At 50.4% G+C, this 142,020-nt stretch overlaps 2 protein-coding genes, 1 long non-coding RNA gene and 2 other non-coding genes across 6 annotated transcripts; 3 read left to right on the forward strand and 2 right to left on the reverse strand.

Annotated features, from left to right (window-relative positions):
* Positions 1-2,035: 2,035 nt before the first annotated feature.
* On the reverse strand, positions 2,036-53,098 carry GPD2 (glycerol-3-phosphate dehydrogenase 2). 2 transcript variants are annotated; one of them, XM_039555111.1, is made up of 17 exons: positions 52,857-53,098; positions 41,929-42,036; positions 36,523-36,691; positions 34,906-35,030; positions 33,574-33,671; positions 32,461-32,624; positions 19,563-19,727; positions 18,547-18,691; positions 14,338-14,531; positions 11,964-12,098; positions 11,539-11,714; positions 10,941-11,072; positions 10,379-10,537; positions 8,440-8,552; positions 8,258-8,336; positions 8,058-8,156; positions 2,036-4,871 (listed from the first exon to the last, which is right to left on the reverse strand). In XM_039555111.1, the coding sequence occupies exons 2-17, from the start codon at positions 42,028-42,030 to the stop codon at positions 4,746-4,748; spliced, it is 2,181 nt and encodes a 726-aa protein (XP_039411045.1). In that variant the 5' UTR covers positions 42,031-42,036; positions 52,857-53,098; the 3' UTR covers positions 2,036-4,745. The 2 variants fall into 2 exon arrangements, with proteins under 2 accessions (XP_039411045.1, XP_039411046.1); XM_039555112.1 differs by lacking the exon at positions 52,857-53,098 and adding an exon at positions 42,530-42,605.
* A 6,986-nt stretch (positions 53,099-60,084) lies between these two features.
* Positions 60,085-60,155, forward strand: TRNAG-GCC. The gene has a single exon. It is a non-coding gene; the product is annotated as a tRNA-Gly (tRNA).
* A 222-nt stretch (positions 60,156-60,377) lies between these two features.
* Positions 60,378-60,449, reverse strand: TRNAA-CGC. Its single transcript has one exon. It is a non-coding gene; the product is annotated as a tRNA-Ala (tRNA).
* Positions 60,450-71,021: 10,572 nt separating this feature from the next.
* On the forward strand, positions 71,022-74,611 carry LOC104694112. The gene is made up of 2 exons (XR_005602407.1): positions 71,022-73,296; positions 74,435-74,611. It is a non-coding gene; the product is annotated as an uncharacterized LOC104694112 (long non-coding RNA).
* A 1,972-nt stretch (positions 74,612-76,583) lies between these two features.
* Positions 76,584-82,350, forward strand: NR4A2 (nuclear receptor subfamily 4 group A member 2). The gene is given in 10 exon segments (XM_039555522.1): positions 76,584-76,617; positions 77,487-77,608; positions 77,742-78,463; positions 78,465-78,488; positions 78,490-78,609; positions 79,482-79,611; positions 79,686-79,849; positions 80,279-80,481; positions 80,900-81,078; positions 81,175-82,350. Coding segments are annotated over 8 exon segments (1,797 nt in total). The 5' UTR covers positions 76,584-76,617; positions 77,487-77,608; positions 77,742-77,743; the 3' UTR covers positions 81,432-82,350.
* The last annotated feature ends 59,670 nt before the right edge of the window (positions 82,351-142,020 follow it).

Consider the following 142,020-nt stretch of genomic DNA (forward strand, 5'->3'; position numbering starts at 1 on the left):
TGAAATATATTCCCCTGTCAGCTCAATAGATCCAAGATTTACAGCTCCTCGACTTGGACAGGAACAGCTCCGCTTGCATAGGAATGAATTGCAAATCAGTTAATTGGAGAGATGCAAAAATAATAAATGAATCTGTGCAAAATAAACGGAGCAACAATTCGGGAGAGCAAATGAAGGGCAGCGTTTGGGTTTGTTCTGGGGGAGGCAGGGACCTCGGCACTAGGGACACCACCCCGACCCTGTCGGTTTTACGGATCAATTTAATTCCAGCGGCAGCAGCTGGACAAGCACGTCGGGGTCTGGGGAGGCAGAGCCAAGTCTGCCTTGTTTTGGAAATAAAGGCACCGGGGGAGAGGGTGGTGCACACCCAGCTCTGCTCCGGGCCCCGCACATCGCTCCTGCCGCGGGGCACAGCTCACCTGGCACTGCGGGATGTGTGACCCCACACCGCTCCTGAGGCGGGGCACAGCTCACCTGGCACGGCGGGATGTGTGACCCCACACCGCTCCTGAGGCGGGGCACAGCTCACCTGGCACGGCGGGATGTGTGACCCCAGCCCCGCACATCGCTCCTGAGGCGGGGGCACAGCTCACCTGGCAGGGCGGGATGTGTGACCCCAGCCCAGCCCCGCACATCGCTCACCTGGGCACAGTGGGTATCTGCCCCAGCCCCCGGAGGGCTGCGATGGCACAGCACGGGCAGACAGAGCGCCGGGACCGGGCAGCAATTCCGTGAAACACGGGAACTTGGCAGGTTTTCCAGCACCAGCCCCTGCCCGGGTCCAGCGGGATGCGCTCCGGCACCCGGCAGCGCTCGCAGCGGGCTGTGGTGAGCACAGGGAGCAGAATTCCAGCTCTGCCTTCCCAGCGCGCTGAGCCCAGGGCAGCGGCTGCAGGGCACCGCTCCCGAGGGAGCCCGGCCCCCCTGCCCCGCCGGCAGCCCCGGGACACGGGCAGGGACACTGCGGGCACAGCGGACGAGCACTCCCACCCCGAGGCGGGGACACGGCTCATGCAGGGGCACGGAGCTGTCCGAGCAGCACGGGCACGTCCCCACGGAGGGCCCTGTCCCCAACAGCTGCCACCAGCTCCCATGTGACACGCGGAACACCCAGCTCGGGCCCCGACGCTGAAATATTAATGCTGCTTTGATATTGCCCACCATATTTCTAACCAGGCTGCAACAGCCACACCAGGTGCAGTAGACCTGAATTTCTGACCATTCTGGGGAGACGCCAGAGGAAGGGACCAGCCCCAAAACTCTTGTACCCTCCAGCAGCAAAGCCAGGAGTGTGACATGAGGCAATTCCAGTGCTGAAAGTATTTGGGATAAAGATGAGCACAGCAACATTCCTTGTCTTATCACTTACACACCATGGATTAGGGGAAAATCCATAATCTCTGTAGTTCCCCTCCTGTCTGGTTCATTCCCACGTGGAGGGAGCTGCTTGTACACAGCGCCTGCATCAGCACAGCTCCGTGGCAGCTGTGCCATATCCCTGTTACAAGCTTAAATTAAACCCATGAAATAATCTGGAGATTATAAAGATTGTGCTCACACTGGTAACGGCGCTGCTGATTCCCTGACAGGGAAAATGGATCTGTTCTGTTGGAACATTCATCAACATGTGGCAACCCGGGCTCACCTGACATGGAACACGATCCAAATGGATTAGGAAATCTCTCCCGTTCACTGGTATTGATTTGAGTCAGGATCAAACTCATCAGTGCGTGGGACTGCTCCTGGCCGGCACATCCCCCCCAGAATCCAGGTACCTGCTGCCACTCCAGCCCGAGAGGGCAGTGCAGGATTCCTCGCCCCGTCACCTCCCGGGAGAGCCAAGGGCTGCACCGACTCCTCACTTTCGCTGTTAAACTACGGAGCACTGAATTCTGAGCTAGGATGGGAAAGCGCGGAAAAACCTGGGTTCTGTTTACCAAACACATCCATCCCCACGTTCCTCCTTCCCAAAGAAACTTCTTCAGGGCGACTCCGAGTTCTTTCTGCACCTGCCACAACAAACTGCCAGCGAAAGGAGCGTTTTTAACCAGTTTTATTGATTCATGCTTTCAGTCCTTACTCAGTTAAAAACAAGGCACATTAAATACATCCTCTTATTGCTCAATAAACGCATGCGGCTCATTCCAGATATCAAAGGTAATAAATAATGGCAGGAAAACACCAAGACAGTTATAAAAATGACAACCCAGCCTCAAACACAGCATTGAACAGCCCAGGCTGCAACAGGAACCTGACAACAGACCCAAGTGCCACGTGTAAACCCGCAGTGCATCTATACACATATTTACACACACCCAGACACTGCATGGATCCCCCCCACATGGGCAGGTTATTTAAAACACAAAACACCCACAGAAAGTCCAGAAATCTTTCACCTCACAAAAACAAAAACAAAAAAAGAAAAAACAAAAAAGAATCCCATTCCTGCTGTTCCATCCCAGATCAGCACAACAAGGCAGTGACATCGTACAACTCTTCCCACAGCACATTCACATAAAAACCCCCAAACAACAAAGCGAACATTCCTGCAGACAGAATGAGGGGACAAATAAACACTTGGGAGCTTTCCATGTACAGATTCAGCTGCTGGGGGAACACATGCAATTGTCCCTGTCACTGCAGGCCTGGCTGTGCCGTGCAGGGGAGCAGGAGGCAACATAAAGTGCCTGAGACACAAAGCAAATCCATGTCCAGGGACACACACAGCCAGGAGAACCCCAAAGTCACATTCCAGATGCAAGATTAGCAAAACAAAAGAACAAAGAGTATACTTTGGGTACAGCACGAAATCCTGCTTTTAATTGAACAATGCCAGTTAGAGAGGAGTGGAGGAGAATTTCCCTTTAAACTATACAAAAGCTGTTCAATACTGAAAATATTTTTCCCTTACAAAAAACCTGTCCAATATTGGAAATATTTTTTCTTCACATGGCCTGGAAAAGGTCTCATGACTTTTGCTTTGTTTTTTCTCCCCTTAAACTTTCATTAATAGTGGAATCCTGAACCCCTTCCCTTGCTCACTGAGCCAAAATTACTGCGTGTTTTACATTCATTTCCCTCTACTCTGCAGGGTATGTGAAGTCTGTTACTGTGGGTTTGGAAACACAGACATTCCATCCTTCACCTGAACATTCTGGAACACAGCTCAAAAGGGAAAGTCTCCAGGAGCACAGGAACAAACCCCTTTGTTCATTAAAACATCCTTGTGGTGTCAGATCTGCCAACTCCCCCTCCCTCAGCCCCTGCTCCAAGCACAAAGCAGAACCTGAGCAAAATCTGCATCAAAAAACGAGCTGAACATGCAAAAACCATCTGAACCACGTTAGGAACTCATTTTAGGTGAGTCTTGCCCTTTTCTTTTTCTTTTGTATCTACTATTTTTCAACACCTGAATGTTTAATTTTTTTTTCAAGGGCTCTGCTTCTCCAGCCAAACACAACATCTGCACTCACTGTGCTACATCCCACCACTCCTCAGCATCTCCATTTGTACCTGGAACCATTTTCCCTGTTAAAATATCCAAGGAATCCTTGCTGTTCCCTCCTGCCCCGTTAATTTTCCATCAGTGAACGTGGTGATACCAGTTAAATACATGAAATTTTACTTCAGCAGAAATTCTGACCCCTGGGAAATGAAGCTTGGTGTGAGGTGGAAATTGCTCTGCTCAGGGAATACAGCAGATGCCAAATCCAGCAGTAAACCAGGTTTTCCCTGCCTTGTTCTACATCAGGCAGAAATCTCCCACCTGATCTCAGCCCAATCCAGCAGCAGGAGGACAACAGGCAGGTACAGCAGCGCTGGAAACAGCTCCAGTGAGGGCTCCATGCTTTGGTTTTTCCATTTAACCTGCTGAAAAACAGCCCTTTTTTCCTAGAAAAGTTAGTAGGATGCAAGACATGCTTCATTTTTTCCACTGTGTTTGAGCATTTTAAAATTAACATTTAAGACTGTTGTGCTACCAAAACCTGCCCCATCCTACACAGCATCAGCGTTTGCCCCAAACTTGAAGCACTTTTCAGCACAAACACCTTTTGCCTTTATTTCACAGCACAAAGCACCACCTGCAGACAATGCCATTTATTAGAGGCAGTTTATTTGTGTTAACAGCAGAGAAGGGAAGCTGCTCCCAGCTTTCAGCTACATTATTCCTCGGGTGATTAATCCAAGTGTCTTGTTTTCCAGCTGGAATTTTCGAGTGGCCAAGTACTGGCACCACTGGAATAACAGGGCAAACCTATCACCCACAGAAGGCTCAGGACAGGTCTCCACCACCACCCCCCCAGGAAGTGCCAGGTTTGTTCCTCGGGGATGGTATCTCCACTCCAGAACACCAGCTTTCCCTCTCTTGCTCCTTGCTGAAGAGGCAGAAGCAGCTTTGAGATTTTATATTTGCAGAACTCAACGTGTTTAAGGGCAGGATTCACTTTGAGCATCGTGTGCTCTAAAGGTAAAGGTGATGCAAACATTAATGGCCAAGGCAGGACGTGCCTGAGTGTGCACCCAAATCCTCCCAGCCTGCATTCCTGAACTCTTGCGAGGACACCCTGGGACTGCAGGACCCCCACCCCAAGGCCACGTACCAGAGTAGTAAGGAAATCATTAATGACAACACAAACGCACCAATGTCTTTTGTGGGAGCTGCAGCGAGGGCCAGGTGCCGTGCCCCGGGCTGGGCCAGGAGGATCAGAAGCCCTGGAATGTTCTGGCAGCCCCGTGGTGTGAGCTCAGAGCCCCCCTCCGCTCCGATCCACCGGGATGGCCTCGCGGCGCCGCAGGTTCTCCTCGGCGCTCTTCATCAGCACGGCCAGCCTGCTGCCCGACACGCGGCCCTTCTGGATGGCACTCATCAGCTGGGGGCACGAGGGACACGAGGGACATGAGGGACACGAGGGACAGCGTCACTCACGGGCCCCGGGCTGCCAGCGGTCGCTGCTTGGGCCCAGAGCCCCATTAATGAACCCACACACCTGGATTCTCCAGGGCAAACCCAAACTGCGGCTGCAGAGCCTCACTCCAGGCCCATTGGCACTTCCCAGGAATATCAGAGACTGCTTTGGACAGGCATGGGTGGCAGCAAGAGTGGAAGTACCAACCATGATCCACTGGGAAGCAGTGCAGACAACACCAGTGCAGCCTGCCATCACCAAGGGGGTTTTTTCCATGAATTTCAGAGTGTGGGATAAGCCAGCAGCTGCACAGATTTGGAGTATCTGAAGGATGCAGCTCACAGAAGAGCACCATTCAGGATTTTTTTCCATTTAGGAAGAAATTCTTGGCTGGGAAGGTGGGCAGGCCCTGGCACAGGGTGCCCAGAGAAGCTGTGGCTGCCCCTGGATCCCTGGAAGTTTCCAAGGTCAGGTTGGCACAACCTGATCTAGTGGAAGGTGTCCCTGCCCCTGGCTTAAAGATGAGCTTTTGGGGTCCCTCCCAACCCACATCATGCTGGGATTCCATGATTCCTGATCCACCATTGATCCCAGACCTGCCCTTTTCCACCCACATGCCTTTCTCTGGAGAGACATTGTACTTGACTTCCACAATTCTTTCAAATCCAAATTCCTTTATAGACTTTTAAAACTAATTTGCCTTTAAGTCCTGGAACCTGGACTCTGCTCTCTCCCAATGAAAGCACACTAGTGCTAAGATTTCAGTTAATTCTTTTTTATCCCATGGATAAAGCCAGCATTAGAGCTGAAATTACCTGCAGCCAGCTCTGCAGAGAGCACTGGGGAAGCAATTGGCACTTGCCAAATGCAATTTCTTACTCCCATTGACTGCAGGAATCCTTCAGATTCCTTCCCCTCCATAGGAAAATCTGCTCATTACACCTGCAGCTGCACCTGTGCAAACGTAGTGTGGCCTTCTCCCTGACCCCCCTCCCAATTCCAGAGCAATCCCTGCACACAGACAGGGATCTCCCTGGAGCAGAGGCACTGCTCTCCTGCCCAGTCACCCTCCTGGGCCCCCAGCCTGCCAGGGCTCGGGGCAATGTGGTTTAGTGCAATGGGATGGGCTTTAAGGTCCCTTCCCACTCAAACCATTCCGGCATTCCATGATTCCTCCTGATTTAACGTGGGGGGTTGCCTTTACATCCCAACACCAGTTCCCAAGGCTCCCTCTCCTTCCTCGAGCATCACTGCCAGCAGCTGACTCTCCAGGAATCCAGCCCCGCCTCGGGCAGCTCCTGTGTCCCTGGGCTCAGTGCCAGCCTCGGGCAGCCCTGCTTGCCCCATCGCTCCGTGGGCACCGGCGAGCACCAGGGGCTGCCAGGGCCACTCACCGTCAGCCCGTCACTGCAGCTCCCCCAGCACCGTGCAGGTGGCCGAGGCCAGCCCTGCCCTGCTCCCACCCAGAGAGCCAGGCAGCCCCCAGGTACAACCTGCTCTATTTTCGAACACAAACCTCCACAAATATTTGCCCAGGGCTTGCACAAGCTCTGCGCTGAAACGCAATTACTTGAAAGTTTTCAGAAAGCAAACACCCCAGTACTGGGCACTGACTTAACAGATCCATTAAAAAATTAAACAAACATTTAATGTATTTTGCTCCTTCCATGGCAACCCCAGTTCATTTCAGTGCCACTGAGAGCTTCCCTGGAGCAGGTGGAAGGCCCAGGAGAGGGCTCAGCCCTGCAGTGCCATCACTGCTGCTCCATTCCCAGGTTGCTCTGGGAGTTGTGCAGGAGCCACAGGGTGACTCAGGTTTGCACAAACAGTTGTGAAACTACTCCAGAGCAGTGCCTGGCCTTTGCATTGTACAGGGCTGGCAACCCCTGGTGAGACTGGTCAGCCCAGCAAAAAACCCCAGAACACCCCCAAACCCCACAGAACAACAATTACTGGTTGTTTCAACTCCTTAAAAAATGTACCCAACCCAACCAGACTCCAGCTAACTCAGCCCTGCAGAAAGGGGTGGGTGCCCCAACAAAAGGTTTCCAGTGGAGGTACAAGGGTGTCCCTTTCCAGCAGCCAGAGCCCAGCTGGAATTTCCTCTCCCATTTGAGTGGATCAGCATCAGCTCCCAAAGCCACTGGTTCTCCTTCCCCCCGGTTTGTTGGGTTTGGTTTTTCCCCTTCCCCCAAGTTCACTGCAGCTCCTCAGCTCAATTGCTGCATTTTAGGCAAATAAATACTCCTTTTTCCTAATGCTGGACACAACCTGTGAAAATTTTCTGCATTTAGATTCAACAATGCTGCTCTTATCCCCAGCTCATCTCCAGAGAGACAATTACCATTTCCTTTGCCTTGATCTTGTTTGTTTAACTTGACACAGTGAAGAAAGGGCTGACATTGACCAAAATCCCCAGCATTAATTTCTCTCCTGTTTGGCATTCATCATTGCCACCGGGCAGGGGAGACATGGCAGACTCTGAAATACCACCCCAAAAAAGTCTCCTCAAACACCAACCCAGCTGATAAACTGCATATGCAAAGGGAACACCCTTGGGTTTGCTTGAAAGCCCCCTGAAAAGCAGATGCATATCATTTTTTTCATAGAGACTGGGACAATTTAGCCAACCCAGGAGTTAAAATGGGTTATAGAGCCTAGATGGCCTCTAACTACAAGCTCATTCTTTATAATATTCAGTTTATTATTTAGTTATTTAGTTGATTATTATTATATTTATATTACTATTTATTATTATAAATATTTGGTTATTTAGTTTATTATTATATTACTTAGTTTAATCATCTTTGTAACATCCCTGAACAGCTGCAGATAATGTCAGTGTGCACACCTGTGCCACGCACCTTCCACCTATATAATTTTAAATATATTTAAACAGCATTTCTGGGCTTAAAATGCCAAATTCAGGTCTGGACTGGGGCATACTTTGTAAATTGGACCTGTACTTTGAATCTGACTGGGAAAAAAAATCCCTGAACTTCCAAGCTGCTTGAGGATGGCTGTGTGTGCTCCTTGTGCCAGCCCTGCCCCGGTGTCCAACTCAGCCCTAAGCCACAGGGAAAACATTCCCTCTCTGTGCCTTTGTGGTTTAAGGAAACAGCCTTTCCTGGAAGCAGCTGAACCACGTACCTGCAGGAACTCGTTGAGCTCCACCTGCCCGTTTTTGTTGAGATCCACCTCGTTGAGGATCTCGTGGAGGGTGTTCTCATCCATCTGCACGCTGATGCTCTGCACAGAACAAGCACAGGAGGGGGCTCAGCACTGCCTGGGCCTCCCTCAATTCACACAGGCTGCTCCCAGAGGCAGTCAGGAGCACAGGGCAGCCTCACCTCCAGCACACGCTGCACATCCAGGATCGTTATGAAGCCCTTCTTGTCCTTGTCAAACATGCGGAACCGCTTCTTGTACCTGCGAGAGAGGGGCTGGCACCCAAGGCTGGCACCGGGGGCTGCAGGGGCAGCCCTGGGCTCACCCCAGCAGCACACACAGGCAGCTCTCCTGCTTCACTCACCTCTCAATGTCTGAAGGCACTAGACTGATCTCAGACCTGTCTGTTAATTGATCTGTTTTGACTTTGTAGCCCATTTCATAATACAGAAATGTTTTAGCGGTTTCAAGCTGTTCCTACAACGAAAACACAAAACTTGGGTATCTGAGCAATAGCAAGTTCTTCCACAAGTATTTATTTGTTATTTGTACTTTATTATTAGGTTCTTCCACTTAACCAGTATTTTTCTAAGGTCCCAAAATTAAGCAGATGGCAGCTGAAAAGTATCAAAAAGTTAAGACACTTTTACTCTTGGAAAGAGGTATCCAAGCTAGTAGAGACTTCTAATTTCTGTGCAAATGCTTTCAGGACCATCCCACACCTTCAGTCACACACACTCTGCCTGTCCCTTTCAGGAAGAAATGGCCCTTTTGGGCCAGGCCTACAATATGTCATTTCTCCCTCAGTTGATATCTTAGTGCAATGTTTCACCCAGCTGTCCAAAATCAGAAAAAAAATCAGGGAGCTCAGCACCAGGCAGGTTCTTTATGGTTTAAACTAGTTTTCTGACAGTAGTAAAATTACTTTATTACCTGAAAGTTCAGTGCAAGGTCTTCCCTGGCCAAGTTTTACTAAGTGATAAACCCCTGGCATACATAAAGCACCACAGAACAGAGTTCTCTCTACAGTGATGGGTCCTGTTCCAGAGCACAGCCCAGAGGACACCCAGGGGATGCAGAGATGCCTCGCTGGCATTCATGAGCTCCCATGAGCCAGGGATGGCTCTGGAATTCCTTGTCCATTTTCCTCCCTGCAGGTGAGGGTGGGAAGGGTGCCCAGCTCCCCACACGGGCTGTGTTGAGCCTGTCCGTGCACCCCTAACCACCAAACTCCTTGCCTGGGCTGCTTCCCACTGGCTAAGCTGTTCTGAGGGGAGAACTGGTGTAGTGTTGCTCAACCTGGAAAACGATTCCATGAGCAAATCTCACGGGGTAAGGGTGAGGCACCTCTAACCCAGCCGAATTCCTCTGAGCAGGAGGGTGCCCGACATACACACACCAAGCAGCACACCCACACCTGGCACAGGACGGGACCCCCTTCCTTGTGCACTCCTGTGCTCAGGCTTTAGGATCACTGCAGGTCCCTGGCTAGGAGGGCTCAAGTGAGCTCCTTCCAGAACAGGCCAAACTTCTGACTGGCTAAAAGATTTCATGAGCAATCCAAGGAAAACTCTGGGATGGAAGTGCTGGGTGAGTGTTCAAAGGCTCTGCTTCCTTCTGAGCAAAAGCGGTCCCAGAGCCCGTGTCCCTCCTCTCCTGCCGTTCCTCCTCCACACTCAGGACAGTGTTCAAGTGTCTCCACTCCTCTGGGCACGCCTCTTTCCCGAACAGCAGCGACAAGTGCCATCTGGTAACTTCCTGGTGTGGCAGCTCAGGAGCAGGATTCCTGTCAGTGGGATACCTACTCCTGCTCCCAGCCCCACAGTCACACACCGAGTCTGAGCACGGAGCCACTGAGGGCAAGGGGAGCCAACAACGACCTTAAACACTCACTGAGGCTCGAGATTGGTGCAATCTCAGTCTCACCCCTCCTCAAAGGACACAGTGGACAGAACGGGGTGACACAGGTTACAGGAGCCTCCTTTGCTGAGGCAGAGCTGCTGAAAAGTGTCAGTAAAGCAGAACAACTGACAGGAACAGGACAGCAATGCCAAGCCTGCTTTCATTTCTAAGGCTGGGGAGCAATAGGATACAGATCTTTCCCTTCCCTCCACCCCCCCCAGCCAATCCCAACTCACTTCACAGCTATTTGATAAAGTCTTCAGCATGAAATGCACCAAGTGACTCATTCTCCCGGGAATAAAACATCACTTGTGGTTTTCTATTCAACCGGCTTGGAACCGTTAACACGGAAACTCCTCAAGCAAAACACACCAGCCTCAGCTGAAAAAGGCCCTTTGTACCTTCTTCTTCTGCTCACACCAGTTGAGCTCCTTGGCCATGATGTCCACGATCCTGGGCAGGGCCTCCTCGGCAGCCTGCACGTTCAGGAAGGCCAGGCGGGTGCGCCGGGAGATCATGTCCACGGCAGTGCGCGCGTACTCCTTCACCCCGTACACGACCTGGGGCGGCACGGAGGGGAGGGGAAGCGCGGGTCAGACAGGGACAGCAATCGGGAGAAAGCACGCTTAGCACCCCAGACCCCAAGGAAAGGGCTGGGGAAGCTCCCTTTTCCTTGGAACGTTTTACAGAGTACACCTGGGAGTGAATGTTTGTTTGTATATGAAGTAAAAAATAGACACTATGTGAGTATTTAATTACACATAAATATATTAATATGTGTATATATCGATACATAAACATAAAGTGTGCTCCGGGGAAGGAGAGAAACAGGCACAGAAAAAAATCTTGGCCTCTCCACAGGAAAGGGCTCAAGGAGATGTTCCACAGAGCCACTGACCTGCTCTGGAGAGCCTGCTCACCCCAAGGACAGTCACAGAAGGTGACAAGTTTCTCCCAACATACCTCAGCTTCAATGTAAGGAAATTCAGACACCAGACGTTTCCCAACAATAGGCCACCTCTTCCCGGTCACCTGGGCTATTTTGGCCACCTCAAAAGCCTTGTCCCCATAGGTGGAAGCCAGGTGCTGAGCCACCTGTGGAGAGGAAAACAAATCCAGCCTGCTTTAAAAGCACGTCAAATACACACTTTCCCTGACCATTCCCTCATCCCCAGTAACAAACAGGCTGCCAAGGGTGTTGGATTGTGACAGTGTGGGGGAAACTGTGTTGTGGGAGCAGCACTGCCCCTCTGTGTCTGTGCCACTGGGACTGACACCCCAGCTCTCCTGCCATGCCGTGATCACAGCTGATGCACAGCTCGTGGGGGGCTCCAGGGATGACAGATCCCAGCAAGTCAGAGTGTTTTTAAGCAGGAAAAATTAGGAGGAAGGAAAAAGGGGAAGATGAAGAACAATTACTAGAATTTATTTCTGTTAGAACTATCTCTGCCCCAGCCAGACAACAAGCTCTGATCGGGCTCACCAGACCTTTGTCCAAGTTATGCTGGTGTTTGATTTAGGGGAAAGCCAAACCCCTCCAACATGGGAAACCAGGACTCACCTCGCTTTCCAGCCCATAGTCTTGCACCAGTCTGATGTAGAGCGTGGGGCTCCAGTCCTGAGCCCCCTCCAGCTGCAGCCCCATGGTTTTACAGGAGCCTGCCTTCAGGTTGTGCTCCTGGATGGCTGCATCGATGGTGTCCCGTGCCATGGCACGGTAGGTTGTCCACTTCCCACCTGGGGGAGCACAGGTTCACTCGTTATTTGGGGAAAGCAGGCAGAACACGAAGTTGTTACATACTCTATACACATCTGTGTATTTTATACATCACATGAGTCATGCCAGGCTTTCTCCAAGCCAGTCCTGCTGCCACTAACAGAGCAGTTTCTGGTTATAGGAGCTGAAGAATTACCACGGAACAAGATTTTTGCATGAAATACCCTGGAGAAGCCCAGCAAAGCCATGGTTTGAGAGAACTGCAGTACCTGCAATGGTGATGAGGCCGCTGTCGCTGACGGTCACGACGTGGTTCCGGGATATGGACTGGGTGTCCTTGGAGTCGGGGTTGGTGACCAGGGGCCGGATGCCACTCCAGGCTGCCAGCACATCGCCTCTTCTCACTGTGCAGAGCCAGACTGAGGCAGGGCCTGCCTCGAGCCCAGGGGTGCCCAGCTCCCACCCTCCAGGCACTGCCAAGGGCTGCTCCACACCCAGCTCAGCCCTGAGCAACCCCAGAGCTGGGGAGAGCCCCCAGAGTCAGGGGATGGGCTGGGCTATGGAATCACAGAATCACTGAGGCTGGAAAAGCCCTCCCAGACCATCGAGTCCAACCTGCACCGATCCCCACTTTGTCACCAGCCCAGAGCACTGAGTGCCACATCCAGGTGTTCCCTGGACAGCTCCAGGGATGGGCACTCCAAACCTCCCTGGGCAGCTCCAGCCTGACCACCCTTTCCATGGAGAAATTCTTCCCAATGAGCCTCCCCTGGCCCAGCCTGAGGCCGTTCCCTCTCCTCCTGTCCCTGTTCCCTGCCAGCAGAGCCCGACCCCCCCGGCTGCCCCCTCCTGTCAGGGACTTGTGCAGAGCCACAAGGTCCCCCCTGAGCTCCTTTGCTCCAGGCTGAATCAAACCCAGCACTGCTCCAATTGGGATCAGCAATAATCTTCAGCCCAAAGCTAAGTCAGACAGAGAGGTCTGTTTTCATCCTCATTAAAAATCCAGTAGAACAGAGATATCCTGGGAAGGGATCAGCCAAGAGAGTTCAGCTGTCAAACTCATCCACCAGCTCACAAAAATCCCAATCCCAAAGACCAAACCCTGCCAAACCCAGCACCCCCTAACATCAAGTCCTCTCCTTATCTGCTTGTGCTTACAGGACAGTCCTTACACTACATTTTATAAACCAAAATAAAGTTTGTTCCATGAGTGTAACATTTCCTTTCATAACTTCCAAGCTTTTCCTCTAGCTTGTAGGTTTTTTTTTTTAAGATTTCCTCTTGACAAGTCATCTTTATCCACAGCCTTCCCCCTAAGTGCAGTTACCAATTTGCTTTATACTGAAGTCTTTGGAACATGTTTTTAATACAACTTCCAAATAACTGATAATTGAAAAATCACTAAAAGGGTGTAAAAAACATCCCCCAAAGAACACAGAATAGATTTCCGAAATCAATGGTGCTCTGCCAGAGTGTTTAACCTGCCAAAATGAAGTGTTAATCACAGACACAAGATCCTGTACTAGGTTTATAAACTAATGAAACTACAGAAAGCAGCACGCGTGACGCTGTAATTAAGCAGCTGGAAGGTGTCCAAGCCTGTGGAAGTTGATAACCCTGGCACTGGCTCTGGCAGCACAGGCAGGGCTGTCGAGAGTTGATATGGGCAGTGCCGTTGTTATTTCAGCTCCAGCCATCTATAAGCAGTAATTGCACAGGAAAACCAGCACGGGCCCAGCTGGGCTGAGCCACAGGGACTGAACACTTCCCAGTGTGCTGCTGGAAAATACGCAGGAAGTCACGGAATGGCCTGGCTTGGGACAGACCTTAAAGCCCATCCTATCCCATCGCATCCCAGCCCTGCCATGGCAGGGACACCTCCCACTGTCCCAGGCTGCTCCAAGCCCCAATGTCCAGCCTGGCCTTGGACACTGCCAGGGATCCAGGGGCAGCCACAGCTGCTCTGGGCACCCTGTGCCAGGGCCTGCCCACCCTCACAGGGAAGGATTTCTTCCCAATATCCCATCTAATCTCTGTCCTGATCACATTCCCACCTTCCTCCCTGCTCTCCTGCACTTCCAACACCAACTGCTGCTCCAGACACTCAACAGGACCTTCCCTGGGCACTCTTTCAGAACTTCATACAACATGCAGACATCAATTCTGCACTTCAGGAAACAAGGGATCCAGCATTTCCCATCTCCAGACAGCAGGTTTTCCTAAACCTGAGGACATTACAATGTTCCTGCCTGAGTGCTTTTCAGGTTTATTTTAACGCTGCAGCAGAAACGCAGCAGTACAAATGCTTTCAGAGATTAATTGAAATAAACCAAGCCCTCATTCTGGAGGAAAGATGACTGCCCAGGGCAGTGGTGGAGTCACCCTCCCTGGAGGTGCCCAAAACACGTGGATGTGGCACTTGGGGAGATGGGTTAGTGGTGACCATGGTGGTGGTGCTGGCTTGATGGCTGGACTCGATGACGTGGAGCAGCATCACTGCACAGCCCCTGCTGACACCTCAGCCCACGGGTTTCCCAAGAACCACAGCTGTCAGGCACACAGGAACCGCAGGAGCAGCGTTTCCCCAGGCTGGGACGCCTGGACTCCCCAGCCCTGCCCAGGGCAGGATTCCCCCGGGGTTACCTTCCACGTCTGCGCCCAGGTAGTTGCGCACTTCGCTCAGGATGAAGTTGATGTCCTCCTCGGTGGGGATGGGGTGCGAGGTGACATCCGTGGGGCTGTCCGTGGTCCCTGCGATCGTCATCTTCTCCCAGGGCAGGAAGAAGATCACTCTGCCATCGCTGGTGGCAGGGTCCAGCAGCCCCATGTTGTCAGGGCTGAAAGAGAGGAGGGACCTGGCTCAGAACAGGAACAGGGTGGGCAGCACCTGGGGTCTGTCCCTGCACCCCAGTAGCCAGGCAAGGACTGGCACACAACAGCTGTTCTCAGGTAAAGCAGTCAATAAATGAAGAAATAATGGATTTCATGTGTGGCCAAGACATGGCTTTAAACAGATGTCCCAGGAATTTGGGGAAACAAGGCCCCTGGATGTTTTTATGACATAAAATCCCAGTGATTCCTCCAATTTGCCTCCACAGTAAAGGTGGAGCAGGAGGGGTGAGGGGCAGTGACTGGGAGAAAAAGGAGAGAAAAGAAGAGAAATGAGGACATTTAAGGAATACACTTCCAGTGACACTAAGCCTGAGTTTGTCACCACCTGACACTTTGGCAGGAAGGAACACCCACAGACTCCCGAGGGATTTGGACCAAGGAATGTGCTCTGAGTGCTTCCAGCTCTGTGGCCCTGAATGAGAACTTTGCTTTGAGGAAAAGAGGCAAAAGAGACACTCAGTAGACGCTGCTGCTCAGGCATTTTTCATTACTTCTGCCAGTGCTGCAACAGAATGATTCAGTACAGGGATGAAAAAACTGTAGTTCTTTGGACAGGAGATTTTAATTCATGTATCAGGTTTCTCTGGTGTAATGTAAGAAAGATATCCACAGGTACAAACCCACTGCTGCCTCATGGCTTATTGAAAAGCTCTGCTTGTGTTTCAGAAAACAAAAGACTTTTATAAACACTTCCAAGTAAACAGCTTTTATGTAGGAAAACATTGAACGGCCCCTTTTTTCAATCATTTCTACTTAAAGGACTGATGCTGATTTTCATTTAAGGTTTACCCCCTGTGGAAACACCTGCAGTCAGGTTAGGGCTCTCCAGGCTGTGCCCCTGCTCCTGAAATACAGGGAGCACATGGAAGGAGGGCAGGAGGTGCAGATTTCGGTGGCAGTTGTGGACTTTAGAGGGGAATAATTCAATGGACACAACTCCTAAGGCAGTGTCTGAAGGCAAAGACCTGCTTGGGTGGGATTTACCTATTCAAGCTGAATCACTGAGTACTGCATTTTTAGGAAGTCTTAAGTGATTACTGAAGGGAAGTTGGCAATATCTGGCAAGGCTGGGAGAGAGGCTGAGAATTTCATAGCTAGCATGTATATTAGACCCATTTTAGCTGATATTTATAGACAGCTTAGGCATACGGTGGGAGAGGTGCAATCTAATAGGGGAAGTCAACACAGGTTTGGGAAAGGTAAATCACCTCAGACAAATGATTACTTTTTAAAATGAAAAAGCTGTTGATTTAGAGACAGAGGAAATCAGAGGTTTAATATACAGCGTCAGAATTCAGAAACTTTATAGACATTCTCTTCCAAGTATGAAATTTTTTTAATGTGATTTCACAAAAACTGTTAAAAACAAGGAACAGAACCAAGCAAAGACTTCCAACTAAGTTTCCCCACAGCACCTCTGAAGTGTTTTAGATTGCACAGCAAGTGCTGAGAAAAGCTGAAACAGTTTTCCATATGCCAATTATTTACTGAACCACTGATACCAGCTATCCTGGGAAGCTCTCTCTCCATGCCCTTTGCCACGCTTGTTCCAGCTTATTTACATAACTAAAGAGCCACCCAAACAAATGCAAAATAAGGTGTTTTGCATCAGAAAGAAGCATCTTAACACCCAAATACTGGCCTTCCTGAGGCCTCTGGAGTCATGCTGCTGCACACCAGGAATACTTCTGAAACAACACGGTTTTATGAGGCAGGAATTCCTACGACTCCAGCATGGATGGGAGAAGGAGGTATGAGCCATGCCAGCCGTGGTGAGATTTCTCTTTAAAGATGGCTAAAATGGGCAAATTCAGGACTGGAAACCCTAATATGAAGCATAAAGCAATGCCTCTACAGAGAAACGTAGAGGTAAAAGGTCTGGGAGATCCATGGAAGGGCTTGGATCCATGGAAGATCTCCAGCAGAAGAAGCATTTGACCAAAGCACCACAAATGCAGTTAAAGAAGGATAAAAGGTGACTTTCCATAGAGAAGAAGTAAGGTTCAACAGGCAAGTTTACCTGGAATGTGGAATGAAGAGCAGAGAGGAAAATTCCAGAAAGAGAGAAAACATCTGAAATTGGTCAGAAGGGAGAGGAGAAAGCCTTGCCTCCACAGACACATTCCAGGCAGGAAGCCTAATTAATGAGGGGAGGAATTCTGGGACTATTAATGAAGGACATCAATGAGTAAGAAACCCATGGGGAGCGAATGCATTAGGTTAACATTAGTTTTACAAAATCTTGACTATATTTATAACTAAAACCCTCTAGATGTTAAAAAAAAATATCATTTGTGCGACTGTGGGCCAAAATTCTGTAACACGCTCACACGGCACACGTGGCCACGGTGAAATGCCAACCTTCCTGTGCTGAGCAGTGTTCCTTGGCACCAGGAGAAGGAAGGCCTGATACAACCAAGATTAAATCCCACGAGTGTTTTCTATTTAGCAGACAGTTCCCTGCTTTCAGCTATCCCACTCTGAGGAAATTCAGTGCAGTTTTATCTTATCAGCTGTGCTGTGGAGGCAGTGTGTGGGCAGATACTATTTTCCAAGGAAAGTAATGCCCACATGCTGACATACCGGGGAACATGGAGAACAAGAATTCTCCACATTTCCAATTAAAATTATTGGGTTATTACAGAATAAATAAATCAGAGCTCTCAAGTGTATCCAGCCATGTTCTACTTTGAATTTACCAAGTGAGTCCAGGTTTTAAAGCTTTCCATGTTTTTGTGTAGGGCCGTAAAGCTAATCACACACATACTTCTCCTGGCATATGAGGAAACTGGGATAACAGCCTATTTCTCCACATTTTTAGTACTTTAAAGCAGTTATCAGGTCATTTTCAATTTTTTATGGAGAAAGATAGAAAAATGAAGGAAAAAAAAAACCAGAAGAGAATGCGGGATGATTTTACACTAGGCCAAAAATGCCTCAATTTTACCACCTGTGGTCATGTCCTGTTGGGACAGCTCCAGCAGAAACACCCCGTGGTGCACGGGAAGGCTGAATTCCCATTCTGAGCGGGGCTGTGGAAGGCATTACTGCAAGGGCACTGTATCAACACAACTGGGCTAAGTCCATAAAGGGGAATTTCCATTAGGATGCTAATGACTTCAGGAACCAAAGGTAATATTTGAGTTCCAACTGACAAGGCTGGCTCGGGAGAAGGGGATTTGGCTTTGCACAGCAAACAGGGAGAGGAGCAGGAGACTGCAGAGAGCAGAGTGCCACAGGAACCTCTCCTGGAACAAGGAGGGGCACGTCCTGTCCACCAAAACCCCACGGGTGGGTGGGTGGGCTTGGGGCCACAGCAAATGTGGTTGTGTTACTCTGAGCTACTTCTACTGCCTGTGACAGTAATTATTATTACTGATTATACTGCCCATCCTATCACTTATTCTGTGCTTCTGCACTCCTGTTTTCTCTGAGCAGAGCCACATCACGGCAGAGTCACTGCACAGGGAGTTTCATATGTAAAGGCAGGTGGTGGAACGAGATGATCTTTAAAGCCCCTTCCAACCCAGACCACTCTGTGATTCCATGATTTAACAGGACAGGAGATTCTGTACAGAGGTGCAACCTCTCTGGAAGGTTTTACAGGCTTTCCTGAGGGGGTGACCAAGCAGCAGCACACTCAGCTCAAAGGCATCACTGAAACAGGTGCTTTCACAAGCCTGGGGACACGCTGCCTAAACGCCTTCTGCTTCAGCAGGAGTCCTGCCTTGGGGAGCTCTAACTAAAAACTACACGGCTTCAGCCTGTTCTGAATAGATGAAATTGGTCTTCTCACCGGCACAGCGCCAGGATCCTCTTTAAAAAACGCAAATGAAAATCAGAATCAAACTGTGCACTCCGAACTGCTGTAAAGCCACCGGTGCACCTCCCGGCTGATTGATTCAGCAGCAGCAGAGATTACAAATGGTGCTACACATGCAGCAGGCTCCCCTGCCTTACCTGTAATAACCAGGCATCACGATGTGCACGCCTGCGCTGGGCTGACAGATGTTGGGCACTTTCTGATCATCCATTTTGCGCACCGAGTCTGTGAAAGGTCCCGTAGCATTGATAACACACTTGGCTCTGACATCAAATTCCTTCCCTGTGAAAGAAAACAGTATCAATCACAGACACCATTTGTTTCCTGCTCACTGATGCTCTTTGTTATTCATCTCTCTATGAACTCAACCTACTGTAAAGTGTACCCCGCGTGTTTGAACACAACAGCTGGGATGGGTTCTAAAAATTAACTATGTGTTCACCCAACACCAGATTTGAGAGAAAATGTTTTGGAGCGGAATTCCAGCTTGTTTGTAAGGGCAGAAGAGAGGCAGGCGGGGTGGAAGTTGCTCAGCTGAAATCTGCCTCTCAAGAAGAGAGATTTCAGTCTCAGCCCACAGACTCGGTAAATGGGATTACTACTGTACAGCATGCAGCCTTCTACAATGTCGTCTTTGCTTGACAGAAGGGCTGGGGTGGAAAGCTCAGTCTGGCCTGCCAAAACACTGGGGTTTGAGTGAGAAATGTGACACAAGTGGAAGCTGAGTGACACTAATGGCACGGCCCGGGAAGATGGCTCCTGTGCCTGTTCAGGGCTGTTGGCAGACGGCAGCGGCCCCGCTCCTCCCTCCCGCCTTATCCCAGGGTGCTGCACCTGTGAGCGCATCCCTGCAGCGCAGCCCATACATCCCACTCACCTGTGGGCACATCCCTGCAGCGCACCCCGCAGACCCCACAGACCCCACTCACCCGTGAGCACGTCCCTGCAGCGCAGCCCATACATCCCACTCACCTGTGGGCACATCCCTGCAGCGCACCCCACAGACCCCACTCCCCCTTGAGCACGTCCCTGCAGCGCACCACGCAGACCCCACAGACCCCACTCACCCGTGAGCACGTCCCTGCAGCGCACCCCACACATCCCACTCACCCGTGAGCACGTCCCTGCAGCGCACCCCACACATCCCACTCACCCGTGAGCACGTCCCTGCAGTGCACCCCGCAGACGCGCTGCCGCCCGCTGCCTGTGTCCGTGGTCTTGAGCAGGTGCCGCACCTCGGCGTAATTGGCGGTGGCAGCGCCGTAGCGGGCGGCGGTCAGGGCGATGGCCAGGTTCATCCGCGCGTCGTTGTGCTGTCCTGCAGGGAAGGACACCCGTCACCCGCAGCCACGGCCAGCGCTACGGAAGCGTGTCAGAAGGGATCTGTCACAGCTGTCCCTGTCACATCGCATAGCGCTGACGGCCGCTCGCTGCCGGCCTTTGCACGCGCACAGGGCCGGGGCTGTGTGGGCAGCGCCGCGTCCGGCCGCGCCCCACGGGCCTCTGCCTGCCCCGCACACGCACCGAGCCCCACACTGAGGGGCTGCACTGCTGCCCCGGACCGGGCGGCAGAAAAACCATCTCTCCCTTTTCCTTTGTAATCCTGCAGTAACTCGGTACCTGTATCCAGGATTTGGACAATCCAACTGGTATTAACCAACAAGTCCGATTACCGAGTGAACATGCGACACTCGACGTCCAAAACATCCCTTTAGAGACTGTGCCAAATTTAATGGAGGGGTTTTTTGTATATCCCTTTGAACTTCTCAACATACAACATAAAAGCACCCAAAAAAGAGAAATAAGTGGACAAGAATTAATGAAGGATTCTTAACATGTATCATTAAAGATTTATTACTGAAATTCCCTCGTTAAAGAAAACCAAGAGAGAGGTGGAGGGACCGTGAGGGGAAGATGATTAATTACTCTGAAATACTGGCTTCACCTGAGACTTTTCCTATTTATTATTGCACTGAGGTTGGAGGCCTGGATGCTGGCTGGAAAGAATTACTATACATTGAAGGGGCCAGGCTCTGTGTGTCCTGAATAATTAATTTCCAAGCAGGCTAAACTTCCTGAGGTATGGTTCGCTTCCCCACCTGTTTGGACCACTCCTATCACAGATGATACTGATAAAGTGATAAATTTGTAATAGATACTGTAGGTGATTTATGTTGCCAGCATTCCCAACATTTAGTATAAATGGTTTATGTAAAGTTTGGTCCTTCGGATTCTGCCTGCGCAGATCTCCAACCCCTGCGCAAATCATCTGTTCCCAGCTAAAAGGGCAAAGTTATAAAGATGGGATCAATGGCCTCGCAGGCACCACCTCCCCTCCCCAAACCCCTCATTCCAACCCAGCCCAGGCTGTGCAGTGCAATCCGTCTTCAGCTGTGAGAAAAAAAAGTTACACAAAGTGTACAGAAACGGCAGCATGATAAAGCACCGATGAAGAAACAAACAGTAACTCCAATTCCACTCAGCAAACAATGCCCGGAATCAGCTGCAACAACTGAAGAACGGCAAAACAACTGAGCAAGATGTCAGGAAAAGTTGGGGACGCTCCATCACACGAGATGCACGAGAGGGAACAACCATCGGTCAGAGCTGGCAGGCAGAGCATTCAGTAAATGCATGGGCACTGCTGCTGCTGCCGTGGCAGGGAGGGATAAATGACCTTACGAGGTTCACCTCAAACCTTCCCAGTTTCAGGCAGGGTTGAGAGAAGGTACAGCTCGTGTGGAGAGGGAGCACTGGGTGAAAAAGGGACAAAGGACAGTGCCAAGCTGTGGTACAGCAGCTGCTCCCACATAACAGCAGGAATTCCAAAGGAACCCAGTGTTCAAGGAACAACTGGACGGGCACTCAGTGCTCTGGGCTGGTTGATGAGGTGAGAGCACAGCTTAGGCTGGATGCTCTTGGAGGGCTTTTCCAACATAAATGCTTCAGTGATTCTGTAATCCAGGAAACGCTCCTCTAGCCTGAAGCCAAGGGCTCTCATTACTCTGGAGATACCCCCTTTATCCTGGTGTTGGAATTGGGGCCAGCCTGACCCACAGCACCGCAGGACTCAGCTGCCCCAGGCCACGCAGCAGCACCCCCTCAGAGAGCGGCCACCAAAACCCAAACCCTGCCGTGCCATCGGCACAAGGGGGATTTGTTCCCTCCTTAGCAGGACCCTGGGGCCAGGGGGGTTCAGACCCCCCCTCAGTCTGCTCCTGCCAGCAGTGCCCCAGGTGGCACTGACACAAACCCCACTCTCCTGTGGCTGCCCTGGTGTGGGGATTCATCACACGGCAGCACGACCCCACATCAGCCAATATTAGCTTTGGTCTATGGAACTCTGACTGTTTAAATTTGGCAAGTTTGCCTCTTCCCAGATTTGTCACTTATTTGACCAGAGCAAAAGCAATCCGGAGAAGCCAATCAGCAGAATAAATAATGTGGAAATGGGTAATTTCTATAAAACCAAACTTCCAATTGTTTAGCAAGCCCCAAATCCAAAGGCTGCTCGGCGTTTTGTTGAGCCCCCAATGCTCCTAAAGTCAGAGTGAGCTCAGGACACTCAGCACACTCCAGGATTTGAACCACTGTGTTCAAAACAACATTTTCCTGCTTTCTCTGAACCTCTCATCCATTTTCCCCTCATCGTTATTATGATGCAGGAACCCCCATGCTATTACTCACTCCTCAACAGTCCAACAGCAACTGAGTGCCCATGGAATGCATTTGCAGGCAGAGGACTGGGAAATAACCAGTTCCTGATTAACTACACTGGTAGAAAAACCCACTGGCTTCAGATTGATGTGACCTACAGTGCGGAGTCCTTGAGTATTTCATGGCATAAACAGCAGAGATCTGGAGAGGTCTGGATTTGAAAGGAGTAAAGACTGACTTCCCACCCTGGGAATTTATCATCTGTGGAGAACAACAGCGCAACAGTTTAGGAGAGATGGGGTCACAGGATAGTGGTTTTATACCCAGGAACAGCTGGGTTTTGCCTTTTTTTTTTTTTTTTTTTTTTTTTTTTTAAGGCCTGCCAACTGGCATGTGTGTGTTCTCCCCTAGATAATTACATTAAAATCCTGCACTTGAACAGAGAATCAGAATATTCTGAACTGGGAGGGGTGCACAGGGACCATCCAGTCCAACCCCTGGCCCTGCACAGACACCGCAACAATCCCACCCTGTCCCTGTGAGTGTTGTCCAAACGCTCCTGGAGCTCTGGCAGCCTGGGGAGCCTGTCCAGTGCCCCACCACCCCTCACCCAAAGGGGAAGCACCTTTTCCTGATATCCAGCCTAAACCCCTCCTGACAGAGCTCCAGCCGTTGGTCCTGTCCCTGGTCACAGAGAGCAGAGGTCAGAGCTGCCCCTTGGGAAGGAGCTCCAGACCACAATGATGATCCTTAACACTCTAGAGAGAAAGGGAAGGATAAAGCAAAGCAAAGGTTTTGCATCTCAACCTTTCTGACCTTGCAATCAAATGCCATTCTCCCCAGACACAGAGATGCCCTGGGCACAAGAGAAAAGCACCTCCAAGCTTAAGCTCCTCCAGCCCAGACATGTAAAGCTCTCTTGACACGAGCACCATTGTGTGTTCCCAAGATGCCTGTTCAGTGATTCCACTCCAAGAAACCCGAGGTGTGCGATCAAGGGCAAGGGAACCCCGAGCTTCCAGGGGAGGCCCTGGATTACCCACCAGAGCCAGCTCTGTGTCCTTGTCCTGTACAGTAGCCCCTGGGGCTGCAAGCAAACAAAACAATGATCCCCCCCCTTGCTACCAGAGGTGACCCCTCGGTGATACTTTGGAGTCTTCCAAATACTTCAGCCAAAAAGTTATTTTCTAACAACAGTGGCTAAACCAAATTAATTTGGCATCCTTCTCCATAGGTGAGTACGCTCCTGGAGATCTCCTAAATCTCCTAAGTGTAGGCAACACAGGGAAATGGTAACCATGACATTCCCCAAGAATAGGTGTGCACCAACGCCCCACCTGGAGAGGACTCTGCTGCTCCAGGGCTGGGTTTGAGAGCACTCGCCCCTTGCATGATGCCAGCTGTCACCCGCAGCATCCCCACAGAAGGCAGTCACAGCTCAGCACCTCGGGAGAAGCCTCCCAGAGCCAACTGGTGGAACATGCCGAGTTCTCTTTGCAACCCCTTGTGTAGAGCCTCTTCAAAACAGGAGGATGTTCTTTCTAGAGAGGAAAACTGAAAGAATCATCCCTCCCCTTATTTGTTGTCCTCACCTGCTGTAATATGGTGACAATAAAGAACACTTTCATTTTTATTAAGGGCAGTCAACCCAGCTTTTCCCAAAACACTGGCCTAAGTGCTTTCACCAAATTAACACTGAATCCTCTAAAAAAACCCCTCAATCCTAGAAGCCACACTGCTGAGGATATTTAGCGTGCAAAGATAGTTTGAGTAAGTCTATCCCACATCACGCTAAGCCCAACAGTGATGCCATTTGGTTTATAATTTCTTCTTTTTGTGTAATTTGGGAAAATTCTATTTTCACTCCTTAGTAGCAAATGCTGTATTTCTTCACATCTGAACAGACAATGTTTCCGTTGGCACTCACAGGATCCTCCCCCAGAGTGCACACAGTGTACGTTCAATTTTATTTTTATCAGAGCTGAGCCCCAGCCAGCAGGGGGTGGTAACAAAGCCCACAGACCGGAGAGATTTGTTTGGGACTGATTCAGGAGCGTTGTGTGAAAACCAGAGCGTTAATGAGGCACTCTGGCAGCTCTGGTATGTTCTGTCCTGTGTCACTCTGACAACTACACCTGTTACACCAATTCACAGAATCACAGAGCCCCAGAATGGCGTGGGATGAGAGGGACCTTGAAGCACACCTGGTGCCAGCCCCTGCCCTGGGCAGGGACACCTTCCACTAGCCCACGTTGTTCCAGTTCCTGATTTCTCCTCTGCAACTCCCTTCAGCTCAGACAAACAGCACCCAGTGACTGCAGTTGTATTTTTTTAAGAAGCTGGAACGCTTTCAATGCTCATGTCAGCCTTTCTGGGCCAGGAACTCCCACCTGGTCAGGGTGTGCCTGCTGCATGACGATGAACCGCGTCACCATGCACGCAGGCGTGGCAGCAACTGCCCCAAACACGCTTTGGCACAGCTGTGACACCCGGGCTTGCAAACTCCCAGCTGTAAGGAACAGCTTGGTCCCTGCAGCAAAGACAGAGCCCTTCTCTCCTTTTCCCCATTCACAGCTGTCCCTGACTTGGCACAGCCCGTCAGTGCCGCGGAGCTGAAGGCGGCCGTGCAAGGAGCTGGGCACCAATCCTAGAGAACCTTCTCTGGGGGAAAATCCCCCCCCGAACCACCTGCTAGGCTGCTTTGCAAAGGAAAAACACCTGAAAACAAGTGCCTGAATCAGACAACCAGGCCCTCAGTACAGTCACACATCCAGATCCCTACCTACTGCAGCCACAAAAATAAGGAGCATTTGGGTTTTTTATGTTTCTTCTAAAAAGCTGAGGGAATAAAAGCAAAATAAATACTTGCAAAATAACCTGTATGTTATTCCTTTAATGATACCAGTGAGCTCCCCAAAAACACTGATATTGTAGAAATTATGCTGAAGCACGTGTAATTCTGTACCTACAGGTGTATTCCTTACTGCAGCCTTGCACCAGATAACTGCAGGCACATGACAAAGCAGCACAGGAAACCAAATCCTCTCATGTTCAAAGTTTTCTCATTGTGTGCATACAAACCTTACCCAAACCTCACCAAATTTAAGGCTGGTGAGTGATTACACAGTCATACATGTGCATTAGATATATACAATTACACTTCACTCAGTAACCAAGACTGTCCCTCTCCTGTAATTTTAAAGAAGTACTTAACGGCACAAGCAGTTTCATTACAGGCATTAAGCAGGAACCCAGGAGCTGTTGTGCATATGGAAAGGGTTAGATCCCAGTTAGGCATGATGAATCAGCTGGAGTGACTCAAAATCGTTCCAGACTTCTCTGAGAGAGAACTCAACAAGTTCTCCCCGAACACAAGCAGGGTGAGTTCAGGGGAAATGTCCCCTTTGACTTGTGAGTCACAAGTCAGTACAATGCCCTCAGACCTGAACTCTCTCCAGCTCTCTGAATCACATGAAACTGAAGTGGAATTTGCTGCAAACTCCCAGACTTTCTAGGATACACAGCACTCATGTCCTTGTTCCTGTCCTGCTCCAGGGGGACGAGTTCTGACTTGGCTCCATCAGCTCTATCCCACCCAGCAGCACAGTGACAGCACACCCGGCTGTCCCTGCAGCTCCTGCAGTGCACGGAGAGTCCCAGCTCTGCTGCGCCCTGGGCCACCAGTGCTGCTGAAGTAAGGCCCAAGCAGGTGGGAGGGATGGTGGACAACTAAACATGCCCTGGAAATAACCACACACCCCACACTTTAGCTCTTTAACATCTGCCCTAAGGTGTGAGCTTTCATGGAAAGGGAAGCCTCAAGGCTTCTCTCAGGTAAATTGATTCCAACAGGTTCAAACTCAGATTTGACACATCCAGTTTAAATAAACCAGCAGTAGTCACCTTAATTCTGACCTCCTCCATTTAGCACCACCTCAGACCACAGTAATAATAATAATGATGGGGATAAACCTCCCTAGTCTTGGAATCCCAGAATGGTTTGGGTTGAAAGGGAGCTTCAAGCTCATCCCATTCCACCCCCCTGCCAGGGACACCTTCCACTATCCCAGCCAACCTGGCCTTGGACACTTCCAGGGATCCAGGGGCAGCCACAGCTGCTCTGGGCACCCTGTGCCAGGGCCTGCCCACCCTCACAGGGAAGGATTTCTCCCTGATCTCCCATCTAGCCCTGCCCTGTGTCAGTTTAAAACCAATGGCCCTGTTCTACTATGATTTGTTCCAAATTCTGTAGTTATAAACAAAGCAGAATCACAAGCAAGAGGCAGAAAGCCCATAAAATATTTTTACAGAAGAAATCCCAATATCCTGCAAATGTCTATCTGATCAAGTCTGCTGCCAAGTTACAGCACAGGAGCTAAAACTCCTACTGAAACTAAGATCCCAGAAAGCAAAAATAAGCCACAATATCCACCACATCCAGTGACAGACAAAATTTGGAATTCTGGCTCTGTGTGACTGCTTTATAATTACGTTGTTTCCCACTTCTTTTGTATCAGCCTTCAACTTGTCACTACACTGCGACTGGCGTGTCAGTGGCAGGAAAAGCACCGTGTTAAAATGAAACTAAACATTGTCACTGTCAGTTTATGGAAACGGCGCTAAAATGTCACCGTGCACAGCCGTCACGGCGGGGCTGCTGCGGCCGTGCCACCGCGCCAGGCAGGGCCGTGCCCGTGGCACCACAGCTTCCTGCGGCCCCAGCGGCCTCCAGGGGGAAAAACCCCACGGGGTCAGCTCCCACCGGGGCCAACTGTGCTGGTTTTTAACTCTAAACAAAGCAGTGATGGGTTTATCAGCCACTGTGCGCTGTGCTTGGCCAGCTGCTGCCGTGCCATCCAGGAGAGCCCTGCCTGGGAACGATGGAGTGCCTGGAGGGACAGAGTGCCATGCCAGAGTGGAGAGAGGCAGCACTGCTCCCACAGACCACAGAACCCACAGGATCAAGGTTGGAAGAGACCTTCAGATCACCCAGTCCACCTGCCAACCCAGCACCACCATAACCTCCCCATAACCACGTCCCAAGTGCCACATCCAGATGCCTCTTGAACACTTCCAGGGATGGGGACTCCACCACGTCCATAGACAACTTATTCCAATGCCTGACCTCTCTTTCAGTGAAAAGTTTTTTCTAATACCTGCTCTGGCCCTCCCCTGCACATCTTGAGGCTGTTTCCTCTCCTCCTGTCCTTGTTTCCTGGGAGCAGTGCACCTGTTACCCAGTGAGCCACTGCAGCTCCCATGGAACACACCCCTGGATCACAGCAGAGCTCCATCCTTTCCCCTGAAAGCCACAGCACACCGGGACCACTCAGATGTTTGTGCCACAATGAACAAATAATGTCGTTTTGTTCAGGAATAATCTTTTTGGTAACAGAATCTGAAGAATTATTCCCCATTCACTTCTTAAGGGACACAAACCCCATCCTTTGCTTATACAAGCATTAAAAAAAAGAAAAGAGAGAGGCCCCGAATTCACTGGAATATTCATCATTTCCAACCTTAAACCCAGAGCGTACAAACAGACGAATCTGGCAAGTCAGAAAGCAAAGCCAATTTAATCTGTGGCTCCCCTGAGGTAAATGTAGTTCACAGTCCTGCCCCCACCCCAACCTCAGCCATAATCCCTGCTTCCTGGAGGTAAGAAAGCACTGGAGTGAGGAAAATTCTGCAGCAGGATATAATGATCCAAAATGACAGGGACAATAATGACAATGAATTTCATGTCTCCCAGTCATGAGCTGGGGATGCTTGACTGGGCTGACTCACACGATTAAATTGTTACAGGTACAGCAGAGATGCAGTTATCATCCGCGTGCTTTTGGGAAGGGCGCCTGCGGCAGCGCGCGGATGCGCGGCCCTTCTGTCGGGAGCAAAGGGCTGCTCCTGCAGCGACGTGGCTGAGCCCGCACCTCTGACAGAGGCAAAACTGGGTTAAAGATGCAGCTGGTTCAGGCCATTGATTTTATCCCTTCTGAAAATGATAAAAGCGCTCTGACGGGCAAGGCACGGCGGGACTGGAGCGAGCGGAGCTGCACGGACTGTGACGGGGACCCGGGCAGCCCTGGCTGCTGCGGATCCCCACGCTGCTCGTGCCAGCACCAGCACGGAGACTGCTCCACTGCTGGGGGCTCAGCCCCGGGCTCACTGTGCCTGCATCCCACCGGCATCACCCTTTCCAGTCCCTGCTTCCTGGGCAGCTCTGTTACGCAGAACACGGGACACAACGCATGGGAACAGCACGGGTAGGGAGCACACAGAGCGTGTCCCAGCCATACCCATGGTGAGCGTGCCTGCAAGGCTTCTCTCACCCCCCAGCCTCAGGACGGAAACACCAAGGAATATGAGAAGCTGTGTATTTAAAATCACCTATGGAAAGTCTTTCCAGTGACAAACCATCAGATTTTTTATACCCAGGGAAGGAAAAACAGCCACAGAGCTGTCTGTAATACCCCTATTACAGCTCAACATCTCCAAATATCCATTTGTCAAACATGAATTATAAAGCCATAACATTTCATAATTCAGGACACACTCAAATCCTAGGAAAAATAGCTACAAGAGCCCAAATAAAAAAAAGCATTTATTCTGTTTTTGACAGCTTAATGAATGCCCTACTCTTTTGCATTGATTTTTGTGTGTGTGTCTGTGTGTGCACGTGTGCCTGGGAAGGATTTCTCAGGGGGTTTGCTGTAAACAGGGAAAGCGAAATCCTCTGCCAAGGCTTTTTCTACTTTTAAATAACCTCCACATTAAAATATTTCAGCAGAGTATGTATGCAAAACTACTGAGAATGCAAAAAGCAAAAAACCAACTACTTCCATTGCAATAAACATACTGGAGATTTGCAGAACAAGACATTAAACAATCCAATACCTTGATGTGGCAGGAGAGTCCCAGACACAGCATATGTTAATTCCTTCTTTCAGGAAATAACAGCAATTCAGACAGTATGGTCAGCAGAGTTCTAAAATCTTAAATTCAGGACTGATTCCAGAACACAGATTTTCCTTACACATCTAAGGGCTCATCTTGCAAGGCAAAATATGTTAAAAAAGCCTGCAAGCACCTAGAGACAGAAAAATAATGTATCTTAAAGAGAACCGTGCCACTTGGAATTGCTGAACACTTTACATTGACACACTCTGGCCAGCTGGATCCCTGCTTTAATGGTTTTCCTAGTTCTTATCATAATGAACTCTATATAATTTAAATGGAGATTAATTCTTCCATTTAAAGTGCTTTAGAACAATCCTGCCTGAGATCCTGAGCTCAGCCCAGCCTCTCCCTGTGCCTCCTCTCCAGTTCTCCCCGAGCCCCTAAGTGGATCTGACAGATCCCTGCTCAGATAGCAGCCGCCTTCTCCCCCCAAAATGTTGCCTTTTTGCTATTCAGGAGTATCCTAATACCAACAAATGCTAAATGCAGTCTGACATGTCCCCCTAAGAAACAAACTTGTAAGTTGTGGCTTCAAAGCAAACCTTGAATAAATAGGACACGTTGTGTACACCCCGGCTAACATCCAACATATGCTTTGGCTTCCCGATGCTCAGGCAGAGCAAGAATAGCCTCTGGACAAGGCTGTGATTTGCTCTTGCTGGTACTTCCAACATTTATAATGTACCATTTTTTTGTGCCTGTATAAACAATTTAAAGAATGTAATGAAGACGACCCCGGCGCCGGTTGGGAACACAACGTCCTCATGAATTATGGATGGCTGGACGTGCCACCGGCAGCGCTCACGGCCGCACAAAGAGCGGCCCCGGGCTGCCCTGCAAAGGGGCACGGCCACCACCGGGGCACCGCTGGGCACGGCTTTAGCACACTAAAAATTAACTTACGACGTGGAACGGTTTTACCTCTTCCCTTTGGTGGCGGGGATGGACATCTGTGATCATTAACAGCTCTGTTGTCAACAATTACAGGGGAAAGGAATAAAGGAAAGCAAGGAAATGGGATAAACCTGCATTTAACTGCACTTACAGTTAAGACACTCCATCCTTAAAAGGCCAGTTTATTGATTCGTTCTTTAGGGGAGAGAGAAGGGATGGACAGAGAAGGGAAGGATATCACCTACCTTAAGATTTGTATTTTTCTTTGCCATTTTTTAATACTCTATTTTATGACTAATCCTTCTGAAAGGACTAAAATGAGTTTAATTCCATCTTATGACCCCCTCCTCTACTTTCAGTTCCATTTCCTTTCCCTTTGTGCTCCGTTCCTCTGGATTTAGGGTGTGACAGTACATCATTAAAATTCAAGTATAATAATTTATAAGACCTGAAGGGAGCTTGCTGAAATGTTATGACTTAAACCCCATTTCCTGTGGCCAGAACACGGGTTAATTGCTCAGGACAAAACAGTTCATGTGCTACAGCCCCACGGGAGCCCACCTGCCCCACGGGCCACCCCACAGAGGAGGCACCTCAGACAACACTGAGCTGAAACACGGCCTGTTACGAACTGATTTAACACTGGAGTTGGACAGTCTTTATTCTGCACTAGGTGCAGCCTCAAAACACTCAGATGTGTATTATCAACTCACAAATTCCATCCTTGAGTCCCTCAAACCCACTTTATTCTTCAGGGAAACTGAGGTTCGGTGGAGCTTGGAGAGCTTTTTTAATTTTAATTCCAAACACCATTTCTCTACATTCTGCCTAAAAATGAGGATAACTAAGCTGTATCTTATAAAGAAAGCAAAATAAGGCAAGACATAGATTTTTTTTTCCCTTTTTTTTCCTATTTTACTCTTCCTTTCCAATATTCAGTATGTGTTTGTTTCCCTCTGTTGGGATGGCACCAAAACCTCCAGAGACATCTCTCAGACACTCAGAGCCCTGCCTGTGTTTGCCATCAAAGCCCACGTGGCCTCTTGGTGCTGAATCTTTAGATTTACAACACTATTTAAAATAATTATTCATGTAAGAAACATGAAGACCAATTTTCAGGCTATCCTGAAAGGTGTATCTTCGGAATGCTGGAGTAGTAAATAGCCACGATACAGCCAAATTATTTATTTAATCAGAAAAAACTTCACTAGATTATAAATAGATTTCAAGCTATAGTGCTCTTATGAGAAGTGTAATTACATTTAAGAGAACCACTTCGTTCTTCTGGCAGGCTCCTGGGATCCCTTAAAACAAGCCAAGGAATAGCTCAGGATATAGAAAAAATAAATCTGAATTCCTTCTCTGTATGCTGTCTACAGCAGGTCCTGGTACTGGGTACAAAAACCACCACATAATCCCAACACAAATTTTCCTAAATAACCTCTTTTTTACTCCAGATCTTAAAAATAAGATAAGATGCAGCCTCCATCAGTAGTAAAATCAAGTAAAAACCAAGTGAATCCTTTAAATCCCATCCTAGTCCCAAACAAGAACCTGCATATACATATTCCAACACATATATATGAATTTTTAATTGTTTTTTCACGCTGCTGGGCTCTGAGACACCTGCAATTACCAACACAAGCTTTAGCCAGAAGCCCCATAAACCCCATTGAAGTCCAGTGTGTTTCCAGAGTCCTTCCCAGTCCAGAACCCCTCTGATGAGCTGATGAATTGTGTAAATGCAGTTCCACAGAGGGAAAAGAATTCCCTTTATAATCCACCTTGTGTGAAGACCTTTCTGCTGCCAAAAGGTCAGAAACCACATCTCCACCAGAACACTTCCACACAGCTCTGCACCCACTAGCCAAGAAAACCACTGTATTTGCTCCTACATCCAGTAAGTTGCTGTCATGAAAATGTTATTTATCTCCCAAATCAATGCTTAAGAGGCAAGTTGAATCCTACAAGCTATTCTTTCCTGTAGAGACCCCCAGTGTACAATCTCCAGCCTCACACTTGTGTTTTTGATGCCTTTTCCTGGTCTTAAAATCAAGAGTCAGACATGGTTAGAAGGGAAAAAGGGATTTTACCTTGGTATTTATTTTAAGGATCCTTAGGTGCACGCGTCCAGGTCATATGGACCAAAATGCACCCTGCCCAGTCTATCCCCAAAGATCTGGTATCACATCAGAGGTGTTACTAATTAGCAGATCTATCAAAGAATCCCCAATGAAAGGCTCAAGTGAGCCCCTCTCCCCAAGGACCCTTCCCCTGGATGGTTCTATCTCAGTTTACAGAATGTGTTCTGGAGAGGACCTTGGGCTCTGGGGCACCCTGACCCCCAGCTACAAAGCTTCTAAAATGTTGAGTCTCTCAGCTTGACAAACAAGTCCAAGAATGGAGGCAAAAAGCAGTAAGAATACAGAAGTTGTAAAAAGGTGTAACAGGGGTATAAAAGAAAAGGCAAGAAATCTTCATGGCATCATTTTAACCCCAAACCCAAACCACGTGGACACGGAACAGGCAGAGAGACAACGCACCATCGTAGTAGACAATGGCTCCGACCAGCTTGTCCTTGCGCAGCATGGGGAACAGCTCCAGGGCCCGGGACTTGGTGAGGACATAGCTGCTCTTCAGGCACTGGCTGCCTGCCACCAGGTCATACAGCTTTATCCCAACCCAGTAGTACGGCAGCTGCCACCACCTGAGGGGAAAGAAGTACCATGGAGGGGAAAAAAAAATACAAATGAAGCATTCAGAAGTGCATGCACGTGCTGTTATTGTGATACAGAACACGGTGAGGAACACAGAATGTTCTTACAGCAGTTTTACCTTGGACAGCACGCAAGCTCATGGTAACAAGACAATGTAAATACTCCAGACTTAGGTGTTGTTTGCTACTGTTTTCAGCTGAGCTACTCCCTGCAGTGAGTCAAGCAGATTCAAGGCTTTATTTGCTCTAGAATCAGGATCTAAACAGGGCGTTTGTGCCTCTGTGTGAGCTACTGAAGCTGTGTGTGCAAGCTGAGAGCACTCTCCCAAGGCACGGTCTAAGGCCCCCTGCACAAACAGGACCATGATAAACGCAGGCAACCACTGACCTACACAAGCTCCAGCCCTCACAAGCCCCTCCCACTAAGACAGGAATAATAAAGACAGGAATGGTCTCAATAAAATTAAGTTCCTTCTGCAAAACCTCCCTGCTCTAAGCAGCTTGTTCCAGTGAGTAACTGCTCTTACAGACTGAAAACCTAACCCAAAGCACTGAGTGTCTTCCTCAGAGGAGGAGGAACCTGTTCTGCCCATACCCAACTGCCCTGTGCTCGTATGGACAGAACAGCACCCTGCTGGGAACACTGGGAGGGCATGTGTTGAGGACAAGGGTGCACTGAAAGAATAGCAAATACATCCTGGGAATGAGAGCTCTCTCCAATTTGGGTGCTGGGAGGGCATTGAAGAGCTGCACCCCAGGATGTGCCCCCCAAAGCAGCGACTGCTGGCTGAGGCACAAGAGAACTTTGTGCTTCTGCAGCCCAGCAGCTTCCCCCCACTGCCAGAGGACAGAGCCTGGGACAGCTTTAAGAAATCTCTCCCAGGCCAGGACTTGCTTGTGAGAAGCCAAGTGAAAGGAGAGAAAGCACAGCAGAGCTTACTTGTAGATGGGGAGCATGATGGGCAGTGGGGCCGAGAGGTGGGGCGCGCTCTGCAGCAGGTGTGCACGCTCCTCCAGAGCCTCCTTCACCATCCTGTACTGCAGAACACCAGCCATGGTCAGTCCCACACCATCCACCCTCCTCCAGAGCCTCCCTCACCCTCCTGTACTGCAGAACACCAGCCATGGTCAGTCCCACACCATCCACCCTCCTCCAGAGCCTCCCTCACCCTCCTGTACTGCAGAACACCAGCCATGGTCAGTCCCACACCACCCGCCCTTGGTGCCAGTGGAAATGCTCAACAAGAGACTTTATTCAAGTATCAACACCTCACACCATTGATACTGGGCTTTCAAAAACACACTGTGATCTGCTGAAAAACTCAGAGGTTAAGAAAAAGGATCCCCAATAAAATTAAGTTTCAGTAGTTTCATCTTGGTGCCGTGGCAGCTCAATTGTGTAATTTTTCATTTGAACATAAAGCACAACAAGCACGTTGCCCTAACGAGGGGCAGGAGGCACTTCAGGAGGGCTAGGACTCATCCCACAGCACAGCTTCCATGCCAATTCCCACAGTTCAATCCCACCCTAACTCCAAGCTGCAAATGCAGAAGGGTTCTTCTCCAAACCAATCAATGTTCATCAATGTGGAGTTGTTCTTTGGCAAAAAAGGTGGGTTTCTATAGGTGGATAACTGCAGGGCTTGGATATTTCCCCCTGAAAAGTCACCTTTTCTGCAGCAGCATTAGAACCACTGAAACATACTTTGAGAGGTTCCAATGGGAGGACAATGTGATTCCTCAAAACAGGGATCTCAGGCTTCCACCCACACAAGAATACACAAAAGCATTTATACACTATCACTCATTTACCGTATTTTCTTGCTCCATGCCAAAATAAATCACTCATTTACCATCTTCTTTTCCCTATTCCAAAATAAGTCGCTCATTTACAATATTTTTCCCCCATTCCAAATTAAATCACTCATTTACGATCTTTTCTCTCCCCATTCCAGAGCAGGACAGCCACTCACTCCCCCCAGTTCATGACCTTACCCATCTCATTTTATTTTATTTTAAGCTCTTTTTATTCTCAGATCAGCCCTGTCTCTGCCTGCCTTTCCCAAAACCCACAGCCTACTTGGCATGGCACTGGCACTGCCCACCAAAGCACTGCCTTCCCGAGCCTGCAGAGCTCCCCCAGACAAGACACTTCCCATGCACCGTGGCTGTGCAATACAACACTGAAAAGCTCAAAAGGAGACTCAGGTCTAACTGGGACAGTGAAGTGTCTACCAGCAATTTTTGCTTAACAACCAGCACAAACAATTACCTGCTCGAAATCCAACTTCATGATGGCCTTCTGGAGGTACCTCACTCCACCATGGATCAATTTAGTGCTCCTGCTGCTGGTCCCTGATGAGAAATCATCTCTTTCTAGAAGGGCTGTTTTTAGTCCTGTGTTACCAGAAAACCAAATTAACTTCTTAAATTACACAATTTGTATGTAATTCATTAAAGACACTTCTCCAGGGTAGAGACAATCACAAGAAAAATTACTCTGTACATGGATAAATTTGTATTCAAAGTGTAGCACACTGTCTATATTGTAATGAAAAATTTTAGCCTTCTTCCTGAGGGAAAAGCCAAAGCAGAACTTAAACAGAAGCACATTAAAAGCTGGATATTTCACAATGGAAAGGCATTACGGCACATTACGGGGGCCACGCTCCCGCAAGCAAATGAGAGCTTGGATGCATGGCAGGAACAGAGGGGTTTCATGGACACTTTTAACCCTTTGCAGCAGAGAGCTCTAAACCTCTTGCACTAACAATTTAAGTGGCATTCCAGAGAGGGAGACAACTGGCAGCTCTGCTTACTTGGAGTTTGCTTCAGAGGTGCCCAAAACCAGGGGAGAGCCAGAGAGCGTGGGGCACACTTGGAATTCTGACACACACAGGAAATAGTCTGATCAGCCTTAACCACTGAATCCCTTGGGTGGAAAAGACCCCCCAGGATCACTGAGTCCAACCACGCTCCAGCCCTTCAGTGTCCTTCTTGTCATGAGGGACCCAGAACTGGACACAGCACTCGAGGGGCCTCAGCAGTGCCAGCACAGAGATTTTAACATCTCTTGGTCTCCCAAAACTTTTATGTCCTCAAAAAAACCTAATTATTACTGGTAACTTAAAAAGATCAGAGCAATTTATTTTTGTCGAATGTGACTGAAGATTAATGGACACAATCAGAAATAATTTGGTGAAGATTTATCAAACACACGAAAAGCAAAATTTGTTGTTAAGCGAAGCAAACACGATAAAAGAGCAAGTTCCATGAATGAACAGCATTGAGACACAACTCATTAACCAAATGCCCGTGAATATTTCACACCTCAGAAACCTACTGATATAACCAGTATCTCCAAGAAAAGGATAAACAGAGATAAACTGTGATAATTTCTGCCTGCTTTACAACTGCACTTTCTGCCAAAGCCCAGCAGAGGCAGAAGTGAAGAGATCCCAAGTTGTTCTTTGTCCCATGTTATTAAATATAACAACCAGGCTGGAGTTTGGACTCATCTCCCTATGGTCAGACCCTACTGCTCGATCCATTTCATATTACCACACCTCCTGGACAGGTGTTTTCCAGCTCTAACTGCAAAACACTCCTGGGGTCAGTTTTGCCTCTGTTTCTGAGGCACGTGTCCAGGTTAAAGAACCTGAGAACTTCAGGGCTCTCTACTCTGGCCAATCCCCCAAAGGGGGGCAACGGGAGCACGGACCTGCTGAGCGACCTTCTTCAGGGTCCTTTTGCCTTCTGAGAGCAGAGGTTTCCTCATCAGGACAACCCCTCCTCTACCTTCGAGTACTCCTGAAAAGCCAGCCTGAGAAGTTTCTTACAAGCCAGGTGATCCAAGAGGGAGCCTGCAACTGAACCTCCAGGCCTTTACCTCTGGTGGCCGCATCCAGAGCGCAGCCACAGCCCGTGGCTCCCCCGCCGATGACAAGGACATCGAATTCACCGCTGGTTTGCAGGGCCAGAATCTGCTGCTCTCTTGTGGGGAGATGGTCCTTCCTTACTGGAGCACCTTCTGCAGCTTGAACCTGCACCAAGGCACCCTGCAAAGGTTGAACGCAGCCTGTGAGGCCCTGGCTTTGTTTTGCATGCACACACGTATGGGGGACAGACACCCCCCAAAACACAGCCTTTTCTAGAACCAGAAAGGTAAACTCACATATTCCCAGCCATATTTAATAATAATATTGTATTAAACACTGAGGAGCAAAGAGTACTAAAACCATGAAGTGTTACTACACGCTTACTTCACCTTGCCCACCTCAATGTAATGCTGCACTCAAGTGCTACTACCTGTATTAATTACTCCTAGGAACACTCAAATGTTACAGGATGCTGTTGTTACTTTAATAAACATTATAAAGGAAGCATTTTAATAAACAGCCACAGTTGGGCTCTTGACTCTCTACCAAAAAACCCACCACAGCAAAGGACGCAGAGCTGAGTGTACATTTTACATCTCATACAGTGGCATGAACCCAAGCTCAGGTTTGATGAGGTTCAGGAGTGATGTGATTGTCAAATGTAGGGCACTGAAACACCAAGGAAACCCTAATTTCACATCCTTTTTGAGACACTTCTAAGCAATGCAGTTTATTTATTATAACGTCCTACAGCACGTTAAAATACAACTTGAAAGTGACAAAGCCTAATGATGTGGCAGTTTCCAGGCAAGTTCACACTTTCCTGGAACAGCCCTGGGAATCTCTTTGGGCTGATATTCCCGGAGCCAGTGCTGCTGTCTGTGCAGTGACTGTGGAGAGAAGGGCTGATGCTCAGTCACCTACCAGGGACCATGGTTTAAGTGTGAAGGGTTTGAGCAGTCTCTGAAGGCTCTCTGCTGTTAACATCAACTTAAGATGAATTCTAAACATTTCCAGACTTTCTTGAAAATTATAAACACTTTGAACACCAGAAAAACCTGTTTAACCCTAATTTAGGACCTAATTTAAGGTCTGAGCATGGCCCAGTCTCCAGGCCAAATGGCAGACTTAACTATGCAGAATAGCTTCTGTCCAGATCTCCCAGACAGGAAAGAGCAAACTAATAAAAATTCAAGTGACAAACCACAGAAACTCCTTTCCAGCCAAGCACAAAAAGCCTCAGTTCAGATTATATGGTGCATGCAGCCTAAATATTTTTGTTCAGAATTATTTGCTCATTCCTCAGCAGTATCATGATTTAAATGCATCAGTTCTGGGTCCCTCTCACTACTGTAGAGCTGAAAATGAAATCTAGTAACTAGCAGCCATGACTCAAGGAAGTGCACATTCCAAAGGTAACCACTGACCAGGTCCACTCTGCAATCAGGGATGATATTGACTCTAATGCAAGCAGCTCGTGAAAACCACTTAGGACAGCAGCAGCACTCTCTGCATGTGTGGTACAATTCAATCCATGGGGAAAGTCAGGCTGGAGACAGAGTCCTTCACTTCACAGTGAGGATCTAACGAGCCCAGAGGAGACCCCAGAGCTGCTCCAGGGCTGGAGCCCCTCTGCTCTGGAGCCAGGCTGGGAGAGCTGGGAATGTTCCCCTGGAGAAGGGAAGGACACAGGGAGAGCTCCGAGCCCCTTGCAGGGCCTGAAGGGGCCCCAGGAGAGCTGGAGAGGGACTGGGGACAAGAAAGAAAAATTAAGATTTGGAACAAATCCTAGCATGACCACTGGTTTTCCCAAGTGTGGTGATCCCTGTGGGATCAGCTCTATCTCCCCAGCCCATGTGGGGCACCCAGGAGCTGCACTGAGCACTCGCCCAACTGTGCCCAGCTCAGCCCTGGCTGCAAACGCTGCAACAAAGGTCTGCTCATTACCTGGTGTTTACAGGCAGAGCAGCCCTCAAACAGAGCCCACAGCTCCCGAGGCACACACAGAGCTGGGAAGCAGAGAGGTGAATCCTGATGAGCCTCGTGTTTACACATTAACGTGTGGCTGCTGGCAAAGATCACGGGAGGAGGGACAAAGTTTGGGCACTTCAAAGAAATTCCATGTTATTCTTCTGGCCATGGAATTCTGTCCATTCCCACATCCTCCTGCCTCTTGCCCTGCTCTCTCGCTGGCCCTCTCACCTCTACCACTAAAGCTATAAAGCTTTTATATCCCTGAAGTATAACAGAAACGTGTCACAGAATCCCAGAATGGTTTGGGTTGGAAAGGACCTTAAAGGCCACCTCATTCCACCCCCTGCCATGGGCAAGGACACCTTTCACTATCCCAGGGTGCTCCAAGCCACACCACACCTGGCCTGGGACACTGCCAGGGATGGGACAGCCACAACCTCTGTAAAGAATGGAACACTGATGCAGTTCCAGAACACGTTTTTCCAGGGAGTGATGGACCCAAGAAGGGAGACAGTGAGAGGATCCAGCTGTTTCTGTCCCCACTTGCTCCACGGTGGCTGTGACACATCGCTCTGCCAGTGCTCCAACCATGGCTCCCAGCTCTCCCTCCCAGAAGGGGATGGGAATGCAGCACATCCGAGACTTTCCCTGGAACACCCAGCACCGACAGGGCTGCAGCAGCCGGGGCTGCAGGGCCAGGGTCAGCAGCTCCTGCCTCCCCTCCTGGAGCTGCTGCTTCAGCACTGCAGGGTCATCCCAGCCACAGCAGCTGCTGCCAGCTTCCCAAAGCACCACCCTGCCGCTCCCAGACAGCAGTCACAAGGAAATTGGGAACACTAAAAACACCCGTGGCTCTGTCTTGCACGTGTTTTGGGTGATCAAGCTCAGCCACACATGCTCAGCTTCCATGAGCTCTCGAGAAGGAAAATCCCCACCTCCCAATTCACTTTGCACTGCACTTCCAGACAATTTTCATAGCATACTACTTAACTTCAGGAGAATAACAGAACACCAGAAAAGCCAGATTTGGAGTTCATGAAATACTGGCATCAGGTGGGTTTAACTCCATGTTTTGGTTTGTTCTTAAACCCATTATCTACAACAAATGGCTCCTAGCAGAGCCCAGAGCAGAGTCCCCAGCATCCAGCCCCTGGTATAGCCAGAGTGTGGAGATTAGCCCTGGAATATAAGCAGAGTGATTAGTACCAGGAATTGATATAGATATGATGCATCTTGCTGTCAATTAAATGGGGGAGTGAAGAAAAGCTGCACACAGGGATTCCATCTGCAGTAACGTGATTAGTTTGGCAGTGAACAAGTGTGTTTACTGAAATAAGCAATTGCTGTTTATATCTACAATTTCTCAGGCAAGAGTTCCCTGAATGGTTTTGATTACGCTCTTAGTGAGAGGAATTTAGTTTGGCAGTTCGAATTTAATCATCAAGTTATAAAGCGATCTAGTAATCCATAAGCCAGTGCTCTCGTTAATTTGCTACTGTAAATCTCCAGGTAGGTTTGCAGAGTCAAATTCATCATCCTTATTCATTTAACAAAAAAATACAGTAATTAAAACTCCCCAAAGCAGACCCTGCATTATCATATTATCACACTGTTGGATCCACCTTGCTGAGCCATTTCTACTGACGAACAACGCACTTACACCAGGAAGAGCAGGATTGGGAAGGGACAGCAGAATCTTCAACTCCAAACCAAAGCATGGCTTTTCCCCTTAGTGATCACGAGGGCAGAGAGGGAAGAAAAGCCAGCAGTGGCCTCCAGTTCAACCTGACATATCCAAACATAACACCCCATCTCACACCTGGCACCAGCCTGCTTAGATTGATGCATTAAAGAAAGGCCCAAAAAACCAGAATGCAGCAATTCAGTCAGGAAGCAGGAGGATCTGGTATCTCCAATTTTCTGTCCCCATTAGCACAGGAAGTGCTGGTGAAATGGACAGCAAAGGCTCACTGCCCCACCTGGGCCATGCAGGTGTCTGGGTGTTCGAGGCCACATCACAGAATGCCTGACTGGTTTGGGCTGGAAGGGACCTTAAAGATCATCCTCTTCCACCCCCTGTCATGTTCCACACCTTCCACTTCCCAGGCTGCTCCAAGCCCTGCCAGCCTGGCCTGGGACACTTCCAGGGATAGGGCAGGGGTGGAATGATATGAGCTTTAAGGGTCCTTCCAATCCATACTGTTCTGCAATTCAGTGATTCAATCTCAGTTGCATAAATGTGACTCAAAATGTGTGTGAACAGAAAAATTAGTTGGGGTAAAAGAACAAGTGGTTCTGTCATTCTGACACCATGACCACACTCTGTAAAATCCTGGGGTTTGATCTGTCTCTGGAAGTTCATAGTGGCCATCCATCCGCAGAAAAATGGGAACTCCCTAAATTCTGGAATACTGCAGACAATATGCAACAAGTGAGCTCTCCAGGTGACTCTTCCCTTCCAGCTCCTCTTATTTAACAGTCCTAAAAGTTGCAGCTGCCATTTTTGACAGTAATGAAGCCAGGCTGTGAAACCCTGGGATAAAGACTCTGGAGAGAGCATTATCAGCTTGGAGCAAGGCAGACAGCCCGATGGGGAGCTCACTTGAAATGCTGGGGTTTATTTTCTGCAACAGTATCTGAAGCCATAAGAATCCTGGCTTACCCACTTCCCAGCTTGGCTCCCCAGAAATGACTCATCTCATTCCCAGCTGCTCCTCCTCCTCCTCCCCACAGAAACGGCCAGAAAAGGGATTTAAAAGCCGTTGTGGATGTGGCACTTGGGGACATGGATCATGGTGGCCTTAGTATGGGGGAATGGTTGGACTTGGAGTCTTGGAGGAATTTTCCAACCCAAACAAGTCCCTGGTGCAATGATCGAGAAGGGAGTTCAAGAGCACAGCCACTCCAACCCTGCTGGGAGGAGCAGATATGCCAGGGAAATCTGTTTTCTCCAGCAGCAGGATCCAACACGCAAACTGAGGCTGGGATGGATGTGCTGCACCTCTTTCTCTATCCAACATCGCCCTTGGCTGCTGGGGGAACTGCCTCTGTCCATGCACCCTCACCTGGAGCACTGCCTGGAGTGAGCCCGGCTCACCGGGGCTGGGCTGTGCCCACCAGAGGCAACAGGAGCCTGCCCAACGACCTCCTTGGCACTGATCCTGTCCCCAGCCTTAGGAACCCAACAGGAGCTGGAACCAGGACTGTTTTGAAGCTGAGATGTTCAGAGGTAGCACTGGTGGTTTCACTTCCAGCTTCTAAGCTTGAAAATACTGTCCAGACAGTGCTTTTACTTCAATCAGGTCTTTCCATTCCTCCTACAACTAAGTAAAGCCCACAGTGGCACCCAAAGGTCATTTTTTAAAACTATTTGTACAAGCCTGACATATGCTCTGACAGATTTTAAGTTTCCTATTTTACCAGAAATCATAATTAATACTTACGTGTTTGTTTCTATACTGAGAAAATTGAGAGAGGCCAAAAACTGTTGCTATGGCACCTCCTCCAATGAGAGCAGTTCCTTTCACTGCCTTCTGAAATGCCATTTTTTACTGGAAGAAAAGAAGATAAAAATTAATTGGCAGTTTTACCATGTCAGATCTGGTACACACAGAATAGACCATTTGAATAAACTAATGACAATGTTGTGACAAGTTGAAATTTAGGGTAGCAATGTCTTAATTAGAGACTTTCACTGCAATATTAATAACTTCTAAACAAAGTCTAGACAGAGCAAGCCGGAGTGCTCTGGGTTTGCTGAGAAAGCCGAAGGAGGAAAGAGTATGTAGATCTGAGTAGATACACACCCTCCACAGTGACCCTTGAGTACGTGACAGGTACTGGCAACCCCATGGCAAAGGCACACCAGGAGCAGCCCGTCCCCAGTCACAGGGCCACCAAATCCTTATCCCAACACCACATCAGATCTGCTCCTCAACGTCTCCTTCAGCTCCCCACCCGTCCCATCAAACTACTGCTACAATCCCAGCAACTTAACAGCACTCCCTCCTGCCTTCCAGGCAGGAATTGTCCAGCCTGCCCTACCCTGGGACGGTGGCGGAGCGACCAGGAGCAGGGCCCTCAGCGAGAAGCAGCAGCACAGACAGGGATGGGATTAAGCAGCTCGAAAGCAGGGTGGCACTTTATCACCCAGCTCCTGAGGGCTTGAAACCAGCCCTATGTGGGTCAGGCAAATTCTTAATAGACCCAGTGTTCGGATCCTGAATGACCAATTTGCATGGGACTGACCTGAATCTTAAGCAGGCACAGCCCACTCCATCCTCCCGGCCCGCGGGGGGCTCGAGCCGCGATAGGGACAGCATCCATCCCGCCTGGGGATCCCACCAGCGCTCCGGGCCCTCCGCACACGGGGACACCCCTGTCCAGGCCACACATTCCCCAGCAGCCTCCAGACAACTGATTTAGCACCAATAAAGCTTAAAGCAGAGGCAGACAATGTGTGCAGCCCTATGCCAAGACTGGAGCACCAGCAGACTTCCCATGCATGGGGAGCAGCCCCGGGGCCAGGAGCAGGGAGCCAGGGCAGCTCCCCATCCCAGGCTGGGCAGGAATGGCCCTGGAAGCCTCCCCTGACATTTGTCAGGACACAAACACACAACCAGGGCACTTCACTCAACTGCTCGTGTACCTGCACATGCCGTACACAGAGACGTGTTCCCAGGCTGGAATGCCTCAAAGGAAGAAATTCCTCCCTGTGAGGGTGGGCAGGCCCCGGCACAGGGTGCCCAGAACAGCTGTGGCTGCCCCTGGATCCCTGGAAGTGTCCAAGGCCAGGTTGGACAGGGCTTGGAGCAACCTGGGAAAGTGGGAGGTGTCCCTGCCCATGGAACAAGATGAGTTTTAAAGTCCCTCCCAATCCAAACCTTGACCTCATTCATTCCCTGAGCACTTTGCCTGCAGCATCCTCAGCATGGCGGAAATTCCCCGCACATTTCTGGCACAGGCATTCGATGCAGAGCTGTTGTGTGTACAAACTTTATGTAAGGGATCGTGTACAGAAGGCCAAGACTTGCAGCTTCCCACGAGTTTTTCCAAAGAGGGGCATTTATGCTCTAGGAGATTCCCACCATGACAGTCTTTCTTGTATCACATTTTCCATTTACTTCTTACTATGGTCGCAAAAAGATCAACTTCGTCTTTCCTTTGTGCCGTGACAGAGAGGAGGGAAAGGGAAAGGTGACAGACAAAACCCCAGCAAGGAAAGCTCCTGGGAGGAAAGCTACTGTGGAGGCCTGGCCTCAAAGGCTACAGCACCTCCATGAAAACAGGGAGGAAGACTAGGGATAGTCACAAAGTTGTACCACAGGATGGAATCCAGGACAGCACAGGAAGTAAAAGAGCAGCTGGAACATTCCCGCTGCACTGGAGGAGCTCAGACAATCGGCATCGCTCCCATCCTGCCTGCAGCCACGCGACACGGACGGCGACAGGAGTACTGCACACGCACCAGCCAGCACTGTGGGACACACACACCCCTCTACCCAAGGCTTCCAGGAGTCAGGAATGACAGCTCTGCTCTCTGAGGAGAGGTTGGTGGCAGTACCAGAGTAGTTTCACACCCCTCATGCAGCAGCAAAGAAGTCGCTTTGAGAGCCTGAAACCCTCCAAGGGCCTGTGCTGGAACACAACAATCCAGGGAGCTGAAAAGGACTAAATTAGCATCTTCCAAGGAGCCATCTCACATGTCTGCAGAGATGCTGCCTTGCAGGAAAACAAAGGGAAGTGTGCCCTTTCCCTGCTGTATGAGCTCAGGAAGAAGGGTGATGGCTGAAGCACAATCCCTGTCCATTCCTGTTTGGAGCCAGGGTTCCTGCAAGCACAGCCAACACTCATCTCTGCTTCTTGTCCCCTGGCTTAGACCTCTCCTGAGGCTTCCTTTTGGACACCAGGGACACACCTGCCAGAGTTACACCATTCCTTTTCATGGAATTCAAGCACAAGGCACACAAACCACTAAGAAGCTCAATGATTGTCACCTACACCAGCTTGCTTTAAAAATGGTTTCCCAGACAGCTCTGAAAGTAATTTATTTTTGTTTTTCAAGGAAGAAAATCATGGTCTTAAGACTGTAAGTTCTAGGAGGCCTTTTAAACATGAATTTTACCAATACTTGTAAAAAAAAAAAGTCCCCAAATCCAACACTCCCCTGCATTTTAAAAACTGAAGAAATAATGTAGCTATTTGACATTTATGTCTTTAGTTTGGGATTACAAAACCATTACTGCATCCGCTTGAGGCTATTCCCTCCTGTCCTGTCCCTTGTTCCCTGGGAGCAGGGCCTGACCCCCACCTGGATGCACTCTCCTGTCACACAGAGCTGCTGGGAGCCCTACAAGCTCCTCTACCAATTCAGGCCATAAATATTCCTCTATGTAGATAAATAAAGGACAGCCAGACTTCAGCAGCTCATTAATTCCTGTTCACAGTAAGTCAGGGACAGCAGTGGTGAGCGCCAGGCATGACTGCGGTGGGCACGAAGGTGCAGGCACACAGGGAATAGGGTCAGGATCGCTCCCAGCAGGAGCTGACCCTGTCTCACTGTGGGTACAGCTGTTCCAGCCACGCTGAAGGGACATTAGATGTGCCACAGAGAACAGCTTTCCCACTTTCCTCATGCAGGTAGCAACTCTAACACCCAGGAAGGGGCTTGGTGCCCCTGTACAGGAGGATTTCTGGCCGCAGGGCTCCCCGCTCCTTGCCAGCCCCGGGGTGTGTGGCATTAGCTCTCCTCGGAGCTGAGAGCCGATTACAGGCAATTCTCCCGAGAAAGGAACTCTCCCAGGAGACCAGCTGCTCAAATTGCCACATCAATCTTGCTCACCATCCCTAAGAGAAGCTTATTCAGGAGAGAAAGGAAAACAGGGCTTAGCATAAGCCACTCCAGCACAAAGCCAGACAGGCATTCCAGCCCGGCAGACGGTGCTTTCACACCTGGAACAGCCCAGCTGCATCCCGGGAACCGCGAGCCCCCGTTTGTGATGTGTGAGAAGATGTCTTTGGGTGAGGCTGGGTGAGCTGCGGGCACGGCAGGGGCTGCAGGCGGGCAGAGCCCGAGCACCGCCATGCCAGGCTGCCCCGGGCTCTGCCAGGGCACGGCACATCCCGGCTTCTGCCCGACAGGAGTGGCACGGCACGCAGGAAACGGCACACGAGGTCACCTCTGGACCGGAGGACGATTTGAACGCTGCCTCGGTGGCCCCAAAGCCGGAAAGAACTCAGAGGCTCCGAGCAGACAGCCGCGGGTTTTTGCCCCAGCTCTGCCCCAGCCGGCTGCGCAAGGCTGCTGCCAGCTCCGAGCGGGATACACCCGAGTGCGGATGAAGGGGGGAAGCAATGCAGCCCATGTGGGTCCCACGAAGGCTGTACCAGGGAAGAGCTCACGCTTACAAACCCCTCCTCTTCCGTGAGCAGGTAACTGAAACCTGCCTCTCTTCCAAGCTGAGATCAATAGCTTGTGACAGAAGCGGAATTTTATTTTAATGAAAATTATAATAGCAACCAGCATGAGAAGCACTGCAGTCAGAAATATGTCATCTTTCCATCACACAAATATTCTGAGTCACCTTTAAAAGCGGCTCAGAGTGTTTTAGTGCTGTCAGTGCCATCTGACACAGTAAACCTGCACGTTAAGCCTTACCCTTGGTTTCAACAGAAGCCATAAATGGCACCTTTGGACCCACGGCCTCACCAGAAGGGTGGGCTGAGGTCCCTGCCAGGCTCTAGAACAAACTGTGGCAGGAGCAGGAGCCCTGGACTGGCATGGGAAGAGCCAGGAGCATGTCACGAGGAGTAGCTATTGCATAGAGTGATCTGTCCAAGAAGTTCAATAACCCCAGGGAACAGCTCCCAGGGAACAGCTGAGCACTGGTAAAGATTCAGAGGGACATTAGCTCAAACTGCTATTAAAGGATTCATGATAAGAAGAAACAGGCTTTAAACTTGAAAGGACACAAAGGGGCGGGGAGAGTAGTCTACACAAAATGGAAACTACGTAAAAGACTTATCAGCGCAAGTTCCTGCTTTCGGTTTCCAAAAGTTAATACAAACCCTAGTCACAGTAGGAACTGCTCCCTCCTTGGTGCCTTACTCAACCAGCAGCTCAGTCACACTCACATGGACTACAGCAACGTGTAACAGTCACTCCCAGAGGAGTCTCCCACTCCAGACCCAGGCTGGTGGCCAGCTCTCTGCCTCAGCGAGGTCCCCAGGTGACCCTCCCCAGGTATCAGACCCTGGGCCTGCTGTGTCCACGCTGGGCTCCACTTCAGCAATTAATGCACTGCTTACACTGCTTCACTTTCAACCCCATGTTTCAAACCCAAAAACCTACACAGCACCACTAACACCCTGGTTTTTAAAGAAGGGATGTCAACACCCATCCTCAGTGGATGCTTCTGAACAGCGCGTTGCACACGACAAACCTCTGCCACCCACAGTCCCCATGAGGCTCACACAGCACCTGGAGTGACTTGCCTCCTTTACTTCCCGTAATGCCCAGCCCAGCCAGCTGCCAGACTATTGTCTGGATGTTCTTTGGAGTTGTGCAACCCACTCCCACCCGAGGCAGCAGGTGACCGAAGGGGAAGTGCCACAATCGCCAGCATTTCTCTACGCAGGTACTTTCTAATTACAAAGATATGGGGCTGGATCTGAGCAACCCATGGCCAGAGTTGGGGGAAAGAATGAAAGGAATGAAGGAAGGGGAATGGGGGGGAATTGAGCCCCAGAGCCATGAGTTAGAGAGCAAAGCAGGATGAGTATTCCAGCAGAAGTGCGGGGACAGATGGATCGAGGCTGCAGAGCTGCGCCGCAGCAGCGTGAGCCGCCCCGCGCTGCCATCAGACACGGCTGAGACGCAGAACCCGGTAAATTGGGAGGAGAAACCCAATCTGTTATGTTGCATATCTGTGTGCTTTACGAGGCCATTACCATGGAATCCGGGTGCTTCGCATTCCATCGCAAACGAACACATCTAATAAAGTGAGTCATTCAATGCAAGGCTTAAAAATAGAAAACTTATAATCATCTCCACTACAGTTTGCATAACTTGCCATTGGCGCAGGAGCATTGTCTAATTCCTTCCTTCCCAAAGCTCCTCAGGTAAGTCTGGGATGATGAGAGGCGCAGACTGATGTCCCTCCGGGCTGAGCTGAGAGTCCTGCACTGCTCCTGCCTCTCCAAACAGCTGCACTCCTACGCTCAGCTCCCTCTAATCCAGCTCTCATCCCTCTGGCAGGGCTACTTAGAAGGTGGCCACGGTGACAGCAGCAGCAGCAGCAAGGCCACAGTTAAGTTCTGACTGAAGGTACTTTCAGCCTTTAAAGCTGTACTGTTCTGTTACTGGCAATTTCAGGGTGTGTCAATGCAGGAAGTGGCCAACTAACAAGAAAAAGGGGATGTAACCAGAAAATAGCCTCATTAGGACTCTTAACCAGGTCGTCTACCAGCTGTCTCTCGATTGCCTTTGAGCAGCCGGGAGTGGTTAATGTTACACAGGATGTCAGGCCAGAATAACTGAAGTAGCTGAAAAGGAACTGATTAAAGCTTAAACCAGCCCAAGCTGGAGATGCTTCCCCTGCAAGGCAGATCTCTGGTGAGGAACAACACACCCCAAAGAAGGGTTCCAGAGGGTCCCAACACGGCTGACACAGCACAGACATGTCCATCCTCCAGATCCTCTCCTAGAGCCTCCCATGGCCACTCTGGGTTCTCAAACACAAGTTAGGACACTGCAATTAAAGTCATCATCCAAGACCACCTCTCCAACCAAGCACAGGAACATCACCTGCGATATCCAGGCAGCTCACAGTCACGGGTCCCCTCAGCCAGCGCCACCCACAGATCTGTAAGGTCCTGCAGACAGAATTTAAACTCCCAATCCCCCCAGGCCACCCTGTGCCGGTAAGTGGAAGCCAAGCACACTTTACCATATGGGGAAAGTCCTTCCCACGCTCCAGTACAGGCAACCAGCTCGGCTCTCATGCCCAAAAGTGGTTGTAGCACTTGTCAGGCACAAAAATAAAGGAGAAACAAAGCAGAAAATAGGTATCCTATCCTCATTCCTCCTCTTGGTCCCGCTGCTTCCAACTACTTCATCTGCCTTCTGTACTCAGACACCAAGATATTCCCACCCGGCATTAGATGACAGAGCAACTGCTGTAAACTCTGTCCTACAAGGAACAAACTTTTTTGGCTCCTCTTTCGAGTGTCTGCATTTTAGCCTAACCACTTCTTTTCCTTCTGTTTCATTACCCTCCCACAAACAAAAAAAATCTTACAGATGATGAGGGGAAAAATCCGATGTGTAAATCCTGTTTGGGATTTCAATAGCAATAGTCTTGCCAGAGACAGTAGCGTGTTTCTGGGAATGAGGCAACACTACAGACAGGGATGGCTGTAATCCCAAAGTCTGTACCTAAGGACTAACAGGAATACAAAGAAACACCAACAACAATAGGTATTTTGAGCTTTCCTACCATACAAACATCACAATATATTTACCCAGATGAAAGTATTTCAATTCCCTCCTGTCCTACTGGAAAGAGTGGGAAGCCTGGTCTCCAGCCTGATCACTGACTAATGTGTGCAGGACGATTTCCATACTTCTGTGTTCTTGTGCCAATGTTGTTTTAACTTAAACAGTTCCAATAGTCATTCTCGCTTTCACTGTTGGTGGGGGTTAATATGGGCCATAAACCACACACACAATACAAAGACTGTAAGCCAGTTACTGTCATTAGAAGGAAATGTTCTTGTTAGATACAGTTAATTTATAGCTGTTGCTCATTGTTTTGATATTCTTCATTCCCCTAATTTTTAAGGCAGATATTTGAATAGACAGTCTACCTGTTCAGCTTGATCCTAATGCTGGCACTTTATCCCTGGTTTTCCTTCCCCTCCCTAGTCAAACACTCGAGGGGCAGGGATTAGAAAACAAGGTGTTTTGCTTTTTGCAAGACTGGACATATACCGGCACACACAAACAGGAACCTGCTCAAAAAAATAGCTACAAATTAGGTGAATACTTAGGTGTGGCAAGGAAGTAGCCTAGTTTTATATCCTGGGATACAGATTGAGACCTGATAGCACATGCAAATCTAATCCTGGAGGAGGGGCCTGCGTTCAGAATCACTCTGAAATCAGAATACACGCTTGGTTTGAGAAGCTTTGCAAAGCAAATAAAAACAACCCAGTCCAAGGCTTTGGACTCCATCCACAGGATCTGGTTGTGATCTGGGGCAAGTTCACCTGGAAACCCCTTGGAGAGAGAGCTACAAGTTCGCTCGGGAACCTGACTCAGAGAGAACCATTCAGGGATATGGAATGCTTCCAAAATCAATACTGTGATGTTGTGGAAGAGGTCTGATTACAAACTGTCCGTTACGTAATAAAAGCTGTTTCCTAAAGTGAAGCTTTTTGGAAGAAAAAGGCTGCATCTACATCCCCAAGAGCTAATTAGTGGAGCCCTAGAGCCCAACAGCTGCTGCAAACAGCTCTGTGGTCTCTGTGCTCTGCTGTGTTTACCCCAAGTGGCTCCAGTCTGAGCCACAAACACCCATGGAGCAGTGGCAGTGCAGGAATCCTTCCTTCCTTAAAGGGTAATCTTCCACTTCTGTCCCATTTGCTTCAGCTTGCTTTTTCTAGCCTTTAATTTTTATTTCACAGAATCCCAGAAACACTGAGGTTGGAAAAACCCTCCAAGCCCATGGAGTCCAACCTGTGCCCGATGCCCACCTTGTCCCCAGCCCAGAGCACTGAGTGCCACGTCCAGGAATTCCTTAGGCACCTCCAGGGGTGAGCACTCCAAACCTCCCTGGACAGCCCCTTCCAAGGCCTGAGCACCCTTTCCATGGGGAAATTCCTGCTGATGTCCTGGCACAGCTCGAGGCTGTTTCCTCTCGTTCTGCCCCTGTTCCCTGGGAGCAGAGCCCAGCCTGTTCCTGTTTCCCACCCTGGCCACCTCTCCCACTCTCCCAAGCGCGCCCAGCGAGGCAGCGCCCAGCGGGTCCCAGGTGGGCGGCAGGGACAGGGATCAGCACCCTCGTGCTCACGTTCTGCGCTCCCATCGGCTGCAGGAGCACACCCACGATGACACAGCTAATCCCTGGAAAACCACAGGTTCCAGCTACAACCTGGAGGCCAAGAACGTACAGTAGTTTAGTTAAGCTATACAACCAGACTGTCAGAGCTGTGGTTGAGACTGAGGACACATAGCCCATAAAAAGGGAAAATAACTCCCCAGGTCCCAAACTTTTGTGTGCCAGCACATAAAAAAGCACCAGGGTACAAGGAAGATGTTGCTTAACTGAGCTACTTGGAAATGCCAAGCCCTGTTTTGAAACCATCAACTATGAATGGAAGGTGAAAGTCACAACTGCAAACCGACAGCAGAAAATGCACATTTCTTCTAAATATTTGCTAAAGCTTGCAGAGACCTGTGTGGAGACAAAGCAGGCAGCAGCAAGGAACCTGTAGGAGCTGTCCTCTGGAAAACTGCTCTGCATGAATGGCCTCTGCACTGACCACATCCTGCCAGCTTCCTAAATTCCTGTCGGGGACAGTCAGCAGGTAGAAATGGATCTCTAGAGAAAATATTATATTATGCAGCGAGGTCTGGTTCACAAAACTGTTATTATTACTGTGCTCCTGTGCACACACATAATTAAGCAAAACAAAATGTAAGTCCATATACATACAACCAAAGTAATGCTACAAATTAGATACAAGGGGTGTGAATCATTTTTCATGCACACTTGTGCCTACTCAAAACTTCCATCCAACTTCAGACTAAGTAAACTGATAATTGCCTAACGTTAAAATGAATAATATTCTGGTTACTGCTATTGAAGGGGCAATACTGGACTTTGCTTTACATATTAACACTGAAAGATCCTGAAATATCTGACCAAGTTTTTACTGGCTAATCAGTCACTGCTTATCATGGAAAATTCCTGAATGTAACATGAATAAGTAAGGAAAAGGGTAGAAGGGAGAAGAGAAGAGAAGAGAAGAGAAGAGAAGAGAAGAGAAGAGAAGAGAAGAGAAGAGAAGAGAAGAGAAGAGAAGAGAAGAGAATGCAACTCCTTTGGAGCAGAGGAGAGCCCCTGCTTCCCAGCAGCAGGTGAAAGGAGCTGCTTCCAGCACACCTGTACTACCTGTTCACAGTAAACACTAGAGGAAGTCAAGCAGGGCGTCAATCTGGCTGGTTTTAAACCAAAGGTCTCCATACACACATTTACATCTTTTCCCGTAGAATTAGGCTTACAAACGTTTACTGATTGCTTAATAGAGGAAAGAATTCAGAGAAGTTGAGGACACCAAGCAATGGTCCCACGAGTCCATTCAGTGGAAGTTATAACTTACTTTCATTTTACAAAGTTCAGTGTAACTACAGCTATGCTATTTTTTACCAATAATTCTTTTCTTTTTTAATAATGGGAGATACTGTTTCTATCAGCTCCATTGCAGATAAAAAATATAGTTCACAAGCTCTGCAACCTCCTTATTTATTATATATAGATACCTACAGGCACACAAGCAGCTGTCCTGGACAGAGAGACACTGGGGCTGGACCGCTCCTTGTGGGACATTCTCAGGGAGCACAGGGACAACCCGCACACAGGACAGCTGCCAGGGGCTCTGCACCACTTCCATAAAACTGCCACCTTTTCTTTGATCTTTTTTTTTTTTCTCCATCGAAAAGCTTAAATAAAACAGGGGGAGGAGGCTGGGAGCACTTGGTAGTGAAAGCTGCTGTATAAGACCATAGAATCATGGAATGGTTTCGGTTGGAAGGGACCTCAAAGCCCATCCCAATCCCACCCCTGCCATGGGCAGGGACACCTCCCGCTGTCCCAGGCTGCTCCCAGCCCCAATGTCCAGCCTGGCCTTGGGCACTGCCAGGGGTCCGGGTACCCTGTGCCAGGGCCTCACCACTCTCGCAGGGAAGGATTTCTTCCCAATATCCCATCTACCCGTGCTGTTCTTGAGCCTTACACGTGGAATAATAAAATCCCAGAATGGTTTGGGTGGGAAGAGACCTTAAAGATGCTCCAGTCCCACCTCTGCCATGGGCAGGGTCGCGTTCCACTGGACCGGGTTGCTCCAAGCCCCATCCAGCTTGGCCTGGAACATTCCCAGGGACGGGGCAGCTTCTCTGGGCAACAGGGTAGGATGTGGAGGAGAGGCAGCCAGGATGCATTTGATATACATTTATAATAAAAGGCGACCCCAGGGTTTAACGCGCGGCTCCACCCGCGTGTCCGGGCCGGCCCCGCTCCCTCCATCCCGCCCGCGCCGCCGCCGCGGCTCCGAACCCCCCGTGCAGACGGAAACCCCGAAAGGCACTTACTGCGGGAGCCCGCGTCCCTCTGCGGGCTGCTCGCCGGCCGGCGGGAGGAGAAGAGGGGAGGGCGGCTCTCTCCCTGCCCGCCCTCCGCCTGCAGCAGCCAGCCAGGCTCCCCCGAGCTCCGCCTCGAACACCGCCCGCACCTCCCCGCCCTGCCCTCCGCCCGGGACCGCGGCTGCCCCGCCGAAGGCCGCGGGAGCCCCGCCGGTGCGGCCTGGACCCGCGGGGAAGGGCCCAGTGCGGCCTCCTCATCCCCGGGCTTGCGTGATGGGGGTCGCCGCCCATGGCGGCCCCTCCCCGGGGCTGCGCCGGTGGCGGTACCGGAGGCGGTACCGGAGGCCTCCGGCCCACGCGTGGAGCCCGGCTCCACCGCCCGCGCAGCTGATCGTGTTCTTCAGCTGTCTGGGTGTCATTTCAAGTCAGTAAACAACTGCAAAGATTGGATTTCATTAGTTCTGCAAAGTCAGTGATATTCAGTCACTGGTGATGGGAGCAGTGTTTATCCCAGGCATATTAGTGCCCTTAAAAGGTGCTAAGATCTCGAGTGGCAGCTGGAATTAGTAGATACTCTGGCTTTAAAGCCGTCAACTGCAGGGAAAGAAGTGAAAATAAAAGGAAAAAGAACAGAAAATGATTCATTTTCTAAGGATATGGTTTTAGGGTGTGTGTTTTTGGAGAGGGTGAGAACGGAAGAAGAATAATTGGGATAGGGAAAAAATGGGATTTAAATGCAGTTTGTGGTGAATAATTTCAGCATGAGCCAACACACAAGTTCTGGATGTGAATGCCTACCCCATGTATGTGTTCTAACATGGCACTAGATGTTGTCATTTCATCCATCTCTAACAAATAGTTGTTAGAAATAGGAGAGTTCCCTGTCCTCCCACCCCTCAAGGTCGTTGTCTACCCAGATGTAGCTGTACTGTCACTATTAATGTATGATACATTTTGATGAATACACGACAGTTTATGAGTGCAAAATGGATCTATATCCAGTTTCCAAGTGAACATTATCTGCACCCCAGCACTGCTGTATCTCATCAGCTTTTTCCAACCTGTGAAGTCTTGAAGGGGGTAGAAAATGAGAACATTGTACTACTCTCCTCATAAAGGGAAAGTGAAAACTTCATAAGGATCACATTTCCCAAGCAATCTCACTTTCCAGGAGAGGTTCTCCATACCTGCATGGTGCAGCTACCAATAAACAGGGATGGGCAGTTCTCTTCCCTCCTTTAGGCTTCTGTTCAACTGTCTTTTTATCTTAGTTACTGATTGTTTAAGACTGGGCTTCATAAGTTTGAAGAGTAAAAGAGTTTTACAAGGTTAAGCAAAAAAATGAGATGCCTGAAAGTATTGCAAAATTCATCCCTTTCAAGTCTGTTTTTTATTTAATGCCTGGATGAAAATATTACCTCCAAAGTCTCCGTGCGTGTGTCTTGGTCCCCGGGACACCTGCCAAGACAGGAATTTTAGATGCCCGAAATCATGTGCTCAGCAGGTGTAAATTGTGTGCAGGGAGAGTTCACCTTTTGTCCTCAACCCCAGAGGCAGTTTCTCTTCATTAGCAAGGGAAGATGGGGAAAAAGATTATCATCGTTTCCTGACTGCATGCCAAAGTTATGTATCATAAGAAGAAAAATCTGTTCATACATTCACAAATATGTTTTCTCCTAATCTGTCTTCAGGAAAATGTCTTTGTGAGCAGCAAGGGTGGTGACAGTTGCAGGAGAGCTGAGACAAAGGGACAGAAACAGATGCAGAATTTCTCTGCTGCGATTTTTCTAGCAGGATTCATGGTAGGTCCTCTCGTGTGAAAATCCAAGTGCTTAGTTGTGGCTGTGATTAGACATTTAAATGGGTCCCATCTCGGGCTGCGGGTGTCAGGTATCACTCCAAGTACAACCCTGTGGCTTCCCATGGGATGCTCAGTTTACCACGGGACCAGGATGTGTTGCTGGTGTTCAGGTATTTCCCCTACACTGCAGCAGATAAATCCATGGCTGTGTTCATGTGTCTGAGAAAGTGGCTCATTTTTCTATTACAATGTGCTATCATCCTAATCATGTCTGATTGTTCGCTGTCCCATCGAGATCCCACATCAGGGCTGAGCCGCAGAAACAAAGGCAAAAATTGCAGTTTTAAAAGCGTAAGGTCATGGGTCATGTTATTTGTAGCAGAACAAACACCATAATTAATTGGCCTCTCCCTGCAATGGCAGCACAGGAGGGAATGGGAGGAAGCGATGTGGAGTGTCTGTGCTTTCCTGGGGCAAACAGCCGAGCTAGGCCTGACAGACAACATGAATTTTGTTGGTAAAGAAAAGAAGGACAGTATTTCTTAGAAAGCGAGATTGCTTGGACTAGTCAAGAGTAGTTATTTTCTCTTTCAGTGTTTAAGAAGCTTTGCTGTGGCAGGAAAGATGAAAAAAAAATTAAATTTATTTCCTCTACGTGTGCTGGAGTGAGAGACTGTATTCAGCAGATGCAAGGCAAAAGGCTCTTCGGAATTTGTGCTGTATTATTTTTTTCTCTCAGACATTGACAGATGAAAACCAGCCCTGGTGAATGCACATGTCTGCTGTTTATACAGGTATTTTCTCCATTGAATTGATTAGGAAAAGCTTGGAAAACCTGTTCAAAGACATATACAGTGAATTCGAAATTCCCAGTATCCATAATGAATAAATCCAGGATTGGAGTGTCCTCTTTGCTTCCGATGCCCATTTCCCTGGCATCGCCTGCCTGATGGCTTTCTTTTGGGACACTTTAGACAGTACCTGGAATAAAAATTTTCGGGGTGTCTGTGCATTTATAAGAAACTTACAGATTGCCAGCAACATCATCAATAATTGTGCTGGGAAAAGTTATTTTAAATAGCCACATATATCATTGTCAATTTGGTTTCAGTGACCTTTTGTGATCCAGAACTGTTCCATTGAACAAAAAAAAAAGGATATGGGAAGATCCCAGAGTTTCTACTTTGCTGATACCTGGAACAATCAACATTCCTGGATGTGAGTGGCTTCTCTCCGTGTCTGAAGGCCCTGGTGGGGATATCTCACCCCATCTTCCCTCAGCACCATTTTGACCATGCCAGCCATGCTGTACCTTCCCCGGAATTTCAGATTATGCCTTTTCATCCACAGAAGTATTTCTCCCTGAAGATTTAAATAATTAATTGGGACGTGCCTAGTGGGTCTTGAGCTAAACTTCAGAGAGGCAGCAGATATGTGTGACCAAGTGACCTTTTGCTGTCCTGCTCGTCCCCGCGCGCTCGCTGTGCTCAAAGGGACGCTGTCAAAATTGCTAGGCCTTAAAACTTTAACCCACACTGACAAGTTGTTCTACATTATAAGTCTTCCCTAAGAGATTACCACGATTGTTTTGTTTGTTTTGTTCCAACCATCTTTGCTGAAGGCTCCACAATACGGATTCATTTGTCCTTTTGGGCAGGTGGATATTTTTAAATGCCCGGCTTATTCCGTGACCTGTTAAAATCGAGTTGATGTGCGTGTGCTCCACTCAGTGGAGAACTCACCGGGGATGGAGCAATTTCTCTGCACTCTGGAAGAAGAGACAGGAACATGCTTGGGAAGCCTTTGTGGAGAGGCTTTGAGAAGCCATTTTGAAAGGCCTCTTGTTTTCTTCAGTGCTTTGGAAGTCTTGACTGGACCTCCCTGGTGATACAAAGTGTTACATACGTGTTAGTGAAACACCAGTTGGTTCTTACACAGAAGTTTGCTGTCTTGCCGGGTGCTCTGAGTTACTCCTTAGGCTTTATTTCTAAGATGTCCATTGACAGAATCACAGGATCACTGAGGTTGGACAAAGCCTCCAAGACCATCAAGTCCACCCTCTGACCAATCCCCACCTTGTCCCCAGCCCAGAGCACTGAGTGCCACGTCCACACCTTTCTTGGACACCCTGTGGGGTGGGGACTCCAAACCTCCCTGGGCAGCTCCTTCCAATGCCTGACCACTCTTCTGGGAAGAAATTCTTTCTGAATTTCTAAAAATTTCGACCTGCCCCTCCCCTGGCCCAGCCTGAGGCTGTTTCCTCTCTCCTGTCCCTGTTCCCTGCGAGCAGAGCCCGACCCCCCCGGCTGCCCCCTCCTGTCAGGGACTTGTGCAGAGCCACAAGGTCCCCCCTGAGCTCCTTTGCTCCAGCCTGAGCCCCTTTCCAGCTCCCTGAGCTGCTCCATGTAGGACATGCATGATTTAATACAGCTCCACATGGGAGGTGGATCAGAGCCAGCGGCTCTGATCAGGTACAGCTGTCCCATCACACGTCCCCATTTTTATGTGCCAGGACAAAGATTGAGGCAGCACCCATTTTATATGGGGTGACTGCACAGCCACAATCCCGCCACGTGACATGGGAACGCGTGTCCATGCCAGCAGGCAGGAGGGAAGGAATGATACCCACTGGCCACACCCTGGGTAAGCCACACCTGCATTTTGAAGCTTGATTTGAGCGGATTTACCACAGCCTATCAACCCTACCTTGTTGCTATCACAGTGTGCCAGCTGAAGTTGGGGAGAGAGGCTGCAGGTGGCCCTGAGCAGCATCCTCTTCCTCAGAGGGTCACAGCAGAGTCAGCAGAAACACCTGAAGCTCCTGGGCTCTGCTCTGTCAAGCCTCAGCCAGAAGCAGGGACACCTCCCACTGTCCCAGGGTGCTCCAAGCCCTGTCCAGCCTGGCCTTGGACACTTCCAGGGATCCAGGGGCAGCCACAGCTGCTCTGGGCACCCTGTGCTGGGGCCTGCCCACCCTCACAGGGAAGGATTTCTTCCACATATCCAACCTAGATTTCCCCTCTGTCAGTGTGAAGCCATTCCCCCTTGCCCTCTCACTACCGCTCTTGATGAAGAGTCCCTCTCTGGCTTCTCTGTACGCCCCTTCAGATACTGGAAGGTCTGTGAGGTCTCCCCAGAGCCTTCTCCTCTCCAGGCTGAACAGGCCCCACTGTCTCAGGCTCATAGGAGAGGTGGTCCAGTCCCCTTACCAACTTTGTAACCTCCCCTGGACTTGCTGCAACAGTACCACGTCCCTTGGGGGCACACGGAACAAACCCATCGGCACTGAAGGTTGGCAGGGAACGTTCTCCCAGCCATTGTGATGGCTAAGATGAGGAACCCCTTAGGACTCCTTGTTTTGCTGGAGTAGGATTCTGATTCTCACTCAGCAGAACTGATCCTGTGAAATTTTTGCCAGTTCCAAGGCTCTGGACCACCATTTCTAACATTGCAGGACTCGATTTCTTCCCCGTTCAGCACCCTCCTACTCACAGTCAGTTCTGAGGGAAGCCAAGTGGGAGCCTGGGTTGCACTGCTTGGGAAAGGGCTCCCAGGCCATGTTCTGGAGTGACATTTGGGCCCCAGGGAGTCCTGTGTGTTGCCAAACTCCTCCTGGTTGACAGAGTTCCCTGCAAGACATCAGCCAACACCCCCAGATGTTCTGAGCAGATGCAAAACACAGTCTAATGGACATGAGAAACTGTTCTCTGAGTTACTAACTACGAGTGCAAGGATGGGTTTCATTTCTGCTCTGGGAGCGAGTAGTGCAGAGTCCATCACAGTGGTGACCCTCTGTGCAATAATTCTCCAAGGAGTGGCGCAAGCAGCGTGTTCTGCTCTGCCCTGACCTGCCCAGAGAGCAGCAGGGCACCTGGGGACAGGGTTCAGAGGTGCCCTTGGCTGAGTTACCCATTGGACTCAGTGACCTCAGAGGGCTTTTCCAACCTCAGCCAGCCCATGATTCTTTGATTCCATGACTTTCTCTGAGGACACACTTCTGGGTCCCGTGTGGCTGTGCACAGATGTTGTCAGATGTCCCCTACTTGGCAGAGCATCAGCTCAGCAGGAATGAGAGGAGATGAGAGAACAAAAGTAGGGGGAAACCTCCTCATGACTAACTTCCAGACACAGTAAAATGGAGAATTAGGGGCTTCTCAATATGAATATCTTTTGCCTAAGTGCGTGGGGGTTTTCGGTCCTGGGCTTGTCTGAGAAAACAGTTTTTCTAGGCTGACTAATCCAACCATAAGCAACAGCCTAAATAATAATTATTACTTACAGTTTTTATTATGTCACCTTCTGCCATCGGAAGCTGAGAAGGAAAGGGAGCTGTGCTGGGTTGTTAAATTGTGGAGTTCATGCACATCCAAACACAGGACACTGGAACGTGACCTGCAGTGCCAGAGTGCTGTTGGCTGAACCAGAAAGCACCTGCTTCCTACCTTCGCAGAGGTGGTTGGTGGTAGGTGTTCCTCCTGCCCTGGCGCTGTTCTTGAGCACTTTTGTACATAAGTTTTGTACATAAATTGATGTTCCCTTGACATGAAGCGCTTGTTGCAGCTTTTCCTTGGACTCTGGCTCATGTGCGGCTCTTCATGGGAGCATGTCCAAGACAAAATGAGCATCAGGAGTGTGCATCATTTATTTTGGGACATGGCATGGCTACATCACAGCGCAAGCAAGGACTCACTATTGACATCACCACACACAGGCACAGTGTGCTGAAATGTCATCACCTGGCAAATCACAGAGACCATTGTGAGCATATTCTGATGATTCCTTTGTGGATCAGCTGAGCCTCTGAGCTGAGCCCTTAAACGTTGGCCTCCCTGGCAAAGTCCTTCCAGGACGGAAAAGGAACAAAAATACACATTTGTGACTTGGTCTGAAAGCTTTTAAATGTAAAGAATTATCATAGAACCATTTAGGTCAGAGAAGATCTTTAGGATAGGCTCCAACCATAGCTTTAGGTGTATGGAATCTTGAAAGCCTTCACCTGTAATCTCCTGAAGTTCTTCCATTAAATCACTCCTTGCTTATTCAAGGAATGGTATTTGTTTATCCCTGATACAAACAGAATGCTTAGAAAAGAAAGAAGTTTTCAAAGAATACGCTGAGAAAAAAAAGTTTTAAAAATGATTACTGAAATAATGATTAGTGAAATCTTGCATCTGTGAGAGATGAACAAGACCAAAACCAACAGTCAGGCCAGACTCTGTGAGGTGTGTGATGGGTGCATTATACACTTTTCCAGGATTTTTTAATCCTCTAGAGGAATAATGTATAACAGGCATTGCTAACTTTTAAAAAACCTTTTTTCCCTGGAAACGATGGCTCAAAAGTGCTGCGTGGGGCTGAGAAGCAGAATGGACGCGGTGGGTTCGGTGACCTGGGCTGAGGTGCTTCAGCCAGGGGCGGGGAACGGACTCTAAGCGCGCATTGGTGGTTCAGTGGTAGAATTCTCGCCTGCCACGCGGGAGGCCCGGGTTCGATTCCCGGCCAATGCAGCTGTTTTTTGGCGGCGGAGGAGCCGTTGCTTTTTGAGGCCCCAGTGCTTTGATTTTCCCCGCGGGGTTCCCGGGCGGGAGGGAGCGGCGCCGGGTCTGCCGGGCCTGCCGGGCCGGGTCGTGCCGGCGGCGCGGCGTTGGCCTGGTCCGGCGGAACCAGCGGCCGCGCGGGCAGACGGGAAAAAAAAAAAGAAATAAAATAATAAAAAAAAAATAACCGCCTGGAGATGCCGGGGATTGAACCCGGGACCTCACACATGCGAAGCGCGCGCTCTACCACTGAGCTACATCCCCGGCTGTACCGGCCTCGCGCCGGTCGCCGCAAATGGAGGGCAGGCCGCGGCCTGTCCCGGGGCCTGCCCCGTCCCGCCCCCACACAACTCCCTCTGCCGGCACCGCGCTCGGCCGGCGGCGGGACACGGGCACGGATCCCCGGGGCAGCACCGCGCTCGGCCGGCGGCGGGACACGGGCACGGATCCCCGGGGCAGCACCGCGCTCGGCCGGCGGCGGGACACGGGCACGGATCCCCGGGGCAGCACCGCGCTCGGCCGGCGGCGGGACACGGGCACGGATCCCCGGGGCAGCACCGCGCTCGGCCGGCGGCGGGACACGGGCATGGATCCCCGGCCGGCAGCGGGACGCGGGCACGGATCCCGGGGCGGCACCGCCCCGTCCGTGTGCGGGGACCAGCAGGGAGAGCCTCGGGGCCTGGGGCAGCCCGCGGTGCTGATCGCCCCCGGGGGTTCGCAGCCGGGATCAGGACCCGGCAGGTTTGGAGCCCTGGTACTGACGGAGAGGAGCCCAGGCACGTTCTTTCCGTGCTGTATTCCCAGCAAAACCAGCAGCGTCCATTGGCTTTACAGGAGCTGCCCGGTGCCGCTGTTTTCAGAACCCAAGCGCCGTCCCCATGGCAGCGCTGGGCGCCCTCGGTGTGCGGCTGAGCTATCCCACAGCATCACAGAGCCTGCCAATGGCTTAAAACCCTAAAGCCCATCCCATCCCACCCCTGCCACGGGCAGGGACACCTCCCGCTGTCCCAGGCTGCTCCGAGCCCCATCTGACCCGGCCTGGGACACCTCCAGGGATCCAGGGGCAGCCACAGCTGCTCTTGTGCCAGGGCCTCCCCACCCTCACAGGGAAGAACAGTGGATACTAGCAGAACATATTTAATTTCCACTCCCACAAGCAGCCATACCGATCCCACAGGACCTTTCCCCACCCAGCCATTCCCATTTCGACATCCATAACCTTGGCCACTCAGGTTTTTCCATTCTGTCAGAAAACAGCACTTACAGCTTGACTTTCTTCCAACTAAATTTTAAGAAGCTGCTTTCTGCGAGTTACTGGATCTGATTTTCCTAATCAACACCCAAACTCTGGTTTGTGTGTAACCCAAGGTGCAGAGTAGCCATGGCTCCTCACCAGGCCAAGCCAAGGGTGCTGGGAAGGTTAATTCCAACCCTGCAATAAAAACACAAAGCAATTTAAAGCGTTCTCTTTAGGTTTTTCTCCTTTTGTTTACCTTCCTGTAGACTTCAGAATAGCCAAAAATTAATAATACAGATATTGCTATGCTGTTATGGATTTCTCAGCTGTGATGGACAGTCACCCAATTGTGAAACTTCCCATTTGGGAGATGGATGGAGGCAAAGCACATTCCAGCTGCTGAGAAGTGCAGCTCCACATCCAAAGCCTATCAGCAAGCATTTAATTACTGTCCCTGTGGAAGCAATACAAGTGCTGCCTATATTAAAGTGAAACAAGGCTTCTCTTCCAGCCTGGTCTGAATATCCTCTAGACCATCACCTATCAAACACAGGATAAATTGAGTTATTCAGGCAAGACACAGCATGAGGATGCTACGGGAGAAAATAAGATGCCTTAAAGGAAAATAAAATGCCCATGGATGGCTATGAATTACAGGCTGGAAGCCCCAGCCCAACCAAAGCTGCGTGTTTGTGAACAGGAGGGAGCAGGATGGGGCCCTGTCCTGCTCCCGGCACACGCACATCCCTGATCCTTCCCACCGTGGCACATCCCTGATCCTCCCCACCACGGCCGCTGCCGGCCCAGATGGCCGGAGCCGGCCCCTGCTTCCAGGAAACACTTTGTCATCTTGTTTCAATGCTGCTGGATGCCGGCACAAGCTCCACATTCAGCTGCCTCCAAGGACTACATTCACCTCTTTGTGTTTGGGTTTCTGTGCTGACATCAGGGAAAAACAATGTCACTCTGTTATCTGGCAGCTCCTCCGCATTCCTTGGTGGGATTAACTCATTCCTGGTACCTCGGGAACCTCACGCCTTTCAGGGAGGCCTCCCCTGGCCCTGGGGACGGCTTTTCTTTGATCTACTCAAGTTTCTGCGTTTTTCGTCAATTCTCGTCAGATACACGCATAAACTCACTCGCTGTTTTCCACAGCAGCTCTTCTCCAGGCTGGTGGAGCCTGACAAGAGCTCTGTTTCGAAGTCCCTGGACTGCATGGGAACAGTGATCACAGCAGGGTTCTGAAGAGACAGATGGGCAAGTCTGTGTTTCCTTCTAGTACCGCTTCCTACCACGGCACTTATTCCCAGGATTAAATGTTTACACTCAAAATTCCTTCTTAAAACCAATGCTCTCATTCAGTAGAATCCAGCAGCAAAGCCCAGTGGTGTGAAACAAATGAAGAGGGTTCATGTGGTGGATCCAGCCCTGGAGCAACAACAGAGCTGCGGGTCTGGGCTCCCAGGTGTGTCTGACACCTCCGTGTCACACCTGAGCCCATGGCAGTGGCACCAGCCATTTATACTTAAATACATAAACTTATTTTTCGTCTGTCACGTGGCCATATCATCCATTTGTTTGAGTATCCAAATGAGGGGGTGCAGAATTGCCATTAGAGATTAGGAAAACTGTGAAGTGACAAATACCAGAGTTAGTGTGTTGGAAGGACACTTCAGTACTTAACACTACAGAAATGTGCCACTTAGTGAAGCATTTTAGGTAATAAATGCATTAGAAAAGTAAAAAAAATACTACAGATATGTCATTTGCAAAGTTAAACAACTAAAAATCCTGTCAATGGTACATTTCAAGGAATCAAAGAATTGTAAAGGTTGGAAAAGAGCTTTCAGATCATGGAGTCCAACCATCAACCCACCACCACCATGGCCACCATTGAATGGTGTCCTCAGGTATCCACATTCTTTGAAACAGATTTCCCTACTGCCACTAATCAGGGAACACAGTGCTCAGAATGACCTTTAGGAAGATCTGCACGTAGGTTACACTGAGCTGGAATGAGGTTACCACCTTAACTCCTCCAAATACAAATGGCTTTTTCTCCTGGATTTTTACATCTTCGATGTTTATTGACTCAGCTCTCTTGTTTGTTGAAACTGAGGAAGAGAGCAAGGAAGGCTTTCAGCAGCTCCCAGTCATGAAGGAGGACTACAGAGTCCACATGCTTGGCTGGGCTTTGTTGTGAGAACAAAAGCATCCCTGAAAAACAGGTTACAGATGAGCCCATAGTAAACAATTAGGAAAGTTGGAGTTAAAAAAGGAGATAAAAAGGCAGAAAACATGATTAAAGTACTGAGCTGGGAGATTCATTAGTGCTGCAGACAGATAAGTAAATTAGAGCCCTGCAGAAATTATTTGACTGGCAAATTAATTACACAATATTACAATGGCTTTCCCAGCCAAATTTAGCCCTCGGGAAGCAGGTAGGAGTCTGCCTGACTTAATAAAAGGAGCCTTGACTGGTCTTCAGCTTAATCAGAGATGAAAATTAACATTTCAGGATTTGAGGCAAATAGGAGGCTTCTGCCAGGCTCGGGAGGCCAGGCTCTAGCACAATTGCCCAGGTTACACTGGCAATGAAGCTGTCCAGGCAGCAGGATGCTCCTGCTCTCCTCACAGGCCTTTAATTCACTGGCCTTCCTGGGAAACCAAGGCAGGAGCTGATTTGGAAACCCATGTGGAGCCTCATTAGGATGGATCACTCAACAGGACACTTCAGATTTGCTTAGAGAATGTCTGATTAAAATATTTTGCCCTAAACCTTAAAAAGTACACTACTACTATATTCTTCTTATTGCTATTTTTACTACTATTATTATTGCTATTACTGTTATTCTCATATTTCCTTAAGTGTTGACTCATTCTGCATTTGCAGCTCTCGCTCTGTCCCCAGCGAGCAGAAACGCTTGAGGTAAGAAGTACCTGGTTTTCAGTTTGCTTGCTTAGTATCACATTTTTAAGGTATGGATACTAGGAACTCTCTCCTGGACCCAATGCTCTTTTTGTTTTTTTTCCTGGAACAGCTTTGGAAATATGTATGTAAATCCCCGGGACGTGTCACCTTCCATGACAAGCACCAGACAACACTCATTAATTATGCCAGCTGACCCACAGCATCATTTCAAACTTTAAGACCTCAATATCATTGCAGATATCAAAATAAGACCTTTCCTGGGCTTTCCTGCCCCAAGATGTGGCAGTGGCTGCCCGGCAGCATTTGCCCACCCGGGCCCTGCTGGAGAGCAGTGGTGGGGCTGCAATAAATACATTTACATCTCCTTTCCAATGTGTCAGTAGGGGCCAAGCCCTCAGGATCGCCTTCTGGGAAGTGTGGGCTCATTTAATCGGGGTCTGACTGATACCAAAATTGACTTGGTTTTCCAATGATATCTTGTACCGGAATGTTGTGAGCTGGAAACTAATATATTTCTTCTTGCTTATCACATCAATATGGCCTAATTTTGTTGGCTTTTGTATTGAACAATCTGGTGAATGTACAATCCAGTTTTGATTTCTCTCTTTATGATCACTCTTATTATTAAAGCTCCCTCAACCAAAAAATAATGTATTTTTATTTACTAGTAATATTAATGGGATTCAATTTTTGCCTCAGTTTTAATCTAGTTTTCCCATATTGAAGAACCAGATCCCATTTAATTAAAATTGAATAAAAACCAGTTTTCCGTCCATTCAGTGTGCAGGCTGAACTTCACTTTGGGTAGTTTTATTTAATACCACTCTTCTCAAATCAGTGTTTTTTACTCGCTGTGCTTCAAGTGTTGCAAGAAAGACTAAATTATTTATTGTGCATGATTAATTGCCTGTTTCTCCATGATTATTCCATTGTCTGGAAAGGGTGAGTGTGTATTTTTGTGCCACTAGGTGTGTGTCCATCCTACACTTGCGCTCAATTCCAGCTGAGCTTTGCTGGAAGCAAAGAAGTGCTGAGGGAGGGAGAGAGGGGTCGAAGCTCGGAGCTCTTCGTGGTTGCAGAATCAGGGAATCCCAAAATGCGTTGGGCTGGAAGGGACCTTAAATCCCATCCCATCCCATCCCATCCCATCCCATCCCATCCCACCCCTGCCATGCGCAGGGACACCTCCCACTGTCCCAGGCTGCTCCAAGCTCCAATGTCCAACCCGGCCTTGGACACTGCCAGGGATCCAGGGGCAGCCACAGCTGCTCTGGGCACCCTGTGCCAGGGCCTGCCCACCCTTCCAGCGAGGAATTCCTGCCCAATCTCCCATCCATCCCTGCCCTCTGGCAGTGGGAAGCCATTCCCTGTGTCCTGTCCCTCCAGGCCTTGTCCCCAGTCCCTCTCCAGCTCTCCTGGAGCCCCTTCAGGCCCTGCAAGGAGCTCGGAGCTCTCCCCGTGTCCTTTCCTTCTCCAGGTGAACATTCCCAGCTCTCTCAGCCTGGCTCCAGAGGGGCTCCAGCCCTGGAGCAGCTCCGGGGCCTCCTCTGGACTCTCTCCAGCAGCTCCAGGTCCCTCCTGTGCTGGACCCCAGGGCTGGGGCAGCTCTGCAGGTGGGGTCTCACCTGGGCAGGGCAGAGGGGCAGAATCCCCTGGGGAACAGCTCCAGGCACAGCCAGAGTCTGCAGCACACGGCTGAGTACAGTTACACCCTCAAGCACTCGCCCCCTGTAGCAGGCACTTGCCCCCTGTAGCAGGCACTTGCCCCCTGTAGGAAGCACTCGCCCCCTGTAGCAGGCACTTGCCCCCTGTAGGACGCACTCGCCCATTGTAGGAAGCACTTGTCCCCTGTAGGAAGCACTCGCCCCCTGTAGGAAGCACTCGCCCCCTGTAGCAGGCACTCGCCCCCTGTAGCAGGCACTTGCCCGGAGCGCTCGGAGCCCACGCTCGGGAGCCGCAGCCGCGGTCCTGCTGTGCCGAAGGAGCTGCTCGCTGCTCACGCGTGCCCGGCTCCAGCTGCCGCTCCCTCCGCGCAGAATCGCTCCCCTTCGCTCGTCCCGGTGCCTGCCGGACGCCTGCAGCGGGCAGCGGGGCCAGTCCGGCTCCTCCCGGCTCGCCCTCCCGAGGCGCTGGGGCTGCCGAGCCCGCACGGCCCCGAGCAGCGCTGGGTGCCCCTTTCAGCCAGCCCGGCCCCACGCCCGGGGCTCCCACAGCTGGGAAGGACGGGGACCCCCGAGCGCAGAGCCACATCTGCGTCTGACGGCACCGCCGAGCCCAGCACCGCGCCAGGAACCGCGCCAGGAACCACACCGGGATGGGGAAAAGCCGCTGGGATCAGAACTGCCCCAGAAGGCCACAAGGGCGAGTGAAAAATGGGGTCTGAGAGCTGCCGACCCACCAGCACAGCCGTGCCCAGCGCTCAGCTCCAGAGAGCCCTGGGAAGGAGCAGGATCCGCACGGGAGGGAAGCACGCTCCAGAGTGGAAGTAAAACGGATACTCTACGACACTGTTTTAAAACTGATAATTAAAAAACTGTCTTAACAATTTTGGTAAATAATTTTCAACTTAGGCCTCTCTTTCTGAAGCACGGGAAATAATTAACTTTTTAAAACATAACTCCTCTATACTCTACTAAAGTCAGGCATTTTAAAAAGCAAAATGATATTTTAATAACTGTTCTCATAATTACAAACCCCATTCTCCACACAGTCCTGTTTTCAATTAACAGCTGCATTAATGGGTTTGTTCTCCCTGCCATTTCCCTCTAATGACAGCAGCCATCACAGACATGGAGAGTTTTGCAAATTCATAACTCTCAGGAGCTGTTTCTCTTGGTTTTACCTCTCTTTTCTGGAGCCTGCAGTACGGTGTGAGCCTTTTAGCAGGAGAGAACATTGTCCTACGAGTGGCTGGACAAACACGATGCTGAACTCCATTCCTGGTGGCTGTCAAAGAATCACAGGATGGTTTAGGTTGGAAAAGCCCTCTCAGACCATTGAGTCCAAACATTAACCCATCACTGCCAAGCCCACCACTAAACCACATCCCTAGAAGGAGGCACCAGCCACTCCCTGCTCCATGGGGGTGGTATCTGCAGTCTCGACAAGGCCTGAATGGTCTCACAGCTTCAGCTTTGTGGCTGTTGCACTCTGTCCATTTTCATCGGGACCTTCAGCGGTGAAGGGAAGTTCCAACAGCCTCCTGCCCAAAGGAAATAGTACTTTATCACCTGGGCTCGGGATCACAGAATCACAGAACGGTTTGGGATGGAAGGGACCTTAAAGCTCAACCCATTCCACCCCCTGCCATGGGCAGGGACACCTTCCACTATCCCAGGATGCTCCAAGCCCTGTCCAACCTGGCCTTGAAACTTCCAGGCCCTTAGTTCAGCGCGTGAATTCAAAACACAACTGGGTCACCTCTAGAAATTAATCTTGTGTTTTGCAAACCAGGCTGTCCCTGGGGCTGTCTGAGGGAACTGAGAGATGGAAACTGTCCCTCCCTGGGAGCAGCTCCTTGCCTGGGACATGTCCTGGTGAGGGGGACACAGCTTCTGGCAGGCACCGTGTAACACAGGGTGCCCAGGGCAGCCACCCACCCCTCCTGGGACAGCCCAGGACAGCCTGTGACCAGCGGGGGCTCTGCTTGTGCCACAGTTTCAGCCCAGACTCCGCTGGAGGGAGGAGGAGGAGGGGGAGGCTGGCGCCGGGGGGCTGGGCTGGCACGCTCTGGAGATCTGCATGCACAGATCTCCCACTCAGCAGTCATGAGCACAACAGCGTTCAGAGATGCTGTGGAAAATACTCAAAATAGCTCTGCTTCGGGAGGCCTCGAGGCTCGCAGCCTCAATGGAAAATGATTTTGTTAAGCTGTGAGTGCAGGGGAAGGATGGGGCCCCCTCCAGCCCCGAGGCAGGGCAGGCAAGGCTCCCCACTGGTGATGCCGTGGGCACCATTCCCTGCTGGCTGCAGGCGCCCGGCCGCTGCTCTGAGCCACAGCACCTTTGGATGTGACTGTTCCTCGAGCGAGGGTCAGGGCCGGCCTCTGCGGACATGTGCTCACCAGGCCAAACACCTCCTGCCTCTGGCAGCCAGGCCATCCCACAGAAAATTGTTTGAGAGGACTTCAACAAATGGTTTGGGGTTGGGCTTACAGAAATAGCCTCGCGGTGGCTCGGTGGAAGCAGACATTCCTCGGGCATTATGTCTCCCATCTGCAAGGCTGTACGGAGCGCCTGCAGCGCGGGGTGGGCAATAACGCTGCCCTGGGGTCCCCAGGAACACCCTCTCTCGCACAGGTGGCTTTGGGACCGGGGATGTGGCTCCTGATATCAGACCCCAGCCACCTCACGCCGCTGTGACGAGGCCCCTGTAATGAAAAACATCTTGGAGGAAAAACACTGGGCTTTGTGTCAGGCGGCTCTCCTGGCTCCAGCTCCAAGCAGACCCAGGGGCGCTTTTGGAGCTCGTCATTGACCCCTCTGCGTGTGCAAGGACCTCTGGACAGCCTCATCCATCTGGAGATGGGGCCAGCAACACCTCCCTCTATGGCCAGTTGCAGGGAAGGACTTCACTGGAAACGTACCCCTTTTCCCAACTTCTGTGGATACTTGTTTTCCTTGGCAGTGTCTTCCAGGGAATGTGTTTCTGAGGGGGAAGGATCCCAGATATGTTGAGCAAATCCTTCCCAAACCAAGAAAGGATTTCACTTAAAACAACAAAATACATTTCGCTAAATGAAAGCAGTTAATTAAATCAAATCTCTGTGTCTTGTGTCAGTAATTCCCAAAATACGGGGGAAACAATATGCAATTATGCTATTTTTGACTGTTTGTGGCACAAATACATCACTCAAATGTTGTGTTTTGGGGGTTTCCAGAGCTGGCAGAACAGCCTGGAGCTTAGACAACCGCTGAGACAAATCCCACAGAAGCAGGCGATGGCCAGTGCAGACCCTGGACACCTCCCCCAGCACCGCGGCCAGAGCTGGCCTCGGGACTCCCCTGCTGCTGCTCCCGTGTGGCTCATGGGCTTCTCCACCAAGGACACCCCCGGGCAGCTCTGTGCCTGCACCCGTGCGTTCTAGAGGGGGACAGCGCAGTTATGTCCCTATAACCTACTGGAGGAGTGGGAATGGGGCAGCTCTGCCTGGCTGTCCCTACGGTGCTGGGCTGCCTGTTCCTGATCTTTCCCCAGCCCCATCTGCAGCAAAGGGGCCTGTGCCGTTCCTGGGACAATCTTGGGGTTGTTTTTCCATTCTTCCAGCCTGGCTGGCATCCTTGTCAGAGAGCAGGAATTCGGAGCTGAATCGCAGATGAGAAGCTGTAACAGACTCTGCAGCGTAGTTACTACTTTTGGCATTTCCAAGCCTTTTAGGAAAACACTGCCAAGTTAAAAACCCGACCGACGCCTGTGTTTGAGCGTGTGTGCGTGGGGGGTGAGTCTGGAGATGTGTTTTATGTAAGAAAACTTCACAAGGCGCTGAAAATAGCCTGTTTGCTGGGATCAGTTGCATCCAGAGGACGCGTGTCTGACATCAAACCCCAACGATACGCTCCTTGTCACAGAGGTGAGAAGCTGCACCCTGGGCAGGGCTGGACCTGTTTGATCCTAAAATCATGGAATCACAGAATTGTTTGGGTTGGAAAATCTCTCTGAGACCATCGAGTCCAACCATCCCTGCAGCACTGCTAAAGTCACCACTGACCCACGTCCCCAGATGCCACATCCACACAGATTTTAAATCCATTCAAGGATGGGGACTCCAACACTGCCCCGGGCATCTGTGCCAGGGCTGGACAGCCCTTTCAGGGAAGAAACTTTCCATAGTATCCAAAAGGAACTTGCTCTGGCAAAGCTTGAGGCCACTTCCTCTTGTCCTGTCCCTGTTCCCTGCGAGCAGAGCCCGACCCCCCCGGCTGCCCCCTCCTGTCAGGGACTTGTGCAGAGCCACAAGGTCCCCCCTGAGCCTCCTTTGCTCCAGGCTGAGCCCCTCAGAGCCAGGGCTGGAGCTGGTGCAACACTCCAGCAGGAAGACTCCCTAAACCAGCGCGGTAGTGGAACCAGCGGGGTGTGTGGTGGGTAGGAAAAACTAAGCCTAAACCAAACCAACCAAACCAAAAAAACAAATAAAAACCCGCTCGAATCAAAACACATAAACCCCTCCCCAGTCTCCGGCTATGCGGGAGCGCTGAGCGGCAGCGGGGGAGCCCGGGGGGAGCCCGGAAGGGACAGCCCGGGAGGAGCGGGGCGGTCCGGAGGGGAGAACGGGGCAGTCCGGAGGAGAGAACGGGGCAGTCCGGAGGGGAGAACGGGGCAGTTCGCGGGGGGAGCGGGGCAGCCCGGGGCCGGCAGCGGGAGAGGTCGGGGGTGAGCGGGGCAGCACAGAGGGGGAGCGGGCCAGCACAGAGGGGGAGCGGGCCAGCACAGAGGGGGAGCGGGGCAGCCCGGGGCCGCCCCGCCCGCCGCCAGCCCCCCCCGCGGCGGCCCGGGCCGCTCCCCCGGCGCTGCCGTCAGCCGCCGCCGCTGACGGGCCGTGACGGGCGCTGACGCGCGGCGGCAGCTGCGAGGGGGCGCGGCGGCCCCCGGCACCGGGCTCCGGTCCCGGCTCCGGCTCCCGGCCGCTCCGCTCCGCCCCGCTCCGCGCCCGCGGCGGAGGCAGGTAGCGGCGGGCGATGGGGACGGGGATGGAGACGGGGATGCGGATGGGGATAGGATGCGGAGGGTCCCGGGGCTTGGCCCCGCAGCCAGGCGTGGGCTCGGGGCGGCGCGGCTCCGCCAGCGGTGCCCGCACAGCTGGATGCGGGCGGGCAGATGTTGCTGGCGGCAGCTGCGGCGCGGCTGGGCAGGGAGCAGATGGGCTGCGGCGAGCGCCATATGGCCCGTTTAGCCTCTCACCTCGGGGATATCAATCACAGCCATCCCGGGAGCACGCACCGGCTCCGGCGGGAGCACGGCCGGCTCCGCGCGGCCCCGCTCCTCGGCCGCAGCAGTCAGGCGGTGAAGGGACCTCGTCGCTGTGGGACGAAGGACGTGGCCAACGCAGCCGGACATCACACACCATGAACATCTCTGCGTTCAGGGCCCTGGCGGCCGTCGGAGCGGGCAGGCGCTGGCGTGTGGCCCGTGGTGCTGGCCGGCAGTGACACAGGGACAGCACGGCTTCGTGGGCTTCCATGGAACTGTCACGTGCTAACAAGGATCTCCGTGGAAATAGACACTGCTGTAATAAATCCTTCATGTCAGATGACACCACCTGCACGACTGAGCTTCAGGAGTGGACCAAGAGCAGGAGAAAAGGGAGAACAATGCTCCGTTTGAAGTTTTGGGGAAATCTAAGGGGAATAATGGAGTGCTTGTGAGATGGCTTGTTCACATCCAAGCCTGGCAGTGAGACCCCCATGCTCTGACTTCGCATCAGGGCTCTGACTTCACAGTGACATCCAACTTGGTCTGGGCATCAACCTCACACAGACGTGCAGCCTCACCGTGTCTCACCTGCCATGGGAGGCCTGATGGTCTCATGGAACAAGTGTGCGTGCTCCGGGACGTGAGTGCTCCAGGGCTGGAGCTGCCGGTGTGCCCGGAGGGGAGCTCGGTGCTGCTGCTGCAGCCGTGAGGACGCCGATCCTCGGCCGATGCCTGGTGCTGCCCAGGGCTTGGACATCGGCTGCAGGCTTGTGCCTGATGTGCAGCTGCCTCATTCGCTGTTTGGGGACTTGGCAGCTCGTGTGACGTTGGACAAAAGGACACTTCAGCCCTCTTTCCCTCGGAAGGCGCTCACTGGAGTGGTACCACTGCTCTTGGGTGTCGGTGATGACAGCCGTGTAGGTGTCCGTGTGCAGCGCGTGTGTCCGTGAAGCGGGGATGGATGGTGGCTGTTCCGGGGCCTGGCACTGCCTCCTTCACCCCTCAGCCCAGGCAGGGGACCCAGCCCCGGCCTGCAGCATCAGCCACTGGCACACAACGTGTCTGTTCATATCAGCACCTCTTTGTTAGTCTGAAACTTTTGGTCTGTTGAAGAGGAAACAAATCTCTTCCCTCACAAAACTCTCTCCTGAAACACGTGGCAAGTTAGACAGGGGATGTGAGTAGCGAAAGCAGTGGAAATGTGTCCATGTAGGGAAGGGCCAGATGCAGAAGCTGCGCTGGTGCTGCAGGACCCTTTAACGTACCCCACAAACACAGCCGTGCTGTGCCCGCCGAGGCCTGCGAGGAGGGCGTTTGAGGGAGCTGATGACTCTTTAGTGACCAGGGACACAGCGCTGACCCTGTCTGGCCATGCTGGCTGCTGCCCTTGGCGCTGACCGCCACACTGACGGTGCTGCCCTCGGGACTGCAAGGATGAAAACCTCCCCATGGTGACGGCCATCCCGTTGCACTCTTCCTACTAGGAGAGGAACAACCCTAGCAACCCCTCATAAGTTCCTGGGCTTCTTCATCCTAAACAAGAACTGACTTTCCTTCCTTGGGAATTTGCTGCACTGACAGCCTGGACTGGTGTGGATTTTGGGGTTTTGAAGGGAAATGGCAGCACCAGATGCAGTTCCACTCACAGATGGGTTGCAGAACATGGCCTGGGGGAGCAGCTGCAGGGCCTGACCCTGCAGGAGCCGTGGGCTGGAAAACTTCACTGATGGCAACTGGAGCCTGCCAGGAAGATGGACTTGCACTTCCAGGAGCGTGCGTGGGGACAATCTTCCCACATGGGCAGTCCAGGCCCAGAAGTGATTGTGGTTCACTCTGGCCTATCCACGTGCCCCATTTCCTCGTGCTTGGATCGCCTTTAACTCCCCAGTGTTATGGCTTTAGGTGTTGCTTTCCTACAGGAGCTCATCCTGTGGGTGAGGGGCCACCTCCAGCTCCCACCCCACTCCCAGGAGACCAGGGCAGAGCCAAGGGACTTCCATGATCAGCACTTCAGGGGAAGAGCGACGGTGTCTGTAATTAAACATGTTCTTTGTGCTCCTGCGTTCAGATACCCAAACCCAGCATTTCCCCACATGTCTGGAATTGTGTTTGCAGTTATTTAATTTGGAGTTCTTTTTAAAAAGCATGGAGTCTGGAATGTTTGTTCTCTGCTTTTTTTCACATCATTACTCTGATACTGCTTGATTAGCTCCCTCCCCAGTCATGATTGGTAATTAAAATAGGCATTAAAATTAGTCACTTAGCAATTTTGCTGTTCAATTGGCAATTAAATTACTTAATTGCAATTAAAGTCCTAATTTTAATTGGCAAAATGATAGATGTAGATTTAAGATAATATGTATAAATACTTTAATAAGTGTCTATATAAGGATTACTTAATTACTCAACTTCAAGTTTATGCTGTTAACTTTAGAACTTTTAAGTGAGTAATGAAATTTATATTACATCTATTCTAAGGATATGGTAATTAGATGTATCACTTAGCCCTATAAGCCCTATAAGGGCCTTGGCTGGAAGTTGGTGTGGTGTTGAGCTGTAGCCTGGACGAGCTGTTGGGATATGACTGCTGCTGATGGTTCTGTGGCGGTGCAGCTGAGGGAAGTTGGCCGAGCTCCTCCGGCGCCCTTTGGGTGAATCCCATGGAGATGAACCCATGAAAATGCCGTTCTAGACAGTCCTCAGTGGTGTCTCACAGCCTTAGGGCGTTTCTTTGCCATCTCATGCTGTTGGATGCGCCAGGAGCAGCTCTGCAGGAGCAGAGTGGGGCTGGGAGCAGTTCGCCTCGGGTGCTTGGGTCTCTCTGGTGTTTGTGGAGCGGGTCCGACGGCGACTCCAGTGAGAGGAGCGGGTTGGGAAGGAACGATCGGTTTCCCAGCAAACCTCCGTATCCCAGAGCTTCGCAGGGCTGTGTGCAGGCAGGGAGTTTGGGAAGAAGGTGTTGGCTGCTGGGCTAGGGCTGCAGCGAGCTGGGCTGCGGGGTTCCATGCTGGGTCAGGAGCTGGGTCTCTTCTCACAGCCGGCATGGCTCCAGCATGCTCCGTCCCACGGAACTCCCGAGGAAAGGCACCGAGAGCAGCCATGCCCGGGCTGTGGGGGGACTGGGAACTGTCCTTCATCCATCCACTGACGTGATGCTGTCCTTCTTTCCAGGCTGGAACGCGGCAGTGGGGAAATCCAGGGTCAGATGCCAGACCCCACCATGGAGGAGGCCGAGTGTCCCCGTCCCTCCCTCTGCACCCTCCTCATCCAGTGTCCCATTGCCGCTGGATGCAGCTGGGAATTGAGATTCTGGATTGGCTTTTAATAAACGCGGCGCCTTTAATTGCACTGACCCAGCTCTGCTCTCTGTCCCTTTCCCAGTCACGCCGACCTGGGCTTGGGCTGGGAATGATGGAAACTGGGGGGGGGGCTCTGGGAGTGTTGCGGAAGAGAGATTAAAAAAGATAAGAAAAAAACCCCAACAATGTGCATTTAAATGAATAAACATCATCCATTTAAATAAATTAAGGAAATTTAAATAAATAAGTCTAAAGTAAAAAAAAATAAGAAAATTTAATGTTAAATAAAACAAAACCCAAATAAAATAAAAAATTAAAACTCGAAAATAATGAATTAAATTAAGCAATGAAATAAAAATAAAAAATAAAAAAATAATAAAATTATTAAGAAATAAAACTAAACAAAAATAATTAAGAATAATGCAATAAATAAATCCAAAATAACAGTAAAATAAAATTAATACAACATACAAAATAAAGTGAGTAAAAAAATAAAATAAAATAAAATAAAATCCGCCTAAATTCCGGGTGGGCAGTAGAAGCGGGGGCGCGTTGAGCTCGTTGTGGCCGGGGCTGCGGGAGTGCTCCGGCCCGGCTCTGTCCCGGCTCTGTCCCGGCTCTGTCCCCGTTCTGTCCCCGCTCTGTCCCGGCTCTGTCCCCTCTCTCTATCCCCGCTCTGTCCCCGTTCTGTCCCCGCTCTATCCCCGCTCTGTCCCGGCTCTGTCCCGGCTCTGTCCCCGCTCTATCCCCGCTCTGTCCCGGCTCTATCCCCTCTCTCTATCCCCGCTCTATCCCCTCTCTGTCCCCGTTCTGTCCCCGCTCTGTCCCGGCTCTATCCCCTCTCTGTCCCCGTTCTGTCCCCGCTCTGTCCCGGCTCTGTCCCCTCTCTCTATCCCCGCTCTGTCCCGGCTCTATCCCCTCTCTCTATCCCCGCTCTATCCCCTCTCTGTCCCCGTTCTGTCCCCGCTCTGTCCCGGCTCTGTCCCCTCTCTCTATCCCCTCTCTGTCCCCGTTCTGTCCCCGCTCTGTCCCGGCTCTATCCCCTCTCTATCCCCGCTCTGTCCCGGCTCTGTCCCGGCTCTGTCCCGGCTCTGTCCCGGCTCTGTCCCGGCTCTGTCCCGGCTCTGTCCCGGCTCTATCCCCGCTCTGTCCCCTCTCTCTATCCCCGCTCTGTCCCCGCTCTGTCCCGGCTCTATCCCCGTTCTGTCCCCTCTCTGTCCCCGCTCTGTCCCCTCTCTCTGTCCCGGCTCTGTCCCCGCTCTGTCCCGGCTCTGTCCCCGCTCTATCCCTGCTCTGTCCCGGCTCTATCCCCGCTCTGTCCCCGCTCTGTCCCGGCTCTGTCCCGGCTCTGTCCCGGCTCTATCCCGGCTCTGTCCCGGCTCTGTCCCGGCTCTGTCCCGGCTCTGTCCCGGCTCTGTCCCCGTTCTGTCCCGGCTCTATCCCAGCTCTATCCCCGCTCTGTCCCGGCTCTGTCCCCGTTCTGTCCCGGCTCTATCCCAGCTCTATCCCCGCTCTGTCCCGGCTCTATCCCTGCTCTGTCCCGGCTCTGTCCCGGCTCTGTCCCGGCTCTGTCCCCGTTCTGTCCCGGCTCTATCCCAGCTCTATCCCCGCTCTGTCCCCTCTCTGTCCCCCCGCACCGCCGGGGTCGCGGCCGCGCGCGCTATTCCGGGGTGCGCGTCACGGTGACGCGCGCGGGTGGGCGGGGGCGGCACCGCCCCTATGCAAATGAGGCCACGCCCCCGCCCGGCGCGTGGACGGGGCGCGTCCCTCCGCGTGACGTCACCGGTCGGAAACTTACCAAAAGGGCGCGCTGGCGCGCGGGGGGGGCGTGTCCGGGGCGGGCCCGCGGCGGCGCCGATTGGCGGGCGGCGGTGACGCGCGGTGACGCGCGGGGGCTCGCGGCGCACGTTGGTCGGCGGCGGCCGCGGCCACATAAACAAAGGCACATTGCGGGCGGGCACAGTCCGGCCGCCCGCGCCGCCGCCGCCGCCGTGCGCCGCGCCCGCCTCTCCGCCCGCACTTGGATGCGCGCCCCGCGCCGCGCTCCGCTCCCCGGTGAGTGCCCGGCCGGTCCCGCCTCCCGCGCCCCCCTCCCGACGCGGGGTCCCGCGCGCGAGGCGCGGGATGCGCGCCCCGTCCCGTCCCGTCCCGTCCCACCTGCCGGCGGGGTCCCGCTCGGGATCCCCGGACGGGACGGGTCGGGCTGCCCGAGGTTGCGTGTCACCCGCGGAGCCGCTGCGCTGAAGCGGATCCGCCCGGGCTGGCTGTCACCCGCGCCTCGCTCCGGTGCCGGCACCGCCGCGCCGGGAGCCCCGCGCCGGGAACGCCGCGCCTCGCCCGCTCTCCCGGGGGACGCGCCGCGGCTTCCCGACGGGCATGGAGAAGGGAACCCGGCACCCGGTGCCGATGACAGCCCGCCCGCGGGGACCCTCCTGCCCGGTTACCGAGAAAATAACCCAAACCGAGCCCAGACCTGCTCCTCGAGGGGCGCAGGGTGGCCCTGCCCTGGCACCGCTCCCGCAGCCTGTGGGGTCCGCAGGTGGGGCTCCCCCAGAGCCGGGCAGCCGCGCCGGCGGCTCCGTGTGTCTGTCCTTCCACCGGCGGCTCCGTGTGTCTGTTCCCCGCCCCGGCTCCGCGCGTCTGTCCCCGCACCACCGGGTTTGTGTGTCAGTCCCCCGCCCCTGCTGCCCGATCGGCGGGTCCGTGTGTCCGTCCGCTCGCCGGCGGGTCCGTGCGTCGGTGTGTCCGTCCGCTCGCCGGCGGGTCCGTGCGTCGGTGTGTCCGGCGCTCGCCGGCGGGTCCGTGTGTCGGTGTGTCCGTCCGCTCACCGGCGGGTCCGTGTGTCGGTGTGTCGTCCGCTCGCCGGCGGGTCCGTATGTCGGTGTGTCCGTCCGCTCACCGGCGGGTCCGTGTGTCTCTCGCAGCCGTCGCGCAGGGCAGGCTGGAGCCGCCGCCGCGCTCTGAACCCGCGGACACCTCGCTCCCCGCCGCGCTCCGACGCTGTCCGCCCTCGGCTGCCCCGAAAACGCCGCTCCCTCGGCTGAAGGTTGGTGCGCTCCGTCCCCGCGGCCCCGGCAGCCCCGGCGGGGCAGGGGGGTCCCGGCGCTCGCCCTCGCAGCCGCCGGGGCCCGGCGCGGGGCGGCGCGGGCCGAGTCTACCTGACGCTGTTTCGTTTGCAGCCATGCCCTGTGTTCAGGCTCAGTATGGGTCCTCGCCTCAAGGAGCCAGCCCGGCCTCCCAGAGCTACAGCTACCACTCCTCGGGAGAATACAGCTCCGATTTCCTAACTCCGGAGTTTGTCAAGTTTAGCATGGACCTCACCAACACTGAAATCACTGCCACCACTTCTCTCCCCAGCTTCAGTACCTTTATGGACAACTACAACACAAGCTACGACGTGAAGCCCCCGTGCTTGTACCAAATGCCCCTGTCCGGACAGCAGTCCTCCATTAAGGTGGAAGACATTCAGATGCACGGCTACCAGCAGCACGGCCACCTGCCCCCCCAGTCCGAGGAGATGATGTCCCACTCGGGCTCCGTCTACTACAAGCCCTCGTCGCCCCCGACCCCCTCCACGCCCGGCTTCCAGGTGCAGCACGGCCCCGTGTGGGACGACCCCGGCTCCCTGCACAACTTCCACCCCAACTACGTGGCCACCACGCACATGATCGAGCAGCGCAAAACGCCCGTGTCCCGCCTGTCCCTGTTCTCCTTCAAGCAGTCTCCCCCTGGCACGCCCGTGTCCAGCTGCCAGATGCGCTTCGACGGCCCCCTGCACGTGCCCATGAACCCCGAGCCGGCCGGGGCGCACCACGGCGTGGACGGGCAGGCCTTCGCCGTGCCCAACCCCATCCGCAAGCAGCCCTCCATGGCCTTCCCGGGGCTGCAGCTGGGCCACGCGCCCGCAGCTGCTGGACAGCCAGGTGCCCCTCGCCGCCCTCCCGGGGGTCCCCTTCCAACGAGGGGCTCTGCGCCGTGTGCGGGGACAACGCGGCCTGCCAGCACTACGGCGTCCGCACCTGTGAGGGCTGCAAGGGCTTCTTCAAGGTGAGAGGGGGCGAGTGGCGGCAGGGCAGCGCCGGGCAGGGCACGGGCAGGGCGTGGGGCAGCGGGGGACCCTGCGGGGCGAGGAGCCTGCAGATGGAAATCGGTTAGGACAGAGAGCTGCGTCTGAGCTAACCATGTGGAACAGAATTCCCTGTGGTAAAATTAAGTGATCTCTTTATTTCACCATCCTGATTGAATAATCTTATCATTTTAAATAGAGAAGGTCTCCAAGGAATGTAAATAATATGAATGCCCACGGATTTGTATTTACCGAGCGTCTCTTTCCCTCCTCTTGGCATATAAAACACGGCTAGGAGCTGCGAGGTTAGCTTGGATGTTAACGCTGTCAATTTTCTCCTGTTAAATGCCCTGGAAGGAAAAAAAAAAAAAAAAAAGGAAGGGGGGGGGAGGCAAAGGAAATAAAAGGGAAACTAAATAAAGGGGGGAAAGGAAATAAAGATAAAGGGAAAAGGAAATAAAGAAAAAACGGGAAAAGAATAAATCTTAAACGGTGAGAAGAAAAAAGAGAAAAAAGAAATAAAGGAAATAATAGAAAAGAAAAATGTAAAAGGGAGAAGAGATTAAAGGGGAAAAAATGGGAATAAATATAAAGGTAAAAAAGAGGAAATGTAAAGATGAAAAAGGGAAAAGAAAATAGAGGGGGGAAAATGAAAGCGGGAAAAAAAAGATGGGGAGAGGGAAGAAAATAAAGCGGAAAAACGGAAAAGAAAATCGGGGGGGGAAGGAAAAGAAAACCAAGGGGAAGAGAAGGTAAAAGAAGATGCGGGCAGGAGCGGGGAGGCGCGGGCGGCGGCGCGGGGCGCGCTCCCCGAGCCGGCGCTGACGCCGCTGCCCGTCCCGCCGGCCCGCAGCGCACGGTGCAGAAGAACGCCAAGTACGTGTGTCTGGCCAACAAGAACTGCCCGGTGGACAAGCGCCGCCGCAACCGCTGCCAGTACTGCCGCTTCCAGAAGTGCCTGGCCGTCGGCATGGTCAAGGAGGGTGAGTGTCCGCGTGTCCGCGTGTCCGGGCGCGCCCCGCGGGGCCGGCGCCGGGCTGACCCCTCTCTCTTGCAGTGGTGCGCACAGACAGCCTAAAAGGCCGGCGGGGCCGCTTGCCGTCCAAACCGAAGAGCCCCCAGGAGCCCTCTCCCCCCTCTCCCCCGGTGAGTCTGATCAGTGCGCTGGTGAGAGCCCATGTCGACTCCAACCCGGCTATGACCAGCCTGGACTATTCCCGGGTAAGCGGGACCGAGCTCGCGGAGGGACCCCGCCGCCGCCGCCCGGGAGGGGGGGCCGCCGGCCCCGCGGCCGCTGCGGGGGGAGAGGCGAGGCCGGCCGGGGGCTCGGCTCGGCCCTGCCCGCCCGCCCGGGGCTCGGCCCGGCCCCGCCGGGACCGGGGGCTCGGCTCGGCCCTGCCCGGGCGGCCGGGGCTCGGCTCAGCCCCGCCGGCGCCGCCCCGGGATCGGGCCCCCGCGCACGGAGAGCGGCGGCCTCGGAGCGCCGTTCCTAATCGAATTAATTGCCCCGGCACATCTAATTTCCTCACCGGTCAGAGAGAGCTTTAATTGTTATCCCAGCCCGCTCCCCGGCCGGGGACGGGGTGAGCAATTTCACGGGTTATAGACTTTAGAGAACCTCATTAAGTGCTTTTTAAAATGAATTTCCAGTTCCAGGCTAACCCCGACTACCAGCTGAGCGGTGACGACACCCAGCACATCCAGCAGTTCTACGATCTCCTGACCGGCTCCATGGAGATCATCCGAGGGTGGGCGGAAAAAATCCCCGGCTTCACTGACCTCCCCAAAACGGACCAGGACCTGCTCTTCGAGTCCGCCTTCCTGGAGCTGTTCGTGCTGCGGCTGGCGTACAGGTGAGCGGGGGTCGGGGAGCGCTGGGCGGGCAGGGAATCAGACCCTTCCAAGGTCCACTGATCTGCATTTTATTAACTCCTCGGTAATTAGGTGCCTCTTAAATCCTTCATTTATTGCTCCTCAAGTAATTAGTTGTTTAGCTTTTCTCCCCCACCATCTCCTTTCTTATTATTTTTTTATTTCTTTCCTGTTCTCTCTTGTTCTTTTTTCTCTTTCATTCTCTCTTCTCTATTTTATCCTTCTCTCCCTTCTTTCTCTCCCTCCCTGTCTTTCTTGCTTTCTTCCTTTCGCTCATTGTCACTTTCTTTTCTCTTATCTTTTGTCTTTCTCTTTCTTTTCCTCCTTTTTCTCTATCTAATTTTCCTCCCTCTCTCATTCATCCATCAGTTCATTCTGGGGTTGTCCCCTTCCTTCCAGGTCCAACCCCGTGGAGGGGAAGCTGATCTTCTGCAACGGGGTGGTCCTGCACCGGTTGCAGTGCGTCCGTGGCTTTGGGGAGTGGATCGATTCCATTGTGGAATTTTCCTCCAACTTGCAAAACATGAACATCGATATCTCTGCCTTCTCTTGCATCGCTGCCCTGGCCATGGTGACAGGTCAGTGTCCCCCTTTCCCGCCCGGCCCCGCTCCTGCTCCCCTGCCCGCCTTTCTCCGTGTCAGATCCATAATGTCCTACACCCTTCTCTTTGCAGAGAGGCATGGGCTCAAGGAACCCAAGAGGGTGGAAGAGCTTCAGAACAAGATTGTAAATTGTCTCAAAGACCATGTGACTTTCAATAACGGGGGGCTGAATCGCCCCAACTATTTGTCCAAACTCTTGGGGAAGCTCCCCGAACTCCGCACGCTTTGCACACAGGGGCTGCAGCGCATTTTCTACCTGAAACTGGAAGATTTGGTGCCACCGCCAGCAATAATTGACAAACTTTTTCTGGACACTTTACCTTTTTAAGACTCTTCCCGTGCGCTTCCACTGACCCGAGGAGAAGCTCCACCTGCCTGAAGGGGAGCTGGTCTGGGCCCAGAGCAGTACCCCTGGGTGCCAGCTCCCACCCAGCCAGTGTTGCAAACTCCTGCAGGCAGAACGCGATGGGCATTTTGGCTCTGGGGCATCATGGATGCAGCTCATGGACTACACAAATACCATGGTATAAACTTTTTATTATCGGCTTCTAAATGAATTTATTATTAAGGACTTCTGGTTCGAAAGACAAGCCTGTCTGGCAACGCCGGGCGCGCGGCTCAGACTCACGCGGTGACAAACCGGGCGTTGAGGTGACCCACAGGTCTCTCCCTCCTAAAGACTAAAGTTTTCTGCTGTAAAAGAAAGCTGTAATATACCCAAACCCCAAACGTTGCGTGGGTGACGTGGCATTAATGAAGGCAAAGGCTTGTAAATTTATCAGATGCAGTTTGGCTTTTTAAAAAATTATTCTGTGCCTATTTATGATGAAACATGGAAAACAATTCTAAAAAAAAAAATAAAAATAAAAGCTAAATGTGTTTGGAAAAAAAAAGAATTAAAAAAAAAAAAAAAGGAGAATTAATAAAAAAGAAAACCCAATCTGTCCATACCAGGGAAGCATGACGATTCCAGGGTGACAATGTTATAGGCACTTGCTATTTCAGTAATGTCTATATTCTATAAATAGTATTTCAGACACTATGTAGTCTGGTAGCTTTTATAAAGACTGGTAGTTATCTAAGCTTCAAACATTTTCTCAATTGTAAAATAGGTGGGCACAAGTGTTACCCCCCGGAATCCCCCCCAAAGGGAACATAGTGTTTGTAAACACCGCCCGACACCCCTTGTTTGTAAGTGTTGTATGTACTGTTGATGTTGATTAAAGAAGAAGTTTATATCTTGATTATTTTGTTGTCTAAAGCTAAACAGATCTTGCATGCAGCAGCTTTTGACTGTTTCCAGAGTGCTTATACTATACATAACTCCCTGGAAATTACTGAGCACTTTGAATTTTTGGTTTGTTTTGTTCCGTTTGGTTTTTTATGTCTAAAAATTGTCGGTTAATATATTATTTTATGTTCGAGTAATATTTTTAATATTGCCATATTCTGTAGTATTTTTCTTTGTATACCCCGGTTTGGCACACGGGAAAGTCGCTGCCTTTTTTTAATATGGTGTACGACAGTTAGAAACGCGGATTATTATTATTATTATTATTATTTTTTTTTTTTCTCCCGAGAACTCTTTCTTTGAGAAAGACAATTTTAATGTTTACAACAATAAAACATGTAAACGAATCGAATTTCGTCTCCTTTCTGCCGAAGTGCGAAGCTCCTCCGCCAGCCTGCGCCGCACCCAGGGGACAAAAGCCTCTGCCCGTGCGGCGATCCCGGAGCGGCGATGGACGGGGCCGCTCCCGTTCGCTGCCGCCGGCTCCGCGGGAGGAAGAGGAGGAAAAGCCGCGGCTCGGAGGTTGGTCCTTTCCCGGGTTTTACCACGCTCGGTCCCCGCCGCATCCAGACCCCGCACCAGGACCCCGCATCCTGCGACATCCATCCCTCTCTCCCTCCTCCCGCGCCGGCGTTTGCTCAGGCGCATCCCTTTGTCGGGGGGCCTAATTCCTCAGGAAAACACCTTTAATGAAGGAATTTAATTCCCAAACCTGCCCCCGCGGCGGCAGAGGGGTGCGGGGGCCAGGAGGGGCAGCGCGGAGCAAAGCGGGGTTCCGGGGAGCGCTTCCCCCCAAAGCCTCGGGGCCCTGCCAGGCTTTAGGTCGGGGCGCCGCTCGGAGCCCCGCGGCACCGACCCCGCGCTCCGAGCCCCGCGAGTCCCGGCGCCGCCGGGGACCGGGATGCGCTCGCGGGGATCCCGCGCGTGGAGAGGGAGGAGGACCCCAAAATCCGGTGGTTCGCCCGGGGGGGGACGGAACTTCAGCCTGTCGCCTCGGGGAGACAAAATACTGCCCGCGGGAGGGTGGGGAAGGCACTCCCGGGATCGGTTTTACTCCTCTCTGCCGCGCGTCCCTCGGTGCCCGATCCAAAACCCCACGGACACGGGTGAGAGGCAGCCTCTCCCCGGTGCCGCATCCCCATCCCGGGGGTGCCGGGGGGCTGCGATCCGCGGCTCAGCAGCCCCCGGTGCGGGCGAGCCCCGAGCACCCGGTTTGCTGGGGAAGGGGCTTTGCGGTTCGGTCGAGCGGAACATTCCTAAAATAAAGAGTCGTAAGAAGGAATAAAAGTCGGTGCCGTGGCAGGCGGGTGCTGTGGAGGGGCACGGAGCGGCGCTGGGGCAGAGGCAGGTGCTGCCTAATTCATCCTGAGCGGGGTCTTGAGCTTGGGATTGCCACGGGCACGGGGCTGGAGTTGTTGTGACTTTAACCTAAACAGTGCATATGAAATACAGATATCCCCATAATATATAGAGAGCATATAGGCGTTCCCTAAATGTGTGTAAATAGATATGAAAGTGTAAATGTCTATGCTGCAGAAGGGTTTAAAATGCAAAAAAAACCCAAAAAACTTGTTTACAGAAAGAATTTAACAACTCGATCCCCTCTAAATAACCCCCAGCTGCTCCCAATTCCTCCCAGAAATCAGCTGCTTCCACCACTTTCCTCAGCGTCTTTCGCAGCAACTTTTCTAATAGGTTTAACCCTCTGCACCTGGGGAAAGCAGACTTTATCCTTCCCAGGCGCCCATTTCACACCTGCCTCGGCTTTTCCCCCGGTCACCTCCTCTTCCCGCAGTTTTCCCCAACTCCCCGGCGCGCTCCTGCCCGGGCCGTGGCTCGCTGGGTCAGTGTGCGGCGGAGCCGAGCGCGGAGCAAAGGCTGGAGGGAGCTGCCGGCCGGACACGGGCACCGAGGTGCGCTCGGGCAGGGACCGCAGCGGGGAGGGCTTCCAGGGGCTCGGGGGCCGCTTCCAGAGTAGGCTGGAGAGGGGAGCGCTGCCAGAGCCTCTGTGCTGCCTGGGCTCCCGCTTGCCGTGTTCTGCAGGCTCTAGCGAAGCAGGGAGGAAACACTGAGCACTGTATAGAGACATTCAGAAAAATGTTTGGAGTGGGAGCTCGACACAGAATATGGAGCTGGAGGAATAATTTTTAACTGGTGGTATCAATGGGAGGATTTATTAAAGGGTTTCACTTCTCCAGGCTTGCAATATTCCAGATCAATAGCTATCTTAATTATTTTAGCCCTGTGCTGCTGCTGGAATTTGTTACTGCTTGTTCTGCTGGGCTCGTGTGAGGGGCAGCCAGACCTGTCCTGGTTTGTTCTCTGGCAATTTCAGCTTTTGCAGTTCCTTACCAACCCACTGGGCTGATTTGAACCCAACTTCTTGTTTTGCTCATCCAATTGCACTGTTTTCTGTGGAGTTACTCCTCTGATGCACCGAGGTGTAAGAATGGAGTCTGTTCGCTTTGTCTGGCGGTCACATTGGTGTTCCCAGGGAAGCCCAAGCAGGAGGGGGTCCTGTTTCTCTCCAGAGCTGGGCCCCTTCCTTCTCCTGCTGCAGATGGGTGAGGAGGTTACACCAAGGCACAATTTTCCCAAATATGCCAAGATTTCCAAACTTGACAAACAAACTGGGGGTGAATTCAGGTCAGGTGTTTGCTGCTCACACAGCCCACGGTATTCCACTGGTGACATTTAATTTCAGCTGCGTTTTTCGGAGGGCCTGGACGATGTGATGTTGTCCTGGGTGTGTTGAGCTCAGAGTGCCACCGAACTGGGCTGACAGAATTCCCAGGCGGTGACTCGGGGACGAGGAGGTGTGTGCCTGCCGCGCTCCGAATCCGCCTTTCCTGGAGATGAATTGCTGCGGGCATGAGCCCGTGTGGGTGCTTTATTGGTTTGGGAATGCAATCGGCAACAGTTGCTTTCAGTCCTCTCCCTAATTATCCTCACTGTGTGTGTCACGGGCTCCGTGAGCGGCCAGCAGGAATTTACATCTGGGGTGGTCAGAGCTGGGAAATTCGTGCTTTATGTGATTTTACCCTCCTGAGTTTTCTTTGGAGGGAGAAATCCCCGGACTGGCTGCACGCAAAAAGCACCTTGGATGCACCTGTATCTGATTTTTTTATGTATAAGTAAAGCCTGTGCTGCATAATCTGCACTTGCTGAAACGTTAGCCCTAAGTAACCTCTGCAGCTGGGGATGGAGCACAGGGAGATGTTGGTATTCATGAATGTTTTGACATATTTGACATTTTCTATATGGTGTGCTTTCTCTGTTTTCCTGATTTCCTCCTGTCTCTGCTCCCCTGTTTTAGCAGTAAAGAGTTTCCTTCTCTGGCACTGTGGGTTGGAGGCACAAGGGTGGATGTGTAGAGAAGCTCAGGCTTTGTGGGTTTGTTTGTTTGTTTTTAAAATTTATTTTATTTCAAAGTGTGTCTCTCAACATAGTGGCATTGTTGCATTTTAATGGGATTATTGCATTTTAATGGGGTGCAAGGATGGCCGGGAGAGCTCGGTTGGACAGAACAGGTGATTTGTGTTCTCCTTCCACAGCAGCCTGTCTGGCCTGCAGATCCATGAGGATCTGAGGGTGAGGGGCGCCTGCACAGCTGCAGCCTCATGCACATGCAATAGGAACATGTTTGGTTTGTTAGAACACGAGCAGGGCAGCCCTGCTGGAGCCAGGGAGGAGGTTTGGGGTGGCTCGAGTTCCTGGCATGGTGCTTGCTGCACCACGGGGAAGGTGCCAGGCCAAGGGACTGAGGAGAAATCTGCTTTTGGACCAGTGTACACAGCCCATCTCATGGGACAGGCCTCTTGTCTAGTCAGAGAATTTCTAATTTTTATTCAAATCTTTATAGTTTACTGTAAGAAACAAAATCTCATTTGTAATTTTGGGACCATCACTAAGGTGAGAATTTCTGTAGCAAAACTCAGGCATTTTGGTCACTTCACCCTTTCCTCCTGAGCTCCCTCATTTACAATTGAGCTGCTTTTGTGAGGTGGAAGAGTTTAATTCAGATGAATATTTCTGCTTGGGAGAAGTGATGTTTGATCAAGTTTTGTGTGTGGACACTCAGCCTTTCTGTGTAATCCCCTTCGGGGGGGCTGGGGCCTGGTGCCCATGCCTGCAGCTGTGGAGGTCACTGGGGTGGGCTTTTGGTTGTTGCTGTGTGTGCTGGGCTGATGCTCTGGCTGAATTAATGGCTTTAATGGGACGGATATCTTCTACAGCACCGGCAAACCCAGCTTTTAGTGCTTGTTGGGTGTCCTACTGAAGGCACAGGAACTTACCTGCCTGCATCAATAAACACTAAATAACATTACTTGGCTCATTTTTCTTGACTAATTTGGTTTCGTACAAAGAAAAATCCAAAATTTTAATTATTCTACGGTTTTAATATTCCATACAAATGACACAGCGAGCTGCAGCACCCCAGTCAGAGCTGCAGACAATGCCACGGAGCTGTGACACAGGATAAAACAAAGAGCAAAAAGCCTTTTCTGTGTGTTCCCATCCTCCAGAACAGCTCGTGGCGTGGCTGGGCTGTGAGTGCCGGGGCAGAGTTTGGGCGCTGAAGCGGGGCCGGGGCTGCGCCGGTGCCGCTCGGCGGGGCCGGGGCGGGCCCGCGGCACTGGCTCGGCTCTGGCAGCAGCGAAGGGCCCTACCTGGGCCCCACACCCCCTCCAGCTGCTTCACAGAGAAATAAAGGGAAGCGACAAGCTCTGGAGCTAAACTTAAAAGGCCAAGGATGCGGAGCTCAGCTGCGGGAGGAGCAGCGGGCACCGCCGGCCCCTCTGGAAGCGCTCGGGCTCCGGGCAGGGAAGGCCGGGCCCAGGCCGCGGTGCCATGGGGTTTGCTGCTCCCGTCAGGGCACGGCCTTCATCCCCACCCGGCTGTGCTCGCTGGGGCTCGGCAGAGCAGCGCCACGGCAGCGCCGGGCCGAGCGGGGCCCAGCGGGCTCCCTGTGCCGGACACGGTCACCCCTCTGCAGGGAGAGGGCTCCGCGGGTGTTGGTACCTGCGCGGCGCTGCTCCTCCTGCGCGCAGACACGGCATTCCCGCAGGATTGCTTCTACGCCTCGGTCTTTCCAAGCCTCTCCTGGGTGTGCGTGGGTTGACGTTTTTTGGTCCCAAATATTTCTCCTGTTTTTATCTCTGCTTGCTCCCTGCCAGCCTGCAGAGCAGCTGTGGCTGCCCCTGGAAGTGTCCCAGGCCAGGCTGGACGGGGCTTGGAGCAGCCTGGGACAGTGGAATGGGATAAGGTCCCTTCCAACCCAAACCACTCCGGCATTTGGTGATTCCATGATTCTAAAAGTCCTTTCTGTAGGAGCTGTGCCACTGTTAAATGGTTGGGTAGTCGTCTTTCAGAGCCATTTAAGAAGTTTGGGATCCTCAGTTCTGGCAATTTTACTCTGCTGTTGTAAGAAATGGCAAACACAGGAGTGGATGAGCAGGAATCTGCTGGGTCCATGGAATCAGGACTGGCTGCTCCTGCACTCGGGGGTTTGTCTCTGCAGTTACTTAGGGAAGGTTCAGGACTCTCATGTTTTCAGAACACAGCATTTCTATAAAGCTGTCATAGAACTCTCATGGTGTGTTTTTTCCTGTTTTGCTGTAAAATTGTGTGTTTCCCTGGATGTTTCTGAAAAGAATGGAGATGATTTTTGAGTGCTGCGACTTGCAGTACGTGATCACAAATTTTGCAACCTTAGGTGCGTGAGTATATGGCATCAACAAACTGCTGAAACTCAGGGCTGGCCAGCACAGCACCGCAACATTTTATATAAATGTTTATAAAATGTAAGTGATTGAGGGTACTGAAGAATAGCACCCCCAATTCATACATTCATTATATTTATATCATGAATAATCTCCTGTGTAACAGAGAGCACAAAGAAGGACAATAAAACACAGCTGGGCCTATTACAAATTAATTTCAAGTCATAAACTGACATCTTTTCTCCTGAAAACCTCTGTAGAAATGATGTTGTGCTAATTCCTGAAGATGAAACTTATAGAACTGAAAGAATTGCTACATCTTTATTTCATTGTCTTTCCTGACACAAACAAATGTATTTCATGTGTTCACAATGCTTTCCTCATCTCTAAGTGAGCAGTAGGGCCACGATGAGAAATGCATGTTCCCTAAAATACATTTGGGTTAGAGCTGTATTTTTAACAGATTTGCAAACAAAATAAGATTTAATGACAAAGTTACCAGGAAAAAGTTCCCGCTGTTAGAGAGGTGGTGCTAAAATGAACTCCAAACATCTGTTCTCTGCCTCCGGAGACATCCTAGGGGAGAAAGTTGCAGGCTGAGTAAAGCAGGGGCTGAAGAGAAACCCTTGATATTGCAATGCCAGGAATACCTGTGCCATGGAAAGCTGGAGCAGGTTTATTTTCTGAAGGGATCAGAGGATGTACAAGCTCCGAGAACATTCCCATGTGTTTGTGCTGGAGTCTGTGCTTCCAGGAAGGAATCCGGATTTCATGCATCCGGCCCCAGGTCCTTCCCAAGTTAAGCCAATATTTAATAGGGATTAATACTGTGGAGATATTTCTGTAGGAAATAGGAAAAATAAAACAGGAGTTGCTTCTTTTGGTGCAGATGCCATCTCATGGCACCCCCTGCTCTAGGCTCAATTACAGCTTGGAGCTGGGAGTGCGGATGGGAACACGCTGGAAATTCCGAGGCAGTGTCCCACCAAAACCTGCTTGAAAGAGGAGTTAAAAAGGGCCAGGCTGGGGGCACTTTTCCAACTCTATCAGTCTTTCCCCACCTTACTGATGGTATGAAATGAGAAGTGGGAATGTGCTCTGAGGTGAGGAGGTGACTGGGAGCAGCGCGGGGCCTGCGGAACCAGGGCTGGGCGGTTCTGGGGTGCCTGTGATCGGGAGAGAGGCAATGTTCGCTCTCCTGGTGAGCTCCCACTGTCTCTCCTGCCGTGCAGGATTGTTTCCTGCACTGCTTCTGCCTGTTTGCTGAAGTCAGAGGCTCTGAAGTGCAGCAGTGATGGCAGCGAGGGTGTCACAGCTGTCAGCAGGTGACACTTCCCTGTTGGACTCGAGTGGGCTTTGCCGTGTGCTTTTCCATGGATTCTGTTTGGTCAATAGGCTCTTTGCATGGATATTCCTCAGGATCTGATTTTAATGAGAAAAGCAATTCAGGTGTGGCTGCTTCTAGCTCATGGAGAGCACTTGCAGCCAACTCCTAACCCCCGTGTAAAACCGATTTTTAAATGAAAGCGTTAATGTGGCTCCAAGCGCGTCGTGGCAGAAATGTATAATTTCACTTGCTGCCATTTGAAAAGACCCATTTTCAAACCCCGCTCAAGTTGCAAACAGAAGTGATCTTGAGAGTCCTCCTAATCCCTACTGGATATCCCTCTGTTCCATAAATAATAATCAGCCCTCTCTGCCACCCGGTTTGGCACGGCGAGGCACAATTGGCAGCCCGCGCGCGGCGGAGGGCTGGGAGCGGAGAGCAGATGTGCTGTAAGTCTGCTCCATGGTGCAGAGCACAGCTGTGCGAGAGCCCGGTGCAGCACATGGATCCATGGGCTTGGCTCCAGTTCGCAGCTCCTCCAGCCTGGCTTCTGGGAAGCAGTAGGATGTGCAAAGGTAAGGGATCAGCCCGCGCTCTTTCTTTGCAGATTGCGGCGTGAGGAGATGATGCTGCAGAACTGTCTTTAATGAGTGTGTTTTGCATAAACAGTCGTGTTAGAAGTAATGGAAAAAAGGAGCAGTTGGTCATGTGAAAAGTATTTCTTAATTAAGCTGGAGAAATGTTATGGAGAGCTGAAAGCTGTGATTTTTGTCAGGAAGGCGTTGGGAATGGCTCACTCCAGTGCCGGGGGTGCTCTGCTGGTCCCAAACCATGACGTGCTCCTCCGACCCCTGCCCTGAGCACAGGGTGACATCCTGCTGGCATGGGACCGAGGTGACCTCATGGGGTGTCCCTCACCCTACCTGTGGGGCTCAATCTGTGCAGCTGGGGAGCAGCACAGCTGCTCAGAGCACCGAGGCCTCGGCGTGAGGTGCCTCTGTGTTCAGGGAGTAGTGTTGGAATTCCCTCAGCTATTCACACCCCCAGCACGGATCTTGGGCCTTTGGTCAGTGATAACTGGACACCACGTGCCTGCCATGCCCAGGAGGGCGGGATGGCTGCGGGCAGAGCCGAGCTGCGGTGCTGGGATGGGGAGGATGGATGCTGGGGAGGAACAGCCCCTCCATGCTGGCAGCCCTCCTGCCTGGCCCTGGCCTGGGCAGCTCCCGGGGCAGAGCAGAGCCTGGCCAGTGCCCAGGCAGCCAGGATGAGCTGGGACAGCTGGCCCAGCCCCGGCAGCAGGGAGCTGAAGGTGGCTCCTCGCCGCTCCCCTCGGCGGGGCTCTGCGCGCTCTGCATTCCCCGCGCGTGTGTTACAGTGTGTGACTTCATCTGCGAACTCCTCTTTCCCTCTGAGGTGTTTGCAGAGCCGATGACCTTTGCAGGGATGTGTGCTAGCCAGAGCTGCTGGAGGATGGCTGCGCTTCCCACCCCTTCCCAGGCAGCCTCGGCTGGATGCTTTCTGCCTTTCCTGAGCCTTTTGGGTTGCTCTGTTGTTTTACGCTTCCCCAGGTGAAGCTCCTTGGAAGATGTGACTTTTCTTGGCAGAAGTGGCTCCAGGGCGCAGGACAAGTTGGGTTGGGTAGAGGCAGCAGATAGGGAAAATATCCCAAATAACCCCCAGCCCCATCCCTCCTGCAGGGACAGACCAGCACTTGCTGTGCTGCCCAAACAAGGTCTTTTCTCTAAAGAGATGGGGAGGGAAAAATGCCTTTTCTGTGACTTAGTGAGTTTTGTTTCCTGATTTCAATAGAGTGAGTTAACACTTGGATAAAGGGAATGCTTTCCCTTCAATTGTCTGTGTTTTAATTTTACTTTTCCCTGCCATGGCGGGAGTTAGTCTCAGGTGTCAGAGGCTGTTTCCACAATTATGGTTTGCCTAATGGTCCTTTTGTTATAATTCATAGGCTAATAGAAGTCAGAGATGGAAAAGACCTGTTAGATTATGGAGTCAATGCCCTGCAAATGCAGGATATAATCTCCAGGATAGAGGATGTACCGGGTATTATTAAACAGATTTTACACTTGATCTTAGCTAAATTATGGTGAGGAGTCATTGGATTCCCTGAATGGTGTAATAACAATGGCTTAATTTCGGGTGCTGGGAGAGCACATCTGTATTTAAGTTTACCATGTGGCACTTCTCTGCCTTGCCTCTAGATGTGCCTGATTTCCAAAGGGAAAATTAGGATTCCCACCAGAGAGTGGTGTGGGGGAAAACACAAAATCCACCAAATATCTCTAAAAAAGCCCTTAAATTTTCTTGAGTTAGAGCAGTGCAAAATACCAACTTTTTAGGGAAAAGAAAGCTGTAGAGGAGAAAACCCTCATCAACCTAGGTGTCAGCAGTAAATGTTGATGAAACCAAGATGCTTTGGCGTTGAGCTGAGCTCTGAATGCCTCTGGATTTGGGCACAACTGAAATCAAAATATTGAAGGAGACTCAATTAAAAAACAATGTAACCCTGGAAAACAACAAAAAAAATGCAGAGGTTAAACCTGCAGAGCCCAGCCTTAGTGGCTTCACCCAGAGAAGCTCAGTTGGGTGTGGGAGCAGCCACCTCTCTGAGGGCAGGGACAGAAGGGACGTGGCAGGCTGGGGGCTCTGGGGACCCTCTGCACAGGCACTGGCTGTTCATTGCCTCGTGTTCCAAGGCTTTGGAGCCCAGGACATGGGGATGTTTCTGATCTGCTTCTCTTCCACAGACTCCCAGAATGTTCTGGGCTGGAAGGGACCTTTAAATCCCATCCAGTTCCATGGGCAGGGACACCTCCCACTGTCCCAGGCTGCTCCCAGCCCTGTCCCAACTGGCCTTGGGCACTGCCAGGGATCCAGGGGCAGCCCCAGCTGCTCTGGGCACCCTGTGCCAGGGCCTCCACACCCTCCCAGCCAGGAATTCCTTCCCAATATCCCATCCATCCCTGCCCTCTGGCAGTGGGAAGCCATTCCCTGTGTCCTGTCCCTCCATGCCTTGTCCCCAGTCCCTCTCCAGCTCTCCTGGAACCCCTTTAGGCCCTGCCAGGGGCTCGGAGCTCTCCCTGTGTCCTTCCCTTCTCCAGGGGAACATTCCCAGCTCTCCCAGCCTGGCTCCAGAGCAGAGGGGCTCCAGCCCTGGAGCAGCTCTGGGGCCTCCTCCGGACTTGCTCCAACAGGCCAATTTCCTATTTTTAATTTGTTAACTCTCACGTGGCTGCTGGAAGGCTCAGCAGGATCACAGTGCAGGCGGTGCTGCTCTGCCTGCTGCTCCTGCCGTGTCCATCAGCCCTTCCCTCCCTTCGTGGTGCTGAGGTGTTTGGATAAGGCTGGGGGCGTGAGGGACACCCGGCCACAGAGTCTGAATCTGTCAGCTCTGGCAGGCTCTGGGCTCCTCTCGCTGTGTGAGGAGGCCTGGAGAAGTGGTCCTTGTTTGAGAGGGGTAAATTAAACGTCTTTCCATCTGTCATTTCTATGAACTGATGTAGAGCACAGCGTGTGAGGCTGTTCTGTCAGGAGAACTCTGAACACCACTGTGGCTGTTTTCAGCAGCATCTCCCTGCTTTGGGATAGCAAGGGAGTCATCCCACAGTTTGGGAAATATCTGGAAAAATGAGAGCTGGAGTGGGAAGGGCACCTGGATTTAAAAGGCTGCAGTTAAAGGGGGAATAGGCTTTGTCAGCTTGGAGTGCTGTCATTAAAAGGTGGATAAAGTTTCCTCCAGGACAAAGTGAAGTTCTTCAGGTTTGAAAAACTGCCTCTGCTCCTTGAAGTTCTTCACTGGCAGGATCGTGAGCAAAACCCATTGGAGCCTCCTGCCCTGCCAGTGGACACTGGCTGGGGCTGGGTGCTTCTTGGAAGGTTCTTTTTGGGGTATGGTTCAACTCTGAACTCAGTTTGATTACGTAAAGTTAATACACGGCATAAATTTGACCTCGAGTTATTTTCAGTGCTGCTGTCATCTGCTTTTCCTATAATTAATTCCTTGTGTAATCGCTCCGTAAGGGAGTCTGGCCGCTCCGCTGGTAAAAACAGCCGTCATCAAATATGTGGGAAAAGTTGGAACACAAACACGAGCCTTGCAAAGGCCGAGCAGCAAGTTCTGAGATTTTTAGATGGAATTGGAGAAGTAGAAATTATTACAGTAATAGTTTTTTTGTACTTTCTAACCTCATACATCTCGAAATAGACGCCTGTAACGCACTATTTACAGCATTTCTCTTCCTGCGAGTGTGACTGCAGGAACCCCGCTGAGCCCAGTGGCATTGTCTGGCAGGGAACAGCCTCGTGGCGTTTGCTGACGGTTATATTAAGTACAAAGCCCATTATACAGATCAAAATGCAACTTTTGAAGCAAGGTGATGAAACCTTTTCTTTCAAGAGTGAGTGGGGACTGTCAGTGCCTGTGGGCAGACGTGCCAGGGAGGTGCCTGGTTTCCAGGAGGAGAGGCACCTGCTCTGGGGGAAGTGTCCCTGCCCAGGGAAAGAAGAGCTTTACAGTCCCTCCCAACCCAAACTGCTCTGTGGCACACACAGCCCTCTGCCATTAAGGCATTCCAAAGTTTCCTGCATAATTACGTGTGCGGTTCATGAAAATGTAAACTTTTCCTCCTGCCTGTGTCAAAGGAGGAACAGAAAGGATTTTTTAAAATGCCCACAGGTTTTTAGGCTTTGCTGCAGTTGCTATGAAGTGCTTGGACTTTTATACCGAGGGGTTTGTTTTAAAGGGCATTATAGCCCCTACAAAAGGAAATCGGAGGCGCTGCCCTCTCCCTGCTCCCTGGTTTGCCGTTCCTGCTGTGGCTCTGCGAGGAGGAAAGCCCAGGAAGGGTAAGGTGGTGCTTTACCCCATCACAAATGGGTGATTTTCCTGCTCGGGAGTGAGGAGTGCTCGGAAATGGTGCGCGGGGGCCGTGGCTGTGCCTGGCACAGAAAGGGTGCTCCACATGTGAGCACATTCCCCCTGTAGCAGGGAGCTCACGGAGCCTTCACGGTGCCCTTTACCTGTCACAGCACATCGGATCTGAGCCTGCCTCCTCGGGGTCCAGGAGCTTTAAAAACAATTCCGAAACGTGCCCTGAGGAGCACAGAACCCGGGCAGCCGGGGTTCCTGGAGCATCAGCGGGGACAAAGGGATGCGCACCCCGGAGCCGCTGGAGCGAGGAGGGCCCAGGGCGAAAAGAGCGGATTCCTCTCCTGTGCCCGCTCCCTCCTGGACAGAACACGTGCGACTCGGCTCCCAAATGCAGCTAAGCCTCGCTGCTAGCGATAATTTATCTGTTTGGTCCTCGAGAGCGGCACCGCTCAGGGTGCGTGTGAAGCTTTCAGGAGGCTGCGGGCGTGGGGATAAAGGACACGGATGGTGGAATCTGTGGGATCTCAGACACCTGCTCCAGAAGGACAGAACCTCGTCCTGTCGCTGTTTTTGGAGAAAAAAAAAACATGTTAGGAAGCACTAAGAGCCAGAATTAATATTCTAGCTTGCAGTTTAATTGGATTTATTAATAGGAATAGGAGCCTCTTTTTTTTATGTAAATTTGAGGCCAAAAATCTGAGAAAAAGACTTCTAAAAAAAGTTTGTGTTTCCCTCACGCATGTACAAGTATTGGGAGTAAAAGGCAGGATGAGTGCACAGCATAGGACATTTCCAATTTCTCTGTTCCTTGCACACGGGGAGCAGTCAGGGCTGATCAAAAAAAAATCCCCACCCCACTCTTGCTGCAGGTGCAGCACTGCTCCCCAACCCTGTACCTATTTGCAGTACTTGTGATAAAAATCCTCCTTTCTGATGCCGTACGTGAAATCCATGGGGTTTTTTCGCTGTTCATAAATAATTTTACAGCAGCAATTGCTGCTCCCTGCAGAAGGCAGAAAAATCTGACTAATGAGAGATTCCAGTTCCAGGTTTCCAAAGGGCAGTTGCTGGAAACATCCATGAGTCAAAAACAGTTAAATACAAATCACAAAAGTTATTTCTGAGGAGTTGAGTTTTGGGGCTGAGAAGGCAGGAAGGGCTCTCTGCACAGGGGTTTGGAGGTGAGATTCTTGTGGGACGTTTCAGTGGTGGAACCATGGGAGCAGTGAGTTGAAATATTCCTGTGCTACTTGGACTGGCAAATGGATGGCCTGGCCACCTTCTTTATCTCTGTAGAAAAGGACAGAAATTTAAAAATTAGGGGTTTTTTTGTGTGTGTGTGTTTTTGGTTGGTTTGTTTGTTTGTTTTTTACGGGCAGGGACACCTCCTACTATCCCAGGTTGTTCCAAGCCCCATCCAACCTGGCCTTGGGCACTTCCAGGGATCCTGGGGCATCCAGTTAGGACTCAGCTTGTGTGTCTCACCTGCTGGGTTTGAAGAGCAGGTGAGTGGGCAGAGAGTTGTTATTCCCAAAAGGTCCCTGGTCATTGTTCAGCGGAATTGGGTGATTTATTCCCAGTGACTAATTGGACCAGGAATACGAGAGCCCTGGCTCCTTGGCTTTTCAGAGCAGATTCTCTGCAGTGACTAGAGGAACTAAATATTAATCCACGTCTAGCTTTATAATGCAAATGTGAGCTTCACTTTTACACGGTGCTCTGCCCCAGTTTGACAGAACCCCACCACCCAAACCACGGCAGATCCACTCAGCACATCGATACTTAAATAATTCATGGTGCCCATAGTGCAGCCCCTGCTTGTTTGGGAGTTTTGGGGGGCAGCCTGGTGGGGACTGGCTGTGCCCCAGGGCAGGTTCCACCTGTGCCTCCGACAGGGCTGTCCTGGAGCACAGCAGGTAATCCTCAGGCTGGCTGGGAACACGGAATTGGTGTTCCTCGGGGTTCAGCGTGGGGTGAGGCCGCTCTGCAGCGCCCCAGGAGCGGTTCCATCTGCAGGCAGGGCTGGCTCTGTGGCAGAGCACCTCGCTCAGCCAGCGCTCCCCGCTGCCAGAACACATTTAATACTTCTGCTCCATAAAAGATCATTTCTTTCCAGGGAGAATTAGCGCACGCGGGATGAGAGCGGTCCATATGTATAACCCATGTACGGTTATTCCTACAATTACAAGTAAGGGAGTGATAATTACCATGGCAATTTGTTTCTTTATGGATGAGATTTCTTCAAATAGATGCAGGAATATCTCCTCTCTGTCTCTGTGTCCTTATGTTTAGCTTTTCTCCGAGATAAAGGTTCCATGGCAAACATTTTAAGGAAATTGGTGGTGCTTACTGGAAAGCCTCGTTTTTAAAAGTGTTATAACATCTTTCACTAGTCATAGAACTAGCTAAATGAGAAATTGTCCTTAAGAGTTCCCACATCCCATTTAATGGCCAAGGGGCTCTCAGGGGGTAACCAAACCAGGGAGAAGTGTCCAAGTGCATCATCATCCCCAGTGCTGGTTGGAGTGAGTGTGGGCTGCTTCCAGGGGTTATTCCCTGGGGCTGTTCGTCTGCTGGGCTTGGCTTGAACCTTCTCCTGGTTCCCTTTCCCCTGGAAAGGGGCTGCCTTGGGCACAGGTGGGTCCATCAACACCAGGGGCTCTTCAGCGGTTCCCCTGGACTTGCCTCCTAAGCCAGCCACCCTCTCTCCTCGCCCCAAAGAACATCGATGCCAAGAGAAAAATCAGTTTTGCCCACACAGAGGTCAGCAGGATGTAGAAGTGCTTATTTACCAGAAGAATTGATTCATCAAGTGAATTATTCAGTAAAGATGGCAAAATTAATTGAATCACATGTTTTAACAAATGGAATCTGACTGGTTTTATTGTGTGTGCTCAGAGACCAGCAGTGGCTCTGCCTTCTGATTCAGTTCCTCTGCTCAGTTGCTTGGCAAGAGGAATTTTGATTTTTAGAATTTTACTCCTTGCTCTTAACTTTGTAGAAATCAGCATTACGTTCTTCAGTTAACAGCAATCCTAAAATGGAGATTTTTTTAGCAACAGGTAAACTTCACTTAGAGTGTGATTAAAACATTTGGGGGAGAATCATTTGTATGTTTTTACATTGAGGGATTTAATAAAATCAATTTAATATTGTACCAATTTAGAGCCATTTCTTTTGGCATAGATGTGGAAAAATGCTTCTTGAAATGCATTTATAAGGCAAGCCTGAAGTCCTTTCCTTTTGTTCCTCTGGATGAGAAAGGAGTCCTTTCCTCAGGCCTAATCAATACAATTTTTTTGTTTTAAGCTGGATTTATTCAGCACGTTCAGCTCAGTGCTGCTGTTTTCCGAGCGTGGTGGTGTCTGCCCTGGGGTGTCCCATCCCAAGGACTGTCGGAGGCTCCTGAGCAGTGACAGGAATCGGCTCCTTCCTCGGGGCTGTGGTGCCCTGTCCTGGGAGGGGAATCCCCTCCCTGCCCACAGCTCCCTGACAGGAGGGGGCAGCCGGGGGGGTCGGGCTCTGCTCCCAGGAAGAGGGACCCGAGGAGAGGGAACGGCCTCAGGCTGGGCCAGGGGAGGGGCAGGGTGGATATTGGGGAGATTCCTTCATGGAAAGGGCTGCCCAGCCCTGGCAGAGCTGCCCAGGGAGGTTTGCAGTGCCCATCCCTGCAGGGATTTCTAAGCCCTGTGGATGTGGCACCTGGGGCAGGGGTCAGTGCTGGCCTGGGCAGTGCTGGGAATGGTTGGACTTCATGGGCTCAGAGTGTTTTCCAATCTAAGCCATCCCATGATTCTGTGATTGCAGTGTTTCTAATTGGTAGGAACTGCTTTCCCTAGGCCTGCTTTGTATTTAAAAAGTGATTTTTCTCTTTGTTGTTTGAATCCAGTTCTGATTTCCTTAAAGATTTTCAGTAGATTGTATCACCAGAAAGACAAATCTGTTAGGTCAGCTTTGATTACATTGGGGAGACATATTCCATTATATAATTCACTGGGGTCTGCACTACTCTTAGAGGAAAATATAAAGCTCCCTCAAATGTCAGGGTTTGATAGATTCAGAATGCAGCTCCTCCAAACTCCATTAGGCCTTCTAATCTCTGAATCTCCTCGTGTTCCTCCCACCCAGAGCTCTGTTCCTTGTTGGAGGCACTTCTCCCAGTAAACACTGGATAATTTAACTCTTCTTCCATGGCCTGGCTGGGAGGGATGCTGCCTTGTGCATGAGGGAGGGAAACTTACAGGGAATATTTAAGTGGCTTCTATCTTTCACGTAAAGATAGTCAAATGTTTTATATCAACTGTTTTATATCAAATGCCGAATGCAAAGCACAAAACCACGAAGTTGTGTGTGCAGAGCAATGCAGACCGAGGGCAAATGTGGCTGAAATGGTGTCAGCATAAAGACGTTTTCCACCATGAGGTTCTTGACAAAAGGATCAGATGGAATTGTAGGAACACTGGGAATGCTCACAAAGCTGTAAACTACTCCTGCAGGGACACGAATGGTCTGGGTAGTAAAGGAGGGGAAATCACGCACAAAAGGAGCATTTGAAATTGAGAGGAGAGAAATTCTGCAACTTTAATTTGTAGTTTTAACAAAATGTAACTTTTCATAAAATAATGAAGTACCACCTGCTAACTGCATGCAGACCTGGGGGCTCGTCGTGGCACCTGCACGTGGAGGTGTTCGTGTCTGGCAGAGGAGTTCCTGTGCTGGCATTGCTGGAACCATTTCATGAATTGCAGGTTGAGGCTGTAGCATCAGTGGGTGCTGCTGTGACCCTAAGGGAATTGTCCTGACAGTGTCCCAGGCCAGGCTGGACATTGGGGCTTGGAGCAGCCTGGGACAGTGGGGGAGGTGTCCCTGCCTACGGTAGGGGTGGCACTGGATGGGCTTTAAGGTCCTTCCCAGTTTGGGATCCTGTGAGTATGTGGGGTAGGAAGTGTGGTCTCCCAAACCCAGAGTTAATAAATAATAAATCCTTAGAAGAAATCGTGTAGCCAGTATCAAAAGGCATCTTGAGGTGAAGGTGTGAGGGAGTTTTAGCAAAACAGGGGAAATATTTGTCTGTGATAGCTTTGCTCTAGTGATTTAAGAGCAGACTAAGCAGAGGTGAGTTGGGTTTGGGCTGCAGTGTGGGTTTCCTCTGTTTATTCCACAGAGAGCTGAAATTGGTCATTCTACAGTTTTGTTCGATAGAGTGGAAAAGTTTCGCACAGTTTGTCGTGGCTGTGTTTTGCTTTTTCTGGCCTGAGAAGCAGAACCCCAGCATGTTTTGGGTTGGAAGGGACCTCAGAGCCCATCCTATCCCCCTGCCATGGCAGGGACACCTTCCCCTGGGCTCCCCTGCAAACCATGCCCACAACACAGCGAGGAGAGCCCTGGAGGATGACTGGAGCTCTGACTGCTTGAACTTTTGTGAACAGTAGCGTTTTGTCAGCAGCTAAATCTGTTCTCCATGTGAACTGCCAACTCCTCGTGTTGTATAATTACCGAGTTCAAAATGGAACTCGGGAGCTGAAAGTTAAAGAACAGCTTGAGCCCCTGTTCTCGTGCAGACAACTTGTGTTCAGCTGTGCCGCGGCCCAGGCGCGCTCGCGACACTTCTCATATGCTCCCACAGAGACATTTCCCCCGGCTCTGTGGTTCCCTGGGCACTGTCTGGTCCTGCCTGAAGGCTCCCTGGCAGCCACAGGGATATGGAGATCCTCCCCTGTCCCCACTGGCACATCCCAGCAAAGGCTGGCGAGGGCCCGTCCGCTGCCAGGGCACCCCAGGCCCTGCGTGGCTCAGTCAGGCTTGTGCTGGTAACAGACGGAGGGAGCAGAAAAGGGGTTATGGAATCACTGCCCCTGGCACTGCAAGCAAATAGCCTGAATTTGGTGGGTTTTTTTCTGGTGGGAACTGACTTTAAATTGCAGGAAAAAGACATTTTTTCTCTTTAAAGGAGCTTGAGGCAGACTCTTGTGCTGGGTAATGATGAAGGAAAGGTTTGGTTTAGCTGCCCAGCTTTGAAGCCCTGTCTAAATGTCATGAGCAGCAGAATCCCAGACTGGCCTGGGTTGAAGGGACCTTAAAACTCATCTTGTTCCAACCCCCTGCCACAGGCAAGGACACCTTCCAGCAGGCCAGGAGCCTTGTGCTGTCTGAGCAATATCTGCTGAGATTTGTGTGAAGAGTGGTGCTAAAACTGTCCTTTGTTCTCTGCATTTTGTCCTCCTGGTATTTCATTAGAGGCATTTTCTTTTACATGACAAACATGTGACAGTCTGTGCTTGAGAGTTCTGGGGACATCCTGGCCATTTTTGGTTTGAACTACAGGTGAATCTCTCTGCCCAGGGAGGCTTGGAGTGCCCACCCCTGGAAGCATCCAGGGAATTCCTGGAGGTGGCACTCAGTGCTCTGGGCTGGGGACAAAGTGGGGATGGGGCACAGCTTGGGCTTGACGGGCTGGGAGGGCTTTTCCAGCCTCAGGAATCCCGGGATTCTGGGAGAAGAGCTGTGTGCTGGCAGGGAACAGCCTTCTCTTGCTCCTTTTGATCATCAGCCTCCTGCCACTTCTTCTACCCCTTTCCAACTCCCCTTCATAACCTCCCCCCACGTGGAAAAGGAAACAAAAGGAAGAGGCAGTTTCAGGAGGGAAGTGTTCAAAAAGCTTTTTTCTCTCAGCTCTGAAATTTGTCAGATTATGAGGAGGTTGTGAAAAGGTGCCTGACTATGTAAACTCCACCCTGAGGGCTTCAGGTGGACCAGAGCCTTGTTTGAGCTCTGTGCCCAGGAGTGAATTCTATCCTGGATGTTATTAAAAGTTTCCATCCTTAACTGTGGCATGGCTCACAGCAAATGATCGCTTAAATCTCCAAAGTAATAAAGAGAGAGAAATTACAGTAATGTGGAAATCTCTGCTTCTGCAGAGAAAACCACTCCAGCCCCCATTATATTTGCATTGCATCTGACCCACAAATACTCTCTCAAAACTGAGATGGAATTTAGTGTGAATTAAACTGTTCCAGGGAGTTCGAGCCGTGAATGATGCTGCTTGAATGAAAACACAAAAATATCATAAAGGGTAGAAGCACGTGGCATTTGTTCCGTCTGAAATCCTTGTGGTTTCTGAGCTGGAAGCTGGAAACGCCTGTTATCACCCTTTCCAGGAGTTCTGTACCACTGGGGTACGTGGCTGAGAGCAGCTGCTGATAGGCAGGGCATAAAAGGTTGATAAATCACAAAAAAGACATACTTTTATGTGGAAAAAAATGCATTCAGCATTTTTTCCTGAGTAAAGTATGCAGAAAACCTGCTTAAATGGAGCATATAATTTTTAATGAATCAGACCCTTTCTCCTAGGAAATGAAGCAAGTATGATAAATATGATGGAAACTGGTGCATATTGAGGGTCTGGTAATCAGATCAGATTGGAAACCCACCTGAGGTTTGTGTGAAAGGTAGTAGCTCAGAAGGATTAGTGTTCAGGCCAGCAGATTCTGAGGGATGTGGGATCAACTGAAGAAATTTGATTGTAATCAATTAAGGAAAAGTACTGCTGGAAGTGGGGGGGTATGAGAGGCACAACTACAGAGATGTGAGTGAATCACTAAATCAAGAGCCTGGTGGCTTCAAGATTTATTTTGAAGCAATCCAGGCATTACTTTCCTGGGAATGCCCACCCTGCAGTGAAGCTTCCCTCGCTGGATCTCCTTCACCTGACCAGAATTCTCGTGTTGGCTCAGTGCAACAACAAAGTGTTAAAAACCCTCGTGAGAGGGAATTCTCCCGTTTGGGACCCGGACCCACCCCTGCGGGGGTCAGCAGTTCTGCAGCTCTGCCCCCATCCCGTGGCCATCCTCCCGGTGCTGAGGGAAGGGGAGGGGTCTGGAGGCAGCAAATTTAGAGACAAGCCCTGGACGTTCATGTTTTGATCTGCCCATGCTTTTAAATACCCTGGCCAGGAGCTGTGCCTGGAAAAGGAGGGCTCCCAGGATCCCTTCATGGGCAGGAAACAGGCGAATGCCAGCACTGAGCTTATCTTTGTCCGTGTGAGCACGTTTCCTTTGGTTCCAATAACCAAATGCTCCAGAGCTCCCAAACAATGGCGCTGCTGTTGCTGTCCCTGGAGCAGGGGGGATGCAGCCACACTCCTCCCTGCCTCTGGCTGCTCTCCACTGGCAGGGTGGCTGCATTTCCCCTGCTTACTTAAGAGTAATATTTCCCAAGACCAATTCTGCAAACTTTAATCATTTGCCACTTACGATTTTCCCTTCGCGTGTATTTATTGCGTTTCTCTTTGACATTTTTAAAAATCCTACACTCTACGGAAACTCCTTGGGTGTTATGGCTTCTCACTGTATGGTTATTTCTCCTTCAAGATGAAGTACTTGGACGGGAGCATAGAAGGGTGCAGCACCTGTCCCTGTCTTGGTGAGACCCGGCAGCTCTGGTGGCAGGGCAGCAGGTTGGCATCGCTCATTTTAGCTCCTCTCTCATGGATAGTTAATGAACTGCATTCCCCAGCAAGATGGTGTTTCCTGGGAGGGTTTTGCTGTGGAAAGGTTATTAAAGAACTAAAATGGTTTTGAAACGCTGTTCATGAGGCCTGGCCGTATCTGATTCAGCTGTGGCACAGGGTTGGGGGATTTATGTCAGATTTAAGGAGGATGGATGTGACAGATATTTAATTATTCCCATCTCCTTCTCTCACAGTCTGCATCTATTCCAAACTTTACTTCGAAGTCTTTGTGATGTCATTGAGTACTCTTGAAGTGGCAAACAATGTGCTTGTCTATTATGAGACAATCAGGCTGTCTTGGGACCAACTACTTGTGTTGTTTCAGAAGAATTTACAGGTGTTTAGCCATAAATCTTGAGCCTGAAGAGTCTGAATTTCACGGGTTTCCATGGGCTCAGGCTCAATTTCCTTATTTAAAGGCAAAGCTGTGCAGTAAGTGCAGGCTGGAGGAGGAGGTGTTGGGATGCTCTGGTCAGGCAGGTGAGCTCTGCAGTGGGCAAGAGACACGGGCAGGTGTCAGGGGCTTCCCGCCAGGGTGTCCCTCCCTGCGGCCCGGGCACAGCGAGGGCCTTTGCAGAGGAGGAGATGTGTCTGTGGCGGTGCTCTGGTTTGCAAGTTCATGGAATCAGAGAGGTGCAAAACGGTTTGGGTTGGAGGCTCCTCCCATCCCACCCTAGTGGAAGGGACGCCTCCCACTGTCCCGGGCTGCTCCAAGCCCCAATGTCCAGCCTGGCTTTGGACACTTCCAGGGATCCAGGGGCAGCCACAGCTGCTCTGGGAATTCCAGCCCAGCCCCTCCCCACCCTCCCAGCCAGCAATTCCCAATTCCCAATCTCCCATCCATCCCTGCCCTCTGGCACTGGGAAGCCATTCCCTGTGTCCTGTCCCTCCAGGCCTTGTCCCCAGTCCCTCTGCAGCTCTCCCGGAGCCCCTTTAGGCCCTGCCAGGGGCTCTGAGCTCTCCCTGGATCCTTCTCGTCCTCCCGATGTCGGGCCCCCCAGGCTGGAGGCAGCTCTGCAAGGGGGGTCACCTGAGCGAGCAGAGGCGCAGAATTCCCCCCTTTGCCCTGGCGGGGACGAGCCCAGGACACTTGGCCAGGTCCTGTCGAGGTTCTCTCCCCAGCCCGGTGCTGGTGTGCGGCTGCCGGGGTTCCCTGTTCCCGGGGGGGAAGTTCCCTGTCCCGGGGGTCCCATCCCGGGGATTTTCCCGTTCCCGGGGGGTTTGCCCTGTCCCGGGGGTCCCATCCCGGGGGGGAAGTTCCCTGTCCCGGGGGTCCCATCCCGGGGGGTTTCCCTTCCCGGGGGTCCCATCCCGGGGGGTTTCCCTGTCCCGGGGGTCCCATCCCCGGGATTTTCCCGTTCCCGGGGGTTTCCCTGTCCCGGGGGTCCCATCCCGGGGTCCCGGGTCCCTTCCCCGCTGCCGCCGGGGCGGCGCCGCCTCTGCCGCCCTCTGCCGGGCACTGCCGGGACTGCGCCGCCGCTGCCCCGCCCGGGGACCGCGCCCGCCTGGGCCGCGATTTCTGCGGTTATTTCTGCGTTTATTTCTGCATTTATTTCTGCCCTACAGGAGCCTCCCTGCTCCTCCAGCTCCTTAAAAACCTCTGAGAGAGGACGGGGAAGCGCTGCCCGGCAGCACTTGGGGAAATGCCTTTTCCATCAAGTATAATGGCAATGAAAATTGAACCCCAAATCGCGCTAACTGCGGGTTTCGACCTGATTTCTGTTAAGGGACGGCTGGGATGAATCCCACCGTGCCTGAGGGTTCCTGCCCTGGGGCCGGGCACTTTTTACCCACATGAGGTTTTGGAGGTTCCCCGGTGGATGCTGGCCGAGATGGGGGTGGGTCACTGCCCGGGATCCCTGTGCCCACCAGGTCACAGTGGGAAGGGGATGGTCCTCCCTGAGCTGCCCCTGCACGGTTGGGGTGCAGTGGGAATGGGCAGCAGAGGTGGAGGGTGACTTTATCCATGTCATTCCCTGAGCACAGGGAGGATGTGGGACCACTGGAGCCAGTCCAGAGGAGGCCCCGGAGCTGCTGCCAGGGCTGGAGCCCCTCTGGAGCCAGATGCTGCCGTGGTTGTATGTAACTGGGACGTGTTTTGGTCTCGGTCACACCCTGGGGAGGTGGCAGGAGCTGCTCCTGGCCGTGTCCAGGCCCGTGGAGCAATGGCCAAAGAGGTTTCTGCTCCCTGACCCCCCGCTCCGTCTGAGGCCCCTCCAGAGCTGATTTCTCACTAAGAACCTGCTCCATGGCACAAAGGTCATCCTTCAGAGCTGCTGCTAAATGGTTCCTACCGGAGAAAAGGGGGTCTGCAATTCTTTACGTGTGTAGCCAATCCATCCCCAGTCACACTTTGCTGTAATTAAACACATTTTATATCTCAGCTGTGATTAATATTCTGGGACACCCAAAAGACAGTGTTTAACTGCCTCGGGTTTGTTAATGACTCTGTGTATGAGGTGGTTTGTAAGCACGGGGTGCAGCGCTGCTCAGGGATTACCCCGGGGCTTCCAGGAGTGCTGGAATGCACCCCCAGGCTCCAGCCCCCGTCTGTCTGGAGGGGAATTGATCCCCGATTTAACTCACAAATCGATCGTAACAGCTGAGATTACACTGCCAATCCTTCTTTAGTGGATTGCTATCAATTAGCACCTAAAATGTTTATGTGATGTGCTGTTAACGTCTGGCTTCCACACCTCTGTGTCACTCCAGGTACAATTTGGGTGGGAGACAAATCAGCCTCAGGCTGGGCCAGGGAGGCTCAGGGTGGACAGCAGCAGGAATTTCCCCATGGAAAGGGTGCTCAGGCCTTGGCAGGGGCTGCCCAGGGAGGTTTGGAGTGCCCATCTCTGGAGGTGTCCCAGGAATTCCTGGAGGTGACACTGACGCTGGGGACAAGGTGGGCATCGGGCGCAGCTGGGACTCCATGGGCTGGGAGGGCTTTTCCAGCCTCAGGGATCCTGGGGTTCTGTGATTCTTTTTTTTGAGGTGTGTTTAATTACAGTCACATTCTTTGCACTACCACTGTTCCCTACTCTCTGCCTGGTCAGCTGTACCAAGGTTTCAGCTTGTCAGTGTTTCAGGAATAAAATCTGTACTTGAAAAGGCAAAATTAAGGGGTTTGAATCTTTTTTTCTTTTTTTTCTTCCATTCATTTTTTTTTCCTCGTTTACCCATTGGTAGCACGGGTGGGGGAGTTTTAAAGGCTTTGCCTGAGATTATTTTTTTATGGAGGCCTAATGAGCACAGGAAGATGATCTTTTGTGAAAGTCAGGTCTCTAAATATCTCCAAGACAAGTTTCTTTTCACCAATCCTCGCCTATAAGTTGTGGTGGTAAGTTCCTGGCGCAGGGCGGATAATTCATGGCTGGGGGCTGCGTGCACACCTCGGGATAACGTTGCTTGGGTGGTTTTTATGGATATGTTGAGATGATTATGATCACCCCGCAGCACATTTGATAAATGAACGTAATTACAAATACAATAGCAATTGATGTGATCACGGTGTTTACCAAGTGCGCCTCGTTCTGGGTATTGATTGGGGCTTTCAGAGGGATGTGGGAGCGCTCCCTGGCACCTGGAACAGGAGGAGCTGTGGCTGCAGGGGCAGAGCTTGGGCAGATCCCTGTTCCCTTCCCAGTGGAGACTCAACAACTGAGCTCAACAACTTTGTGTGGAGTGAAAGGGTCTGCTCTGGTACCCTGCCCACGGAACCCAAGTTTGAGAGACTTTTGCCCATGCTTAGCTTGCCTTTTTTCCTCCTCAAAGCCAAATAACCAACCAGGCAGAGTCTGCCTTGCTGAAAACACCAGTCTTGCACCTCAACTTCAGGGTGAGAAAGAGAGTTAAAAAAAAAAAATTACATTAAACTTCTCTTTTAAAATAAAGATTAAAAACTAAACCACAAAGCATTGAACCCCCAGCTTCACGGTGTGTTTTAGCTGAAGGTTATGAATTACTGCACGCAGCAGTGTGGTTTGGTAAGCCCGTTTTTTGTAGCTCAAGGTTGTTACCAGAATTTAGGATGCCTGCAATTATGGGATGCACTCAGGCTGACACCAGTGAGGACTGGTGAGCATTTTCCTGTTGGGATACGAGCTCCTCGTATCAACTGCCACATGAAAAGCAAAGCTGTGGAGAAGAGATCAAAGGCAGAGCTGCTCCAAAGGAAGGGGATGATTCTGCAGCAGCCACAAAGGAAATACTGAGCCAGATCAGAGCTCAGCTGGGAAGTGGCACCTGGTGAGACTCACCCAGAGCAATGCAGAGGAGAGCTGGGGCCATCCCAAGGGAAGGGCACAGACTGGGTTTAGGAGTATTTCAATAACTGGGAAGTCTGTCCTTCAAGCTCTGTGCATCCTTCTGGAATGAGGAAGGGTTCTTCATGATAAAATACTAAGTTTTAGGACTTCAAAAAAGCTGTTGTGCTTGTATATATTCAGTGATAAGCGGTTTCTGATGTATTTAGTCTCCTTTCCAGTGTTCACGAAGCTGCTGGCGAATTTTAACAGGTTTTGCAGTTATTTGATGATTCCTGTCCTTCACTCTGACTTCTTTAGTGTCCAGCGACCTCAAGACCACCATCCCCAGCTTTGCACCATAGGGACGTGGTTTTGGCATGTCTTGTTCTCATTGATTCTGCTGCTGCTCTGCCCTGACACCCTTTATTCTATGAGACACCCTTGGCTCTTGCACATCTCTGTAAATGGGGGCTGGACCCAGTGGCATCAGCAGATAGGAACTTATGAGCAGGGAAAACCAGGAGACCTCCAGTGTCTGCAGGTGGAGCAAATCCCACCTTGTGCTGCCTGCCAGGCTCTTGGGCTTTCTCATCTTGGAAGGCAAGAACTGCTTACAAACCCATGGAAGCACCAGTTTGTGCTGCAGCCAGGTTAAATGGGGACAGTGGGAATGGGTCCTCTCCTGCAGCCAGGTCCTTCCATGTGGAATTAGCTGATAAAGGACTGTGGCTGGTGCCTGTCTGTGATGGTTACTGGGACCAGCCCCTCCACGTGGTTGTCTGACACACGGAGACAGCACCTGAGGGTGTTTGTGTCTCCTGCGACAATGCATGGCAGGTACTGCTTGTGTTTGCACAGAAAGCTGAGGGTACAACGTGGTTTTGCTTGGGATTAATCTTAACATCGTGCAGTGGTGGGATTCCAAAGCAGGTCAGGTGTTTTAGGTTTTCCCTTGCTGTTGAGTACTTTGGTTGTACTGCTCAGAAATGAGGAAGAAATCCTTTACTTCAGGAAGGAATTGTTCCCTGGGAGGGTGGGCAGGCCCTGGCACAGGGTGCCCAGAGCAGCTGTGGCTGCCCCTGGATCCCTGGCAGTGCCCAAGGCCAGGCTGGACATTGGGACTGGGAGCAGCCTGGGACAGTGGCAGGTGTCCCTGCCCATGGCACTGAAGTTTTCTTCCGTGTGTTTTGGGGCAGCAGCAGCTGCACTGCCATGTTCTGCAGGTGCTGTTGGCACAGGAAGCCTTCAATCCTGCTCCTCTGCAGCTTCCCATCCCAAAGAAGGCACTTGGAAGAGCACTTCAAGATCTCAGCTGAGAATCAAATCAGAAAAGGTTCTTCTCATGAATGGTTGATCAGCCTTAGCTCGCCTTGGCTGCAATGTGATTTAAGAGTACTTAGCACCTTGCATTAATTGGCTCTAAATGGGCAAAAGGCATTAAAATGAAATTCTTTTAATTAAGTGACAATAAGCATTCCGTGCTCCGACACTCAGCTGTAAATTGTTTTGGAAGCCCTTGCCTGGCAAGCCGCTCGTGCTCTGCCCGTGGATGGGTTCCTGGTGGCAGGGCTGGGGCCGCTGCCCTGGGAGAGGCTGCCAGGCACAGCTCGGGTGGATCTCACCCCGAGGCAGAAGAACTGGATGAGGAGGTTCTTTGCTTGTTTTTCCCGTCCCCTGTTTGCAGAATCTTTGGCTTCGGCTGCTTCGTGAGCTGGGCAAACTGGGAGGTGTCTGCTCCAAACGCGGCTTTTCTTGATGTTCCTCCGGATTTCCTGATCGTCCCGGGGGGGTGTTTTTTTTTTCCATTTAGAGAGGGAATAACGTTTGGGAAACTCCAGCAGGCGGTGAAGGAGACACGTTTTTAGCGAGTGTGGGGGTCTGGGGTGTCTGGTGCCGGGGCTGGGGCTGCCAGCAGCGTTTGGGGGATGCCAGGGGCAGGTTCGGGGCAGCAACATCAAACCCTGCTGAGGAGCCGCTGTGGGAAAGGCTCACAGCTCCAGGTGTGACTGCCTGCCCTTCCCAAACAGCGAGGTACAGGGGTTCTGTCCCTGCTGTGCCCTCGTGCTCCTCCGGCCAGGCTGCCCCCGCTCTGGGTAACCGAGATTTATCCCTCTGCCGAGGCAGTGCTGGGCCAGGAGAAACCTGACACCACGCAAGCTCGGCTTTGCCTTCCCATCCCATTTGGATGCAATCAGCTCCTCGGAACCCGCTCCCCTCCGTGAATGTAAATCTCATTAAAACCCTCTTGGTTCCCTGCCCACTTCTCCACCATGAATCCGATCGCTGTCATTATTTCTGCCTGTGTCACTTTTATTTTCTCTTACCTTTTCCCCCTCGGTTTTATGTAAATAATGTTTGGATAATGGAGTGAAATGGTTTCCATGGTGCTGAACAAATACAGGTCACGGTGTGTGGGACTCCTCTGCACCTGAACATAAAGGTGAACACGTATATAATTTTTAATTATTTGCTTTCTTACAACTAAGAAATAAGTTTTGTGTCTCTTTTAGCATCATTTTGCTGACAAGAAAAATTAGTTCATTATGAATTCTGCCAAAAATAGTTCTGCCTTTCAAATGGTAATTTTTTCACTGTATTCATCCATTTTTTTTCTTTTAAATGACACTATCATGCATTACACCATCTGATTAAAAAATCTGCTGGAATAATATTTACACTGAACATCTGTCATTGGCAGCTGTAAATATGTTCTGTATTTATCTACAAGAACTCAAGCTCGGAGCCGCATGCAGGCAGCAGAACTTTCACTGGGGGGAAGGAGGCTCTGGCTGCCTGGCTCCCCTGGCTCTGCCTCAGACAGGGCTGTCCTGGAATAGGTTAAACAGATGGATCATTAATTTGGAAACCAATCTGAAGCTACAAGGGCTAGTTTTAAAGGGCTCTCCAGCCGTTGGTGTCATGGAGGGAAGCTGCAAAGGCAATGTTGCAGGGGGATGAGGTTTGGTGCTGGGTTTAGGGATGGCCTGGGAGCAAGGCTGGGAGCCCCAGGGCTGGATGGGGCCGTGCCAGAGCCCGGGGCACTGGGGGGTGGGACTGTGTTGCTGCTGCCCCTGAGAGCCTGAGCCCCACTCCTGTGCTGCCCCTGCCAGCTCCTGGGTTCTGTTCTCCCTGCTGGAGCTGAGAAGAGCCTGGATGAAGTCAGCAGGGCCGGTCTGGAGAGGAGAGGAGCGCATTACTGCCCTCCCATCCCAGCCTGTGTGCACTCTGTCTCACTTTCAGACGGCTTTCTCACGCTCTGCAAACAAGGAAAGAGGATTTCACTCATCCTCAAAGAAAGAGGATGATAAAACGGAGTTTATGAGCTTTATCTCATTGTCAGAGTTGCCATCTAAATAGAATTTACATTGTCTAACCCCACTCAGGTCCTGTCTTTCCCTGTAACCTCTGCAGAGGAGCTGAGCTGGTGGGTTTGGAGCTGCTCCCTCACAACCCAGGGCACTGCAGGTGTGACCCACAGCGTGCCAGGGGTGCAGGGACCTGCTCTGAGCTCCTGGTGTGACACGGGAACTCAGCACCACACTGAACAGGTGTGGCACTAAATCCCAGAGGCAATGTTAAAGAACTTGTCTTTTAAGATTCAGTTAAAACTAAGATTAACGTTTTGTGGTTTTGCTGTTCACAAACCTTGCCCTTCTTAGGAAAACTTGGGGTGAGTCTTGGAGTAAAGGAGGGAGTGCTCTGAAATAATGAAATCCTCACCAAGTGAGCAGCTGAAAGCACATTCTCAGCTCTGCACTGTGTGAACACTTGCAGACATGAAGCTGTGCCTCACTCTGGAGCTCAGCCTGGGATGGATTGTCAGGGAGAAAAAAACCCCAGACATGAAGTTCTTTAATTGAAAATTCCCTGCCACAGTTTGAAAGCATTTACATCTGGGCTGAGTTCCCTCAGCTGGGGACACGAGACTGCGTTGTAGGGTAGCTACAAGGACTAGAGACAGCAGCGTGTGGCTTAAGTGACTAATCAGACAGAAAAATAAATGCTGGAGCCAACAGACTCAAGAGCAGTCCGTGGGCAATCTGTGGTTATCCCTGATATTGTAAATGAGCTGTTGAATAGATCGGAGTAACTTATAAATGAAAGTACTAAATTAGCATCAACAGAAGTTTGTGTAGGGGTGACTCACACACAGAAAAGGGACACTGTTTATCAAAAAAACTTTCCCTGCAAATAATTCATCTGTTACTCTGAGCCTCGTCTGGAGTCGGTCCTGGTGGCGAGGGAGGGGTTATTCTGATATAAAGATGTGTTGTCCCCAGCTGATGGCATTAAATGATCTCCTGCCCAGCTGCACAGGGGTGACCTGGCCAGTGCCATCGCCCTCGCCCTGGCTGGAGGTGACAACAGGACCAGTGGCTCCTGCAAGAGCCGTGTGCTGCTGTGCTGAACCTGGGGTCAAAGGTGCCCCTGGCACCAGCGGCCTCACGGCTTGGACAATTCTGCTCTTTTCCAGCTTTAACAGTGCTCAGTTGGTGCTCTGGAGCAGCAGGGCACACTGGGGGGCTGGGTGGAACAGCAACGAGTTCTGCACGTGCAGCTGGGAAATGCGATGTGCTGAGAATTCCTGAGGCTGGGACAGGCTTCCTTCATCCTCACCCCCCATTAGGGGACCCGGGCCAGGAAGAAAGTGCTCCTTAGAGGGGATGTAGAATGTAATGTTTCCCCCAAGTCGCCTTTAATTTGGATCCTACAGATTCCGCTTCTGGAGCTGGTTCTTAATAACGGAGCAAACCCTGTCAATGAGGAGTCCTCTGGCTGCACCACTGAGGGCATCACAGGAAAATATCCTGCCTGTGGGCGTGGTCTGCCGTGTCCCTTTGGGGTATTTTAGAGGGACAAGGTACTGTGTTTTGGTTTAATGCTATGTTTGGACAATGCTTTAGTTCATCAGTTTCAGAAAACACAAATAAACATGGAGTTTATGTGGGTTGGTAAGTCAGACCTACTCTCCTAATCTTTATTATTTAAAGGAACAATTGTGTCTATTCTTAGAGAACCCTGGGATCCCTGAGGCTGGAAAAGCCCTCCCAGCCCATGGAGTCCCAGCTGTGCCCGATGCCCACCTTGTCCCCAGCCCAGAGCACTGAGTGCCACCTCCAGGAATTCCTTGGACACCTCCAGGGATGGGCACTCCAAACCTCCCTGGGCAGCTCCTTCCAATTCCTGACCACCCTTTCCACGGAGAAGTTCCTGCTGATGTAAATCTTCTTCCCCTGTGGTGTGCCAGCACTATTTTTCAGAAGTCCCATTTGAATTCTGAAACGAAGACAGCTGTCCCTGCCCTGCTGTGTCACGTTACAGGTTAGGGACACCAGGCTGATAACAACAGTCTTTAAGAGATATTCATAAACATAATTTTCCCTGAAGTTTTGACATGGAAAAGTTTGTGAGGAGAATTATGGCTCTTATTATCAGCAATATGTTAAGGGCTAAATTTAGTTACTGATGTGGCAGGAAACTATGGGAGTAGTTTTGGTTGAGGCTGAGGCTGAGGCAAAGCAGCCCACCCTCCTCAGGAATTAATGGAGGCTTTCATTCTTCCTGGCAGAGCTACTTTATCATTCATATGACTAAACAGACAATCAATTTAACAGCAACGTATGGGAATGGAGGGAATGAACAAATAAGCTATGAATGATGAGAATAGAAAAATCAAGCCCCCCTCCCTTATTCCCTTTTAATGGCTAATACCAACAGGGACAAGACCAGTAAAAAGAGGTTAATGAATTGCAAAGATCCTTTAGAAAGTGATTGACTGGTATTGAAGCTCAGTCAAATCAGTCATAAATATTTACTTTTATTAGCAACAGTGGGTTGCCTGTTATTTTCAATTGATTTTTAAAGCTGTCAGAAATCTACCACTGTGACTATTATCAAGTGTTTTATTTCATCGATATTTTCGAGCTGCAAAGAGCTGGACGAGCCCCTGTCCTGAGCCCCTGTCCTGAGCTGTTCGGGGAGTGTTGTTCCCCAAGGATTATCCGAGGGAAGTTCAGATAAGCTTCACCCCCCGGGAATCTCCCTGTCCTTCCCTGTGACATTTAAACCCTGGGATGTGACCCCGCGTCCCCTGGGGGTTTCTGTGCCACCCTCAGCCTGGTGCCCAAGGCTGGAGCTGTGCTGGGGATTTGGGAAGGAGCCTGGTGGTTCCTGCCCGGGCTGGGGCTGGGGGAGCGCCAGGCACCCACCCGGGATGTCCCCAGGGGCCCAGAGCCTTCCCAAAGGTGCTGCCCGGACAGGCTGCCGAAGGCAAACCTTTCCGAGGTGCTGTTTGCTGCGTTGCAGCCCAATCACATCATTCAAAGGGAAATAACAAAAGGAATTTCCCAGCGATAACAACAAAGAGTTAACATTTCCCAGGGCAGACAAGTTTCCAATTCAATTAGTTTTAATGAACCTTCTGCTCACTGGTTACTGAACTAGAAAGAACAGCAATAAATGCCCAGAGGAAAGAGAGAGAGGATATTAAAGGAGGGTTAGTGTATAGTATATAAATTTCCAAGTTGACTAAAAGAGTAGCCTTGATATAGTTTTAGGAACCAAACCCACGATATCGTCCCTGCTTTCCCTTCCCAGCTGTCACCCACACTGGATAAACCTTCCGCTGTCCTGATCCTGCCAAACTATTGACCCTCTATTGTCTCTGGAAACGCTGGGAAAAACGGCAAATTTTTTTTTAGGTTATTTTTTAAATCAATTGTACAGCTTTCTTTTTTTTTTAAGAAAAAAAATGGTTGCAGTATTAGTATTTCATAAGCCAAGTGCAGAGAAAATAGGAGTTAATAAAGAAACGAAAAAGCAAATATAAATTCTGTAGTGAGAACTCTATATTTAATGTATTTTAATATGAAATGCACAGTAATTTTTTAGAAAAGAAAGGTTTGAGGCGGCTGTTCAGCCTATTATTAACAGCATTTCCATGCATGTTTGCTTTAAGTTTAAATATTAATTTTATATGAATTTTGGCCACTGAAATTCTGCTCTGTGGAATTTTCCTCGGGTGTTCCCAGAGCCCAGCAGAACGTGTCAGGTCCCTGTTAACACACAGCCACCCCGTTGCACGTGTTTGCACACCCCTGCTGGCTCAATATTTGACAGAAATAATAGATTTTAGTAAGTGCTGCATATTGCATTATTGTTTCAAAGAGCATTTTCTGTTCTATGAGGCTTCCCCTCCCTCCACTCACTGAATTTCCTTGGAATTAGCGACCTGTACTTAAAATAGTTCCCAGCCTGCTTCCTTCTATCAGCAGTGGTAAACACTGGGAAAACTTCTGGCATCTAAGCATGTCATTTATCATTCATTTGTAATCTAATATGAATTTAGAACAGAAATCCCAGTTTTCCTTCTTGTGTTGGGGGAAGTTAAGGGCAGAGTTCTGCTGGCTGAGTTTTAACACTGGCATTTCCTTGCTGGGCCCCAGTGCTGGTCGAGCAGCAGATTTTCAGTTCTGCCCAGTCCCGCTCAGCTGTGCTGGTCAGCAAAGCCAGGCTCGTGTCCTCCAAAGCCCTGCAGCCTCCCTCAGTCCCTGTGCCACACAGCCACACCTTGGGAATGGAAATAATCTTAGAGTCACCTTTAAATGCTGAAAATACACATCCTGAAGAGAGGCTTTTCCATCGTCAAAGTCTGAAGTGATAGATCCCACCTCCTTTCCTTACAGCTTAGTTGGCAACATCACTACCACAAGAACCAGGGCTTCTAGGCTGGGTTTCTGTTTTCATTTAATTTTGTATACAGTAGCTGGACCTTTTTTTTTTTTTTAATCTGGTAACTAACCACAAATAGAGAGGTTTTTTCTCTAAGTACTAAAATAGACTGGTTATATTTCCCATATAGACCAGTTTTCTTTTCCCAGCAAAGCACAGCAGAGAACACCCTTCCCCACTGCAGGCAAACTGGGTTTTTTGCTGTACAAGGCACCAAACTCTTCTTTTGATTTTTTTTTTTTACTCTCCAGTGTTTGTAACATGATAGAAAATGATTACAGTAATTTTACAGGCTGCTTGCAAAGGAACAAATTGACCAGCTGAGGCAAAGTTCTCCAGGAATACAAATAGTTGTGTTTGTGGAAAGTGTTTTAGGGCAGGGATGGGTGCTGAGGGACAGAACTGGGTGCTGAGGGTTAGGAATGGGTGCTGAGGGTTAAGAATGGATGCTTGGAGTTAAGGATGGGTGCTGAGGAGTGGAGCAGCTCCAGTCCTGCATGGCTGGACCGAGCCAACCCCTCCACTGGGATCCAACCCCAATCCCAGTGCAGGGGAACTGGGCAGAACTCCAGCACGGAGACTGGGAGTGGGGAGATGCCTGAAATCAGCCAGTGGGTCTCTAATTGCTGCCCTGTAGATTTTCTCATCATTCACTGAATTCTGTCCCTGTTGGCACGGGGAACATCTGTTCCTCACAGGGACAGGCTCGGGGTGAGCCCCACACCCATTTTAGGAGCAGGGTGCGCTCCACCAGAGCTTCCCAAGCGGACACTGAGCCTGGAGCAGCCTGGCAGCCTCTCCCCAGCTCACTGAATCCCAGCAAATGGCGCTGCAGGATTCTGGGAGGGCGAGCAAGAACAATGGGGGAGATAAAATAACCCTGCCTTCCAGTTTCTGAAATAGCAACTCAGAGTCTAGAACTTGCCTCTAAGATATTACAAGAACTTTGCCAAGTAGCACATGAGAAAATAGAGCCCACAGCCATATAGTAAGCAAAAAAATTCTGTTTGAGTATTGACATGACAGTTTTTGAAAGTTCAAGCAGAAAACCAATTATAATGAGCACTGAAAAGCCCGAAGCCCTGCTGTTCAATAAATAAAAAAGTACAACAAACTATTTTCCAAAAAGGTTCTAGAGAGTTTCTTCTTGTCCCACTACTTACAATATGATTACATAAATAGTCTCTATTTGCTGTTGAATTGCCAGGCAGCTGTATTAAAGTACAAATCAAATCAAGTCAGGATTAGAAAGTAAAAGAGCATGGTTTAAAGTAATCTATCCCTCAGGAACTGTGCTCAGATTCATCAAACAGAGCTTAAAGTACAGTATATCTTATACCCTTGTGTTTCCATGCTGCACTGCTGCACAACCAGTTATTATTTTTGATATCCAGAGAATGTTGCTCATAGCTTTAGGAGGCTCACTTGCTTATTTAAAGTACCAGAAACCTTCTCTGTCACTTATTATTATTTCTCTTGGTTAAGATTCATGAGGAGGCCGTGAGTGTGGAAGGCACGGAGCTGCTTTATTGATCGCATCGTATTTGCCTCCCCTGAATTACTCGAAGTCTGCGCCGTGGATAAAGGAATGATGTGCTTTCCTCCCACTCCTGCTGATCTGCAGGTGCAATATTTTTAAAAGCTTAAGCCCCGTGCGTGGTTCTGCCTCATCAGCAGAGTTTCCCTCCTGGGGTGTGGGGGACCTCAGCCCCGGAGCCAGGTCAGTGATCTTTAGGTGAGCAAAGCTCTGACCCCTGGTTACCTGATCAGATGAATTTCTGCTGGTCTGGAAGCATAATTGGCTCTCAAAATGAGTTCAAATCACACAGTGAGCATGACTTGATAAAGCTTTTCTGTATTCCTATTTTGAGGCCCCAGGAGTGCAGGATCCCCTGTGTGCAGACCCTGTGCATGGAAGAGGATCCCAGTTTGGCAGAGGGAGGGCAGAGCCTTGGCCTGTTCTGTGTCACTGTCCCACGAGACTGGGACTTGGGCAGAGCAGAGCCAGCCTCGCGTCTCTCCTGGTGGCCAAAAGGCAACGTGCAGGAATGAAACCTCCTAAGGGTGAATGTGGATTGAGAAACAGCCTGGTTGGATGCCCAGCAGCTGGTTGGTAACAGATTCTTCCAGAACCCTTTCCCGAGGACACCACGGGGTCTGGATGCACCAGGTGTCTTTGGTGACAGCTCTTTGGGCTTCGAAGGTGGGTCCTGGGCAGGGCTGGCTCTGGGCTGGGCTGTGCCCAGGGTCCTCCTGGGCTTGTCCAGTGGCTCAGCACAGGCTGAGCGAGAGGAGGAGCTGGGAGACTCCAGATGTGATTCCTGGCAGTGAATTCCTGCCCGAGCTGGCGGATGGGGGAGACTATTCCTGCCTGCCTCCCTCAGCACACAGCAGGAGCACTGCCCGTGTCCACTGCCAGGCCAGCCCAGGACTCCATCTGCTGGGATGCTGTAAGGAAACTGCTCCAAGTGGAGCCAGGGGAGCTTGAGGCTGGATATTAGGAAGTATTTCTTCATGGAAAGGGCTGTCAGGCACTGGGACAGGATGCCCAAGGAAGTGGTGGAGTCACCATCCTGGAAGTGCTCAAAAACCCGTGAATGTGCCACTTGGGGACAGGGCTTGGTGGTTAACACGGTGCTGGTTGATGGCTGGACTTGATGGTCTTAAAGGTCTTTCCCAGCCTTCACAATTCCATGGTTTTGTGGTTGTTGTCAGTCTGCTGGGGAAGATCATCTTCCATTCAGCACAGGGCAGTGCTGTGACTAAGGGGTGCCTCCACCAAAGAGGTTCAAATAGAGCCACTGGAAATTCAATGTGTTGGTGATTTTTGGCTGCTGTGCCCTGGGCTGGGGACGAGGGGGAAGGGGTGACAGCGAGCACTTGTTGCAGCACTTCCCATGGAGTTTTGTCCTGGTGAGTGACTCCCTTTTTTCTGTCATTTGTGGTTTTTTCTTTGGCTTCCCGGGGAGCAGTGAGAGAACGGGGCCCTTCTCGTCCTTTTGCCCTTCTCACAATCCCACAAATTGCACGTCTCTATCCCTGCTCCTGCAGAAGCTGGCCCTGGACAGTGCAGCCCTGCGTGGTTATATAAATGTTAGTGGGTTACAGATGAGCCCCTTCCTCCTTCCCCATTCCCTCTCCTCTGCTGAAATTGCTCTGAACAATTTTGGGGGAATCTTTTAATGAAGTATTGATTTTTATCAAGCACATCAAACTAAAGGTAAATGTACCACCGTGTCATGTTTAAGAAAAACAATACAAAAAACCCCGAGCCCCAGTATATTACAGATAAACTAAGATAAATGACTTAAGTGCTCAGTTTGTGGAGTAAATTGAAACCATACATCACAGGCTTTCATTATTTTATATTATAAATACTGTAAAGAGTAGGAAAGATGATTGAACAGTAATACAAAATTAGTACTAATTGTCATGACTCCCTTGATGAGGAAATGTGCTTTTAATACAAATAATGTGGAGTAATCATTATAACAAAAGTTAATTTTTTATCGCCCGTGATTGCAGGGTGATAATCAGAGGACTCTGACATCCATTAAATTGCCCTTCCCCGATCCCGCATGAAGAAATGAAGGGATCTGTGTTAATTTTCAGGCTCCCTTTGATTGGGTGAACCTGTCTCCGTGTTGTGTGACACTCCTGCCACAGGTCACTGCCTGGTGCAGTGTACCATGAAACAAACAAATAGAAAAAGGCACCTTCTGGCACTTTAAGTTTCGCTGCCATCTGACTGCAGCCCCGGTGGGTTGAAATGATGAAAAGCACAGCCTTGGAAAAATCTTCCTATGGTTAGATTGGGAAAAATGAGTATGATTATCGCATGTGCTGGGAAGGGCAGGATAGACAGCTGAAGTCATCTCAAAACTCCAGAGAGAGGAGGAAGACAAGAGGTCACAATTATATTCTGGTATCACACTCCCTTTCACGGAGATCTGATCTATTCGGTTTGTTCTTGGAGGGTGCTTAGGGAAGTTCTAATTAAGGGAAGAAAGAATTTTGACACATGTGAAGCAGAGATCAATATTTAGCACCATAATCAGCAATTCCTGATGGTTTGACAATGTCACTATCCACACTGTAACTATCCATTATTCCCGGCGAAGGGAGCCAGGCGGAGGCTAACAGGCTTACTGCAGGCTCTCATGAATCACGGCCAGCAGTGCCTCATTCACTTCTATTTGTCTTCCTTTTCATCTTCATTCATCCTTATAAAGCAGCCTGTGCTGCCACCAGCCTGGAAAGCCACCGCGGCTCTGCGCCGGGATGGAGCTGGGAACACGCCTGGCGCGGGAATGGGGGTGATTCCTGCGGGAATGGGGGCAATTCCTGTGGGGTCAGGGGAGCCTTATGCCAGCTACGTCTGTGCCATGCCTGTGACATTGGTGGTTGGTGCACAAGGAGCGTTTCCACAGCTGGTGGTGCTGGGAATAGGCAGGAACGGGCAAGGAGCACCTCACACAGGAGCCCAAGCCCCTGGCTTCGGCTCCTCCAACAAGAAATGGAGAGATCAGGAGAGTTATTTTTAGGGTATGATCCTGTACCTGCTTAAATTGATGGCATCCAGCTCTAATGGTGCAGCAGCAAAAGAAAAATGGAGCAGGAGAAGGAGCTGAATCTCCAGTTTTTCCTGCTTGTGCATGGAAGACCATCAATCATCCTGTTTACTGCCTGAACTCTGAGCGGAGCTGCTGGAGCATTAGAGAGAAGGATGACACACACACCAAGCCCCCATTTGTTTTTGTTTGCTCTCTCAGGATCATGGCTTTAATTGTTCAAGGGTGGAGATCTGAGAGGTGCTCGTGGAGCTCATCACTTCACCCAATTTCCCCCCCAAACGGGGGATGAATTCTGCACCTCCCCAGGCATCCGTAACTGCTCCCTTTAAAAATTGGATCACTCCAGTTTGGGAGCAGAACTGACTCAGGTGACTGCTGCTCATGGCTGAGCACATCATGAGCACTGATCCTTCAAAGCAAAATAATTTGGAAGAAATTCTGAGCTGAAAATGATCTGCACTGCCCAAGTTTCCTCACCGATTCTGGAGACATTAACTGATGCCCCACTCAGTTTATGAATCTTTCACAAACAACAACAAATTTGCTCTGGAAAATACTGTCACTCCCACTTTGGGTCTAGTGTTGATCAGAATCAAATGAAAACACGTTTTGTTGGGGTAGGAACGTGGGAGTGATGCTTTGGGTGTGATGTGATCTGGACAACAAGCTGACATTCCCACCTGATTTCAGCTGGAAGGCAAGTTGTTCAAATGGTAAAAATTAAACTGGGAAATTTGGGATGCCTTCACGTGGTTCCTTGGGAACATCTCCACATGCAAGGCAATGTAAGGGGGGTACAGTTTTGCTGCTTTTTCCAAGAATTGGTTATTTCCTATGAGACAGTCTGTTGTTAATCCCCATAAAAACGCCAAGTTTTAACATTGCGCCTCGTCCTTTTTGAATAAGAAATCAGGATTTTTCATTCAAATATCTGAATAACAGTATTTGGATTCCCATGCTGAGTTTTTAACGATCTGAAGAGTGACTTTGATATTTGTCTGTCTGCTCTTACCGCCCCGGCACTGTTTTGGCAGAGCTGCATGGTTCAGGTTTAAAGGAATTAATACTTTGTGTAATGGGACAGAATAATTTGAGGCCACTTAACACAAAGTACATTATTCCCTACGTTTCTCCTCCCAGTGCCATTCCTACAGTGTGCTCTGTGTTCCTGTGGGTGGGAATGAGAGACCCAGTGTCCTGCTTCTCCAGCTCTGGCTCTCTGTGCTCCCTGCCCGCTGCCCAAGGCTGGGATCGGGGCTGCTGCTGGGGCCCTCCTGCCCACCCCGCCCTGCCCGGGGCTCTGGCAGCATCCAGGGCTGCTCGGCACCCCCCAGATGGGGATCTGAGTGAGATGCTGACACAGCTCTCATCCTGACTATCCCGAGTAGCACTAATTAAGGGCTGTCCAACTGTGCTTGCTGTTGAGCCGCTTGCTCTGGTGGGTGACAGGGAACAGCCTGGGATCTGTCTGCAGAATGACATAACAAAGAAGGGGGAAAAAAACCGGCCCTCAGAGAGGGTGGGCTGAGATAGAAAGCCCTGAACTAGGCTTGAATTGCATATTTTGTTGTTATAAATATGTAATCTCAGATTAAGCACCACAGCGTGCTATGTTTTTGCTTTCATTATATATTTATTAGCGCTCCAGTGGTTGCTCTAAGTGATAATTATAGAGGAGCATAAATTAATAAGGAACTTGGGGAATGATCTTCCCTTTGTTAGAAAGGTTATCAATAAATCTTCCTTTTTTTTTTTTTTTTTAAGAGCCTGATGGTCAGCATTGCTGCTCTGCAAGTTTTGGACTGGGGGCCGGGGAGGGAGAAGGACCCGTCGGGTGTCAGGGGCTGCTCCACGTGAGGCTTGGAAAAACAGACCCTGAGCAGCTTGGCTTGGAGACCAAATCAGCCCAAAGCTCACTTTTCTGCCTGGAGACTCTCCCCAGATTGTCCCCAAGCAGGGCCTGTCCAGGAACCCCTCTGTGGTGCCCCCGAAGGCCGCGCTGCCAGGGGACCCCGGCACACCAGGAAAGGCGCCCAAAGGGCTCCCGGGGTCCCTCCTGTCCTCGCTGTCCTCCCCGAGGTGACCCCGGGGCTGTGAGCACGGCCAGGCCGGGGCTGTTTGGGGACCCCCGGCAGTGGCAGTGGCACCTCCGTGGGCAGCTGCCCCCAGGAGTGGCCGTGCCCCCCACGCCGCTGTCCTTTCCCAGCGCTCGCCTTCGCTGCAAACCAAAGAGCAAAGGTCTTTAGCTCTTTAACCAAATTCCAGTGTCTGCCAAATTCAATCGCTGTCATTCCCTCAGAAAAAGACACTGTAATATGTGCGTCCTGATCCAATTTTATAGAAAAAGACAGAATTTACATACTGTTTATTTAGTTAAGTCTCTAAAATCAATACCTTTGTCTGTAGCTCTTTTATTTAAAATACATCATGACATTGCAAACTGCTGTATAAATGAATTTTTCCAAACCACACATGTTGTTAATGTTTTTCTATTGCACATTTTTTTAAAAGTTTGAATCGTAGCATTTAATAGATCAACTTAAATGTATTTTAATATTGGATTACTAAAGAATGTTAAGTTTTACATTTCTAAAATTATAAATATTATTTCAAAAGGTCAGTCATTTGCCCAAGACTTATCTGTCCAATGGAGAACATATTTCAAACCATCCAGACACAGAAACTGATCATGTTAAATACTAAGAAAAAAATGAAATCTCTTATTAATATATCTTTTTTTCAGTGGTAGAGAGAGAGAGCAAAGAGCAGCCTTGGACTACAAGCCTGATAAATACTTGTGTAGGCTGCTAGCAGTGCTTCAGGAAAAGAGAACCCTCTCTTTTGGGAGAAGACCTGGAATTTATGGTGTTCCTTTACACATAGGTTAAAGCGTGTTTTGGGGGCTGTAAGTAGGTGTAGAAAGAATTCTTTTAAAGAAAATGTATGTAATAAAAGCTGTTTAATAACATTTCTTTAATAGATTTTTTTAATGCAGTTTGCACTGCTGCTCTGGCCTGAGCTTGGTCTCGTGGCTCTGCTGCTCTCAGGTCAGCCTCAGCGTAGGTGTGCTCTGAGCTTGACCCTGCCCATTATTGAGGGAGCTGGGTTTGTGTAAGCCAGGTGAGCACCGGTGCTGGTGACTGCTCTCAGCCCAGCTCATAACTGTGTGTGTGTGAGGGGGTTGGGTCTTACCTGCCTGATATCGCACCCTTGTGCTGGGAAAATGTGGGTGTTGAGCACTGAAATGGGTGCTGGAGGCAGAGCTGATTGTCTGAGTGTGTTCAGCACTAACAGATGCACTCCAGTTTTACTGGATTTCCCTTTTTAAGATATGAGCCCTTGGACAGAATTGAAGTTTTAAACGCTGGCAAACTTTATTGCACCTGTTTGCTCTAAGCTCCCAGTTTGTGCTGAAGCCTTTTAAGGATCACAGGACCTTGGCTCCAGCAGGTGAGTTTTGGAAGGATCAAACCCTCCATTCCACGATGCTCAGCTCTGTGTTGGATGCAATGCCAACCTTCAGGTGAGCCCTGTGCTGATCTGGACAGGGAAAGAGGCTGAAAGTGTCCCTGGAAGGGCTTGGAGCAGCCTGGGGTAGTGGAAAAGTCCCCATCCATGGCAGGAGGTGGAACTGGATGAGCTTTAATGTCCCTTCCAAACCATTCCAGGATTCCATGACTCCACAATTATCCCTCCTGTGAAACTTGCCTTGTGGGAGTTTGGAGCAAAGATCCACGAATTTAAAGATCAAATGTGTGTGCTGTGGAATTCTGTCACTTATCACTCCCAGGATGGCCTGGAAGGAAGTGTAAAATCGTTCCTGGAAATGCCTGCAGGTGATACCAGGATGATTGTGTCATCTTCTGGGTATGGAAGTTTTTGGCTGTTCATAGGGGTGGAAATGAGAACCAGGCCTCAAATGTCACTTCTTTAGTTTCAGTATTTGAGTCCTCACCCTGCTTTTCCTAGAAAGTGGATTTATTCTTTTGTGATTGCTCATTTAAAAATGCAAACAAAACCTTTTTATTGATTTGTGTGTATTGGCAGAATTACTGTAATTGCATCAAATGACATAATTGGTGTAAATAGGTATAATGATGTCATTAGCATGTGTGATTGTGACATTTAACAGTGTAATTAAAATGTATAATGACATAGTAAAAGTCCTTATTAAAGAATGCCAGAAAAGCTCTGCAGGTGGACAGAGCAGGATTTTAAAAATTCAATATTGCTGTCACTCTTTCATGTTCTTTTCAAAGCAGCGAAAGCCATTAGGTCACATCAAAACTGATTTTTAAACCCACAGGTCTGGTCTGTTCCTGGGAAGGCTTTTTCCACTGGGAAGGTTCCAGCAGCACCTCAGTGGCTTCAGGGGACCTGTTCTGGGTGGGAAAATCTGCTCACCCCACCTGTGCTCCCTGGGGTTCAGCCTTTCTGTGGGACACTGCTCCCACAGCAGCGGGCTCCCTGTTCTCACGGGCACGGGGGGTTCAGAAGGACAGCTCAGCTTGGAAGGGACCCCACGGACACCAACTCAAAGCAGCACTGGCTGTGAGGTTCCAGCTCCAAAGGGGTTGGAAACAGTCTGAAATGCCCAAAGGATGAATGGATGCACCAGGCACAGAGGAATTTCATTCCATTCACCTGAACACCCCGTCAGTGCAATGGGACTCCATTCCCAGGGCATGATCCCCACGTGCTGTACGAGTCTTTGTCCCGGGTTTGTGATGACATCTGTGGCCTGTGCCCAAATGGGAGAGGATGTGCCAGGGTTTTATAGAATCATGGAATCCTAGACTGGTTTGGGCTGGGAGGGACCTTAAAGCCCATCCCATTCCACCCCTGCCAAAGTAAATTGAGGAAAAGTTAGTAAAGGAGTCCCAGAGTCCCAGAATATTTTGGGTTGGATTAAACCTGGATAGAGCCAATGATCAGTGTGGGATCCTTGGAATATCATAATGTGGCACTGCATTTATTAGTGGTGAGTCTAAACTTTTCCTGGAAATCTGTCCCCTGTCCAAAATCTGGTCACTCTGGTGATGGGGAGCTGAAAGCGGGGCTCTGGTGCCCCTCGTGCTCAAGAAAACTGAGTTAATTCAGCTCTGGGAATACTGGAGTATTTACTCTTCATAAATGATGAGGCAAAGTCCAACCCAATGTGAATTATGTTCTCACTAATTTAATAACACAAAACGTTTTTTCTCACCTAATGTGTTAATAACAGCCTGTGTTGACACCACAGGGACAATCTCACTCCAAGAGCAGTTTCTGTACGGAGCTCCTGTGAAACGCTCATAGGGTTCTCTGGGAGCAGGGATTGCCACCCCACCCGGGTGCAGCAGAGATGACACAAGGTCTGACCAGAAATAAATATTTTTCAGGTAAAAATTACTATTTCTTTCAGCAGGTTGTACTTGGTCTGTGACAGCACTGGTGAGAACAACAGAATGAGTTCATATCACTACCCCACAAAGAAGGTTTGAGTAGGCACTGAGTTACTGCGGAGTGTTAAAGGGCAGAGCCAAGAAACTGCGTTCCATCGAGAGTTCACTTTATTCCATCACAGTGGTGCTGCGAGTGGGTTGTCCACGTCTGCAGGTTTGGGATGTGCAGATGTGGTTGGGTGGGAGCTGCTGTGCCACCACAGGTTCTGAACCCACCACGGCTGCCGTGCCACCTCCAAATAAACGGGAGGCACTGGCTTCTAGATGGAGAGGATGGCTCTTCATGGAATGGTTTGGGTTGGAAGGGACCCTAAAGCCCATCCATCCCCACCCCCTGCCATGGACAGGGACAGCTTCCACCATCCCAGGCTGCTGCAAGCCCCGTCCAACCTGGCCTTGGCCACTTCCCGGGATGGGGAATCCCCAGCTTGTCTGGGCAGCGGGTTCTCTTGGTTGTGCACACCACCTGTGGAATGGTTCCTGCTGAGCTGCGTTTCCTATCTCAGCGTTTTTCCTGAGGAAAATCCTCGTACCCAGCTGAGCACGGCGCCGGCCCAGCCGCAGAGAGCGACGCGGCCTTGCTGCGCTGCCGCCTCGCACGGGGCTGCAGACACACGGAATTAGCTCCCTGCCAAACAAACTGAGGCTGACAGCAGGGAAGGCCCTCACCAGGCTCCGCTGACACGGGGCAGACTGAGCTGTGCGTGGGGACCCCTCTCTCCCCGCGCCCCCTCGCCCTGCCGCCCTGCCCAGATGCTGCTCTGACGCTGCCCCTGCCGTAGCCCCGGTGCGGCGTCCGAGGGCTCATCGCTCACGGGGCGTCAGGAACACGTTGAGAAGGTGTCTGTCACCGTGCTAACACAGGCACACGGGGACACGCTGCGTGGGCACGGACATGTCTGGAGATGGACACAGGGGATTGCCCTTTAGGCCCAAGCGAGAGCAGCGTTTCCGTTCCGTGAGCAGACGTGTAATTTGAAATAATAGTGTGTCAATAGTGCTCGTGAGAAATTGGTGTAGAAGGGGAGTTTCAAAATCAGCCTTTAGGCGGGCAGGAGAGCTGAGGAGCTTCCTACAATGGGCCCCTCATCCGAGTGTGGCTCCAAAAATATTTGTGGTGGTTGTCCCGGTGGTTCCGTTCGTGCAGCGCTGGCAGAGCAGGGGAGCCTTGCTCAGCACTGGGCTGGATCCTGACTGCATTCCCTGGTCATGCCCTGTAATTCCACAGTGACCCAGGGAAGGAAGGGCTGCTTCAGACCAGCTGTGAGAGCTCATGGCTGTGATTTTTTGCACACGCCCAGGACTGAACTGGCACAGCGCTTTTGTCAGGATCTGTGTCTGCATATGGGTTATGGATGTCGCTTTAAGTGACTCTGTTTGTTAAATCACAGATTATCCACTGCTATCCCAAACTATTAAACTGTCCAAACTAGAGGAGGTCACTGTTAATACAGCAAATAATTTAAAGTGCTGAATGATGTAAGGGGGTTTGGGGCCACTGGACATCACACCATAATTGCTCATTTAACTAATTTAGCAAATCCCAAAGCAGCTGGACAGTTTTATTTATTCAGATATGGATTCTATATTATTTAAAGATGTTTTATTCATGTGGTTTTGAACTGATTCACTTAAACCTCTACAAAGAGGAGATCCAGCTCTCATTGTGATGTACTCTTTTTCTTCTCCTGGTACCATTTGCTGTTTGTGGGAAGTTCATCTTTCAGCTCAAAGAGAAGAATTTTATTACTCTAATTATTATTTGCTAAATTACAGAGTTATTCATAGTGGTTTAAATGGTGACTAAATAGTTCTTGTACCATCTCCACATTAAAATAGCCATCAATGCTGTGTGTAAAAGGGATAATTTCAGATGGATATAAGGGTGTATCAAGCAAGGCAGTTAATTTAGGAGTTTGCCTAATTTCCTAACTGCTTCTATTTCCTTAATACATTTATACTGTAATGCGCTCTAAACATATTAAAATGCGTTATCAGTCGCTTAGCAAACCTCCCTAAAGATGTTTGTATTCATGAGGCAAGTGTAAGCAGAAGAAACACAGCTTTATTTCACTTACTCCGCTGCTTTGTTCATTAAGCTAATTACTGTATTCTACATCCCTCTTTTTCATCTCGCTTGTTTCTGGAGCTTGATCCTTTCCCAACCCTGAATCGACTGTTACTGAACAGTTGAAGCTGAACAGGAAGGAATTGCAGGTGTCAACTCACAGTTTACAAATATGACATCTCCTCTGGCATAGCTGGAAATATGAAATATTGATTTATGTGCAGTAAAAGGTCTTATAAAAATGATCACATACACATGAGAGATTAATGCGCTGGAGATCAATAGAAATTTCATTCTTGACGCTAGACTGTCACCTATGGTGAAATGCTAAAATACAGAAATCAATATTATCTATGAAATGTCAAATTTATTATAATTATGAGGATGAAAGCTGGCCAAGTGGCTCCCAGGAGAGAAGGAAGGATAGGTTACTGTGCTGAAGCATCCTTCATGTCCCTTGTTCACTTGCTGCCAATTTGAGAGCAATATTGGTGCAGGGGGTTTTCAGGCATTATGTATCACCGTGCAGGAACAAATTCCTCCTGGAATATTTAACTCTTGAATCTGACAATAACACAGGCGTCTCCGCAGTCAAACGGCTCGGGGGCTTTAGGGAATACAGTGCCTGGGGGCTGTGGGAACAGGTGCCAAATGCAGAGACATTTCTGTGCGGGTGGAGGGCTGAGCCCAGCCTGCTGAGGGAGCTGAGCTGGGGAGGGGGGGATGAAATCCCTGGAATTGGGTGTGCTCCTGTTCTTCTGTGTGCTGGGGGGGATTTATCTGACAGCAGGATTTGCATTTTGTGTAGTCTTAGCTATCAGCTTGGCTCTTAAAATATGGTCCTTTGGTCCCTACTGCCATGCAGGGATTCCTGAAGGGACCCGTACAGGTTTGTGCCAGTGATTCACTCACTGAAGAGATTTGTACAAGTTTGTGGCAGCCAACTTTATCCGTGTGTTGACTTTACAGAATCTCCCCAAAACTAACCCAAAATGTTGTGAACTGGCAAGAAAAGAATCACAGATCATGGGTTCTTCATAGTTTTTTCCTTTTTCCTGTAGACCTCTGACACAAGTGGGAATTTCTAATTGGTAAAAACCCTTTTGGTATCTGGGGACGCTGTTAAATATCTGGTGCCAGGGCAAAGGGTTTGACTTCTTGCAGGTGAATTCTACCTTTTCTGATAGCACTTCTGTTGCCTTCTACTTCTGTTGCATAAGGGATTTGATTTCAGTTATTCAGTGTCAGCCATGTAAAAAAATTCCCTTTGCATTCCTTTCCTACCCTGTACTTCTTTGGTGCTTTGGTTCTCTTCTGGTTTTACTCCTGACCAGCCGAAATAGCCTCTGTCTTTATTTCCCACTCTGTGAGTGGCCCTTCTGCCCCTCAAGGATCACAGGTACCTTCATCTAACCCTTTTGAAGTGCTTTTCTGTGTAATTTTACCTTCATTTTCAGGGCCTTTGCTTTACTTTTCTGATTTCAGTAACGTCCTCCAGACAGGAAGGTGAGAATACTCTCATTCACTACGGGATTATTGCTGTTGCCTTTGTCTTTGAAAGGAAAAATGTCTTTTGGCTTATCAATGTTTCCTTCTCCTAATCTACCCCACACAGTCCTGATCTTGTCTGCCTTGCTTGTGGCTTTTTTGGGGGCAGCAAACTGGTATCTTGATAAATCAGTGGAAGAATACACCTGCAGGTGCAGGAGTGGGGATACACTTGGGTTACTGTGAGACCTGAACTCGCCTGTGCTCTGTGAATGGGCAAAGAGCCTTTGAAATGTTGATTTATTGTAATTTCATGTTAGTATTCAGAGAAACAACAACGGTCCGCATCCAGTGCAGGAGAACCACCTGCAAGTGACCCCTGTAGTGGGGAGGGCAGAGCTCCAGGGCTCAGAGGGTTCCTGGGAAGGGCAAGTCCTGCTTTTCCTCTATTTTTCCATTCTGCAAATTCATTGACAAGAAGATACTGCCTGGTCCTCCTGAGAAATTGGGTTTGGGCTAGAAAAAGCAGTTCATGCCTTGTTTAGTTTTGCTTTAAAAAAGGAAGGGATCATTCATGAAGAATATGTGGATCCCAGTTTTTTTGCCAGGACAGCCTGGTTTGGGACCTGTGTTGGTCCAAAGGTTTTAAGCTGACACTGGAATGTTTTTACCCCACTTTACAGAGGATAAAATTGCTGCACGAGGACATTCGTGCCAGTGTTTTCAAACATATTCTGAGCTTAGATGTCCAACTTGGAGAATCACAGAATCATTGAGGTTGGAAGAGACCTCCAGGGTCATCAAGCCCAACCTTCAGCTGAACCCCCCATGCCCACTAAACCACACTGGGAAACAGCATGTACACTTGTTTTTCCAACATTTCCAGGAGAGGTTCTTCAGGCAGTTTGAGACCAGCTTTTCAGGGAGGTTGTTTCCCAGGAAAATGATGAAAAACACAAGCCCAAATCAGGTTTTGGGTTTCAGATGCCAACAGGGAGTGGAACACTTCTACTCGGGGCTGTGGCTGAATGCAAAGCACGTCTGTGGGGAAGGAGTAAGTGCAGAGTGGCGCAGCAAGAGAGAACCTGCATCTACCACGCTGTCCTGGCCCTGCCAGACTCCACACCCTTCGCTCAGAGTCGTTCTGGGAAGAGATGGTTCCAAAACCACAGATATTCCCCATCAAAGGGTGTCTGTGGCAATCACACACCCGCCCAGCTCCTCCATGGGATTCAGCTGCTGCTGTCACAACCGAATGGACTGAACAGATCATTCGGTGAGAAAAGAATTCTTTACCACCTTTAATTGTGAACAATTTCTTATTCATACACATTCATTTCCTAACACTTTCCTTTCCCACGCCCTTTGCATTTTAATGCATTTCCAGTTAGGCAAACAAGTAGATGGAGTTTATTTCTGTCTGTAATACACACTTTCCTTTTCTATTTTTCCTTTTACTTGTGGGAAGAGGCAGAAAAGGATGAAATTTTATTTATTTTTTTTTTTTAATGCACTGCAGCATTTACACAGTTTTTCTAAACAGAGATTTGGGGAGATTTTTTTTCACCCTTTTCCCAGCTTCTTAAGGTTTTTCTATACCTCAAGTAGCCAAAGCAGTTCAAGTTAATACTTAATGCACCACACTTTAAGAGATAGGCATTTCTTGCAGTCAGGTCTCAATTAAGAGATAAAAGACAAAAAGTGCAAAGCACTTGATAAAGCTCAGAATACAAGGACCAGCATGGAAGTGCTTGAAGCTGTCCATAGCGATAACTGGATAGCCAGCTGGAATCTTCTTGAAATGAAGTGGGTGCTCTAACTTATCAAATTCCACATATGGGGAAATTATTGGTGCCCACAGGGGTGATTAACACGAACTCAGTGGGTCAGAAACAAGCTGGGATAAAGGTGAGGACTGTATCTGACTATCAACACCAAATGGAGCCATTTAGAGGGAGATAGCGGCGGGGTTTTCGCCTCTCTGTATCTCCAGCGGTGCAGGTTGTCAGGGGAGAGGCACAGGGGAAGCTGCATATCCAGAGTGTGCTGGATAATGTGCAAATTGCAGTGCACATTAAAATGTAATCTATTTTAATAAGTCATATTAAGATTACATTTTAGATAATTGTGTGTTTATCTTATACAACAAATATTTGCCCTGCTGTATATAGTCCCTGTCACTCTCCCGCTCTCTCTTTAAATTCCAAGTGGCAGCACCAAAAGAGAGAGCAACATGTCACTGAGAGAAGGAAACCATCAGCTGGAGCTCAGGTGAGCCAGCCTGGGAGGTGAGGAGGGGCTGCTGAGTCCCAGTGATCCCGTCAAGGGCAGTGTGAGCACGGAGCCGAGGTTCCCTCCAGCCCTGTGACCCTGGGGCTATGCTGGGCTCACTGAGCTTGGCCAAGGGTTTGGGCTCCAAGCCAGGTGTGACTGGCACTGATAATCACCGAGAGGGTTTCCTGCCCTGGTTTTGGGGCTGATGGGGCCATTCAGGTGTGTCCCTGGTGGTTCCCATGGGGAGGAGAGTCCCATGTCCCCCTCGCACAGGCAGTGCTGGGCTGCAGCTCCCTCACCAGCAGCGCCTGGCACCATCCTGCTCCTCCCCGTGCTGCCCCTTGCACTCCTACAAAATCCATGCAGTGAATGCACTCTCTGCCCTCAAACCCCTCCTTGCAGGTCCCTCTGCCACGATTCCCACAGGACAATTGGCCGTGGGGCGGCAGCTGCTGTGCTGAGACTGCCACTGCTCCAGGGCTCAGCGGCCTCTCTGGGCTCGTCCCTTCCCCTGCTCCATCCCCAGGTCGGGCTGATGGGTTTTGGGGGTCCCTGCTCTGTGCTGTAGAGTTTGTGCAGCCCCCAGGCAGCAGCGCTGTCACTGCCACTGCTGAAAGGAAAACACAGAAGACAGAGCTCTTGTTACCAGGCTTCTGAGGCCTGGACTGGGATGGTGTTTGAGGCTTCATTGTGAAATTATTGGAGTGCAGGCCTGGAACAGAATTGTTTTGTGCCCGTTTAAGGCATTCTGGGTTTACTCATCACTCCTATTTCTGTGTGGTTGCTGTTGCTCGCTGTGTTTTTGTTTCCTGAGAGCTGTGAAGCTGTTGGAGGCATTCCTGAGCTGTATTAGGGAGCCAGGAGCTGGTTTGGAGCTGACACCTCAGTGTCTCCAGGGGGCTGGGGACGATGCAGGTGCCACAGCTGAGCCATGGCCGGGCACTCTTTCAAACCAGTGTTACTCCCATGATTCAGATCCTTAATACACATTCAAATAACAGCATTTGCTTTTTCGTTTTGGTCAGCAGAAGCTGAGTATTCCGATAAAAAGATCCCTGGGTATTCTGGAGTGTTCAGCTGCTTGTTTCTCCTTACTAGAGAGTCCCACATCCCAGGTTCCCAGGGCAGCTGAGGGGGGCAGGCACCTCAGTTTTGTGCACACACTACACAAGCTGTTTATTCAGCCCCAGAGCCCATCTCCCTTATTTGCTTATTCCATGAGCAATTTTTGTTCATTTCTGATAGATTTTCTCCTACTTTCTCAAGTACACTGCAATTTCCAGCCCAGTATTTGCTCAGCTGACAGCACTGTAATCGATGGCTGAAAATAAGGCTAAATCTCGGCACTTCTGTTAAAAGAAAGTGTTTGGGAACAATCAGATGAACAATGGTGTCGGCAATAAAACTTTGAGTGAAATTGGACTGGCATGGGCTGACCCTGGCTCTAATCTTTGTTCTTGCCATGGGACTGAATGTCAAGAGGTGAGTCCCGGTGACATCCCTGAGCCTGCAGGATTGAGGGCACCGAGCACCTCCCTCCCTGGCCACAAACAAACTAACAACTTCAAATGCCTCTTAACCTTCATCTCCATGAGCTTCAAAGGATCAGCATGAGATGCATCTTCATCCCTCATCGCAGCAGAAATCCAAGGACAATGTGATCAGTGGGCTCAGGGGCTGTGCCTCCCCTCCTGCAAATGTCTTCTTTTATTCCCCTTCCCTTGAAAAGGAAGGAGAGGGGAAAGCAGGGAGTATTTTGGTGCAGACCCTTATTTCCTGCAAGTATTTATACCTCTGATAAGGAAGATACAAATTAGGCATGGGAAAAGTGTCTGGGGAGACTAAGATCTCACCTGGAACATTTTAAAATGTTTATTTCATTTATTGCTTATAATCAATAAGGGAGCATTTTGATACCCAGCAAACCTTTCCTCTTCTTGTATTTTTCTTCATTTTCCTTTGGTATTTTCTCTTTTTGCTGTGAAAACTGCCCATAAATGCCCACTGTTGAAGCAGAGGCAGGTGTGAATAATTCAGCATTTCTGAGTCAGGACGTTCGGAGGGTGAGGTGACCACCTGACACGTGTGTGCTTGATTTCTTCCCATTAACGCTGCATCATTAACTCTGTTCCCCTATTAAAGGGAGAAGCTGCAATTTGCTGGTGGTGGCGAGGAGGCTGAGGACCAGTTCAGAGTTAACCTGGAGCAGGGCAGAGGCCTGGTGCCAGCTGCTACCTGGGATGAGGTGAGGCTGGTGGGAAGTGCAGTTGTCCCAGGACTATGTTTTAGGGGCTGTTTAATATTCCATGGAGGTGTTCCTGTTGCTTGGGCTGGTGCCTGGGGAAATACCATCCACTCCCTGGAAAAAAATAGAGGAAATGTCTCCAGCAGCGTGTTCTACTCCAAGCAAAGTAAACTGTGAGTAAGGTTAATCAAAGTTGTGTCTTGCTAAAAGGAACTCGAAAGCTTAATTGTGCTCCTTGCATATGTGGCCAGGGGCTGCAGAAATCCAGGAACAGTCAGGGATGTTGCAGGTGTTGGAAGTCATTGTGCTCGTTGCCGGTTGGTTTTACCCAGTGGATTCAGTTTCCAGCTGCTCAGTGGTACTTGGAGTCAGGGAATTCTGGAATGGTTGGGTTGGGAGGGACCTCAAAGCCCATCCAGTGCCAGCCCTGCTACAGGCAGGGACACCTCCCACTGTCCCAGGGTGGTCTAAGCCCTGTCCAGCCTGGCCTTGGGCACTGCCAGGGATCCAGGGGCAGCCCCAGCTGCTCTGGGCACCCTGTGCCAGGGCCTGCCCACCCTCACTGTGTAACAACATCTTCCTTGTCTGTTTGGGATCAGCACTGCCCTGTTTCTGACCCCACTAGTGAGACAGAAGAAGGGCACAAGGGGTAGAAGCAGCCTCAGGAATGTGGGAGCTCTGGCATTCGTTACCCTGAGGTGAGTTGCCACTTGTGATCCAGATTTGGGATCTGCGTTGTTCCAGGCTACGTTCAGAGATCATCCCAGGCTGGGCATGGCTCTGTTTCAGCTTTGATTTCTCAGGTCAGCAGGTATTGCTGAAATCACTGAAAACAGGCACAAGGAAAATCCCTGGAAAGTGGGAGAAATGGCTGTTTATCAACCACCAGTTTTCCCAGGCAAAGGAAAGCTGTACCCTGTTGCACTGCCTTAATTACCTTCATTATTTCAAGCAGTGTGGACTGGCACTTCCGCACCACAGCTGATCTGACATCCTGCACAGGTTTGGCTTTTCCTTTTGGAGGCCCAGGCCAGGGAGGCTCTTCGTTCCAGGCCTGTTTGATAGCCTGCCACAACCTGAGCTGAGCAGGTGGCAGGGTGAAGTATAAAAGCCTCCCTAAACAAAGAATTTTTATTTCCTGGCCTGTGCCTGCAGGGGAGGAATTCTGAAAGCAAAGCAGGAACCTGACAGCCAAAGAGCATCCTGAATTTTTAGATGAACAATTTGATTGTTCTTCTATAAAGCTATGCAGATTAATGACAATTTACAAATAAAAGAGGGGTTTGTGATCACTGGACACTGAAAAAAACCAGCAAATTACAAAATGGGCCATTATTCCTTGAGAAATTGGTTTCTGAGCTGCCTGGATAAACTGTTTTTGTCTGCTTGACTCCAGCCAGGGAGCTGTGAGCAGCACAGGCGGCCACAGCCTGGTTTTCCTGGGATTTCCCTTGGACAGATGACAGCGTGGGCGGCTTTGGGGGGACTCCCTGCTGGTGGCTCCGGTGCCACGGTCCCAGAGCTTTGCTGCCCCCCTGTCCAACCACCAAACCCCAACCCAGCAGCCCCATGGCCTCTGCTGTGAGCCCAGAGCACCTGAGCAATAAACACCCCTCGCCCTGCTGGAATTAATGAAGTTAGTTTGAGCCTCAAATGCCACTTATTTGCTTCCCTGTTTTCATAGGTGATTTCACTAAGCAGCAGCACTTGCTAATCCCACATTCACATAGATAGAAGGTCAAAGTTGGTCAGTGAGCCAAGAAATACCATATCAGGGTTTCTTTCCTCTCCAATTGAAAGAGGTATAAATTGTGGAATTAGTGTATTGATTGAAGGCTACAACTTCAAGCAATCAGTTTTTCTGGCTTGACAAGATTATTTTATCCTACTTTTCTTTTATTATTATGTGTTGTATTTGAGTCATCCTTCAGGCAGATGAAGTGACAGCTTGATTTAACTCAATAAAATCCAGCAGTTAGGAAACCTACTGAGCCGAACAAAAGCTGAGGGCGGCTGTGAGGGAAGGGGCTCCGTGGTGTAAGCAAGCAGAGCGTGCTGGAAGGAGACAACATTAACGGGAATTAGGCTCTAATCAATGCATTTCTATGGAAACTTGGGACAAATCTGTAAGGCCTTCGTGCTGGGCCAGCAAACGAGTAATTCTGGCTTTCCTATGGGCAAGGAAAAATAAAATCTCAGCCGCGGAGTCCTGAAAGCGATGGTTTCGTTGGAGCTGTGGTGTAACTGCAGAAAGTTGGATTTCGTTGCTTTTCTGATAGGTTTGAAGGGAAATGCTTAAGCAGGGGGGTGTAATTATGTGGTAATTAAAATAGTAATAAAGTAAGTAAAAATTATAATAAGTCCTTGGACAGGAGGTCCTTGCTTCGGTATGGAGCAGTAAACACAAATACTAAAATGAATATTTTTGTCTTCACAAGAGTTTTCTCTCGTGATCCTGCCTGAGTTGTGTGTGGAGTAAACAGCCCAGAAAAAGGATGGTGTAAGGCAGCTCCTCTTCCTCCTGCAGTTTGCCAGAGGTCCTGGTGCAACCAGCACTGAGAATGTTCTTGAACTGAGGCCCAAATAAATGACCCCATTTTCCCTTTGTCTACAGGGGCAGTAGGTTCAGGGCTGTGCAGTGAGATTGGGATTGGGGTTTGTTGCAGGAAAGTGGGAACTTGCTGGAGTGGAGTGACCCATGTTGGCTCTTGGGGTGAGGAAGGAGGTGGCCAAGGAGCAGCAGAGAACATCAACAGAGCCAGGGAACAGGCCTTGCCCCTGGACCCCAGTAGTGCAGTGGTATCTGCTCACTGGTACTGCTTCCTCAGCAGATGGCAATGGGAAAAAATGCATTACTGATGTGTGAAAAATGATCTCAGAGTGTTATTTATATCCCTGGAAGTGTCCCAGGCCAGGCTGAATGGGCTTTGGAGCAGCGTGGGATAGGAAGGGGCCCCTGCCCATGGCAGGGGTGGAATGGGATGGGCTTTAAGGTCCCTCCCAATCCAAGCCATCCTGGGATTCTGAGATTCACTGTATTTTGATCATCATTTTATTTGGGTGATGAGTTCAAGATCCCAGTTATCCATGTTAATTGGCAAATGATCTCTTGCTAAGTTACCTTAAAGAGCCACTGGTTTGGCTGGCAGGTTCGGGCTGGTTTCTCTCCCACTTGGACTGTTTTTGCACACGTGTATCTGGAATGTTCACGGGTGTTAGGATCACTTTTAAAGTTGTGTTTCATAATATAGAAAATACATGTCAAATCCACTGCTTTAAGCAGCACTCCTGTGGCAAAGAACAACAGCTGTCCAACACTGAGGCAGTCTGTGTGACTCTCTGGAGTGAGGCCTGGATCCACACTTTTCCTGCCGGCTCCATCTCAGTTCCCATCATTAATGTGATGTAAGAGCAGGAAAAGGACAGCTCCCACTTAAGGTCTCAGGTGAAAGCCCAGGCTGCTGCCCCATTATTTTAAAAACCATGGTTTGCAACTTTCAGGAGAGTTCAGACCATGCATTAACATTCACTAACTTGTGTGTAATTTCTCCCACCCTACATTTCTTTACCATTTGAAGTTGTTTTCATCTTCCCGTGGAACAGCATATATTGTCATGATCTCCCTAAACTGCAGTTTGGTAAATGACTTGTTTAAATTTAAGGAAAAGAGGTTGTTGATAAGTATAGTTTTCTAATACTCTTCCTCAGCTGTCATTTACTTTGACTAAATTTATTTAAACCACCTTAACCTTTCAGAGAAAGGCCAGGAGATGTTTAAAAGAATAATATGTGTCTGACATTTTGGTTTACCAAAAGGACACCATCATAATTCTGTAGTGCCTCTGTTAAAAATAAGCTAAGAAAAGAAAACTAAAATCTCTTTTTCTTTCTGCTTAATTTTGAAAGAATGGAAGTAAATTTGATTGATCGTTGCATTAGGAAGTGACCTGCAAAGGTGATCACCAATGCATTGATCTGTCACTGCACCAGGGTGTGCTGAGCAGCTGCCACGTGCAGGTGGCCTGTCCCTGTCTGAGGAACACCTGAGAGGTTTTAATCCAAACCTGGGGAATGGGTGTTCCTGGCACTGCCCATCCTCTGCCCTGGTGTGGCCCTGGCAGCTGGGCAACAGCGAAGGGCCTGAGGCACGGGCTGGGCAGGTAAGGTCACTCTGAGAACACTCGATGAGTTTTTGATGTGATTTCCTGATAAATTCCATTCTCCCATGCACGGTGCTGGTTTGTGTGACCTGGAGCTGTGGGAAGCAGTGGCTGGCCCAGCAGGGCAGTGGGGGACTCCAGGATGGAGCTTTGGAGCAGTTGGCTCTGCTCTGGCTTCCCTTGGGTTACAAATGCCCTCGACTGGGGCATGGAAACACAAATGCAGGCCAGATCTCCTGGCTGATTTTAGCCTGACCCTGTCCTGCTTTCAGAGACATTTCTGTTTCAACATGTCCAGGTCTTGGGAGCTTTTGGTCAAAACCCCTCTGTGTGTGAAGGCAGGGATTCTCTAGTTATCAGTGATTCCAGATTGCAGAGCTCCTGCCACTCGAGTATTGTTCCCAGGCTGTGACCTGAGCTGTGCTCCACAGGCACAGTAGTGTTACAGGGGGAAGTTTTGCTGCCCTGTGAATTCGGGTTCAGAGGTATCTGGTAAATCAATAAATCATAGAATCCCAGACTGGTTTGGGTTGGGAGGGACCTTAAAGCCCATCCAGTGCCACCCCTGCCATGGGCAGGGACACCTCCCACTGTCCCAGGCTGCTCCCAGCCCCAATGTCCAGCCTGGCCTTGGGCACTGCCAGGGATCCAGGGGCAGCCCCAGCTGCTCTGGGAATTCCAGCCCAGACCCTCCCCACCCTCCCAGGGAACAAATCCTTCCCAATCTCCCATCCATCCCTGCCCTCTGGCACTGGGAAGCCATTCCCTGTGTCCTGTCCCTCTGTCCCTTGTCCCCAGTCCCTCTCCAGCTCTCATAGATCACCATTTTATATTAAATAAGGGGATTAAAATAATCTTTAAAATGTATTAAGACATAAATTCAAAATTGAGGAAATCAAAGCCTCCAAACTCAATACCCAGACCAGAGTTACACTTTTGCCCTCCTGACCTTCCCCAAAGTTGTGCGAATTAAGGACAGTGTCAGCTGTGACTCTGCATGTCCCTGCTTTTTTCAGCTTGTGTCACAACCTCAGCAGTATTTAGATGAAATTTTCTTTTCTCTCTCTCTTTTTTTTTTTTTTTTAATATTTAATATGCACATTCAGGTATTTGAGCAATAATTTCTGTTAGTAAAAGTGACATTTTGTAAAGTTCATTATTTTTTTACAGAGAAACTCTCAGGCACTTTTAAAAATAGACTTTAAATAAGGGAATGGCATCTCCAGGCTGCAAGCCATCCCTACTATTTCTCATTTTAATTCCTGAATACCTGTGAGACACAACTTTGATAATACCTGGGTTATTTCACCTGACCTGGCTGCCCAACCTGCCCAGGTACACAGATCCCTGGATTTCAAAGAAATTTAAAATAATCGTTTGCTGTGTTTAGGGGACAGATTTGAAGAACCGTTAAATATGAGGAAATGTAAAACATTCCTGATTCTACCAAAACAGAGTATATTTAGCTTAGAAGTAAATGAATTAAACTTTGTTGATGTCACTGGAGCTGATCATATTTTTGATCACCTCAAACTGAATTTGGGTGCAAATGCTACATTAATACCAACTTGCCTTTATTAAGTAATTCTGTGTTTTAAATGCTTTTAGATGCAGGTTCTATTTTTAAAATGATTTGTGGATTTTAAGAATTATAAATGTCTTTGGCTGTGAGCTTTTCCCATCCTTCCGAGGGGTGTTTAAGGTGCCACGAGAGTGGATTTAGGGTTAGTGAATGATGCAGTTGTAAAGGTGGAAATTTTCTCAACAAACAGGGATTTCTGTCAGACACCACAGGAATACACCTGATGTTTTCCCTCTCTTTCCCAGTTCTGTATCAGGAATCCAATATTTTTTTATCTAGAGGAGATAATTTAATCTATTTTCTCCATTTTTTTAATGGGCCACGACGACTCCTGGAAACCATTGTAATTTTTCCTGATACAACTATTTTTATGCAAGAACATCATATTCATGTACTGCTTGGCATTCAGAAATGCTGCTGAAAATCAAGCAAATTCTTGCTTAAAGCCATATTTCTGGGAGTAACAGCTTCAGTTCAGTCTTTCTGTGGCTCTTGGTAATTCCTGAGGAAGCTGCAAGTTAATGAATATACATTCTCCAAGTTGTTCCCGTATCAAGGAGTGCCCAAGGCAGGATTTCACACTCTGCTGGTACTTTCTGTTCGAGTCCCCGAGCACCAATTCTAAAAGTACCACATTAATTAATGCCCTGTAATGTTGTTGTGACAATAAATATCCTACTTTTGAGAGAAAAGCCCCACAAAACCACGTGGAGGATGAATATGAATTAACTTTAAAACCTACATACTACAAAGAAAAGTCAGATGCTGCAGAGGTGAAATGCCTGACAGAGGCAGGATTTTTCAGGAGAGCTGAGTGAAATGTCTGAGATTTGGACGAAATCTTAGACTGGTTTTCTTCAGCCTTCAAAACTTTCTTTTGATTTCTTTTTATGAATAATTAGTTGAAATTTGTGTATGTATAATATTTTAGATTCCGTATAGAAGCACAGAGTGATATTTCTGTTTATCCTAGAGGGACATATTGGATTCACTACTGTTTGTGAGGCCCCATTTCCCAGTAACAGAACAGCCTCAAACACCCTTCCTTGTAGTTATGACCATCCACAACAGGAATTTTTAAAGAAATATAAAGGCAATGGAAGGAGTTTGAGCGTGGCTGTGTAACAATGGCTCGTTCTTCAAAGGGACCTCGAGGACAGAATTCACCTGATTCCAGGGACAGTTAATGTGCCATTTCTCCCACATGTGTCAGCAGAGTGTAAAGATTGCTGTATTTGAGTCAGGAGTGGCCAGGCCATTCCTCAGAGAGGGACCCAGGCCACGTTATCCTGCTAAGACAGGTTCTGCAGTTTTGCTTCATCTGGAAAGAGAATCCCAGGATCACTGGGGTAGGAAAAACCCTCCCAGGCCATGGAGTCCAAGCTGTGCCTGATCCCCACCTTGTCTCCAGCCCAGAGCACTGAGTGCCATGTCCTGGTGTTCCCTGGACACCTCCAGGGGTGGGGACTCCACCACAGGTTCTGAACCCTATCTCTGTGGTAAGAAAACAGAAGAAAACTGTGCATTGTCTGGGAGACTCTGCAGGCCGTGTGAGGGAGGTGTTTGCAGCAGCTCTCTGAGTGAGGTATTGGAAAGCCTCTGTAGAAAATGAAAGGCTGGTTTGGAGAGCATCAGCACTCCTAAATCATCCCTTCACCAGGGGAACTCGCCTTGGCTGAGTCCTACACCACAGATGCCACATCCCCTTCAGGAGGTGTTTCCAAAAGCTGGGGAGAGCAGCAGAGCGCTCTCAGGAGCTGGCTGAGGGCCAGCTCGGTGTTTGGGGTTCCACCTGGAGGAGCAGCAGCATCTCCCGTGCCCGGCTGGGGCAGAGGGTGGTGGTGCCTCCCCAGCCCTGCCCCAGCCCCCAGGGGCTTTGCTGGGCTTTAGAGCTGTCCCCAGCTCCAAACGTGGCCCATTCCACAGCTCTGCCGAGCTCTGTCCTCGTGCTCAGGCTTCCCCAGGGTGGCATTTTGCCATCTTTGGTGGCATTTAAGCGGAGTCCTGGGTCAGCACTGTAAGAGCACACATCTTTAACAAAATGACTGAAAATGGTAACTGAGAATATTGGACTGGGAAGTAAGGAAGAGAGGGGGCCTGTTTGTCACACGCTGCCTGGCCACTGTCACCAGCTGAGTTTTGTAGTGTCTGAGCAGAGTATTAGGAGCCTTTTAAAGGGGCAGATCCCCCCTCAGCTGCGGCGATGCTCCATCAGGTGCCCGGTGTCACATCCCTTGTATGACAAGCATTTGATGTGACACTTATGCACGCAGGTTGCTCCAGAGATATTTTTATAGGTCAGACTAAATATCACACATCCAAGCCTTCAGTCAGGTGCTGGAGCCGGCTGTGATTGCAGCTAATGGCCTTGGAAGTTGCTATGGTTCCTGGTAAACAGCATCCCGGGGCTCCTGCTGCAGGGAAGGGGCAGGGAGCAGCAGAGACAGGGAGTGAGCGGCTGCCAGCCCCTGCTCGGGTTTCTGTGGTCAATCAGCTGGTCCAGCTGGCCCCGATTTCTGTTTCATCCTCCCTGTGGGAGCTCACCTGTGTCCAGCTGCCCCATGGTTGTACAATCCTCCTCCTCCTCCACAAACCTTCCAGGGCCCGCATTCCCAGAGATCCTGGTCCCCAGCCAGGAGCTCTGGGGAATGATGGAAAACGGGGATCCAGTGGTGAAACCAAGGAGGACATGAGCACCCCTGGAATTGCCTGCACGCTCCGTAAGGATGAGGCAGGGACAAGCATGCAGCAATGCCAGTCCTCATCCCAGCCTGCTGGCTTTGCCTGTGTGTCCCAGGGATTTGGGAGGCCCAGAGGTGCCTCTGACGTGCTGGGTGCACGGTGGGCCCTGCATGCAGTGACGTGTGTCCTGCAGAGCCCAGCCACTTCCCCTTCCAGCCCCCATCCCAAAGCCATGTCCTGAAACAAAGGAATGGGAAATTATTTGAAAGCTAGGATGAAGAGAGTTTGAATTATAAAAAGTTAGTTGTTTTTTGTAGATAAAAAATACTAAAAACTTTTCCTAAGGACAGTGGTAGTTGGTGTTTGGAAAGGTTCTGCATAACAAAATGGGACAGTTTTAAATTTCATTTTAATCCTCTCCAAGGTCTATTCTGGCTGATAATTTACCCTGTGTGATTCCCTGATGTTTTTCTGTTGTGTTTTGGGTGACTCTCGGAGGAGGGGCAGGGCAGGTTGGAACACCGGGAGCAGAGCTCCTGCTTTGTCTGCTCCTCTCCTCCCTTCCACAGGCTCGGGAGGAACTGAGCCCCAAAACCCTGATGAGCTCTGTTTCCCACCACCCTGCCCGTCACATTTAAACAGCCACTGCTCAACCCGGGCTCCAGAGAAGGAGCTGCAGCTTCAGACACA

The sequence above is a fragment of the Corvus cornix genome, chromosome 7 (assembly GCF_000738735.6).
Source record: "Corvus cornix cornix isolate S_Up_H32 chromosome 7, ASM73873v5, whole genome shotgun sequence".
NCBI classification, from domain to species: domain Eukaryota; kingdom Metazoa; phylum Chordata; class Aves; order Passeriformes; family Corvidae; genus Corvus; species Corvus cornix.

Bases quoted from the DNA above. Each gene is read 5' to 3' on its own strand.
- GPD2 (XM_039555111.1), bottom strand. From the start codon at position 42,030: ATGGCATTTCAGAAGGCAGTGAAAGGAACTGCTCTCATTGGAGGAGGT. The intron at 36,692-41,928 runs GTAAGTATTAAT...CAACCTTTGCAG, and splicing joins CTCAGTATAGAAACAAACAC to GGTGCCTTGGTGCAGGTTCA. The intron at 32,625-33,573 runs GTAAGCTCTGCT...CTTTCCCCTCAG, and splicing joins ATCATGCTCCCCATCTACAA to GTGGTGGCAGCTGCCGTACT.